We start from the raw sequence: 139,005 nt of genomic DNA on the forward strand, positions 1-139,005 counted from the left end.
TATCTTACTATGAACAAAAGCTGCGTAACTGTGCTTTACAGTTATGGCAGGTGCCACTGAGGGTTCCTCTGCTGCTGCTGGTGGTTGGGGGGGGGGCTGCTGACTCCAGGAGGAGCTTGCAGAAAGTGGGGACATGTGAAAATCTGTGAAATGTGGTCTGTCCATAGGTGAGTTAGTGGGTGTGAGAACTCAAGGCAGAGTGAAAACACTTTCCACATAGGAGCTGGGCAGTGATGCTATTGCTGCACTGGCCATCTCTCTCCTGTGAAGGAGGAACCCCCCCCTGAGATCAAGGGAGAGGGGAATGGAGTAGAGGAAGGGCCCAGCATGAGGCTGAAGATACAGGTTCCAGTCCCAACTCTGCTGCTTCTAGATGAGCTTCCTCCTCTAACAAGGGAGCAAAATAATAAGGTTCCTACTCTTCAGCCTGCTGTGAGGATTGGCTGAGGTAGTCCCCACATAGACAGCATGGTGCCTGCATGTAAAAGGGCTCACTGAATCTCAGTTGTCATTGCCAGTTTCAATTATTATTTCTGTTAGCTGTGTGACTCTGGGCAAACCGCTTTCCTTCTCTGGACCTCCGTTTTCACTTCTATGTGATGAGGGTCTTGGCATGGATGGCTTTGTAACCCCATTCCACACAATTGGATTCCGTTCTCTCTCAAGGTCACCAGAGTCTGCGGCTTCTTCTGGAATGTTGCATGGAAGGTAGCAGGGTGGTTTCAGCACCAGCGATGGAGGACAGCAGCCCAGGAGCTGTCCATGGGGCTGAATTCACGAGAGGACCTCCTGGAGGAGAGGGCAGCAGAGGAGTGGGCGGTGGACTGGGGGTGGCAGCAGTGGACAGTGAGAGATGGAGAAAGCCACCATCCAATGGGCACAACGGAGCCTTGTGTGTGACTATGGCTTGTGGAGTTGCAGCCTTCCCAGAATTCCTGGCAGCCCCAGTGGGGATCTAGGTGCAGTGTTTGGGGGTATTACGGACCACAGCCTGGCACATATATCATTTCTTCCATGACCCTTTTTTCTTCCCTTCAGCCCTCTCCCCTCACCTCATCTCTGTGGTCCCATGTTCAGCTGGATCCTCTTCCCAAGAGGAGTGCGAACCGTGCCCCTCGTGGAGTGCACAGCAGCAAGCCCCAGTCTCAGCAAGAAGGGCCTTGTGTACCCCTGCCCCCCAAAAGCTCCAGAACTGGGGCCCCAGTTCTACTCCTTCACCTGAGCCAGACACTTCCCCTTCCGAGCCTCAGTTTCCCCTCTGGCAGGTGCTACAAGAGATGCTCAGCAAGTATGTCCTCCTTCCCTTTCCAGGTCACTGTGAAAGGCCCTCAGGGGGGTGGCCACCACACCTGAGTCACCTTCAGATTCCAGACAGCGGGGCATCCCCAGTTAATCCCAGCCTGGTCTCTCACAGAGAAGGGGACTGGTCCCTGCCCTCCCCTCTGGTCTCTGCCTCCTCCTGACAAGCTGCTGTTAAAGGCTCAGCTGGCTACTGGGATGGGGGTGTGTGTCTTTCCCAGACTGATGAATTCCTGGGGAGCCCGTGCCCAGGGCATGGGAGGGGAGGCAGCAGGCTTTGGGCTTTCTTCTCACAGGTCTCCCTACTGGGTAAGCTGCATCAGCTGACGCAGGGTTGGAGTGTTCAGCCATGCAGGGGGAGGGGGAGGGGCATAAGAGAGCAGGGAGAAGTTGGGGGGGCTGTATGTCTGCGCATATGTGTGTGTGCGCGGCATTGCAGCCTGCAGCATGAGAAGCCTTCGTCCGTGGACTGGCTGAGGTGTGGGATCAGCTCCCCTGTCTTTCCTGGAAGAAGGAGGAAGAAGGCACGAAGGCTCTTTGCGGGGTAAGTTCGTAGTGCTTGCAGGTTTCTCCTGGGGGCTGGGCTGGGAGAGAGTGGTCCTGGCTGCCCACTTGGTGGAATGTTCTGTGGAGAAGTGCCACTGTGCAGGCAGAAGAGGGAGGGACGGAGGGGGGCCCACTGAGATGCCGAGGCGGCAGGGGTGGCTGCAGGGGGGGCTTGCACATCTGGAAGATCTGCTGTGAGAACTCTGGATTCAGTCCCAGGGTGGCCAGCCTCTACAGCTGGAAGGGAAATGAGGCTTCTGGGGAGTCGCAGTGCTGCGCTGGGATCCTGGGGTGCTCATCTCCTCAGCTAAGCAGAAAGGGAGGCTCATTTTCAGGAGAGTGAAGGGCCTGGGGTGTATGTAGGCATCTGTGACTTTAGGGGTGTAAAGTGTGCTCTGTGAACTTGTGCACGTGGGCTTAGGAGAGTGAACGGTGTGTGGGTGTGTGTATATTTACAGTACATACCTGCGCTGTGGGGTGTGAGAGAGCTTCTGTTGTGTATTTAATATGCATGTGTGCGCTTGGGTCCCTGGATTTTGGACATAGGGTGTGTGCATCGGTGAGTGCAAGTGTGTGTCCATGGAGAAGTGTGCACTGCACATGTGTGTGTTGAGGTCTGTTTTGTATGTGTGTGTGGTCATGTGTGTTGGGTATGATGGGGAGGGGAGTTTGAGTTCATGAGTGCTTTTGTGTGTACGTGTGCTCATGTGTCAGTGTTTCTGTGTACTGGTGTACGTGGGGGAGAGTTATAGGGTGTGTGCAGCATGTGTCTGCACGTGTGTGTGTGTGAATATGATGTGACTGTTGCATGTGTGCGAATATGTATGTGCTTGAATGTGTGAGCATGTCACATGTATGCAGGTGTGTTGCAGGTATATTGTGTGCATGTGTGTAGAGGTGTGTTATGTGCATGCATGTTGCATGTGTGTCACATGCAGCATATGTGAGCAGGCATGTGTTGCGGGTCTGATGCATGCATGCATTGTGTGTGCGTAGGTGTTATGTGTATGTGTTGTGTTTATGTTGCATGTGTGTGCGCAGGTGTGTGGGCAGCCTCCCATGGACCACCACTTCTCTCCCAGCCCTGCCCAATTCTGTGTCCTGGTCCCTGCCCTGTCGGGGCTGCAGTGGAGGCTGTAGGGATGGTAAGGGCTGTTGGTCACTCGGGCTGGGCAGGCGAGGATGGAGCACCTGGCCCGGAAACCGGCTCTGCACAGAGGGGCATCTGCTGCCCGCTCCAGGTCATCATGGGGTCGGCCTGGCTGGTGGGGAGGCAGGGTGGGGCTGCTGTGGGCCAGCTCTGTACACTCCTGGCTTCCAACACCAAGTCAGGGCTCTGAGGGGAGCTGACATGTGTTAATGGGTAGAGGTATGTGTGTGGTGTATGATGTGTATCGTGTGTATGTGGTGTGTGTGTTGTCTGTGGCACGTGTATGTGTTGTGTGTGGCGTGTTTCGTATGTATGTAAGTGTTACCTATTGTGTGGTGTGCTGTGTGTTTGATGTGTGTGTGGTGTGAGTGTGTGGTGTGTGTGTGTCCTGTGCCCTCACCTGTTTGCCCAAGTGCTCTATCAGTTTACAATAGACCTCTTTGGCTGTCATTCTCAGGAGTATGAGAAGGGGGGGCACCTCTGAACAATGACATGTGGAAAGGGGTCTGTGGATCTGTTTCCAGACGGAGGTGGAGCAAGGGTCTGCGTGGTCAAGGCCTGGGGGCTCCTGGGCAAGAGCCGGTCATCGGCTTCTGACTCTGTTCCCAGGAAACTGAGCCTGGGCACCCACTAACCCTGAGTGTGTCAATCTTACTCCCTCTCTACAGCACAGGAGATGTTTGCCAGCCTGTTACCAGCTACTGTCATTATCCCCACTGACAGATGGGGAAATCGAGGCTCAGGGAGATTAAAGCCTTAATATTAACATTAAATAACAGACACTGAACCTTCACCAAGCTTCACGCCCAGAACTTTTCATGCCTTGACATTTTGCAAGAATCTCACCACATCCCTGAAAAGTAGGTACTTCTATTCTCCCCATTTCACAGATGAGCTCATTGAGGTCTAGAGATGCGGTGTGACTTCCTAATGACAGAGGGCTGCTGATAGCACTCACGTTGTGTTGGGCCAAGGGCTCGACATACATGTTGCCTGGTTAAACCCCCCTCAGTCTTGTGTGTCAGGTAGGAGTGTTATCTGTATTTACATACCAGGAAACTGAGACTTGCAGAGGGGTGTGACTCACTAATAATATTAATGGCAGAGACCAGAACATGCATTCCCTCTTCTATCCCCTTGCCCGGCCTAGCAGATAACTTCACAACACCTGGGGGCCTGGCTCATAAGAGAGGCAGGTGTTCACTGGGTCCTGCAAATGCCCCACTGGTGTTGGATACCTCCTGGAGCTTCCTCTTCTTGTTCCCTCCAGCACCTGCTCAGCCACCATGGAAAATGGGAGCGAGCTGGATAACTCTAACAACGTGTCGCTGGTGTGTGGGGCCGCCGTCCTGGGCTCGATCGAGTACAGGATGGTCTCGGTCTTCCTGGTGCTCCTGGTGTGCCTGGTGGGCATCGTGGGCAATGCCATGGTGGTCCTGGTGGTGCTACCCACGCGGGACATGCACACACCCACCAATTGCTACCTGGTCAGCCTGGCACTGGCTGACCTCATTGTGCTGGTGGCCGCGGGGCTGCCCAATGTCTCCGACAGCTTGGCTGGGCAGTGGGTCTACGGGCATGCTGGCTGCCTGGGTATCACCTACTTGCAGTATCTGGGCATCAATGTTTCCTCCTGCTCCATCCTGGCATTCACTGTGGAGAGGTAGGTACCCCCAGCCTTCCTCTTGCACGCCATTTCCCTCACCACAAAGCAATACGGCCATGATTTCCTGGCTGCAATCCTTGGTAAACTGAGGCTCAGTTGAGTGGAGAAGGGAGCTGGGGTGGGACCCTGGGAGAACGTGGCACTGGGGGCAGGCATTAGGAAGTAGGGTTCTAATCTCAACTCTGTTGCTAACTCACTGTGGGATGCCAAGGCAATCCCCGCATTCCTCTGGGTCTTGGTTTCTCATCTGGAAAGTGGACATTTGGACCGGACAATCTCTTGGGTCTCTTCCAGTTCTGATTTTAACACCTGAGAAATATTCTAACCTCGTGGTTAAGAATATGGACTCTGAAGTCCATTGAATGGGTTCAAATCCAGCTCTGCCACATCCTAGATGCATAGCCTTGGGCAAGTTGGCCAAGGGCCACACAGAATCAGGACATAACTGAGGCCCTCGGACATACAGATGCTGGCCTGGTCCTAGCTCTCCGCACCTGTACCCATCTGGGGTCCAGTGGCCTCCATCTCCTGGCCACGTGCATAGACCTGGTGACCTGAGTGTTGCAGGGTGGAGGGTCCAGGCTGTGAATCTGACCACGCGGGGCATGCAGTATTGTTGGCTGCTTCAGTCAGCATGCTTTGGAGGTGGGCACCCGGAAAGCCACTGGGACTGGTGCATGGCCAAAGGCTTTTGAAGGGCACCGGGATCCCTGGGCTGCAGCAGATGCAGCCGTACCTGGTGAGCCTCAGGGACAAACGTCCTTGAGAGGTGAGTACCCACTCGCCTCCCCCTTCAAGACTGGCTCTCTTTGCTCTGCCAGCACCCCCTGATTGCTTCAGGACGGCCAACTGGCTCCCCAAATCTTCATGGCCTTCAAGTTCTTCCCATGAAAGGACCAGCTCAACCATTGCGTCCCCATTCCAGTTTCCCCAGATAGGGAATCTGATTGGCTAACCTGGGTCAGATGTCCCCACTGTGGTCCAATCACACCCTGGTGGGTGGGTCATGTGACCCCACTGGCCCAGGGGCAACTGGGTGACCTGTGGCTGCAGGTACATCGCCATCTGCCATCCGATGTGGGCACAGACCGTGTGCACCGTGGCTCGGGCCAAGCAAATCATCGCGGGCGTCTGGGGGAGCACGTCCATCTACTGCCTGCTCTGGCTCTTCCTGGTGGACCTCAACGTCAGTGAGAGCCAGGGCCTGGAGTGTGGCTACAAGGTGTCCCGTAGCCTCTACCTGCCCATCTACCTGCTGGACTTCACTGTCTTCTTCATCATGCCTCTGCTGGTGACCACCGTCCTCTATGTGCTCATTGGGACACTCTTGTTCCGGAGCTCCAGGTCCCACCTGACCCACCATGGGGGCAGCGAGGCCTGGCCGGAGTCAGGAACCAAGGAGGGAGATCCCCATGGGCCAGGTGGGGGCAAGGTGGGCAGCTGCCCCAGGCCCAAAAGCTTCCCGTCTTCCAGGAAGCAGGTAATCAAGGTCTCCTCCAGGTTTGGGTGGGGGTGGCAGGTGACGTGTTGGAGGGTGGGAGGAATTGGTACACAGAGAGAGGCAGAGAGACAGGACGCAAGCTCAGCATTTGTTCATTCACTCAACAAGTGTCTACCAAGCACCTACTATGTGCCAGTCATGGTTCTAGGTGCTGGGACACAGGGGAGAACATGACAAGATAGACATCCACCTGGCTGGGCTCATGGCAGGTGGAAACACACCATGAGTACCAGAGATACACAGAAGACTATCAGAGGAACGATTGCAAATGAGGAAAAAAAGGAAGCGGGGAGGAGAGGGCGTTTAGGGGCAAGTTGGGAAAGGCCTCACTGTGAGGTGACAACTGAATAAAGATCTGAAGTTGGCGAAGGAGCACACAAAGCAAACATCCACGCCAAGCATTCCAGGTGGGGGAAGCAGCAGCACAAAGGCCTGAGGCCCGAGAATGCCTGGCGCTGGGAATCAACAAGGGGAGGGGGGACGGAGAGAGGCCTGGGGGCTGGGAGGGCTTGGCTCTGACCAGTGGGAGTAGGGACAAAAGTCCGGGGCATTCTGAGTGGGGGGGCAGCCTCTGCCTCAGGTTTCAGCAGGATCCCCACATTTTCTGAGTCTGAGACAGGTGTTTACAGGCTTCCACGTGTAACCACGATGGGCGCTCAGAGAGACTGAGGCAAGGAGAGACCTGAGCAGAGAGGGCACCTATGAATGAGCAACAGGGATGCTAGTGGAGGGAGGGAGGGAGGGAGAGAGAGGGTGGGAGACGAGAGAGACGGAGCGAAAGAGACAGAGACAGGGAGAGATAAGGAGAGAGAAAGGGACGGAGACAGAGAATAGAGCCAGGTGCACCGGGAGTGGCAAAGGCCTTTGCTCATAGGTGGGGTGGAGCATGGCCCCAGACACAAAGCTATGGACACACAGAAAGTCAAAGCTCCTGGGGCAGAGAGAGTGATGACTTCATGGGTGCCCCCTTCCTCACCATACTGGGCAGGAGACTGCTATTCTCCTGATGCTACACGTGGGGAAGGGAGGCTCACAGGGGTTCAGTGAGCTGCCCAGGGCCACACAACTAGGAAACGGGGAGCTGGGATCGAATTTAGGCATGCCTGCTCCAGCACCCGCTCACCTGCGGCCTCTGCACCCTGGAGGCAGCGGCAGGGAGGTGCCAGGATTAGAGCAAATGAGGGGACATCCAGAGACCTTCCCTCAGCTCTGGGGCACCCAGGAAGCTCCCTGCATGGGTGAGGCGGGTGGCTGCCCTCTGAGGTGGCCAGGACACATGCCCCTTCCCCTTCCCAATGACACCACCTCCCTCAGACATGGGCACAAAGAAGCCTTGATCCTAACAGACTGTCCTTGGGCTATAAAACCCCTGTGCCCTCCCGTCTCCCTGACAGGTTTGTTTTTGGGGGTCTGGCGATGCACGCCTGGGCTGAAAGAACAGAACAGTGTCCCCCCAAAGGGACATGGCTGCAGAGCCATCAGACTGCCATGGGCGCAGATGGGCTGCAGAAGCAGCTGGGTCTGGGCGGCATGTGCTGTGTGATCCCTCAGATCTCTGAGCCTCCACTTCCTCACCCCCAGAGCAGAGGTGATAATAGCACCTGCCTGAGGTGGGAAGAACCCAGGGTAGGGGAGCGAGGGGGGTGTCAGCCACCACTGCATCCGACTCGGGCCTCGCTGCAGCATCAGGGTTCTGAGGCCTGGGGGGAATCTGAGAGGTCTGGGTGGCAGAATGCACTTGGGGGGCTCAGGGAAGTTACTGTTTACCACCCTATGTGGAACTATTTCAGGATCGTATCAACAGACCCAGCTTCAAATGTCAGCCCCTGGAGGCGGCATAGGAAGTGTTTATTAGCACAATGCTCAGCGGATGTGCAGTGATCGTTTAAGTTGTGATTTTACTCACATTCTCATCACTTACTCAGCAAACACTTCCTGAGGCAGCAGCTATGGCTGCACCTTCCTGTGGCCTTGGCTCGGCCACCAGCCGTGGGTACGCTGGGCCCCAGGGGCTTCCCCTCTCCCGCTTTCCCGCAGGTCACCAAGATGCTGGTGGTGGTTGTGCTGCTCTTTGCTGTCCTATGGATGCCCTACCGCACGCTAGTGCTACTCAACTCCTTTGTGGCCCGGCCTGTCCTGGACCCCTGGGTCCTTCTCTTCTGCCGCACCTGTGTCTATACAAACAGTGCCATCAACCCCATCATCTACAGCCTCATGTCCCACAGGTTCCGCGTGGCCTTCAGGCAACTGTGCAGGTGCGGGGCAGAGGGGCCCCAGAGGCATGCAGCCTGCCTCAGCACCACCAGCTACAACGACGTGGTCCAAGAGATGCCTCAGAAGACGCAGACCCGCAGGAGCGAAGTCACCTGCCTTCGGGCCGCTGCGCCTCCACCCCAGCCACAGGAGCCATATTTCAGCAAGGTCTGAGGGGTGTCCCGCTGCTGCCCAGCCCCTCCCTGCCTCCCTCCCTCTGTCTCCACTCCCTCCGTCTGCTAACTGCTAGGTCCCGCAGGTGTCTGCCCTGTCCACTGTGGCTGGCAGGGCCAGAAGAGGGGGACACATCCCTGTTGCCGATGACTTTTAGCTCTGGGTCCCCAGTGGCTTTCTTCATAAACTAGGGCATTAAAGTATCCTGGGTCAGGTGGTTGAAGTTCAAGTGCGAAGCTCTGTCACCTCCTCCGGAAGTGGGAGAGGTGAGAAACAGGAAGAAGCTGAAAGGACCCCAGCCGTCACCCGTGTAAAATTATGAACATCCATCATTATTATTTTAAACATTTTTTTTTTCCAGGGGAAAAGTCCTGGTGGGTATTAAAGGAATGTACTTCCAGCCTTTGATAATATCCATCCATCAGTCTAGCTGTGGATAGTGCCACCTGGTGCCACATCAAAAGGGGACCCAGCTTCTACCGGCTGATACCCAGAGACACTTCATGCTGCCCCATCATTGGCCACTTTGCTGCTCATGTGTGCTAAGAATGACCTAGTACATAGGACTCCTGTTTCTCTCCTTTTTGGGTTCTGTCCTTGGTCCCGATTCCCTGAGTGAGACTGTGTCTGGGTTACAAATGGGGTAGAGCGCTTGACTTAACCAGAAACAGGAAGTCATTTCTGAGCTCCCTGGCTCCCAAACTGCGCAAGCCCAGGCTCACGGGGCCCACTCTGACCCTCAGGCATAGTCACCTATTCCCCTCTGGGTGAGCTGATTGAGAGCTCCTGACCCCAGAGCTAGACATGACAAAAGCATGGGTCCCCAGACCCCATCCCTATTCCTCTTGAGATTATTTTCCTCTTGGGCCCCTGCAATGGTCATTAAAAGCAGATTTTTCGGTGGAGACTTGTTTGGGAGTGGGTCTGAGTTTTCCAGAGGTGGCCTGAGTGCAACCTTGGCAGCAGGGCACCTGTGTAGGGTGGAAGGAGGCGAGAGTGAAGGTGAGCAGGGGCAGAGAGGCATCCTGAAAGCTGGGCCACCCAGCTGTGATTCTACAGGGGCTGAGGGATGGACAGGGGAGGATGGGAAGATTCGGGGCCTTGCTGCAGGAAGGGCACCCACGCTGTGACCTCGTGGCTGAGTGCAGTGGACAAAGGCATCTCCTTCGGCCCCTGATGGTCTGTTCGTGTTGAGGTCTGGTCATCGGCATTGAGAGGCCAGTCCAACGTCAGTCATGCTGTCTGAACAGTTCCTTTACTATTCATCAATAGGGAGGTTAACTGTTTTACTGTCCCTTATCCAGGACATAGATGGAAAGCAGGAAGTCAGTTAATGTGTGCATCCCCTATTCCCCTGCAAATGAAAAAAGAAAACTTACTAAGTGCCGCTGGAGCTCACTGCCTCTGCTTCTGCTCTCCAGCGAGCATGTGTGGCTCAACCTGGGGCTGAACCGAAGCCTCAGGGTAAATGCCCTGTGGGATGTGGCAAAGGAGACAGGGCCCGGTGCCGGCACAGGCAGATCTGCGAATCCTGACGGGGTCTCCATGTCCTCCCGCCAGAGACAGCCATGAGGATGGAGGAAAAGACGTGGGACTGTGTGCTTTCTGGTACAGAGTTGGAGCTTAAGCTGCAGAGTGCTTCCTTTGGACATGGCTGAAACGCTGCTGTGTGTGGTCCCCTCTGAGCTTTCTTGGACTTTACCTGAGCCTGTGCTCCCAGAAGACAGGCATAGGGAAGAAGCCCTCACAACCCTTTTGTTTTCCAAATATCCTGAGAGACTGCTTACTGCAAAGAACCCCTTCCTCAAATGACTGAGCTGAGACTCCAGCCTCAGATTACCTGCTGCGTTACCTGTGACCCGGCCAGACCCCCACCCTCTAGCTCCCAGTTCTTTGCCTCAGTTGATTAGCTGAGGTTAGAGCTGTTTGTCCCCCTGAAACTAGCTAGATGCAGAGAAAAACATTTCCCACTTTGCCGACCCTGACTCTCCCCCATTGCAAAACAAGCCTACTTGTAGACCACCCACTTGTCACCTGCAAAGCACCCATCTGTCACCTGCAAACTACCCACCTATCACTTGCAGTCTATCCACCTATTACCCGCAGATTACCTGTCACCTGTCTACTTCCCGTGCAAGCCCAGGGCAAAACCACCTGACAGAACATGTGGCCTTCAGATCCATGGAGCTCTCCTTATTGCAATGGCCTGAATGAAACCACGGCCTTTTCCTACACATTTGTCTCTGGCTCCCTGACTTAGAGCCTGGGCAGGGGAGGAAAGGCTGGGGAGGTGGGGGGAGCACGGGGGGTGTTGGGAGCCATGCTCGGGGAGGGGAGTGGTTCCAGGGCCTCTCTGCACCTCCGTCTCTCATTTCCCACTTTGACGATCCCCACAGGGGTCCTGAGGATGAAGAAGGATGAAACGCGTGTGGTAAACTATGAAGTGTTCCTGGTGTATGGGCTTCACCCACTTGGTGGGCCATCATTCAGTAGGCTGTCAGGAGCCATCTAGGTGACTTGGGTATCTGAGGACCCCAGCTGGTGAAGGCCACCTCCTGGGAAGGGGACCCAGGCCCCTGGAGGTGAACTAGGGAGGTCTGGGGTGCAGAGAACAGAGCACTGGATGTGTGTGGGGTGGGGGCTGCAGCTCCCACTGGGCTGAATACTTCAAGGATCAGGAGCTCCCTGCCTGGCCCTGTGTGGAGACGGGGGCCGGGGCCAGGATGGTCACTCAAATTCCCACTGTGTTAGAGACAGAGGAGCAAGGCCCCGAAGCATGTGGACAAGGGCAGGGTCTCAAGGGGGCACTGGAACTGGCCTTGTGTCTAGGTACCACATTAATGTCCCTGAGTCTCCAGTTTCTTCTCTGGCAAAACAGAGAGCTCACTCCCATGACCTGGGGTGGGAAAGTATTGAATCTAGCAGTTCTCCAAGTGTGGTTGGCAGAACCCTCAAGGTCTATGATGTCAAAACCACTTAGACGTCATTTGCCTTGTTCACAAGTTGACTTTCACACGGATGGGACAGAATCAGTGTGGTGAAAATACTGCTGCCTGCGCTGGACCCCAAGCTGCACTCACGATCACCACATCCTTTATGCTCACACACGCAGCCAAAGAAACATGGCTTCCTCTGAGACAGTCCTTGATGAGGCAACAACGAACATGAATTGTATTAAATCTCAACTCTTGAATTCTGTCTTTTTCATGTTTTGGAGACAAACGGGAGGTGCGCAGGATGTCTGGAGGGAGGGCACGTGTGCCAGGTTTGCGCTGCGAGCTGAGCCAGCTGCAATTCCCACAGAGCATGCGTTCACTTGCAGGAACGACCGCGACACGCCTTAGCGACGCAGAACCAAATCGTCTCACAGACTCACCCAGGGAGCCTACCGCTTCAAAGAGAACTGACAGTATCTGTTGCTAATGGTAAAATTCGAGGTCTCAGGTGAAAATTAGAATTTAGGCGAGTCTGTATCTCCCCCGTGAGCTTGACCGCTTTGTAGCGTTCCATGACTTTTCTGATGACATTGGTGGTGATAGCAACGAGTGCTGTGTTCTGATATTGCACAATGAAGTCTGTCACCATTCGGAAGATCGATGACTCAGTGGTGGTTGCACATCCTCGCGAATGTGCTAAATACCACTGAACTGTGTACGTGACAAGGGTGCAGGTGATGTGTGAGTTTTACCTCAATTAAAACCCCAAAAATTTGGGGAGAGTGTGGTGGGGCGTGAGCCGGGTGGGGAGCCTGGTCCCCACATTGCTCTGGCAGGACCCTAGGTGCTCTCCCTCTGTGACTCAGTAACACCAGGGACTCTGCCAGTCTGAGTCCTGTGCTCCAGTGGCCTCTGCGAGCTCTGCCTTTGTCTGCCTGCCCTCGAAGGCTTTAGTGCATTTCACCGGCTGCCAGGACAGCGACATATCCTTCTCCGTCTCACTGAGATCAAATGGGGAGATTCGGCCCATTTTAAGTCATCTTAACGTAGATAAAGGGCTTAGAAAGTTCAGCAGTGTCATGGTCATTTTTAAAGAATCTTACCTTGTCCTGTTTGGATAAACGGTTGAGCAGACAGCTCTCCAGGAATTGTTACTCAGTCAGCTTCTCTCATCTGATCTTGAGCTGCTCACAGAACTCTGGGTGGATGGCCCGGTTACGAGGAGATGAGGTCAAATGGTGGCCCTGAACGTGGACCATGTGTGCGAGGAACTGTGACACTGCATCCCTGGTCAGAGCTGGCTCTGGGGAGGTGCAATTGGCACAGTGGAAGGATGAGGGGGTGGAGGAAGAAGCCCAGAGGCGGACAGGCAGGGCTGTAGACCATCAGGACGTTGGAGAGGAGGACATGCTTTTTTGTCTACTGGCCCTTTCACTCCCTCGGTGGCTTTAATGACCATGTGCCCCACCCCGGTGTCAGGCCAGGTGCCTAAGAGAGTGGTCAAGGTGGGCCAGGCCCCTGCGGAGAGGCAAGGGAGGGGAACCAAACCAGGAGATTCGGAGAGTGGCCACTGTTACGGGGAAAATAAATAGGGTGAGAATATGGAGGATCAGGGATGGTCCCTAAGCTGTGTGACAAGAAGGGCAGCCCTTCCGGAGAAGCAGACCATGATGAGGTACTGACCTGAGCAGCATGAATAGGACCAGAGTATGGTGGCTGTCCAGGGCCTGGAGGCCACCTCTGTGTGGAGGGAGGCCCTGAAGGCCAGGGCAGAGCAGGATGCCATCTGACCTCCCAAGCACCCTGATCTGGGAGCGGCAGCCATGCCTGAGAGGTAGGGCCAAGCAGACTCACTGGTAAGTTTGGAAGCAGTAATTGAGAGAGAACCCAGGTGAAATCACAGACCTAGCGGCCGGATGGTGGACGGGAGAGGCAAGTTTGGCGAAATCAAGTTACTTTGACAGTGAGCTCTGAGTAGGTGAGGGTGGTGTTCTATCAGGGAGGATGGTGACGTCTGGGCAGGGGTGGGAAGCAGACACAGGGATGAGGGGGTATATGCAGTCCTGGACATGCAGGACCCTTGAGGGACATCGGGGCGATATCAGGGCAGTGCGTAGACAGGTTTGGGTCTCAGAAGAGCCATGGCTGGGCTAGAGGGAGATTTAGGGGCACAGAATTCCACGTGCCCACCCAGAATGTGGGCAGTGAGAGCTTTGAGGGAAGGGTGGAGGGGCTCTGACAGCCTTGAACTCTCATTTAGAGAAAGGTCAAAGGTCAGAGTTCACCTTTATCCACTGTAGTCTGCTGGGTGTTTGCTACTTCAAGCAAAGTTGGAAAAGAACAAATGGTGCATTTTCTAGCAAGGACACCATGCTGGAGAGTGCCCATAGATGCCCAGCTGCGAAGTGGCAGGACCATGGCTGGACTCCGCTGGCTTGGGATTGGCCCAGCATTGTCCAGTCCAGCCGTAGCATGTATAGCCCCACAGCGCCAGTAGAGCATACTGGGGGTGGGGTGCCCGTCCCTCATGCCCACTGCAGCCACCACAGGTTCCATGGTGCCCCCAGTTCAGGATATCCCCACCCCCACCATCCCAGGGGCCACTGTGGGCTTTCTCCCGTGTCCACCTTCGTCCTTGGTGCTTGCCGACTGCTCCCTTCTCCCCTACCAGCTTTGGCAACCACAGAGCTTCACCCTACCCAAGACACTCCCATCCCTGGAACTTTGGTGGCTGGTGACCGGATGGGTGACATCCAGACCCCAGGCCTGACAGAGGGAGGTGAAAAGACTGTCAGTTGGGTAGGATTAAGCCCTTCTCTTTGGTATTTGATAGCCAAACCAGAGCTTCTGGTTGGATCCTGGAGGAGGCAGCAGTGGGCCTAGAAGGGCAGTGCCTGTTTCCCGTGCCCCAAGTGGGTACAGCAGTTCCCAGTGTGAGTGGTAGTGTCAGACTGACCTGGGGCTCCATCCAGCTCTTAGCACCACTAACTGCACGGCTCTGGCCGGGGATCCGGTCACTTCAGACCGCAGTGGCCTGTGTGTATGGTGGAGGTGGTGGTGGTAGACCTCTAAGTGCTTGGTACACAGATGACCCAAGATGCTGGCCGTGTGCACCCCCACCCCGCAGGGCTCAGAGAACTAGGCTCTTCCACCACTCTGCTCATCAAACTGAACTTCTTTATTAAGTGCCAAGGGTCCAGGTGGGCGCTGCCCCCTGCAGCCCCTCTGCTGAGGCCTGTGCTTGGTACGGTTTTCAGGAGCCAGAGTCCCCAACAGCCAGGGGCCTAGAGGGTGATCCTGTCTTTGCTAGTAGCAGGCCTGTGGGCCCTGGCTCCTGGAGAGCAGCAGGGCGTGTGAAGCGGTCTCCCTTCTGCAGTGTGGCTGCTGGTCACTTCACGTGTTCGGCAGCGTGCGAGGAACAGTAATACTTCTTGTGGGCGATGAAGGTGGACAGGCTGCTGAACTTGATGTTGCAGAGGCGGCAGTACCTGTGGTTGCCGTTGGGCAAGGGGGCCGGCGTCCCTTTGCTGGGGGTCTGGACGCCCTTGTCCGAGTGGGAAGGGGGTGTTGGCGGGGCCGCGGGCGGGCCCGGCCGGGGGCTGCTGTCAGGAGGGCCCGCGGGCGGCTCCTGGCCATTTAGGCCCTCACGGGGGGCAGAAGGAGAGGGAGTCCGGGCCTCCGAGCCGGGGCCAGGGCCAGCCAGGGGCTTGCCCAGCAGCAGGCCGTGAGCCAGGCGCAAGTGCTCGACGAGGTCTCCGCGAACCAGGCCGTTCAGGGGGCAGTAGGGGCACACGACAGCGGGGTCCTCGGGGGCGCACGGGCGGCGTGGTGCGGCGGGGCACGAGAACTTCTTGTGTGCCAGGTAGGCCTCGAGGCTGTGGAAGCTCACGCGGCAGGCCGTGCATTCGTGGTAGTCGGCTAGGGACGGCAGAGCGGGCGTGGGGCTGTTCAAGGGAGTGGCGGGAGCCTGGCGTCGCGGCTTCTTGCTCAGGTCAATAGGACCATCAGAGGGGTCCGGCTCGCTTCCGCTTCCGGGCCGCGGCGACGGCGACGCAGGCGGCTCGGGGGCGTGGCCTGGAGCAGGCGGGGCAAGACCAGGCGGCTCGGGGGCGTGGCCCGGCGCCGGCAAGGCGGAGCCTGGCGCCGCGGGGGCAGGGCTGGCCGCCTGCAGCTCGTAGAGCTTGCGGCGCCTGCGCGTGCGCACGGGCGGTGCGGAGGGTGCTGGGGTCCCAGGGGTCCCTGGAGGCGCAGCGGGCGCCGGCCGGCGTGGCGGCGGGTCGTGGCGGGAGGCGCAGTAGTAGCGCTTGTGCACCATGTAGGTCTCGTGGCGGCTGAAGCGGATGTTGCAGGCTTCGCACAGCGTCCGGCGGGGGTCGTCATCTTCATCCGCACCGCTGCCGGGGCTCGGGCTGCCCTCACTGCCTCGGCTGCCCGCCTCGGCCTCGGACGTGGCCGCGTCCCCCGCCTGGTCCTCACGCGCCCCGGGGCCCGGTGACGAGCTTGGCGCGTCGGACTCGGTTGGCGGCGGGGCAGGGGGCGCGCGCGCCGGGGCGGGTGGCGCCTTGGGCCTGCGGGCGGGAGGCGCGTCATCGGGCGCACGGCGGCCTGAGCAGTAGAGGCGCTTGTGCACATAGAAGTTGCTGACGTTGTTGAAGGTGATGTCGCACTCGAAGCACGTGGCGCCCTTGGGGGCCCCCGCGAGTAGGCCGGCCGACGCCCCTGCGCCCGCTCCCACCCCTGCCTGCAGCCGGCTGTGTACCAGCTCGGACATCTTGGCCAGGATCTCCGAGGCCGGGGGCGCTGCGGGGAACTGTGGCAGGAAGAGTGCGCCGGGTCCTGGGCTCGAGCCCGGCGTTGGGCTGGGCAGCTCGGCCTTGATACGCGCGGGTGCGGGGCTGGGAGGTGAGGGCGTCCGTGACGAAGGGGTTGGTGGGGGCCCTGACTCCACCTCGGGTTCCTCGGCCGCCTCCACCTTGATGCTTCTGGGCGCAGCCGGGGGCTCTCCGCTGCCCCCATTCTGTGGGGCCGCTCTGGTTTCTCCGTTGGTGGCCTCAGCCAGGGCTTTCCTGTCCAGTCCTGGAGATGAGGTGGGTGCCAGCCCCAGGTCGGCGGAGGCCAGGGGGCCGTGTAGGGCTGTGTGCTGCTGGAAGCCGGCCAGACTGTCTGCAGGGAGACCCCAGGGGCCACACTTCAGGGCTGGAGCAGGACCTACCTGGGCCAGACCTGAGGAGGGGGCAGGGCAGGAAGGGAGAGCTGGGCTGGGCAGAAATGGAGGGCCAAGGCCGAATTGACTCCCCAGCTATCTCATGAATCAGTCCCCTCCCAACTCCTGGGGGGAGCGGGGGGAGGACTCACCTGGGGGGTGCTTGGCCACGGGGTGCCCAGGCCCTGGTGAGTAGATCTCAGCCTTGGAGCCCGGCTGGCAGACCATGTGGTTGGTCACTAGGTGGCTGTAGAGGATGTCCCTTGTGGTGGAGATGAAGCCACAACTGTGGCAGACACCTGCAGATGGGCTGTAGGGTCAGGGCCCTGGGGTGGGTGGGCCCCACATACTCCCCCGACCCACCCCCTGTCCCCTTCCCAGCAGGCCTACCGCTCAGCGTGTCTGTGTGCACCTTGAGATGCCGCTCGCAGTTGGCCTTGGTGGTGAAGGCTGACAGGCAGATGAGACACACGAAGGGGCGCTCGCCTGGAACACAGGGCCCAGTGAGGGGCCTTGACAAGGGCCATGTGTGGAGGGCTCTTCAAGCCTCCCAGGACCTTGGCCCAGGCCCAGCCCTGAGCTGACTATCCAGACAGCCACAGGTGGGCTTCATGCCCTGGGAGCTGTGGGAGGCTGTGTGGTGGGGTGGGAATACCACACAGATACAGCTGTGGCTTGGGCACGCACAGGATATCATTGAGCAGGTGGGGGGCCTGAGGGGCTTGGGGCCTCACCGCTGTGGCTACGCATGTGGATCTCCAGGGAGCTGGCGCTGGGACAGCTTTTGCGGCACTGGGGGAAGGGACAGATGCGCTCGTTGGGGTACGGCTCCTTGGGCTTCTCATCGATGGCGGCTGTGGTGGGGGAGCTGGCGCTCTGGCGGCTGGCGCAGTAGTACAGGAGGTGGGCTTGCAGATTCCGCTCGCTGCGGTACCAAATCCCGCAGTCCTTACAGGGGAAAACATCTTCTGTGGGGGTGAGAGGTGGGTGAAGCCTGAGGCGACATCCTGGCAGCAGAGGGGCTCCGCCTGCAACCCGGGACAAGGCAGTGGACTCTGCAAGGGGGGGGCTCTGCCCTGGCTGCCCCCAGCATCCTCCTGCTCTGAGCAGTGAGGTTTGTGACCTGCTGTACCCCCTCCATCACTGCTGCCCCTTCTCATTTCCATTTACAACTTGGGGTGCCCTCTCTACAGATCTCCAGGATGCTGTGGGACTACATGGATGGGGTCTCTTCATGTCCCCCAGGATGGCCTCTATGCTGCCTCCCAACAGAGCCCCATAAGGAGATGCCGGGGTCTCAGAGGGTGCTCATGGGAGAAGCATGGACATGTTAGTGGACACCCAGTGAGTGAGACGAGTCCGGGATGTGGTTGTGTCAGTGACTTGGCAGGGTGACCATGTACAGGTGAAGAAGGTGGGTGAGCATGGACAGGTGCATGTGTACTGGCGAGGGGGTCATGAGGGCTGGTGTGGGCCCACGTGCTTGTGGAGGACGGAACAGGGTTAGGCACGTGCACTGGAATAGGAGTGTGAGTGGTCAGGTGCACAGGAACCATACGCATGAATCCCCAAGCATTGGAGCATGAGGACGAGAGTTGAGCATGGCTCTGGGTGGCTTCTGGGGTGGGGGCAGGCAGGGGCTGAGGCCAGGAGCTGCGGGGAAGAGCCCTTGCTGTCTCCCCTTCACCCCCCTTACACCTGGATGGTTCCACATCAGTTACTGGCTAAATGATCACGTTGCTGAATCCACCAAATTTACTCAAAATGGGCTGCCTCTCATTTTCCAGTTTATAGGAGTTTGGATCGCAGGGGTGATTTTGCCAGCAGGTGAGGATTTCTCTGATGGGTGCTTCACTAGTTCTCTGGTCTTCAGTGTATCTTTATAGCAGAATTTAAAGGAATGTTCTGTTAGTCTCTTCCCCTGCTCTGTGGCTAGCTGCCTCTTGGCTGAACACTGCCTGGGGAGGGCTTGTTCTGCACCTTGACCTTGAGGTGGAACAAGGGGCCCTGGGGTTCCTTATCTGGCTTTTAGGCTGTGGAATTTACAGACCAATGTCCGATCTTGGTTTCTATTCCTGCAGTTAGGATGTGTTTCTCAGCCCATCTTGTCCAATGTTTGTCCTGGATTCACAGTTATTGCAGAAGTGCTCCTCCACGCCGGAGGCTGCCAGGTTTCCCACTTTTCCTACTTTTAAGGAATTTAAGTACCTATCTGTCTGGGTGAGGTGGCCACCCCTCATACTCCCTATACTTGTAGTTTTTCTGGTGACTTTTCTGGCTCTATTTCCTTCCCATTGTATCGTTTTTCTCTGCTTTTCAAGTTGCCTTTCATTTGGGGGCCTCAAGGCAGCTCTGTTCTCTATCTGCTGAGGCCTTGAGCTGGGATGGGGAGGCCCCTGGTGGGTTTGTTCTTATATCTGCAAGGTCAGTGCTGGGGACTGCTGCTGGCTGCAGTGTCAAGACAGCGACCAAAGTGTCGGAAGCCCATTCAAGCCCTGGACAGCAACCCAGAGCTTATCATGAGTCAAGTCCTGGATCGGTAAAGCCCAGGTAACCTGCACAAACACCTTGAGGCTGGTATTACCATTACCCCCATCTCACAGGTGAGAAAACAGGTCCAGAGTGGTGGAGTCTCAAGAATTAAACTGGCCAGGTCTAATAGACATTGGTACTCGAGTTCTTAAGGTCCTTCTGGACCACCAGTGGGAGAGGTCCGTGCAAAGGGCTGGGCTGGGGTTTGGAGGTTTAAACGAGATGGCTTCTCAAATCAAATGCTCCTGAGACACTGCTGCTTGGGGATTAGGAACTGACACCAAAGCCGGAGGCCAGAGAGAAGGAACTGGGGGCCCAGAGGGGCTGAGCCTGGGCTAGCTTGAGATTGCAAGCCCTCCTACCACCTGAGGGTCCCTGCGATCCCCCACTGGAGCAGCCCACGTGGAAGAGCTGGGAAGGCAGCCTCCATGGCAAGGACTCAACTGATGCCTCTCGTGCCTCCTTGGGCACTAGAGGCCATTTTGTGAGTCAGGTTCTCCGGGCACCCTGTGGCTGTACCTCTGCCCTGGTGAGGTGGCCGTCCTAGCTTCTGGGATACCCTTCCACCCTCCCTTCTCCCCTGAAGCCCTGACATCCAGACAACACCCTTTTGCTCAGTGCCACCCTCTCAGTTTGCCTGCAGGACCCACATTCTTCTGGAGCAGTAGCCTTGCCCTATTCTGGCCTAGCCCCTCTACGTGGGCTTTGGAGGCAGCCCACACCTGTAGCCTGTCCCTTTTCCACACCGGTGTCAACAGTTTCTCTATTCCCATGTCATGTCCACCAGCATACAAACATACGAGGATGGCCTGAGTTCCAGCAACGCAGGCTGTGTGCCCTCTGACAGGTTCTTCCTCGGTCCCCTCCGAACGCTTCCTCATTCCCTGCTCACTCTGCTCCGGTGCTTTAAATTGGGGCCACAGGGACCTCCAGGCTTGCTAGGCCAGCAGTCACTTCTCAGCCTTGGTCTCACCACACCCAGGACACATCGGATACCACTGCCCTTAGCAGACACTCTCCAACTCTAGTGTCCACAGGTCGTGCTCTCCCTGGGGGTCGCATCCTGCCCCAGAGCTCCCCAGGGGGCTGTGGGGCTGTGCTGGAGCCCTGAGCCACAGCACGCATTCCCCCAGCTGTCTGGGGTCAGGATGTTCAGAGGGGCGCTCCAGCTCCCCTGCCAATGACTGCTGAGCGCCATCCACGCAGACAGCCACACCAAAGCCCCTTACCAGGCCCGACTGTAGCTGGCAGGTCCCATCTGGCTCTGCCTCAGCTGCCTCCACCTGCTTCAAGCTGTCATCACCTTTGACTTACTCAAAAAGGTCACTTTTCTCCCAATTTTGCAACTACACAGTTGCCACCAAGCAGCTAGGGTGATTTTACAACCAAATTGGATCCTGCCCTTTTCTGCTTAAAGCCGCCTCGGCTCTGAGAAGAAGTCCTGTCCTTGTGTGGAACGACCCTCAGAGATTTGCCCCCTTCATGCTTGCTGCACTGCCAGGCTCCAACCCCAGCGAGCAGCTCCTGGGCCTGCGCCCGGTGGGCCACCACTCAACTGCTCTTTCCTGGTGTACAGGTCTCTGGCTGACTTCTCTCACCTGAGCGGCTTTCCCCAAGCACCCCAATTAAAGGGGCCCTACCACTGACTCATCACATCACTGCTTTCCTTCAGGAGGTGTACTCCTGCCTGCAGCTGCTGCTGCTACCTCCAAGTAAGGCCACTTCTCTGGAGTGGTAGCACCCTCAGGAGAGGCCAGCGCCCCACCTGAGACCCCAGTGCTTGCACCGCTTTGTTCATTGTGGATGTTAAATGTTAAATAAGCATTTATGGAATGCGTGAATCCTATTTAATTCTCACAATGACTCACTGAGGCTTAGTGTGTACTGGGAGAAGTGAGGGACACACAGCTTCCCAGTTCAGGGGTTCTCAGCATGTACCTTTGCCCCCAGGGAGGACCTGGGCAGTCACACCTGAGGTGGGGGTGGTACCAGCATCTAGTGGGAGGGGCTGGAGGCCCTCCACATCCCTGGATGTGCTTGTCAGCAGAAGCCTAGAAGCTGAGAAACAGAAACCTAGCTCTGCTCCAAAGTGGGAGGCATGGGCTCAGGTGTGTGCTTGCTTGCTGGGCCTTTCCCAGTGTGAGACCTGGGCCCGGGGACCCTGCTGCCTTTGCGCTCGTCTAGGCTCACGCTGCTGCTCTGCTTTCGTGCAGCCTGCTGGGGGCTGCCCCATTACAATCCATGAGCCAACCATTTCTCTCATGCACTGGCTGCAGCCTGGAGCCACCCCCGCCCCCGCCCTCCTCCTGGGACCCCTTTCAATTGCCTCACGCCTGTCCATTGCAGCACACTTCCTCCTCTGCTCAGATTCCAGGGGTCACAGATCTTTGCAGATCTTGAGCTCCTGGGCACCACCTGTAGCTCTGTGCTCAGGGACAGTGCTGTCTCTGCCACATAGCTGGGTGGCATAAGGGTGTACTTACTGTTGATGACAGCTGTGGCCAGGATGGACGCCATGCCGGCCTGCTGGGGCAGGAGCTGGATGTCGGTGTGTGAGGGGGCCAGGCTCTCAGGCTCTGGGGGCTCCTTCTTCACAGGGTGGCAGGCGGTGCTGTGAGGCTCAGCCACAAGGAGCACGCTCAACAGTCCGCCGGCTGGCACTGGCTTGGTGAGCCTGCACCAGAGGGCTTCATCTGTGGGGGTAAGGGCACCTGTGATGGGAGATCCAGCAGCTCTGGGCCTACCCCCCTGCCCTGCAAAGAGTCCCCCATCTTATCTTCCTGAATCCCTCATCTTAGAGACCAGGATTTTGAAGCCCCGGGGTGGGGGATGGAGCCACGGCCTTGGTCAGGGAGTGGCCATGCCTGGGTCACAGCTGTGGCTGGCTGGTTTCCACAACAAGCCGTCCTTCCTCTGTGGGGCAACTGGCTGGTCCCCCAGGCCTGCTGGTGGCTTGGGCCTCTGCCCTGAGCCCATGAAGTGGAAGGGCTCCGGGGGTGGCCAGCACAGCAGTCCCATTTTCCAGGAGGGGGTGGCATGTGGGACAGGTGGCAGAGCACCTGGGAGGATCTACTCATAGTAGCTGTTGGGCCAGGCCCTGGGTGGGCCTCCCAGCTCCACTCAACTCTGCTGGTGCACTGTTCCCAAGGCGGCCTGCAGGGGGCAGCCTTTGCCAACAGGACCCAGCGAAGTGCCCAACCATCCACCTCCAGCGTCCAGCACCAGGCCACCTTGTTTGCCACAAGGACCCTTGTCCTGCCTAGGCAGACACAAGTGGCCAGAGCCCTGCTGACCAGGCTAGCAGGAGGGGAGGTCCAGGCAGTGCCAAATGGTCTATGTCCTGGCTGGTTGTACAAACCCACGGCTGACCACTCGCTGCCAACACCAGGCCCTCTAGTGCCTTCCAGCTGCTCTCTGGGTCCCTAGAGTGCCCCTTGGTGGGTAGGAGGGGCCAGGGTCCTCTCCCCACTGAGGAGGGGGAAACAGGTATACTGGGTGAAGAGGTAGCCCATGTGTACAGGTCGATGGCAGCGTAGAATGGAAAGCATAGGTCCTCAGATGCTGAGCCCAGCACCCATTCTGCACCCTTGCTATGGCCTGGCAGCCCTCAGGCAGGTAGGGGCTGTCCTGAGGAGCTGGTCCCAGGGCCACCGCCTGCCCTCAGAGGCCTTTCGCTCTGTCGGGAAATGACAGCCACTCTCAGGATGGAGCTTTGCCTTTACTGGGGTGTTCTGAATGTGCTACGTGCTCAGGAGGCAGTGGTCAGGGTGACATCCCAGAACATTCGAGCAAAGTGGAGCCTCCCCCTCCACAGGGGAACGAGATGAGTTTCCCGTGGTCGGTGGATGAACATGTGGCGAACGGCCCTTGCTTAGAAGTTGTCATGCGTCTGTCCCCTCATCGTTCTCTAGGACCCAAACCTTCTCGACTGTAATGGGGGTCCCCATTGCCCTGACACCCTCACTTTCACCCTGGGAAGGCCGTGCCACACTTTCCTCAGGAATAAGACCACCCAGGACAGGAGGGCTGTAGTGATGGAGAAGGAAGCCCCTGCGTCTGTGTGGCCTGAACGCTGAACTGAGAAAGTGAGGGGCGAGGACCCGTATCCTGCTCTCCCTCCTCTTGCCCAGGCCCTCCCTCCTGGGTCCCTCCTTCCGGAAGGTACAGGGAGGCAGGGGGGACACAGGAAGGAGGCCAGGGCAGAAGCTGGGCCATGAACTGTTTGACCAAGCTCTTTCTTCAACCTCACAAAGAAATGGAGGCCCCAGAAGGGGAGGGGACTTAGGCCCCACAGCGAGGTGTGGACATGGCCTTCCTGAACGTTCCTGGAGTGGCCTGACTGCACAGGCCCTGGTCCAGTCGGCACCGTGGCTAGGCCTGCTGGCCTTCCTGGCTGGGGTTCCTTCACTGCCCTGGTGGTCTCCCAGAGGCCCTGAGAGTGCTGCTGGCTTCTTGAGACCTGACTCCTCCACCCCCAGGGCAGACATCTCTCTGGCCCCAGATTAATTGGGGTGCTGGGGGTGTGGTGGCCAGCCCCCCCTCAGCCTGGCTCAGAGCAGGCTAGTTTCCCTTTAAGGCCGGCGCGGAGAGAGCCAAAGGACCTCCACCTTCCGGAAGGCCGAGAGGGAAGCGCCAGATACCAACCCTTCCTGTGGATCTCTGCATTGGCCTCGGCCTCTGTCAGGGCCCTGGGCAGCGTCCTCAGCCAGCAGGCCTCATCCTCCAGCAGCAGGGTCAGGGCTGGGCTCTGGGGGACAAAAAGGGGGATTAGCAAGGACATAGAACGGGAAGAGCTCAGCCAGGGGTTCCCCATGGGGAATGTGGGGGTAAGCCCAAGAAACTGCCTGAGGGTTGGGCCAGGTTGGGGCCTGCTATTCATCAAGTGCTGTGCTGGTGATACCTTTCAGGGGTCAGGCGCTGGGTTCTCTTGGAAACCAATTGCTCAGAGAGGTCAAGCAACTTATCCAAGGTCACACAGTCAGTGGCAGACCTATATTCTCTCCTTACTACTTTTCCCATCCTGGCAGGCCGCTGAATGCTATGGCATGTACCACGGGGTGCATGGAGCTGTACAGGCATAGGCTCCTCCCACATGGGCCCCCAGCGGCCTCTAAAATGAGTTCTGTGGGCCGAGGCAAAGATTGGTCCCAAGTAGACAGCATCTCCCCAGAGAGGGGCTTTCATGTCCTCTCCGAAAGGGGCACCCTTCCTGCTGCAGGGCATGCGGCAGGCCCACCTTTGTCCTGACCATCCCCAGGGCCAGGACATGGCAGACACTCAAAAAACACCTGCCTGGGCCCAGCATCTCAGCATGTCCCTACGCTGAGGCTGGCTCAACACCTGGCCCCATCTCTGTGGCTCCCAGAGACCAGCCTGTGACGCACCTGGCCCTGCTGCCAGCCTGGATAGCAGGCAGTGTCCTTTTCCTATTTCACAAGTGAGGAAACTGAGGCATGTGGAGGGAGGGGAGGGACAGCTTGAGCCAGCACCTGGCCCAGCCATGCTCTCCCCAGCTGGGTCTGCCAGCTGGCCTTTGCAGCGCGCCCGGAAGGAAAGAGCAAGAGCGCTTTGGGTTAGGCCCTCAGGGCTGCTGCCTGCTGGGCCTTGGAGGGGGGTGGCCTGATTTCCGCTGCCCTGAGGAGCACAGGAAACACACGTCCTCTGTCCCAACTCAGCCTGGTGCCAGGAGATGAGGGGAGGGGCACCTGCAGCCCCACTCTGTGGCCTGGCCCTGGTGAGATGTCTGGGGGACATGGTGCAAATCCATGGCGGGCTGATGGGCAGGGCAGAACCCTGGCCCTCTTCGCCTGAGGAGATTGGGGTGACTGCTGCCACCCCCCGGGCCTCAGCCCCACCACTGGACCCTGGTTCTGGGCTCCTCTGCCCGGAAGTCCCCAACCTCAGCCACTGAGTCCCGTATGGAAAGGTATATCGTATGTCAACATTTGAGTATTTTTGTTTTATGCAAATAAATGCCTTTTACTTAGAAACTGTGTACATCCAGACAGCAGTGTCACTTGCTGTCACTTGGAAATGCTACCACCTAGATGGGTGGTTTTGTGCATCTTAGGGGTGCATGTGGCAGTTGACGGAGATGCTGCCATGGTAGGGTGGCCAGGGCAGGCGATGGCATGTGGGACATCCTCTGATGGGTTCTGGGAACCACCTGCCAGGTCAGAGCCCACAGCACTTCCTTGGGCTTTGCCTGTGGGGACCACAGGGGCTCCAGAGCTGGGCATCAGGTCCAGTCCAGGCCTGGCTTGCTCCCACTGTGCCCTTGAGCAAGCTATCACCTCGTGATGGCCCCTCTGACCACCTCTGCATCTTGTCCCCATCCCGTGGTAGACTTGGGGGCCCAGCAAGATCAGGCCAGTGTGCTGGACCCTCCCAGAAATAGCTCCCAGCCAGGCCGGGGCACCCTGACTCAGGCGTGGAGCAGCTGTCCCGTGGGTCAGGGAGAGCCCCGCCGTGCTACGCCATGAAGTCCTCCTTGGGCCTCGGCATCTTTCTGGATATGGCTGAAGCCGCGCCTGTTCGGAGCTTTGGCCCAAGCCTGCATGCTTACTCTGGGACCCATCCTGGTCCTGCAACCTGCCACATCCATGGCTCTGTGACTCAGTGTCCCTCAGGGCATTGAGAAGAAGCAATCTGTGTGAAGCCCTCCTCTGGAACAGTACCCACCTGATGTGTGACCAGCACATGACAAATGAGCCCCCACCACCCTTACTTTCACAATCTCTTTGGCCAGTAGGACACACCAGGCAGGGGCTGTGCCTTTGGGCCCAGGAGGCTGGCATCCACTGGAATGCCAGGCCAGCAATCACCAAATGTCAACCTGGGGTGGGGTCTCCACCAAGGATCCTGCTTCGGGGCAGGCTGGTGGCAGGCATTGCCCAGCTTTTAATGGCCACTGGTTCTTCTGACACTGCAGAACAGGGCATGGGAGCTGGGTGCCAGCTGGGGTCTCCGCCAGCTGGGAGGTCTGTGGAGGTCACAGTCAGGGACAAGCCTGGGAAAAAGTAGGCCGGGCAGGGCTGGCACAGTGGTGGGTGAACGAGCAGGGCCAGCAGCTAGCAGCAAGGCAGAGGCCGGCCGGGGCCTCCCCGAGTCTCTAATGAATATTAATGAGTGGAGGAGGGTGAAAAAAATTAATCTGCCTGATCCTCCGATGGGTGCTGCGGTAACGATATGAAATCTAATTATTCGTCCCAATATTTCTAAACCCTCAAACTGAGACTGACAGCCTCCCGGTCGGTTTAATGCTTATCACTCTCAGGAGCGCGTGTTCGCAGCATGATAAAAACCCCTGCGCCCAGCTTTGCTGACGCTGCAGAACCCCTAATTTTCCATGTATGTTCTAAGCAGAAGGAAGGCAGTAGTGCCATGTCTCTAGCCAGCTCTGTGCCTTTTGCCTGGAGCAGTCCATCTCTGTGTCCCAACGGGTACTGAGCACCCAAGCCTGGTGGCTGTGCTGGCCAGGCTGGGTGACTGCCCCCATCTGTGAGGGCAGGTGAGGAAGGAAGGGATGCAGGGGCCTGGAAGGGGCTTCCATCCTGCACCCCATACCTGACTCTCAGGAAGAAATGGGCCAGAAAATCCAGGTCTTTATGACTGACCTTCACCCTCACATTCCCTCAGCCCTTAACACTTGGGGAGCTGGCCCCCCACTCAAGTGGGGAAGGCTAGAGATGCAATCTCTAAAGCCGGGAAGGCCGGATGCAATCATCTAAATGGCAGCATGCCTGCCCTGGGCCCGTAGGTGTGCAAGGGCCACCAGCCCGTGGCTGATGGGGAGCAGAGCATAGCCCCACCCAGCCTGCCCCTACCCCCTGAGGAAGTCCCTTATCCTGTACCAGGCAGCTGGACCTCCAATGTCTGCTGGGCTGCAGCCCGAAGGCCACCTCCCTGCCCCCAGGAGCACGCCCAGCCCTGGGGACCGAGGACATTGGGTGAGGGGCAGATTTGTCTCTGCTTCTCCTTTGGAGGGAGTGACGAAACATGGGGCTGCCCCATTATTTGTTTTCTTTTTTCCTTACTATTTTCTTCCCAATGCTGAGCAGCACGGGAACAGAAGCTCTTTTCTCTGGTGGTGAAGGCAGGAGCCAAGGCAGACCCCTTCCTGGCTTGCCCTGCCTGTGGGCAGCGGGGTACATACCTGGTGGGGGGCTATTCATAACTCCACCCCTGCCCTTTTGCCAAAACTAGCAGAGCCGTGTGTGCCGCCAGCGCCTTCCCTCCACGAGTGGTCCCAGGCTCAGTGTCCAGTCTGAGTTCAGTTTGCCCTGGGCAGGCCGTGTCCACAGTCAGTGAGAAGTCCCACGGGCCCTGCCTGCAGCCCCTCGGGGGTTGCCCTGTCCCTCTCTCCTGGCTCCAGGCCGGCCCCACCCAGCCCCGGGATAACGGGCGGCCACTTTAAATTCTCTGGGTGCATCTGAGAACCCTCCTTGTTTCCCCAACAAAGAGGTCAGTGTCTGGATTCTGTGCCCACCGATAACCATCAGAAACCCTATCTCTGCCGCATCCGCTGTGACAACTTTATCTGAGGCTGTTCCCAAACCTCGCGGTGCTTCTCATGAAGCAGAGTCAAGGGGAGGTGGGGGCCCTGTTCTGGGGTAGGAGGGTTCCAGCATAGGGAGCAGACAGCCCTGCAGAAGGTCAGTGGGGTACTGGGCCTTCCCTGTGAACCATGGGCAGGTTCGTGGGAGGGCAGGGCTAGGGCAGGCCAGGGTGGGCTCTGACTGGCCCCTCCCATGCACCTGAGAAGCCTCACCCACATCCCCACTAACCTTGACAGAGGCAACAGCCTTTCAGTCCTTGAGCCCCTCTTGTGAAGAACCCATTTCACAGGTGAGGAGACTGAGGCCTATAGAGGTAAATGGCGCTCAAAGCCATGGGATGTGGCTGTGTGTACACAGGACTAAAATCCAAGTCTGCATGAGCTCTACTGCATCACTGCAGCCTTTTTATTCATTCATTCATTCACCCAGCAAACAGTCCCCGAGGGCCTGCTTTGTGCCAGATGCGGGGACACTGTCAACAGAACACGCAGTCCCTGATGTCTCGGTGTGGAGGCTGGAATGGAGAGGCCAGCAAGAAATAAGCCATTGAGGCTGGAGGGGAAAGTGCTAGAGAAACAGGGACAGGCTGAGAAGGGCTGAGGCCTGGCAGAGGTGGGGGCAGGGTGTGGACTGCTGTAGACAGGGCAGTGGGGTGAGGCCTGGAGAGGTGAGGAGGGAAGCTGTGTAGACATCAGAGGGGAGGGGACATCAAAAGGGAGGGAGAGCAGAGGAGGGGACAACAGCGGAAGGAACAGAAGGGGGAGGGCATGGCATGGCACTGGGAAGGGCCATGTGGCCCCTAGCTGTTTTCCTCAGGGTGGCCCTAGCCTTAGGGAGGGAGCCAGCCATTAGGTGCCCTGACTCCAAGGGAGGGGTGGCCAGGGCTGAGGAGGAGAGGCTTTTCCCAGCCCTCAGATGGGTCTTTCCAGTGTGTGGGGAGGGGTAGTAAGTCCCTCAGACCAGCTGAGTCCTTCTCCTGAGACCCTAGGACGCCAGCCTGGGTTGACCGAAGCCAGAGCCCCTTCATGCCCACAGCGCCTTCCACACCCCATGGCACTTTCCCAGCTCCCACAATAGCAGGTAGGTGTGGAGAGGAAGTGTGCCAGGGACCCAGAAAGGCCAGCAGCAGGTCTCCTGTCTGGGCTTGTCCCTGGGAGGGCACCCACCCCATGCCGCCCTCTTCCCTCCCCTGGTGCTCCAGCAGAGCCCAGACCTGACCATCCCCTCAGGGGCCACCCCATGAAGGGGCACGGGCCAACCTGGCCACACCCTACCTCTGCTGCTTGCCAGCTCTGCGCAGTGGGATGCATGAGGCCCTCAGATACGTCCACCTGGAGCCTGAACATGGTCGTTTGGAAAAACGGTCTATGCAGCTATGATTAAATTAAGGATAATCCAGATGAATGATTACCCAGGTGGGTCCTAAAGTCAATGACAAGTGTCCTTGAGGAGGAGAGAAGAGACAGGGAGAAGAGGAGGCAGAGGTAGGACGGACACATCTCCAAGCCAAGGAACCCCAAGGATCCCCAGCAGTCACCAGAAGCTGGAGAGAGGCCTAGAATGAATTCAGAGACCCCAGAAGGAACCAGCCCTGATGACATTTGGCCTGAGAACTGGGAGAAAATACAATTCTGCTTAAGACACCCATATTGTGGTGCTTTGTTACAGCAGCCACAGGACACTCTTACAGGCTGGGGCCCTCTCTGAGCCTCAGTTTCCCCATCTGTACAATAGAGTAGTTGGAACAGCTGCCTCATGGCTGAGGTAGGTCAGCAGTGTCAGTGTAAAGCTCGACCTCAGGGTCTGTTGGGGAAGAACCGTTGTGGTCCTCATCATCTGTTGGCACCCCAGCTCTGAAACAGGCTACACCCCAGTAATGTGGGAAGGGAGCACAGCCTCAGGGCATTCCTGTGGGGTTCCATGGGGCTGCAAGGTTCATAGGACAGAGGACAATGGGCTGGGGTGTTTGGAAGACGCTCCTGGGAGCACGGAGCATGGAGAGGCTCATGGGCTGGTAAGTAAGGAGGCAGTGCTGGGACAGGGGCATGGGCAGGAATGGCTGGCAAGCCAGTTCCAGTTGTTGTGCCCAGACCTTCGTGGGTAGCAACTGCCTGCTGTCAGGGTGTGTCCACAACATGTCATGTGTCACTGACTCCCACTTTGCAAGTAGGAGCACTGAGGCTGGACAGCTGCAGCCAACAGTGGGACGCCCCCTTGCACCTGGCACAGTGAGGAGGCTGCCCTGATGTGGAATGCTTGGAAACATTTCAGCAGGTGAGCAAAGCAGGACCCAGGGCAGCTTGCAGTGGATCCCTACCTGGGTAAAGAAAGGGCTTGCAGCACCCCACACCTGGGCTGGATGTCCCAAAGTCACAGGGAAAGCAGTCTAGTGATGGGTGTGTGTGCGGGGTCTTCCCTGTGTATTCCCATGTCCCTTGTGAATTTATAACCTATTACAAACAGATGTAAATGAGAATGAGAGAGAATGAGAGAGAGAGAGAGAGAACTAGGAGTACATTTGGGCATCCTGCTTCAGCCCCCACCAGCCCCTGCTGTGAGGTTTGTCTCTGCTATGACAGTGACAGCTGACACCAGCCTTCGGGTCTCCCAACATGGAGGGCGACTCAGAGCCTGGGGTGCCTCCAAGGGCCCCAGCCCCAGCTCCAGCTCCCTCTCCAGGTGAAGGACCAAGGAAGCCTACCCAAAAGACCCTCTATACCTCTCCTTGGGCAAAACCTCACCTGGGGCCACTCCACATGTCAGGGCCCAGGGGGTCCCATTTTAACCTTTCAGGCAGGGTCTTTCCCCACTGAACCTGCTGCCCTGCATGGTAGCCATGGGGCCCCTCCTAGGTCTCACTGATGTCTTATGGCTAAAGACATCTGGCCTTGTGGCGAAAGTGGGTGAGCCCTGGGGGGACAAATGGGCAGACAGATGGGCCAAGCTGGGGGTGAGAGTTGGTTCATTCATTCATTGATTCATTCATTTGTCCATTCGTTCATTCATCCACCCACCATCCATTTATTCACCCATCCACCACCCACTCATCCATCCATCCATCCATCCATCCATCCTGAACATTTCTTTTGTATCTGACTGCAAATTTTAGAACTGGCTGGGTCTCCAAGCCCTGATTTCCAACAGTGGAAGCCGCTAGTGGGTCAGGCATGGATCTCCCAGAGGTCACACAGCAGGTTGGTGCCAGAACCAACTCTCAAACCCCCGCCAGGCTCTGTGCCCCCCGGGTCCTTCCTGGGGCTCCCACTCGCAACATCCAGCTACCCTGCCCCACCCCCGCTCCAACCTGCAAGTGTCCCCCCAACAAGGAGACCAGCAGGAAAGGGTGGCCATTACCCATCAGCGCCTCTCCTCCTCCTCCCTCTCCAAAGGGAGAAGACAAACCTCCTGGCAGCCAATAGGACGATATGGGGCAGGAGGTGTGTGGGGGGAGAGAACTGGGACCCATCAGCTGAGCTCGATAAAGGGCCCGCTGAAATGTTAGTAAAAATATTTAGACAATAAATGAACTATCAGAAAGGCACGCATATCTTTAAGAAATCAATCATCTTGTATGGTGCGTCTGGACACTCGGCGCCAAGGCAGAGATAGCGCCTGCCGGGGAGATAAGGGTTAATCAAGGATTTAATTCTGCAGGAGATAAAGCTGCGGGGAAGAGCGAGGCTCCTTCCTCTCCAGGCTCCTCCACTAGAACCTCAAAGGCCACTGGCTTCTCTGGCGCTGGCTCCCTCGCTCCCCTTGGACATTATCTCTCTGCCTGGAGAGGGTTTCCAGCCTCGTGCCAAGTCTCCTCAGGGTGACCTGTGCCCCAGGCCCAAGGAGGACAAAACTCCCAGAGAGGAGGCTGCAGGCGGGAGGAGAGGGTGCGCGTGGGCTGACTGGGCTGTCTCCGACCCCTAGGCTGTCCTCACAGAGCCTGCAGGGGTCTCTGGGCTTGGGCTGAAATGGGTTCCAATTCTCCTTCTGCTATTTGATCGGATGACTTTGGAAAGTCACTTAACCTCTTGCAGCCTCAGTTACTTCATCTGCAGACTAGGGACAGAGGTCTCCCCCTCACAGGGTGGGAGGGAGGAGGAAATGAGGTGCTGGAAGGATGCGTGCACAGCACAGTGTGGGGAGCGAGTCTGGAACACACACCTGTCCATCTTGGAAGGGGCTGATTATCTCCAGGAGGGAACAGATGCGAGAGGTGTAGGCCCCACTCAGGACTTGCCGAGACACGCAGTCCTTAGCCACCCTGCCTTTGTCCCATCCCTGCTCATGGGTTTTCTTGACACTGAGTTTAGAGATGAGAGCCAAAGAGCTCGCAGCCCTCCCACTCCTCCTTCCAACTATTAAGTGCCCCCCAACAGCCTACCCTCTGAAGAGTCAATTGCTGCTTGAATGCCTCCAGTGACAGGAAGCTCACTGCCTCCAGAGACTATTCTAAACACCAGAGCCTCCATCCCATAGGGGAGCCAAATTCAGGTTCCTTTCACGGAGCCAAAATCCACCCTGGAGCTTCCACTGTTTCCTCCCTGCTTGGGCCACAGGACAAGATGGTCATCCCTGCTGCAAGTCTGCTGGCTCTAATGCCTGCCAAGCTCTGCCCTGTGGTAGGCACTTCACATGGATCATCTCTCCTTTAACCTGCCCAGCTGTCCTGGTAAACAGGTATGCTGCCAGCTTCCCCACAGACAAGGTGCAGCTCCTCTGCTATGGGGAGGCTGGAGGGTCTGCAGGCTGAAGTCTCAAAGATCCTTCAGGGCTTCCCTGTTTCCCCCCAAAATCCCAAAGACTGAGGAAATAGAAGCTCAGAGAGGTTAGGGGCCTGCCTGGGGACACACAGCAAAATAGCCACAAGGTAGAAGACCCCAGGATCCAGACCCTGTGCCATGGGGGCAGCCTAGCCATGAAGGTGGGCACCCTTGGTCCTGGACCAGCCTCCCACGGACTTGCTGAGCAGTCTGGGCAAGCACCTAACTCTGATCCTGGCTGCTCCACTATGACAGGCAGTGCGGGTGGTCCAGGGGGCCTCCGCTGGGTTGCACATTTGGTCCCTGGGAGACTTCTCTAATCTCCTGAGACCTAGGTCCAAGCCCAGAGTTTCTGACGCAATGTGACCCACAGCCCAGGTTTTATTGACCATGGGAGTGGGAGGGGGCTATAAGCACTGGTCCAAGGGTCTGCAGGTGGGGATTCTGCTTGTGATACCCATCAGCCCTTGGACACTACTCTAGGCAGAGTTCCTGGGGCCCTGGTTTCTGCAACTGAGAAACAGGGTCTCTAACCGTCAGGTTGGAGCTAGTTAGAATTATCAGGGCAACATTTGGCCTCCAGGTGCAGGTGTTGGGGGAGAGACCCACCCACACAACCCACCATTGCCTGCTAACTACACGGAGGCTGATTGGAGGGCCATACCTGGGGCCTTGGGACCAGGAGACCCAGCACTGGGGGCACTCACCAGCCAGTAGATACCCTGAATCAGCCACACCTGCATGGTACATCAGGAATCAAGAGGGCCCAGGCCATGGATGTGCCTGCACACTTGGAACACCTGAGCCTGGGCCTGAGTGGACCAACCTGGGGTGCTGCCTGGCCTCCAAGGCAAGGGCCGTCAGGACCAGGAAGTGTTTCCTGAACATTCATCATACACAGGCCCCTCCAGGTTCCCATACCATAGGCTGCCCATTCTGCTGCCCCATGCTTACTCATTTCCCATAACTGATGAGCTAGCCACATGCCAGGTCCAGCCCTACGACTTGGCTCCTTGTTGCTTCCTCTCCTTGAATGCCTTTCTCCTCTGCCTTACCAACTTCTACTCATCCGTTAAGGGCCCACTTAAAAAAAACCCTCCTAGCCGTGAGCCGCTCTGAGTGGCTGACTGACAACTGGCGACCGACCACCTCAGCTGGGAGCGGGGAGCGCAAGGCTCATATACCAGCATGAGCCAGGGAGCTGCGTCCTACACAACTAGACTGAGAAACAATGGCTTGAACCGGAGTGAGGGGGGGAGGTGGAAGAAGGGGAAAAAAACAAAACAAAATAAAACCCCTCCTTCAGGAAGCCTTTCTTGTGTCACACCAAGGTCCCAAAGGCCCCACATCACTTCCTCTAGGAAGTCCTCCCTGTACCACTTAAAGTCCCAGAGGTTCCCACATCACCTCCTCCAGGAAGCCCTCCTTGTGCTCCCAGGCAGTTAACCCCTTCCTACCCTCCTGGTCCCAACACCCACATCTCCCATGGAGTAGTGGGAGCTCCTGGGCTAGAGTCTAACCCAGGCCTGGCTCAGGGGGGTCAAAGGGGCCTGTGCCCTAGACAGGATGCTGCCCTGGCCACTCCCCTGTGGCTGGTGGGTGGGCTAGCCATGGTTGGGGCTTCTTACCAGTTCGGCCTGCCTGGGGGATGAAGCTCTGCTCTGGATGCTCCCTCTGAATGGGCCCCAGGAAAGGCCCTCAGTGAGACTGTGTCGAGCCCGCACGCACTTCTGCCCGTCCTGCAGGACCTGCTCCAGCTCGTCTGTGGGGAGAAACATCAGAGGTGAGAGGTGCGCGTGCCGTGGTGACTGCCGAGCCCTGCTGCCTGCCCAGGTCCAGCTCACTGCTGCAGCCCCAGTCCTCCAGGAGCGGTTGGGGGGCTGCAGGGCAGAGAAGGGAGGGCCGCTCTGTGGGCTTGGGCCTGAGTTACAGGGATGGTGGCTGGTGCCTGGCTTTGTGGGCCAGGGCAGCCCCTGTGCCAAAACCGTTTCTAGAGACAATGGGCTGCAGAGATAGGATAATGAGGGGTGCCTGCAGCTGGATCTGAGGAGGCAGGTGCAGCTCGGGAACCATGGCTGCTGTGTCAGGAACATTCATGACCCTGACACCACAGCTGCCGTATCAGGGACACCTATGACCCTCATGCAGTCAAGGGTGGCACTGGCAAAGTTGCCTGTGCCTAAGATGCAAGCATGAAGACAGGTCACCCCTGCTGCCTGTGTTGGGTGGGCCCAGAGCAGAGGACAATGATGCTGACGAGACCCACCCCGTCCCCTCCACAGTCCTCCCAGCCCCTCCTGTCAGCCAAGTCCCCGAATCTGCAGAGCAGGCCTGTGAGGGCAGCTGTGGAAATGCTGGGCCTTGCTTTCCACATCTATCAGATGGGATCCCCAATACTTCCGACCTCCTCAGGGTGGTACGAGGATGGAAGGAGTTAATCCACCTAGCGTGCTTAGCACTGGGGCCTGGTGGAGGAACCGAGCACAGAGCCAAGCACTCTCTCCAAGCCCCTCAGCAAAGCCCGAATCTGACCTCGGTGACGCTGAGGTCAGCTCCGTTTACTCCCTGCACGCGGATCGGCGGGGACAACTGAACACTGCTGCTCCCACATCCCTCTCAGAACCTCTGCTCGCTCTCCTCAAGGTCTGTGCCTCGACTCTTGCTGAGGCCTTTGGCTAGTCGCGGCCTCTCTCACAGTCTGTCACCTAGCTGAGGGTGGAAGGTACCCGGGGGCTGTGGCTACCTGTGCCATGGGCGGGGGCCATGTTCTCCGGGCTATGCCAGCTTGCGTGGCCTTGGCTATAACTCTCATGGCACGGCTAGAGTGGCATCTGCTGCAGGGCCACCTGCAGGATTCTGTTCTGTTTATACACACAGACAGGCCTCAACTGTGAGCCCCTGCTACGGTCATTGTCATGTGGCGGGACCTTGGGGTCAAACAGGGTCTGCAGTCAGGCTTCGGGGTTCAGCCCAGCCTCGTGCATAATCTTTATGACTTTGTAGAGTGCGCTGAATCGTGGCCCCCAAGAATATATCCACCCAGAACCTGTGACTGTGCCCTCATTTGGAAAAAGGGTCTTTGTAGATGTAATCAAGTTAGGATCTCAAGAGGAGACCATGCTTGATCATCCAGTGGGCCCTAAATCCAATGACAAATGTCCTTACAAGAAGGACACACAGAAGAAATCAGAGGAAGAAGACCGAGGCAGAGATGGAGTGAGGCAGCCAGGAGGAAGCTGTGCCTGAGGTGCCCAGGAGCTGGAGGAGGCAGGAAGGACCCACCCCTGGGGGAGCCTCTAGAGGGAGCACAGCCATGCTGACACCTGGACGTGGGACGTCTGGCTCCAGAATTGTGAGAGAATAGATTTCTGATATGTTACAGCACCAAGGTTGTGCAAATGTGTCAGGGCTGCCCTGGGAGACTCACACCTGCATGTTACCTGTCCCCCCCCTGAGCCTCAGTATCCGCATTGGACAAGCGGATGGTGGTGGCTACAGCCTCTGAGGGCAGCCTGTCCTGAGGCCGCACACACTCTGCCCAGGAAGGCCAGGCCACCTTATGCCTCAGGTGCCACCAGGCTGCTTGGGCCCATGGAGGCCTCACGTGGCCTGGCCTGGTCCCTGAGCGAGTGCTGCTGTGGCGGCCCCACTTCCTGGAGCCCCGATTGGGCCGGCTGTGGCCTTAATGGGCCCGATTATCAGATAACTGCCGGCCTAATGGCAGAGATAATGTGTAAATATGCCAGGAGGCCCGACTAAAACGTTCTAACTGGGTCCTTGTCTTCCCCGGGGCAGATAAGATGGCAGGGGACCAGGGCGAGGCCGAGGAGGCCGGCGCCCCTTTATCAAACCTGCAGAGAGGGGGGCAGAGGCCGGCTCTGTCACTTCGTGGCCTGCCCACGAGGGGCCTCATTCCCTACCAGCCCACCCAGGATGCATGGGTCCCAGCCCACGGTCCCTTCCCCTGGCCCTTGCAGGGATTGGCACCGAGGGGCTGAGTGAGAGCCAGCTGGTCATCAGGGATGAAAGTGTAGCCCAGCTGCATGCAGTCACCAGATCCTGCCCAAGTCACCCTATGAAGCTGGCCCTCTCCTTGTGTCCCCTGTACAGGTGAGGAAACCAAGGCCATGCAGCTGGCAGCAGGATGCCAGGATCTGAACCCAGGCCACCCGGCTTCACGTGCTGACCCGGGGTCCTGGCCCCTCGTGTCCTGGGTATATCTGGGTCTCTGACCGTCCCGCGGCTGGTCTTCAGGGGTGTGTGTGTGTGAGGGAGAGATGGGAGGAAGAGGCTGTCTGGACATGAGCTTGCTGGGCACTCATTTGTCCATCCATGCCTCTGTCTGTCCAGCCATCTGATGGGCCTGAGTGCTGCTGCTGAGGGACTGAGCCTGTGCACTACCGACTCAGGGCATTGGGGTCAAGGGGGAAGCATCCAGAATCCTAAAGCAATGGCCTGTCCCCACCCTGACAACCAGACACACACTAAGCCACACAGGAGTTGGCCTGCACTTGGGCCTCTGGACAGTGGTGCCCATGGGTCTCTCTGGGCACTATTTCTCCTGCTGGTGCCATAGACCGGACAGGGATAGTGGGCACCGCTCCCTCTGTTCTCACATATTTTCCTTTCCATGTACAGAATGTTCACGAAGGCACTGTTCCTGGCCCTGTTGGTCATGGAGTCCCCACGAGGAGACGACGCCTTTCCTCTGAGGCCGGCACCCACCTTCCTGAGGGAAAAGGAACTCGGAATTCAGCTCAAGTCTTCCCACATGTGGGCCAAGCCCCACCCAGACTCAGGGACATGGAGGGGGCGGGAGGTGGCTGACTCAGGTCACCTCTTGAACAATAAGAAGAGTGGGGCTGCCCCAGGTTTCCCAGTCTGCCCCAGCTTGTCACACCTGTGGGGGGCCTGTGGTCCCTCTCCTGGAGCCCTGGCTCTGGCTTGTTCCCTGCCCTTATGTGAGTAGAGGAAGGCAGAGAGCCAGTGGGCCCCTCACCTGCCCACGCGTGAACCCACAGGCAAACGGCCATGCTCCCTAATCAGAGCCCCACGGCTGGTGGGCCAGGCCTCTAGATAACAGCATGATTGGTGTTCCCCATGGCAGCTGCTCCATCTTCTGGGTATCATGCACGGCCAGAGAAGGCTGGCTCCTGATAAAGGCAGCCATTCTGCACCCAGGAGCAGAACCCACCATTCAGAGCTTGATGGAGGCTGGTCAAAGCCTGGGAAAGGTGGGAGGCCAGGGAACTGAGACCTGGGCTGGGGATTGGCAATGGTCACCATGACAACCCATCTCCCTGATCCTGGAGAGGCCATTTCTGGTACCCCCTGTGGGTGGATGTAAGGCCATGGCAGGTGCCTAGCTTGGTGAGCGGCACATGGCTGGATGTCAGCCCCAGCTCACCCACTGCCCTTGTGCAGTGCACAACCTGTGCAACTGTCCACGGTGGCCCTAGTGATGTTCAACACCCATCTGCTCAGAACCTATTTCCAGCTCCCAGTTCCTGCTCAATCCCTTGCATGGCCGAAGTTGGGTCAAGCATGGTTAAAGCCCAGTTAGCACCTAGCAGAGACTCTCACGACCAGAAGCAAAATTGCATCAGAAAAGTGGGGGTGGGTAGGACCACCTACTCCTGGCAGACTGGGTATCAGTTCAAGGCCAGGCATGAATGAAAGCAGAAATGAGTGAGGGAGAGGGGCTAAGGGGTAGGAGATGCTGAGCCAGGGGTGACAACTGGCAAGGAGAGTGACCGGCAGGAAGATATAGTTCTTTTTACACAGCCTCTGTAACAGCTGGAGGACCCAGACAGGGGTGGCTATGAAGATGGTCAGCTCCCAACCACACTGAGAGGAAATCCAGGATCCAGGAAGGCCCAGGAGCGCCCAAACCATATCCTGTACTCAGGCTGGAGGTGAGCCTGAGACCCAGGTCTCTGGACTGATGGCTTAGGGCTCACTCAGTCACAAAACCCCGTATGGGCAGCTGGGCAGGCACAAGGGAGGCACAGGGCTCTGTGGTGGCATTTCCCATGGTGGGACAGTGAGGGTAGGCTTCCAGGTGGAAGTGTCCTCCTCCCTGGTCATCTCTGGTGACCTGTATCTCTGTTTCCTCCTCCCCAGCTCCAGAACAGCTGGTGTGAACAAGGCAGAGAGAGACACCAGCTCCAGCCAGGTCTGGCCAACTTTCCCCTGCTCTATTTATCATGGTCCCTGTCCCGTCAGCGGGAGAGACGGGGTGATGCCATTTGCTCTGAGAAGTCACAATGCTCACATGATTTCTGGCCTTAGCCCAGCACCTGGCACAATGCACAGGGATTCTTCCTGGCCACACTGAACGTATTTTCTAGTGTATAGAGCAGGAGACTGAGGCTCAGAGAGGGTAAGCAACCAGCCAAAAGTACACAGTAGGTTGGTGGGATTTGAATCAGAGCTCCAGCCACACTCATGGCCAGGGTTTGATACCTTTTCTGGGCTGAGGCAGGAGGCAATAGAGAAAACAGAGGACAAGGAGGCTGCCGGAAGGGGTGTGGGGGGCACGGCGGGCCAGCCCTCAGCTCTCCTGTCCTGTGGCTGACTTCCTGCTTTGTCCTCAGTTTCCCCATCTGCAGATGGCCTCCTCTGGGGGACGGGCAGGCCCATGCTGCCTGGGTGGACCCCCTACCCCCATAGGGGTTGTGCTATCACTACAGACACAGCATCGGGACAAAGACTAATTTATTCTGGCAAACAACCCCACACACGTTATTTCTAGAACAAACATGCCGCACAGGATTCAATTTCATCCCCAAGCATCTGCAAGGAACCAGATGAGAAAATCCAGCCTTTGCATATTTATATGATTTACACATCTATTTAGGTCTCAAAATGCTCCCATGGCATCCTAAGGGGACAGAGAAGGGAGGCAGAGCTGATTGTTGCCACCCAGGCCAGCTCAGGACACACTCTTGGGAGAGCCTGTTGGAGGGGGTGGCCGGGTGGGAGAATTGTGGTCTGGAATTAAGAGGCTGGGGCCAGGCCAAGGCCGCCTTTGCCTGGCTCTCACTGAGCCTCAGTTTACCTCCTGGGCTGGTGCCTGGGCAAGTAGAGGCCAGTATTTCGGTAGGTATGGCCAGCATTGCTTTTCCTCTCCTGGGAGCCCAGGTACCCTGAGGCCTAGGGCACAGACTGGGGCTGCCACTGAGCTGCTGCCTTCAGCCTCGGCCCCTAGCTCTGCCCCTACCCTAGAGCTCATGATAGCCTCCCTCAACAATATGAGTAACAACCCAGTGAGAAAGTTCCACTCTTTCAGCCCCACCCCACAGAGGCAGCCCAGAGAGTTTGAGCAACTCTCTCAGAGTTGCACAGCAGTCACCTCACACAGACCAGGCCCAAACTCCTTTCTAATGGAAGATCCAGGGCTCCAACCTGGACCATCCGCCTTGAGAGCCCACTGTGCTCAGCCTCCCAGGCCTCAGTTTCCCCCCTGAGCAACGGCCCCAGGAGGCTGGCTGGCAACTCTGATTTGGAGTGGCCTTGTGGGTTTGTAGGAATGTCCATGAGCTTGGGGGCTGCCTCCTGTACCCTGCTGGCTGGCCCCTCCTTCCAAAGCCCAGGCTCTCTAATGAGCAGTGGCCTCCAGAGCAGAGTCCAGCCATCCTTCAGTCCACACCCTGAACGGTGGGCTGCGGGAGCAGCACGTGGGCGCCCACCCTGGGGTCACTGCCAGCATCCACTTATCTAATCAGGCTCATCGTTCCCACTCAGCCCTGCCCTGTGGCTCCTGTGGGCCAGCTGCCCCGGCTTTGTTGGGGAGTGGCCCTATCTCAGGGATCACGCTGTTTGCCTTTGATAAAAGTCACAGAAAAGGGAGAGAAAAAGGAGTGAGAGGCGAGAAGGAGGGAGAAAGAGGAGGAAAACCTTGGGGAGAGCAGGCACTACCCTGCCAGGGTTCTAGATGTCTCTGTTGGGTGTAGGCGCAGAGTGGGACTGGCTTGGAGGCTGTGTGGGCCCTGAGAGTGTGTGCTTCCAACACATCTGTATCAACATGAAACCAGGCCCAGAGAGGGTGAGCGGCTCTGTCAAAGTCACACAGCAGATCATGGCTGGCCCCTCTCTGTCCACCTTGGCCTGGTATCGACCGGCACAAGCTCTCCTGCAGTGATGTGTCATGTGGACCTGTTCACCAATACACCTGCTCAGCCCCTCCCACTGCAGACACACCTCCTTGGATACCCCCCATTATCCGGAACATTGGGGGGCTGAGCCCATTTTACTGAAGGTGGTGTGACTTGCACAAGGTCTCCGGATCTAAAGTCCATCGCTTTTCCTGCTCCCCACTTGACACTCTTGACTGGGAAAGCTGCGAGCTGTGTGGCGGCTGAGCCCCTAAAAGGTTGGGTGGCTGCTCCTCCTGCCCCATGTGGCCACCACCATCCAGCCTCTGACCATCCTCTCTGCAACTTCAGCAACTGACCCTGGCCCTGCCTTCTGGGACTGAGCTGCCTTGAAGAGGGGGTGGGGTATTGACTCCAATTAACTCAACTGCCAGGGCATGATGTATAAACCTCTGTCAGCCCCTGCGTTTGTATCCTGCCACTGCCATCTCCCAGCTGGACAGGTCATTTCCCTGCCAGACCTGTTTCCTCTTGTGTGAAATGGGGGATAAGAGCACCTGCCTCACAGGTCACTGCAAGGTGAAATGGCATAATGGATATGGTATGGGAAGCACAGGGCCTGCACACAGTAAGAGCTCCACAAGCACTCAGAGAAGCACGGCCCTCAAACAGCCAGAGCGGGTCCAGCTGGGCCAAGCTGCAGTCTCTGCCAAAACTTGGCCAGGTGCTCATCTCCTCTGGACCAAGGCCCCCTCCCTAAAGCAGGTGATACCAGAGCCCATTCTCAGCAGTGACAGGGCTTCCTAATGGCTCTGGCATGGCATCACGGTGCTGGGATGCAGCTGCAGCCACTACCAAGCACGCCTGGCTCCAGCATGGCCTCCCCAGGATCAGGGAGATGGGTTGTCATGGTGACCATTGCCCATCCTCAGCCCAGGTCTCAGTTCCCTGGCCTGAGATCTGTGTGACCTCCCACCTTTCCCAGGCTTTGACCAACCCCCATCTATCTCTGAATGGTGGGTTCTATGTTATTTTATGCTATTGAAAGCCCAGCACTGAAGATGTAAATGTGACCAAGACCAACGCCCATTTCACTGATGGGAAAAGTCAAAGAAGAAAAAATTTCTGGGAACCGCCTAACCAATGGCACAGGGTCTCCTGGGCTCCACAACCTGGTCCCACCGCTACCCACGGAAGTCTCTGGCTTCTCACCCTGACCGCTTGTGCCCTCTGCGCAGTGTGGCCCCCAGGCCTGGTTATGGGAGTCCAGCCTCTGTTGGCACCTAGTCCCCCCAGTGCCCAGGCTAGTGGGGTGCAGAAAGCCTAGGTCCTCCCCGGGCGGGGGTGGAGGGAGTAGAGAAGTCTCCCCTTTCATTCCAGGTTACAGCTTTTCCAAGGGCTTCAGCCCAGACCCTTCCTTCCTAAGAAGCATCCCACAGACCCTGTGCTCGCAGTGGCTGGCTGCAGGGGGCTAGGCTGGAGGGGATACCAGAGCTCCCACTCTGAGGGCTCATCTTAACCTCCTCCCATGGGAAGTGGACACACCTGCAGGGAGACCCACGGCGGCCTGCTCAGCTCCGTTCCTGCCTGAGGTTTTCCTTCCACTGGACGTGGGCCGAGTGCCTGCCCATCGGCTGAGGCACCACTTCTTAAACCTCTCCTCTCCTGCCAAACTCTGCACTGTGGCTGCACCATGTGGGGTTGGCTGAGCTTGGGCAGAGCTGGCAAGTGACATTCCTGGGAGCTGATGGCAGAGGGGGCTGGCAATATGGCAGTGTGGCCGGCTCCAGTGTGAGCCAGTGGGTGCTGCCCCAGTGCCCAGCACAGGGCTGGGGTGGGGGGCCCTCCAAGGCCTCTGTGTGCCCTACTGCACTCGTGTGTGCAGTGGAGGCAATGCCCTTGGCCACTGGCCCCTCCATCTCCTGCTTTGTTGTATCCTGAGCACCACTGCGGAACCATCACTGTGGAAGAGCTGATGCCTGTATTTTATTAACTCTCAGTCTCTTCACTAGAATGCCAGCCCCTTAGGCTGGGGTCACCAACGGCTGTGTCTTGATGGCCCCGATAGTGCCGCGGACCCAGTGAACACCTGTGTCTGGAGGACGGTGGCAGGAGGTGGAACCGGAGCTGGACATTTCAGTCTGATTGACAAGCAGAGGCCTGGGAGATAGGGCAGCTGGTCCTGCCAGGCCTGGGAGGGGCCCCATACCGGCCTCCTCTCTGCTTTTGTTCTCACCTACTGGCCACCTCCCTGCCCAACCCTGGGGCGGGGCCCAGCCACTGTGGGCCACTTCAGAGGGGCGGTGATCAAACTGCCCACCCACAAAGAGGCGGCAGGCAAGGAGAGGGATGACTGGGTCTGGAGTCCACATGGATTGGCCCCGCCAGCCAGCCAGGTGAGGGCCAGGCAGGGAGGGCGGCCCCAGGTGCTAGAGCCCCCGGCCCTGCCCCCCACCTCACCTGCCAGCTGGTGCCTGTGAACTTCTTTCCCTATCGCTGGAACATCACTGGGGATTATTGATTTTTTGATATAGAACAACAGCCCATCTTTATCGGGCTGAACCCTGGCCCCGGCTAATGGTGGAGCTGGGACCGCCTGGGATAGCTGGAGTGCAGGGTGGGGCCCGGCTCCCCCACCCCCGACCTCAGGGGCCCTTCACCACTAGCAGGCCCAGAACCTGGCAAGGGGATGGCCCTAGGGAAAGAGGGGCTTTCAAGGGCTAGGAAGGAGCTTGGCCTTGGCCATCACTGGGACTAGGCCCCAGGTGGGTAGTAGGGGCCGCGGTGGGGCCACACTCAAGCCCAAAGGTGCCCTTTCTGAGGCCCTGTGGGCAGCTCAGAGTCTTAGGGGAGGTAGTGGTGGGGGATTGTCTCAAAATCTGATCACCCAAGATGGAGCCCCTTGGGGTGGGATGTCAGACACTCTGCCCCATCCAGGCATAGCCGAGAGGACGGGCTTGACTGGCAGGAGCAGCCATGAGGTGGGGCCTGAGACTCCCAGTGTCCTGGGCTCAGGACAGTGCCCTATGCTCACTGAGTTTTCTGACAGGCCCCTCCCTGTTCCCCACCCTGGATGGAGCCTTCCCTTGGGCCCATGGAGCCTGAGAATCACAGCTTCCTGGGTGCCTCAAAGTGCGAGGACTCATGATCTCTCCTGCCTTCTGGAAAAGTTAACTGTCCATGGTCTCAGTCTTTCCACCTGCGAAGTGGGGAGAGGGAGCCCCATAAGCTCCTGGGCCCTGGTACTTTGGTCTTGGGAAATTCTGAGTCCTGAGCACTGGGGTCAGGGTCCCTGGCTCTCCCGGGCCCTGCCTTGTCCTGTGAGCAGGCTGGAAGCAGGATGTGTGATAAGGTAAAGAAAATACCTCCTGTGCAAATAGCTTATCTGGCCCCTATCGGCCTGCGCGTCCTGGCCCCTGCTCCATTTTTCCAAGGGCCGACGCCATTGAGGGGGCCCTTCCTTCTTGTCCAGCCTCCAGCTCACCACCTTTCAGCCCTTGGCCTGGCCAGCCTACCCTGTTCCCTGTGCCGGGCAGGGGCATAGCCCCTTTAGGGCCCCGTCTCCACTCTGTAAATGGGCAGGAGGGGTGGGCATGAGGGTGAGTGAGGGTCTGGGCAGAGGCCCGATGGTTGAAAAAGTGAAGGTCTCGCCTCCCTCCTCCCTCCTCCCGGTGCTGGGACGCTGGGTGCTGGCCCGTTTCAGGTGAGCCCCCCTGAGGGGGCAGCAGCAGGCACTGAGCTGACATCATTGAGAATATCATGACACTGCCAACGCTACTAGGGTGAGCCCCTTAGGGATTACAAAGACTCTTCCAGGAAAGACGACAGTCAGTCCCTGAGCACCTACTGACCCTTAATGAGCACCAAGCACCTCCCATCTGCTCCGCCCACAAAGAAGGTGTTTCCATGTGGAGAGGGAAGCTGAGGCTTAGGTAGAGCTATAGCTTACCCACAACCCCACTAAGCCCTCACAGCTCTAATTGGGACACTGGCCCCCTGCCCCAGGGTCTGTGAGGGATGACCCAGTACAAGGGGAGGCTGGGGAGTTGTTAAAACTCTCTCTTGCGAAAGCCGTGCATGTTCCCTGCACTGTGTAAAACCAGCAGACCCTCTCTTTCATGGCACTGATCAACTCAATCCTCCAACCATCCCCTACCCTAGGGACTGGTTTAACATCTTTACAGACAAGACAGAGGGTCAGAGAAGACCGGACCACACAGTAGGGCAGGGTGACGGAGGGTCAGAGAAGACCCGACCACACAGTAGGGCAGGGTGACTGAGCTCACACCCAGACCCCCAACCCTGTTCAGTGCTCTGTCCTTCATGCCCCTGAAGAGAAGGTGGGGAGAACAATGACTGGGCCTGCGCAGGGCTGGGGAGGAGGGTGAGGAGGCTCGGAGCACAGAGAGCCCTGCCCCACACTAATGGGTACAGGCCGGTCTCCTCCCTGGACATAGCTCCCTCCTGCTGAGCCTTTACTCAGGAACTATTGGGGCTTCCCACTGGGCCCCAAATGGAGCCCTCTGCTGCCCATCGAGCTGAGCCTATGGCTAGGCTCCCCTGGGGGTCCCTGTGTCAGGGGCACAAGTGCTTGCTCCCAATTCCACTTCTTGCCCCTGTCTCTCGTCTGCCAAGGTGACTGCATGTGCTCTCAGAGGCCCAGCAAAGGCCTTGGGCCCTGGGGTGGGGCAGGTAGAGTTTTGGTAGAACCAACAAAGCTCAGAAACGGGGAAGGGAGTGGGTGATGGTGGGGCTTCCCCATGTCAGCCCCAGATCTGCTCTTTTTGCTTGTGGCCTTTGGTGCTGGGCATGACTGGCCCACTGTGTGCGTGTGGGGAGATGCACATGTTGGCAAAGCGGTGGGGACGTCTGTGCAGAATTTGCTGCTTTTAGAACCATTTCTCCCTCTTCTTGTAGAAATTCTGCAGGCCAGCAAAAATTAAAAATAAATGGCTTGCTATCTTCAACACGGCGCAATGACTATCCTCACCACTCTATGCCTGGCCATACTGAGATTATTTTTCTGGGATAAATTCTAGAAGCTGAAATGCTGAGTCAAGGCAAGAGCATCACAGCTCTGTGTGGGGTCTGTGTGGCTCCAGCCTGGGCACCTGGGTTTGTGTGAGCACTTTCTGGTTGGGGCGGGGGTCGGGCCCAGGTCCTTAGAGACCACTGTGTCCAGTAGCTTCAGGCAGCAGGGGGAGTCTTAGTGACAAACAGGAACACTGAGGCTCAGGGAGACTGAAGAAACAACGCAGGAGGCACTGGGATGGCCCAGATGGGTGCCTGGGGCCAAAGCCCTTCTAAGGACTTGCTGCTGAGGGCACTGGGGCATCCCATGAGGGACGGGGCTGAGCATGGGCGGGAATCCAGATGTCTAGAGGGGTAAAGGCGGGTTCTGGCACGGAGGGGAGAGGGGCAGAGGCAGGCAGAGCCCCCTCCCCACTACAGTGCACAATAAGCCCCAGAGATAGCATCACGCCTCATTTCAGGACCCAGCTCAGCCCTTTCGGGCAGGATATGACCAGCCTTAGCGCCAATGGCGGCCCCTTTGTCCCATCTCCGGGGACCGATCTTATCGGCCTCGTCCACCGCTGCCGTAATGGAAAAACGTGGTGAGGAAATCAAAAGTTACGCACAGAGATAGAGGAATAATAAATAAATAAATAAGGAGCCCAGCTCGCCTGGCAGGGGGAGGGGATCTTCAAGAACAAAGTGTTAAGTCATGGCGGGGCGGAGTGCTGAGGGGTCAGTAGGGGCCTGGTTCCCATCCTGGATCTCAGAGAGCCATGCAGCACATCCAGCCTCAGTTTCCTCGCCTGTCAAGTAGGTGTGATGGAGGAGCCCACTTTTCGGGCTGGGGGAGGTCCTGTGACAAATGGTGCCTGGTACAAGGACAGTTGCCATCTACAACTGCCAGCGGGCTGCCTCTATTTCCTTCCCGGGCAATGAGAGCCAGCTGGTATAGGGGAGGGAACTGCCTGATGGTGACCCAAACGTGCCCCAGCTGAGGCTGCAGAACCCCAGGGAGAGCCTAACACCATGATCTGGGGATTGCACAGCCCTGGGGACAGCCCTGGGGATGCTTGGAGAGAGACACCACGTTGCGCACGCTGCCCTGCCCTGCCCTCCTGGCACCTCAGACAGTCTGAGCATCCTGTCCTACAGAGGAGCAGCTTGAGTCCAGAGAGGGGTACAGTAGGCCGAAGGACCCCAGGTAGAGAGGTGACAGTTGGAAAATGGGTCTGCTCTGGTGTCAGTGTGGGGGCTGTGCCAGCAGGGGGTAATAGGACAGTAACAGTGCTGGTGACAGGGACAGTACTAGTGACAGTGCTATAAGTGAGAGTACCAATAACAGTACCCGTATTAGTGACAGCAATAGTGTTGGCAGCAGCAACACTGCTAGTCCCAGTGACACTGATAGTGCTAAGAAGGCTGACAGCATGAAACCTGGTGACAGTACCAGCGGGGGTATGAGCACTGGTGGTGGTGGAGGGACAATGCCAGCACTAGCACTGGCAATGACAATGGAACAGCGACAGTGGCTGTAATGGCAATTAGCGGGCTGCTGTCAAGCACCAGCCCTCCTGTTCCTTGGGGTCCTCCGTGTACATGTAGGACCATTTTACTGGGAGGCAACAGACTCAGAAAAGTGAGCCAACAAACCCCAGGCCATAAGGCGAGGCTGCAGTAAGTCTGCGTTTGGGCCTAGGAGGAGAACAGGAAGGGAAACTTCTGGAAAAGGCAGCCAAAGCTCTCGGGTCTCCCCAGGTGGGGGTGGGTGGACCTGTACCCCACTGATGTTTGGCAGGGGCAGGCCAGGCAAAGGCTGATGCTCAGACACACAGCCGACCAGTGGGGTGAGCTGGCTGGGGCAGGAAGTCGGTGGGAGGGCGGAGGAGGAAGCGGGGCTTGATTAGCGCCCGCAGCCAAGATAGGCTGCCCTGGCCATAGATAGGCACTCCCGGAAGGCTGGTGAGGTCAGTGGGCAGCATGGGCAGGCGGCCAGGCCTGGGCCCCCCAGCTCCAGCCATGCCCCTCGCTGGGCACCCCGCTGCCCACTCACCCTCCCCTGGAGCAGTGTCCACACCCTCCGAGGAGGGGCCCTAGAAGCCCATGAGAACCACATGGGGGCTGGGCCAGGAGAGGATGGGCGAGAGCCCCTCCCTGGGAGGTGGACTGAGGGTTCAGTTCTTTCAATCACACAGCAATGGCACTGGAGCAGCTGCCCAGCCTCTCTGGGCCTCAGTTTCCACATCTATAAAACAGGCAGTCCAGCATCTGAAGCCAAGTTTCAGTCTCAGCCTTTTCATGGGTCTCCCATGTCCACCCTGAATCCCTACAGTTGACTCCCCACATGGCAGCCCGCCCACCGGCCAGCCCTCGCCTCCCTGCTCTGTCCTTGTTTCCCCTGCAGGTCCCACTAAACTCCCATGAACACAGGGCCTCTGTATGCCGTGCTCTGTGGGGCGGTTTACCTGGGGTATCCACTGAGCTCTCTGTGCAAACCCCTGAGGGTGAGGGGCAGCTCCGCCCTAGCCCGCTGACCACCCTTCTGTTCCTGTTCGCGTTATCTGCTTAGCCTGAGCCCCTCGCTGACCGCTGTCTCTGCTACAGACTGCAGCTCCAGGAGGGCAGTGGCTGGTCTGTTTTGCTCATGCTATACCCCCAGTGTCTGCAATAGGAGCTGGTCCACAGTAGGTGCTCAGTACATAAAGGGCAAGTGAGTGAGTACATGGAGATAAGCTCCTATGGAGCAGCTGGACGGGCTGGCAGTCGAGTCTTGCTAAAGAGCTATCCACTGACTGCCCGCTCCTCCCACCGGTTCTGCCCCCCCACCGACCTATGACCCCGAGGCCCAGGCACCTTTGTCGGGGGCATATGGAGGTTGTCGTCAGAACCAGGCCAAGGGGCAACTGCCATGGCAGCGTCAATGTGAGTGCTGGGTGGTCAGCTCCTCTGGGGTGAGGAGCTGCTGAACACATTAAGGGGGCTACCCAGGGCTGAGGGGTCAGCAACCCGGCCGTGGGGGAGCCACTGCCAGCTCTGTGCCTCAGTTTCCTCACCAGTTAGAGAGGGAGTGGGAGCACAGGCTTTTCTGGGGTGCTGTGCAGGGCCTGGTGCACGGGACGCTGGGGCCTCCCGGGCAGCGCAGGGGGTGGCGCCCAGGTGGGCCAGGCCAGCCACAGAGGAGAGGCCACGGTTCCTGGTCCCACCTCAGCCCTGTCCTAGGGGCTCTGCCCACAGGGCCTTGCTCAGAGAGGTGGGCAGTCCTGAGCTTTGGTGGTGGACGCCAGCCGTGGGTTTAAGCCCTACCCTGGCCTGGGAACTTATGCTCTGGGGAGGGGCTGACAAGGGGTCATGGAAAGAGCTGGGGGTCCGGGGCAGTGGGTAGCTGAGGTTTCCATGAGTCAGTCAGCCACCCTCAGCCTGTGCCGGCCAAAGCCTGTGACCTCTGAACTCCATTTCCAAGATAACCAACCATAGATGGGGCCCCCTTGCTCTGAGCTCCCCTCTTCTCCCCTCTGCTGGCTCCAGACCCAGCCGGGAACACGCCAGCCTCAGGACTCTCGCCTGCACTGTGGCCTGTGCCTGGTATACCGTCCCCAGATGGCAGCTCCTTCCCCTCACTCTTTTGGTCTTTGGTCAAATGTGGGCTCAGCAAGGCCCACTCTGGCCACCCACTTTAGATTCGCTCCCCCTTATTCACTTTATTCCAGAGCCCCACCCCTTGGACCCATGACATTTTTACTTCTTTATTATTTAGTTTGTTTCCTTGACTAGAACATCAGCTCCCTGGGCGCCTGGACTCTGCCAGCAACACGCAGGTACTTAATACACAAATAAGGGTTGACTGAATAAACGACTTCTTTCTCTTGCCGAACCCTGGGCTATAGACCCCATGTTCCTCTGGTCCTATGGCCTGTGTCACCCCCACAACACACCTCCATGAGGGCAAGACTGTCCCTGTCTCTGCAGGCACCTGCAGTGTGAGTGGCCCCTAGTAGGTCCTCAGGAAACACCTGAGAGGAAAGAATAGCCAACTACAGGGACACACAGCGCCCTTGTCAGCAAAAGCTCCATTTCCCCTGAGTCTCGGTTTGCTCAGCTCTGCAGTGGGGAGGTCAGGATGGTGTAGGGCCCGCTGGGTAGTCTCAGGGAACATATCCCTCTGGGGCACCGGGTATCGGGCCCCCTTCCCTGGGCCACCCAGAAAAAGGTCGCTCTTGACCCAGCTGGTCTGGTCTCTGGAGCTGACCCTAGGCTGACCCCTGCCATCCACCATCTCTCCCTCCGGGGTCCCTCCCCCATCTGTTAATCTAAGACAAATAGGCCTATCAGGCTGCAATGCCAGGTCTGGTGATAACGCAAAATAGCTGAAATGATTTTTCCCACCCACACATGGCGAGCTGGCGGGAGGAGACTCGTGGCCGGGCCATATCGGCCCATCTCCTGGGCTGTCCATCAAGACAGGCTGTCCTGCCTCAGCTGCCAGCCCTCCGCTGCCCGATAACAAACCTTGAGGTTTGCATAGAAACTCCAGGCAGCAAGATTAGTCGGCCAAGTACGGCCCAGATAGCCAGCCCAACGCCCTTGCTCACACTCTAGGGTGAGGATTCCCAACCTTTAGCAGGCCCCCCGGGACCCCGAGGATGGGGGACCAGGCTCCCGACCCCGAGCAGGAAATGGCTGACAGATGCCTCGTCTGGCTCCTCACAGCAGCCACTTCACTGACGCTTCCTGGAGGTTCTCTCACCCCATCCATTCTCTGTATGGCAGCTGACAAAACACCCTGCTGAAAACCCTTCAGCTCGCCCGTTTTACAGGCAAGAAAATAAAAGTGTCTTCCCACAGTCTATGGCATTGATTCCAAACCCTGACTCGTGAATGTCCTGTCCTACCTCTCCCCACCCCCACTCCAACCTCTAATGCCCCAGTCACACCCACGCGTCAAATCTCAGGACCTTGGTGTGTGCCAGCCCCTTAGCTGAACACTCATGCCCCACTCCAATTTGTCCTTTAGGCCTCAGCTTGGATGGCGGTGGGGAGAGGAGGTTAGGGGCCTTCCTATGGTGCTGACCTGGCTCTGACCACCTGGCTGTTTCCCTCTGTTGACCTGCAGTGCTGTGAGGACCTGGCCAGCCTACCCATCACTCCCTCCATGGCTGGAGATGGAGCTTGGGACAAAGAAGGTGACACCTTCTATTGGGGCAATTGGATGTATTTTGTAAACAGTGGTGACCAGGAAAGAGTTCCAGGCCCCAAGACACTGATGGGTGAAGGGGACTTCGTTCCTGGGGCCCTGATCACACAGCCAGACCAGAAGCAAGGTGTGTTTCCTGGAGGCCAGGAGTGGGGGGTATGGCGGGGGTGGACACTAAAATGAAGCCAAGAGACACCCCCCACCAAACAGGCACAGCCTGATCAGATCCCTGTCCACTATGGGCTGGGTGACCTTAGCCATGACACTTCACCTTGCTGGGCCTCAGTTTCCCACATTGTAAAATGGGGTTCAACTAGTAGCTCCCTCACAGGACTGCTGACAGGATTGGGAGAGATAATGGCATGAAGGGGTAAGTGCAGCTTACGATCTGGAGAAAACGTGAGCAAAAGCAGTTCTCATCACGTCCTGAGCATACATGTGACACTGCCATGTCCACTGTCCTGCTCTTGGTGGACATGGGTCCCCATCCCTGTCCCATGACCGTCTCTCCTGAAATTGGGCCACCCCAGGCAGGGGCTGCTGGGCCCAGGGGAATCCACCACAGTCTCAGCTCTAGGGAAACCCAAGCCATGCCCCCACCAAAGGCCCTGGCTTCCAGGGGGAGCAGAACCCACTCGCCCCTGGAGTCAGGGTGGGGGCAACAGACTCTGGCCCCTTGTGGGGACTCTTTACCCCAGGAGTGTCACAATTGTTACCCTGCCTAGGGCTGGGCACAGGTTACTGTTGAGTATTGATGAGTGAAACATGGTGGTCCCCAGCCATGCACCCCTGCCCCTTCCTGCTCCAGCTCTGCCTTCCTGCCCAATGCCAGTCTGGGGACCCAGGACGAGCCTCCTGTCCATTCAGTTCCCTCATGATAAAGCCAAGCCATGGTACAGCAGTTGGTCCCACACAGGCTGCCCCACCACCTACAGGCCTTCTCACCTGGTCTCCAGCCTCCCAAGGCTCTGCCTCGTTGGATTTGTTTTGTAAACAGTGGTCACCAGGAAAGAGCTCCAGGCCTTGAGACATTTAATGGGTGAAGAGGCCCTGCTCCAGGGGCCCTGATCACACAGCCAGGCCACAGGCCTGGGCACCCACTGTCCTGATCACTAAATGTGCCCCTGGCCACCCCCTTCCTTCCTGGGCCTGTGAAGCCCAAGCCGCCCTCAAGGCCACTTGACGTCTCCAGAGCTGGACAGTGGGGAGCATCCACGGTGAATAGTATCCAGGGTGTCTGTACCCCGCTGCCTCCCAGGCAGGCAGATGGAGAGCTAGCTGGAGCTAGATGGCGACACTTGCATTCACATCCCCTCTGTGCTGGGCACAGAGGGCAGGAAGGAGAGGGCAGGAAGGGAGGTCAGAAAGTGAAGCCTTCTCAGGCCACCCGTGGGGCAACTCACCCTCCCTCTGCTGGCTGAGGGGCTACTCATAGGAAGAGCCCTGAAGGACTCCCTGGGGGAGGTGACCCTACAGATTAGGCTGCCCTGGGGGCCCAAACCTGGGCCCAGCCCCCATGCAGTGTAGCTGCTCCCTTCATCTGTCTTCTTACAACCTACCAGGCAGGCCAAGGTCATGCTAATTGCCACTGGACAGAGGCTTGGATGGGGCCATGAGGTGCATGACAGGCCCAGGACCCCACAGTCAGATGGGACCCTAATGGGGGCTGCGTGTCTGTCTGACCTGCTTTTTCTGGACATTAAGTAGGGATGCAGGGAGGGGCAGAGGGTGGTGGGGGGTGTAGGGACAGGCCAGAGTGATGGTGGGACATGGGGTGGGTGGGGCCAAGCCCTGAGTAGCACAGAGCTCTGGGCCAGCAGAGCAAAGGCAGTGGCAGCCGCCCTCCCAGACAGGCTTTGGGGATTATAGATTATAGCTTGTATCCATTTGCATATCGGAATTTTAAACAGCCAACCTCTCTAGCAAACAAGGTCATTTCAAAGATAAATATACTGAGCTCTCCCCTTCTTGCTGCCTACCCCGCCTCCCTTTGAATTGGGCTGGAGGCTCAGGCCAGGGCAGCTCCAGGCCAACACCCCTTCCCTGGACCTGGGGGTGCCTTCCCCACCACGGGCTGTGACCCCCCTCCCCATAGACCAGAAGCAGGGAGGGATCCCCCTCTGCTCAGCTCCCACCCCCAACCCCTCTCCCTAGGGACTAGACTCCACCTACCTGATTCCTCCCTGACCCCACCTCCCCTCCTCAGGCCCCAGGGCCTCTTTGCTGGGCCCGATCCCACCTCAGAGCCTTTGCATAGGCTCTGCCCTCCGCCTGGCACCCCCTCCTCCCACATGCTCGAGGCCCTTTCTGCCCTGTTGGGCCCTCTGGGGTCATGCACTCCTTAGGACCGCTTACTTCTCCCACACCCCACAGGTAAAGTTGGTGTTGTAGGAACTCCAGGAGGGTGAAAAACCCCGGTACCCCCAGCATTTCTCCAATACTCAATGGGTGTGGCTCTGCTCCAGCTCTCACCCACCCCTGATGACTCAGAAGAGGAGGTGACATCTCAGAGGCCACACTGGCGTCACCGCAGAGCTGGGCCTCAAACTCAGCCCGAACCCTAGGCTCTGATGGACAGGAGATCTGGTTCTGGTGCAGGGGGGCATCTGGGGTGAGGGGTGGGTGATGGAATCTGTGGGGCTGAGATGGCCACCCCCCACGGGGAGCAAAAGGTGCTTCTCCCTGCTCCACAGCTGCACAGCGTGGCCGGCCCTGAGAGTAGAGTTCTGGTTGTCTCAGACAGTGGAAACTGCCGACACCCCTAGTCCCAGAGGAACCCATTCTGCCAGGAGGGATGACAGCCCTAAGGGTGAAGAAGCTGAGCTGAAGCGCTCGCCCTGTACCAGGCACGGCTCTCTCCTCACAGCTCCCTCCAGAGGCCAGCGCTCTCTTTAGCTCTGTTGTACACATGAGGAAACTGAGGCCCAGAGAGGCTAAGCGACCTGCCTGCACTCACTCAGCAAAGTCGGGACCCAGGCCTAGCAGGGAGACTCAGGGTCTGTGCTCCTGCTCTCAGCACAGCTTGGGGGTTCCACTTGAAGCAGCGACCCCTGAGAACCAAGCCACCAGCAGCTGACACAGCTTGTAACTTTTGAAAATGAAAACACATACCCTGAACACCTCCCCAGTGTGTGTTTGGAGCTCACCAGGTATCAGGCAGTGGCAGGAGGAAGTTGGGGGGAGGGCAGTAATGGGGCCAGGAGATGATGGGATGGGAAGCAGTGGTGACGGTCACTCTCGGGCCCTAGGACGTGCACTCTCGTGCGCACCGAGCCCTTGCATACCTAGGACTTCACCTAAGTTTGCAGTGTGTGTGGAGGGCCTCCTTGGAGGAGAGGGGCGGGAGGCCCCCCCTTCTGCCCAGTGCCATATGGGTGTCTCCTGGGGGTTCTTGTGGTCATCTGTTCTCAGGGCCCTGACCGCTGTAGGCAGGGCAGCCACGCTGCACCCACCATGCAGCTGCAGAGAGGGGCACCAAGGCCTGGCCTCTCTCCTGGGCTGGTGTTGCCTGGGTCTGGGCCAGAGGGCGGCCAGAAAGGCGAGAAGGAGGCAGCCAACGTGGGCTGCAGCATGGGCTCTGCGCGGCAATCAGCTCATCCTCACACAGGCCAGATGGGGAAACCGAGGCTCGGGCCCAGTCACTTATCCAAAGCCAGTGTGGGGCACACTGTGGTCCCCCATCCCAGATGGAAAGATGGGTGGCCCCCCAGGCTGGCCTCCCAAGTTGCTGGTGAGGGTGGGGGCTGCGGTTTTCCCCATGCTTGGGGGCGGGGGATTCGCGGCAGGCGGGGAATCAAGAAACAGGGAGAGACAGACAGGGAAGGAGGGACGCTCACACACGAGAGGCAGAGGGGCTCAGAGGGACAGAGAATAGGACAGAGGGCCTTGGACTTGTGAAGCGCGCCGGGACTTGCAGGTGAAGAGTGCAGAGCACCGGCTGTGTCCCTACCTCCCAGGTGGTCACTGCCAGGCAGTACCCTCAGGGACACCAACCCAGACAGGCCCTAGGAAAGCCCTGCCGCCACACTGATGGCACGGGCCGCTCCTGCGAGATAAGAGTCCACTAGGCCTCTCTGGCTTCCCTGGCCAGGCGATAAGTGTGGCCTGCTTGGGGTCTGATAGGGGGCAGCCACCGCGGCGGTTGGCCAGCGGCCGCTTATCGGCTCATCACTGCCCACTGCACAGAAATTCATATCTGTGGGAGCTGATAGGGAGCCCTCTGGCCCCCAAGGATGCAAATAGCTCAAGGAAGCTCCTGGGTGCACCCCAGCCCTTGCCCAGGGTCAGGTTTTGATCTCTAGAGGCCTCTGTTGCTCGGTCTGTGAAATGGGGATGATGATACTGACACCACAGGACGGATAGGCACTTCCTGGGGTGATAATTGAAAGTGGTGCTCACAAACCCACAGCTAACTCTGGAGCCAGGCGGTGGGTCCGCACCCAGCTCTACCACTTCCCAGTTGGTGACCTTGGACAAGCTTCTTGGTCACGCTGTGCCCCTCTGCCCTGGCAAAGCCTTCCCTGACCCCCCAGCGAGGTGAGGCCCTCACCATGTGCCTTTTTCACACTGGTCATGAACCTCACTTGTATTACACCTGTATGCAAGCTCCCTGATGACTGTGTTTGCTCACAGCCGTGTATCGGTTATACCATAGGGGTTCAATAAATGCTTACTGCATCCACACAGGTGCCTGGCATGACGACGCAGTCTCTATTCCATCTTTCCAGTAACCCCAAGAACCATGCCTTCCCTTCTTCCACCCCAACTCCCGTGCAATGGCCCTCGATGGCAAGTTGTACTTGTGCCTGGAGACTCAGTCATGCCAAACCCTCCCACACGCCAGCCCATGTCCCCGAGCTGAGGAACCATACAGACAAACGACATGCCCAGCCTTCCTTCTCTTCACAAATGGGTGGAATTGGGAGGACACAGAGAGAACACATCTGGTGGGACCTCCAAGGTCAGAATTCCAGCTGCAAATTGGAGGGGCATGATGAGCAGCACAAAACCGCCCTCAAAGACACTCCCTGTGGTCCAGGACCAGGCAGTGTGCCTCCTGCCTCCCATGTGGCTGCAGCCACCCCAGGGAGGGTCAGGGTGGGGGTGGGTCCTCTCCTACCCTGCGCAGTCCTGAACACCTGCATAGGTGTGAACCCCCAGCCTGGCTGGGAAGGCCCTCCACACGCACCCACTTCCCTCTTTGTCCTGGCTGTTTCTGCCTCCTGGGATGCCTTTCCCTGCCCTCACTATCTACTCCTTTCCCAGCCAGGTCAGACTCTACCTCCTAGGAATCCTTAGAACACTTCTGGTCTGCAACACAGGGCCTGGGATTGAGTTCAGAGCATCGGCATGGCGCGGTGCCTGCCTCCAGCAACACTGCCGGCCCCACAGGCAGGCTGGACTTTGGAACAGGCACAGGCCCAGTGGGTTGCCACCAACCTCTCCAGCCAGCAGGCCAGGCCAATCCCACCCAAGACGTCAGGGTGGCCAGCTCCCAGGACTCCCAGAAGCCGGGGGCAGGGAGGCCCAGGGGCATCCTAGAGAGGCAATGCTGTTGGATTCAACCGCAGGCATGGTTACCTGGCCCACTCCACCTGCTGACCGCCTCCTCCAGACTCGTCTCTGGCTCCTGCCCCTTGGTCTCCTCGGGGTCTCCTGGGGATGTGGGGGACGGTGGTTGTGGTGGGAGCAGGCAATTAACTTCTGCAGAGAGGAAAACACAATCAGGCCCTTCCAATGGTCTGGGCACTGAGTCGCCCGCCCGCCCTACCCTGGGGCCAGGATGGACAGGAGGCCCAGGTGGGTGAGCGTGAGTCTAAGGTCACCCACCCCTAGGCTTGTCTAATTGAGGAGGATCAGATATGCCAATTTTCCCCTTGGCCTTTAACACCCCTCACCCCCTCATTAATTGTAGCAATAATAATTGCTATTCCAGCTGCTGTTAATAATTAGAACGCGGATGGCCTACCAGGCACGCCCAGGCCAGACTAGGGCTCCACCTCCCCGGTCTCCTCCTCAGGCAGCTGGGGCCCCCTCTGGTAGGCCCCGCACCCAATTCCAGCCCAAAGGGCATATTTGCCTTCCCTGTCGGCCTGATAACCACCTCGGCCCCCAATCGATGAGCTTCCATAAAAGCCCCCCCCCTTGGTGACGTCACATGCCCGGCAGATTATTAATACCCAAGATAAGGGCTGTGATTAACATCAAATAAATCAATCACACAGTATAAAAGTCCTATTATTTTTGGCTATAAATCAACGTGGCTGGCATTTGAGCTCCAGCCACTGCGAGGGAGCCGTGCTAGGCCCGCCCGAGAGGCAGATATTGCTCCTGCCGCCTTATCGCGCCCATCGCCGTGTTATCACCATGGCCTGTGCCAGGTGCAACCCCGGCTGTTTTTTCCAGCTCCTTCCCCACCCCCGCCCCCATGCAGCCCCGGCTCCCAGATCAGATAAGGGGCCCGGCTCCCCAGGAAAGCCACCAGGTCAAAGTCCACCAGTAATGAGCCATTTGCCCTTTGGCAGAGCTCAGCCTTGCGAGGCCCCCCAATTAGTGCGCAGCACCTAATAGTAATGGCGCTGGTGACAAGGGGCCTCTCACACACTCCCTCAGGCCCTCGGCCACCCACTGAGGCTTGTGCCCAGTTCCAGATGTGGAAACTGAGGCTCAGAAAGGACAGGAGCATGGCCTAGGGACCGGCAGGGCGCCAGGTTGGCTGTGCCACTAAGCAACATGGGACAATGATGATGATGACGGCACAGATAATAGTAACAAACCAAACCCAGTAACAGAGGCCAGGCCCGGGATCCCTTCACCTGGCCCAGAGGACCCGATGAGCCTCGGCCCTGGGTTCAAGTCCTGCTAGCCCAGTCTCTTCTCACTGCATGGTCATGGTGACCCCAAAGGGACACAGGGGCTAGTAGGTCTCCAAGGATGAGGCTTGTTGAGCTCCTGGGCCTGTGGCCATCCCAGGGGGAACCCTGATGTTTTGAGACTGGGAAATGCTGGAGGTAGAGGGTCCACAGTGAGAAGGACCCTTCCTGCCAGGGATCAAGGTCTGCTGGGATCTCTGCCCACGCCCTTCCCCTCCTAGGCTTTTAAGCCCCCATCCTGCCCTTCAGAGCCCTCCTGCTGTCCACTCTCCATCCCATCTCCTGGCCTTTGAGCTGCAGGTGCCACCACCTAATACACCTTTCCCTGTGCGCCCACAGCATGGGTGGCTCTACGCATCCTTTGGGTCTCTGTTCAATGTCACCCCGCCCGTCGCTCCTTCACTCCATCACGCCCATCCACTTACCACCCTCTCACATGGTCCAGTTTGTGGCTACGTCTCCCCTATCAGACTATGGCCTGGGGGTAGTAACTCAGCCTCTGTGTGCAAAGGGCTTCATGGCATGGAACGGGAACAGGAGTAAGATGACGACCTATGGCCATGGCAGAGGATCTGGGAGGTGGGGGACAGGGGAGCCAGGGCTCCCAGCAAGCAGACCAGGCAGAGCCCACCCTCCTCGTGCTTCTACCACTAGCTCCCCACCCCCCAACCTCAGTTTCCTCTTCTAGAAAACAGGGTTGAGGGTGCTGACCGACCCAGCGCCTTCACCTCAGTGAGGCCCCTCCTACTGGAGGCGTCTGGGGGTACAGCTAGCCTGAGAGGCGTCACTAGCTTGGAGGCCCCCAGGGGACCTGGCCAGAGCAGCCCTCCTGGTGTCAAATTAATTCATCTCCAGGTGGGAGGCTGTCTCTCCTTCTCAGTCCTGTTGTCAGCTTGAGAAATTTGTCCCTCCCTCCCTTGGGGAAACTGCTACCAAGAGGGCCCAAGGAGAGATTTAGGTGCCTGGGGTGGGGTGGGGTGGAGTGGGGAGCAGGGACCGGGGGTGGGGGGGTGAAGCAACATGAATCCAGACCTGGGGGTCAGATCCCTGCTCAGGTGCTTACAGGCTGTGTTACCCTGGGCAAGTCATTAACCTCTCTGGGCTTCATTCTCTTGTCTATAAAATGGGGTGACATGCTTTAATAAGAGAACCTGCTATGTACCAAGCACCATGTGTGCTGAGGCAGGCGTCACAGCCAGGCAAGGCCTCGCTGCCCCATTTCATAGAGGGTAAACTGAAGCTGGGAAGGGGCATGGCTTTCCCGAGGTCGCTCAGTGGCCCATATGACTTGCTGTCTAACCCTGGGCTAGGGAGCCCATGGGAGCCTCATCTGTACCACAGGAGGCTGGACTTCTAAGACCCTCCCACTGAAGGTGTACGTGCCTCCTCTTCGCAGCTACCCCACACCCCCTCCAGCCCCTGGGGTCAGGCCCTGGGGTGGGAGCCACCGTGGCCTCTCCTGACTTCACTGGGCACAGTTAGCCCTCAGATACACTGAGCTCAATGTCACTTCACAGATGTGGAAAATAAGAAGGACTGGCTCCCATGAAGTCACAGGTGATGATGTAGGACAGTGCGGTATAACTCTGGGTGCCAAACCCCAGCCTGTCGTGCCCACTGCCTGACTCACCTGGACTGGAAGGGCTCAGGGGCTCAGATTCTCCCATGGCCTCTGGCTCTGGCGCTGCAGCTTCCTGTTCTGGGAGGCCCGTGTCTGCGGCCTGGGCTTCTTCTCTGGCCTCCATGTCTCCGAGGGAACCTGCAGACATAGTCAGAGGGGAATCATGAGGCACTGCCCCCTCATGGTGCACCCTGGCCACACCACGGGGTCAGAGGCCATGAGGAGGCAGCCATCAGCGTGGGGGCTCCCTCAGGGCCCCTCAAGACTTGATGTGTGAACTCCACCCTATAGTAACCCAACCACTGCAGCAATTCCAATGCCTGGGGGTCACTGGCCCTCGCGCCCCACCTCACCTGCCCTGTAGCCTCTGCTCCCCCACAAACTGCTTTTGCCAGGACAATGGTCCCAGCCTCTCCCATCCGCTCTGCTGCAAGCCACGGGAGCTATGGGGACTCTTCTTGGTCAGGAGCCCCTGGGGGTAACACAAATGCCATGGCCTCCCCCGTCCCACAGGTACGTACTTCGGGGGTTCGCAGAGCCCCAGTGTGCATCCACAGCCCCCGTGGGTAAACAACTCCTGGGCCTTGCACAGCGATTCCCTCTGCCCCAGACCCCTCCTCTGGGAAGCGCCTCACACTCCGGTTCTGAGGTCTGGGAACTTCGCAAGGGTGGGCCCTAGTGCCCAGCCCACAGGAAGCACTTAGAGAAGCTAAAGGAATAATTGGTTGATGGGGCACAGGTGAATGCACACGTGTTTGCAGTCAACCTCTGGGGGCTGGAGTGCCACAGGTCTGGGCCCCCTAATTCCAATCCCCATCTCCCCTTAGAGGCTCTTATAGGGGGTGCCCCATGGAGCCCATACAGGTAAGAAGGCAGCTGAGAGTCCAGATGACGTGACCCCAGACCCCCTGTAAGGGTATTGAAGCTGGACCTGCCAAGCCCGAGTGCAGGCCAGGGAGGAAACCTCTGCCCCGAGGTCAGACGGACGGTGCCAGAGTGGTGGGCAGAGAGAACAGTGGTGACCAGGGGCCCCCAAGACATGATGTATGAACCCCACCTGCTCCCCAAATCCCCTAGGCCTCCTCTATCACTGTCTGTCTCAGCCTGGGCCCTGAGACAGGAACTAGGGTGAGGCTGCCTACTGCCCCAATCATAGCAGGTCCTGGATGGACATCGTTTCCTTATAATGTTGATGAGATGCTATAAAAATCAAACTATGGCTTATTTCTGTTAGCCTAGGGTAAAACTGATTTCGTTACATCATTTCACTTAAAGTCAGGGAACCTATAGAGGACATTAAGTGGGGACTTACTGTACCTCCCCAAGTTCCTCCTCTGCAGCCACCTGCCCTGGCCTCTCCACCCACTGGTCATCAGAGAGATGACACTTATCTTCCAAGTGTGGCATGGGGAACATTGTGACTCATGGAGCCCAGCTGTGTCTACTCAGGAGTGGGGAGTGCACTTCTGGGCCCAGGCCACTGAGCCTGAAGCAGCCAGGCCGTCTTGCTGTTGAAGACAATGAACAAGAAGAAAAGTCTAGAAGCCATGGCAACATCTGCAAATTCAGACCTCAGAGGTACCTGATGGAGTAGAACGGGGCTTGCTCTGGCTGGTGACAGTAACAGAAGGCACCAGAAGGAAGGCCTGATCTGGGAGGAATGGAATGGCCACTTCTTAAGGGCTGAGCCCCCCATCCCTGGAGCAAGTAGCAGCAGAGGGAGACTTGCTTGGGATTCACACCTTTGTGGCTGGTGGTTCCTGACCTTTTGTATGTTATGACCCCTCTGGGAATCTGATGAAATCCAGTGCCTTCTCCCTGGAAAAACACGCAGAGGGACCAAAATTTGTCCAGTTTCAGGAGCTTCTCACCAAATTGTTGGTGTGCTCCTTCCCGGTTCCCTCACTCTCCTCCTTTGCCCGGGTTTTCCAGGGGTGAAAGGAGTTGGTTGGGTGGCTGATAGAGGGAGATGGGGCTTGCTGAGACCTCAGATGCCTGCCCATCAAGTAACAACAGTGCAAGCAGCCAGCGTCCAACACGGGCCACAGAAGCTGGCTCATGGCAGCAGGACAGACAGGGAGACCCACGAGGCTATGACAGAATGAGCAATGTTGTGGCCAAGTTTCCAGGCTGACTTTCAAAATCTAGCAATTTACATGGAGTAGGGAGGTGGAAAGCTGATTTCTCTTTGCTCAGCTTCCCTCTCTAACCATAGGTGGATGACGGCTGGCTATAGTAGTAAAAACTAAGTTGTTCCTGGTGGGGCAGATGCCTTTCCTGCCTTCTGCCAACATCTAAGGACAGGACCTCTGGACTCTGAGGGGGACCTCGAGGGTGGTAGGGGAGACAGTCAAACAACAGAAAACTATAAATGTGCTGTGAGGGAGGGAGGTAAATGAGAGAGAGAGGGAGGGAGAGGGAGGGAGGGAGAGAGAGAGAGAGAGAGAGAGAGAGAGAGAGAGAGAGAGAGAGAGACAGGCAGAGATGCTATCAGCAGATCTCAGAGGGGACGACACTGGTATGACGCTGACGAGGCTGGCAGCTGAGAAGAGGGCAGAGGGGCAGTTTGTGCAAAGGCCCAGAAGCAGGACAGGCTGTGATGTGGTAGAGGAAGAAGGAGGGGGGAGTCAAGGCTGACCGAGAGGCTGCGGAAAGCATGGATCCTAATGCTGGGGGCACTGGGGAGCCACAGAGGGTCCTGGCAGAGGTGGCAGGGTCATTTCCCAGCCGCAGACCTCTGGATTCAGCTCCTGACTAGTCCCAGCCTCCCCAGGACACTTCAGAGCTGTAATTACTCAGACCACACAGAACCAGCCTCGGGCTAAGCCTCTGTGCTCTCCTCCATGCGCCCACACGGGCAGGCTCCATGGCAGGCAGGGCACACCCCAGACCGGTCCAACTCGTGCCTCTGTGACAGGTGGGAGGCCTGACCCGCCATGACCTCCCTTGGCACACTCCGGGCCAGGCAAAGGCTGGCCTCCACTCCCTCTCCTGTGGGGTAGCCCTGAGCAGGCTCTGCCAGGCATGGGGCCAGCACACAGTCCTGGTGTCAGCCCATTCGCTGGCCCTTTTCTAGAAGGCCTGATGTCTTCTGTGTCTCATTCAGAGCTGGAGGGGGTGCCACAGAGCTGTGGCCCCTCCTGCTGAATGGCTACGGAACTTTAGGGCCTCAGGGGCCTGCTCGGGAGAATAGGTATGAAGCCACCTGTTTTCAGCAGGGACCAGAATATTGGGGCTTGGCCAACGCCGGGCACACAGCTGACTCCCTTCCCTGTATCTGCCAGGCCCCTAGGACAGCAGCCCCGACTCGGTGCCTCGCCCAGGTGGGCCTCAGCCACCCAGGGAGGCCTGAGCCCCTGGCAGGTCCATTTATGGAGAACAAAGGCCCGTGTTCCACACAAAGGCGAGACGATGAGCGTGAAGAAAGAGGCTGTCGGCCTGGCAATTTATTCTAATGCCGCTAATTCAGTTCCAGCACAATTAAAACAGCTCTGATAATGCAGGAGACAATTGCCAACCAGCAAATCGCTACAAGCCCACAGCCAGGAGGTGGCATGGCGAATTCTACCCCACGCCCACCTCATTACCCCACACGTGTGCCATGTCACCCCCGCTTCAGCCCCTGTGACACCCCTGGGGCCACCTGGGCCCCCGATCCATCAGGGACTCAGGTAGGAAGGTTTCTCTGCTGGCCTGGGGCATTGAAGAGACGTCGTGCTTCCTGGGTGCCCTGTGCTAGGAAAGAGCCCCGCCTGCCCCTGTGGGACCCTCTCTGCCCAGAGACCCCAACAGCTGAGCCAGGCCAACCCATGATCAGGCAGGAGGTATCCTTGCTGTGTGACCTCAAGGCAAGTCACTCTACCTGTTTGTGCTCAGAAACCACACAGCTCCTACCTGGCAGGATGAAATGTAGTGTCACCTCTATTCCAGCTTAGCTCAGGGCTGGCACACAGTAAGTGGACCCCAAACATCAACTGTTATCACCACTGGTTACTACCACACACTGCCCAGTAGGGCCTGGGAAATGGTGGGGTGGGGGGAGGATGTGCTAGTATTAAGTACCGCCCATATATGAGCCCTGTGCTCCGCGTTTTACAATGTCCTCTTTATCCCGGTCACCCCCCTGTAGCCAAGGGGCGTAGGGACGGTGGGGAATATGTGTGGGGAGGGTGGGGCACACTCCCGGGCAGCCAGACAGGGTTCACAGAGAAGTGGTGGGAGAGGACAGCAGGACCGTGGTGGGGGTGGGGTGCAGGGGGAGCCAGTAGTGATGGGCAAGTGAGCCTTTCAACACCTCCCAGAGCGAAGCCCACGTCAGGACCACCTTGCAGATGAGTTCACTGAGGCCCAGCAAGGTGAACGGACCTGCTCATGGGTGTGGGCAAGGAAGCTTTGGGGGGGTGCGGGGGGAGATGGGCAGGGCAGGAGTCACCCCCAACACGCCACCCTTCTGGACACTGGCTCAGGCCATAGCCCTTCTCTGTGCCAGGTGCACCCCCTGTGGCTGAACCAAGAGCAGGGGCAATGCTGGTCCCATTACTCGGCAGGCGGGAGAGGCTGGGCACCTATCCGGGGGAGCCCACGGGTGACAGAGTGGTCACCATAGGCCAGGGCAACATGGCCCCCGCTGCCCGGAGCCCCCCTGGTTATCACGATGAGCAGACGCCCATGTGCCGATGCGTCTCCTGCTCATTAAGCTGGACGCCGAAATGGAAATGAAAACATAATAGCTATTTGATTGGGGGTGAGATATTTTGCATATTGGCTCAGCACTGATAGCGGAATTTCATCAACTCCCTTTTTTCATGCTTTAAAACTGAATTATGAAGACAGGCTCTGTGCAGCGGGATGATCCCAACTCCTTCCAAGTCCCCCAGCTGCAACGATTAATGAGCCCCTCCCGGCTTTGATGGCCAGGCAGCTGGGGGGTCCTTTTGAATGACTGCCTTCAAGAAAGCTGGTGGCTGAGGAGGGGACAAAATCCCCCCAGACTTCAACCCCCAGGTGGATCTACCAGGTGGGTGCAGATGGGGGTGGCTCAGAGCATTGGATGGGAGTCTGAAGCCCTGGGCGAAGACCCCCTCGTCCCTGAAGACTGTACCTGTGTCGAGTTGGGGAACTCTCACTGCCCTCCTCCCGGTCATTGGAAACGTGAAAGAACCAGGGCAAATCCCAGTGAGCCCCCACCTGGGTTGGGGCTTGACCACAGGTGCGGGTCTTTCCCTTGTGCCTGCCCGTTGCACGGGTTGTTTATGCCTCTCTGGGAAGGTCCTCTATAGTCCCAACTTACAGGGGAGGAAAGAGAAGAGCAGGTAGCTGCTCAGGCACCCCCTCCTGTGTCAGGGCTGGATTTTGAATGCAGGCCGGCTGGCCTAGGGTCAGAGTGGACACTGGAGGACCACACTCTCTGCTCCTCCCCCACCTATATCCCGGCCTGCCTGGGGAGTGGCAGAGGTGGGAGAGGGGTACCAGGCAGACCCTGGAGTGTGGGTGGACCTGCGTTCTGATGACCTCATTTTCAATCATTTTTCTTTTATTCACTCATTCAACAATTCACTAGCCCAGTTCTTCATTTACTCATCAAACCTTTCCTGAGTCCACCGAGTACCAGACACCCAAAGGCATTGGAGACCCTGCCCCCAAGAAAGAAACGTGAAAAATGTAAGTGTGGCCATTGCCACAAAAGAGAGGTGGAGGTGCTAGTCAAGGATGGCTTCCTGGAGGAGGCAACAAGCAAGTGGCAATCTGGAAAGGGACAGGGAGGTTGCCTGCAACGGGAGCCAGGGAAAAGCATTCTGGGCAGAAGGAACAGCAGGGTGCTGAGACTGGTGAGCTTGTGCAGGCTATGTCTCCTTGAGCCTGGTTTCCGGAAAGCCAGGGACGAAAGCCGCCTTGTGTCATGGGCTGGGGTCAGGGTTCAGTGAGGTGGTGTCAGTGGGTGCTGAGCACAGACTTGTGGTTATTATTACAACTGTTGTTATTGTTTCAACTCTCCAGGGGGGTGCCACCTGACACTCTGGGGGCAGGGGTGAGGGTGGATAGGCATGGGGTGGCTGAGGGGCTAGGGCCTGGGGAGGGCAGTGCAAGCTGAAGAAAAAGACCTGCCCCCTCCACTCCCATGAACCTGGCAGAAGGCCTGGACTCCTGTCTCGCTGGCCCTGGGCAGCTGGTGGGTGGGCGGGGGCATGGTGCTGCCAGGAGAGAGACCCTGGCCTCTGGGCAGCACAGCGGCCAGATAAGGCCCCGATAACGGAGAGAAAATAGCAACAGATTCAGACTTTCCCACTGCTGGGTAGCGGGTAGCTCAGGCCATGGCGGGGACAGAGGCAGTGAGGACAGGCCTGCTTTCCCTGAGGGAGCTGTGCTGTGGGAGCTCAGGGTGATGGGGACCCAGCCATTCAAGGGGCCCGGCAGACAGAGCTAGGTCTGAAGCCTGACCTCTCGGCAGTGGGCAGCATGACGTCTGGTGAAGCACTCCTTCCCCCTGGGTCCTGGCAAGCAGGACTGGGTGCTCTTAAGCCCCCTCCCATATAGGAGATCTGGCTAGTGTTTGACATACAGGGAAACTGAGTCACAGAGCACTGGGGAAGCTGGCTGCTCTGGCCCAGCACCCACCTGTTAGCTACAACCCCACGCATGCAGCCTCCACGCACTGTCCAGGCCCCTTGGGACCAAGTGACTTATACTTTATGCACAATTCTGGCAAGCAGCTGAGCGAAGAGAAGCCGGTTAGAAGAAGGGAGCACTGGGTAGGGACAGGGTGGGGTCAGAACCAAACTCAGAAGAGCAGGAGGGAGTCCAGCATATGGGGCTCCAATGAAGGCAGGGCACTGCATGGACGGCCCCAGATGGCCCCATGGCTGGTGAGGTTGGCTTGTGTTACCTATTGGGGGCTGGAGCACGCCCAATGGAGCTTCTGATAGGAAAGGCGTCTACGGGAAGGTGGGTTGGCACAGGGAGCAGGTTCTAGGCCCCCAGTGGAAGTTACAAAGCCTGGGGAAAGGGTTTCACTTAATCGGAACTTCTTCAACAGCTTCTCTAGCATCTGGACCAGAGGCAGGTTGCCGGCCCACTGCCTCCTAGCAGCTTGCAGCAGCAGACGGCTGGGAGCGCTCTGGAGGGCACAGGTACTCACAGGAGGAGGCTAGAGCTCTAGGAGGGCCTCCTGGGCACCCCGCCAGACCCCAGCACGACCCTCCCAATGGGTCCTCTCATGCCCACTTCCCACCAGGACACTGAGGCCTGGCACAGATGACACATGGAGACTGGCAATTATGGCGGGTCTACATACCATCCACTGCACCTCCCTAAATGTGGCCTGAAGTTGCCCCCTTCTTCCCACACCACTGCCAGAGTGGGGTCCAGCCCATCAGCAGGTCCCCTTCTGGGCCCTGGATCCTCCCTGTTCCACCCTTATCCCGGGAGGACGACTAAACCCCTTTTGCTGTCCTGGCCCGTCATCCACGGGGCCTCAGCCCACACTGTCCCTCTGCCAGGACACTCTGTCGCTTCCTCTCTATCCAGTTAAGGCCTCCTCACCCCTCAGTGAACTCTTCCTCCCCCAGTCTGGGTGTCCCAGAAGCCTCACATTTATTTGTAAGTCCTTTGTGTGATTCTTGATTTTCCCGGGGAGGGGGGGGGAAGAGTGAGGGTGGGGAGGAGCTGGCCGGCTGATGCTCCCTGCCTGCCCCCCAGTGCCCAGAGGGAGGATGAAGTGTGACCCCACCCTGCAGTCAACTTCAAGGAAGGCGCTGCCCCAGTAGCCCTGCTGGCATGTGCCCTGTGTTCAAGGACTGCACCAGGGCCACCAGGATGGGGTGCTGTTGGAGAGGCACATGGTCCCAGCGGAGCGCAGAAGGGTCTCTGGGGCCTCAATGGGCGTGGACGAGGAGGGGCCCGCAGGCCCCTGCTGTGGCCTGCCAGTGGCTCTCATCAACCCAGGATCAGTCCCCGATGACAGCTTGGGCGACCACAAGAGGATGTTGGCAAGATAATCTTGGCTTATTCGAGTGGGCAGCCTATTCCGCAGAGGGCAGAGTGAGTGTCTGAACCTCTGTGTGTGCTGAGGACCTGGGCCCAGACGCCCTCCAGCACTGGTCCTGTCTTCCCCGCCTTCACCCCCATCCCCCACCCCATCCCAACTGCACAAGTAGGCCTGGGGCAGAGGAGTCATGGGGACTGAGCAGCTTGAGGCTACTTCGTCACCAAAGGTCAGCCAGATGTTGCTTGAATGCTTCCTGCAATGGGGAGCTCATACTGCTCTTCCAGAGGCCCAGACATCTGAGTCTTGGACCCTTGCACCTCTTGGGTCTTTGTCTCCCCATCACGCTGTGTATAACTGCCAGGCTGAGAGCTCATAGCCCAGTAGGCACCCAAGCCAAGCCCAGAGGTGCTGGTGAGTGCGACTGTCCCATGTAAGCCAGGCTGGAGATGGCTGTCGCTGTCACAACACTCTCTGGGCCATCTGAGGGTAAACAGATGCCCTCAGAATCAAGCACGAACTTGCAGTGCCAGGGGAGTGCTAAGCATACTCTCTGGGAACACACACCCATGTTCTAATGGACAAGAGCTGCAGGGACCTACTCCAGCTTCTGACAAATTAAAAATATCCTATGGGGATGTAATTCACATACAATAAAATTCATCCTCAGCTTTTAAAGGCGTAAGTGTTTGTAGAAAGAAGGGAGGGGCAGTTACATGTACCCCAATAAAACCCAGGGCCCCTGTGGCCCAGTCTCATGCAAAGATACACGCTCTATCACCTTTCCTTGTCAACTCTCCCACACCCCAGCCACCCAGCGCCTCTCTCGGGCCCCAAACCCAGACGATTCAGGTCCCTGTGCCTCTGCCCTCCCTCCCTGCACCCCCACTTGAATGTTCATTGTCCCCGCTTCCCTCCCCCTCCTTCTCCCCACACCCACTTTCTGACTCTGTCACAGGCCTGGCAGCTGGGCTGGCTACACCAGACCTCACTGTAAGGGTGTGGAGGGAGGCCTGGGTGTCAGGAAAAAATAAACCTTCTCCTCGGCAGACAGCGGGTGGGTGACAGGTAAAGTTATTGCTGCTACTGTCGTCATTATGAGCGACCATGCTCACGTAGGTATCTTGTCCGAGTCCTCCTTATGCCTGGGAGGGCTGCTGTAATCAAGAGCAGCCCCACGTGCAGAAATGAGACCTGCTGTCCACCCGTGTAACCTCTGGGACAGGAGGACCCCCTCCTAGGCTTCAGGCTCCCCTCGCCCTGTGGCCACCCTCTCCTCCTTAGGCCTCACCCTCCCTGGTCACCCACTGGTTAGCTTCCCAGGTCCTTCCTCCTAGGGCTGTCAGTGCAGATTCTAAGCACACACTCTCTGGCGGGCAGTTGTCTACACCTGTGTTCCCCACTGCACTCAGCCTTATGGGAGATGCTTACCTGGAAACCTCAACCCGCCCTCCTCTACTCAAGCTCCCCCTCCCCATGGCTCCCCATCTCTCTCAGTGCCAAAGCCAAATCCTTACCATGGACTGCAGCCCATGCCAGCATCCCAGCTCTGGAACAGCACCTTGCACATAGTAGGTGCTTAATGAATACTTGTGACTGTGTGATGGGGGTAGTAGGAGGGAAACAGGCTGCTCATGGACAGCCTGGCTCAGGAATAGGGCTGAGGCACAGGGGCAAGGGGAGTCTCGTTCGGCCCCAGGGGGGAGTCTTGGGGTCTGAGCCCATGTGTTCAGGGTGGATGACCAGGGGCTGAGCCCCGAAACAGGGACATGCCACCTCCTGCCACTGGTAGAAGATAAGCCAGGCCTGCCCTGCCTGGGGTCTCTGAAGCTTGGGTGGGAATGGGGGCTCCAGGCTGGGAGGAATGAGATTCAGGGAGATAGGGTACTGACACCCGGCAAGGGGGTGCTGCATCCATATCCCGCCCCCCAGCCACCACCACTTCCTCCTGTGGCCAGCGCTGTAACCGACAGGCGGAACTTGGGGGGCTTAACTGCTCCGGCCCAGGGGGCCACGCCCAGTGGGAGCCGAGCTGTGAGCCAGGCACTCCCTGCCAGGCAGCGCTGGGGCCTCTCCCAGCCTGGCCGCTGCAGGCAGGAGTGAACTCCAGCAGTAATAGTGACAACAGTAGCAGCAATAACGACAACAGTCGCAGCAGTAGCACGGAGCGGCCTCCACAGCAGGCCCAGTTCTAAGGATTTAACCACAAAGCACTTTTGATCCCCGATTCATCACCTTAGTGTTACCTTATTTTACAGATGGGGAAACTGAGGCAAAGGGAGGTAGAGAAACTGGCCCAAGGCCTCATAGCTAGGAGAGTGGACAGGTGGCCTGCTCCCTTCTCCTGTGCCCTGCCCTGAGCCCAGTGTTCCCTACGCTCCCCCACCCACTCTGTGAAGTGTGTGTGGGGGTTCGAACCTAGGTCTGCAGACTCCCAGGCCTGAAGCCTTGTCTCTTCCCTCACCTGGCCTCAGTTTCCCTCCCTGGCCCTGTATCACAGATAGACTGAGGTCTGGAGAAGCCCTGCATATCCCTTGCATGCCTTTCTGCGTCCATTCCCTGATTGCCATGTGACTGCCATGTCTGCCCCCAACTCCAACCCTCAGGCCCTTTCTGTTCCGAGGCCAGGGCCTGGGCTCTGCCAGCTATTTGCTCTGTGGTCTAGGGCATGTATAACCCTCTTCACCATATGGAGGCGCTGCCTGCCTCCCTGGCTGTGGTACAGGGTCAGCAGGGGTGCACAGTGGCTGGCACCCGTCCCTCCAGGAGCTGTGTCCCCTTTGGCTTAGATCCCTGGGACACACTGGATAGCCCTCAACAGTTTATGAAGCTCTGCCAGGACCCTCCTCAGCACAAGCCTGTGGGGAAATTGGTTCCTCTCTACAGATGAGGAACTGAAGCAGAGAGTACTACACAAGCCCTCACCTGGCCCCATCACAGGCCTTGGGCCGTCTGCCCACACAGCTGCTCAGGGCAAGGCAGAACCAAGGCCGGGTTGGGGTCCTGGGTATATGGCTCTTGGCCTTGGTTTACAGATCTGGCAAGTGGGTGCTGATGCACTGACCTTGTAGTGCTGTTACAAGGAGTGAATGAGAAGGACTTTGTAGGAGGTGAAGACCGCCCAGGTGTGGGTTATTCCCAGGAGCACTGTGACTCCTTCTACCAGTTCCTGAACACCTGCCACGTGCTGGATCAACTGTGAGCAAACAGGTCCAGATGGGTGTGCGTACGTGTGTGTGAACATCCTGGGTGGGGGGTGGACACGAATCTCAGATCTCATGAAGCGCTACGGTGGTACAGGACGCAGACAGGCAGGTGGGCATAGGGGTGGTCAGCAAGGGCTTCTTGGAGGAGGAGGCAATATTAAAGCTGTGACTGTGAATGGGGGGGACCACTTCGGGCAGAAGGAACTGTCAATGCAAAATCCTGGAGTCAGGAAAGAGTTGGCGGGTTCTGGTGCTGCAGGGGAGTACGGTGGGGGCTGGGGAGGAAGAGGGGTGGGAGCACAGGCAGCTGGCTCGGCACCTGGCAAGCTAAGCAGAAGACTGGGCACGGGACTGCAGCTCCTGTGGGTGGCCACCACCACCAGGAAACCCCTGCTGGGTGCCACCTGCTAGGCCTCGATCAGGATCCTCCTCTGCCCTGAGCTTGCCCCTTCTCTCCGGCCAGGACCATGGCCAGTGGGCTGGTCCCCCAGCCCTGTCCCCAGGGGCAGGGGCCGGGCAGGGCGAGGCAGAGAAAGGGGAGGCGGAGGAGGTGGGAAGAAAGAGCGGGGCCTGAGAAAGCCCAGCCCGGCTGATAGGGGAGAGATTGGTTTCAGCCGGAGCTACGGGCCTGCCAAGTCCACATCCTATCGCGCGGCCTGCACTTACTCAACATTCATCTCCGCTCAGCTCGGAAACTTTATCAACGCTGGAGGTTGGCGCCATCTCTGGGCCTGGCCACTCCCCGCCCTCCGATGGGCCCGATAGCCACTGATAGATTACACGAGATTGTTTCACTCCGAGGACCGATTACTAATACTCCCGGGGGAGGGGACACAGACCACGTGGCCTGAGCCGGGTGGGGAGGGGCCAGGCCACTCATGAGCTGGGGCGGGGGCGGGGGGTGGGGGTCAGGGAGAACACACTTGGGGCCACGTGGCAAAGACCCCGGCATGTGACTGGTGGGAGGTGAAGGGGCAAAGCCACAGTGTGGGGTGAGGGTGGTGGTCAGGGCATGGTGCGTGGCACAGGCAGCCAAGGTCATGGCATAGAACAGAGCAAGAGGAGGCCTGGGGAGGAGACGGGAAATAGTGCCCAAGAAAACGGGGTGCCACTGGCTCCAGAGAGACTCTCTCTCCAGATGGGTCAGTACGGCTGATAGATGGGAGTGGGGCTGTGGCAATTGGAGCTGTTGCTGTGCGGCCCCCATGTCAGATGGCGGCAGACTGCTTCTTGGAAGGGGACATGGCCCCAGTGTGACAGGGCCCTGCCATCTGATAGTTGGGGCCAGGAGACCCCAAGGAGGGACGGGCAGGCACCGAGCCCTCCTCAATTCCAGACTCTTCTCTCACCTGTGGGCACCTGGCCCTCAGACACTATTGCACTGGGACTCGCCCCACAGCCACCCTGAGAGAGGCCTCCCATTGCCTACTTCACTGAAGAGCTGCCGCCGGAGAGAGGGGGGAACTCGGCCCAGGGAGGCCTGGGTTCGGGATTTCATTCACCCCTTGGGGTGGGCGGTTCTCATCTCCGCTTCCAGGCCAGGCTGTCCCGAAGCTCTGTGGTCAGGAGCACACCCAGGCCTGGGAGACTCGAGTGTCCAGACTTTTGGCAGCCATCCTGGGCTGTTTCTCCAGTGCTCTGGGGATGGTGTGCAGGGAGGAAGGAAGAAGCCGGTCCTCTAGGCTGGCCTTTTCCCTTGTTGGGTGTGGCCAGGTCCCAAGCAACAAATCTACTCTGCTCCCATTGCACATATAAAGAAACCTCTCCGGTCCCATGGGGAGTTAGCGGCTCTGCAGCGCCTGAGCCCGCACCTCCTGGCCTCGTACCTCCTGGCCCCGTGTGCCCCTCATTCCCAGGGGGCCCACGTCCACAATGTCAAGGAAGCTGACGTAGGGGATGCTTGGGTTCAAACCCCACCAGGCAGGGCCCTCGCCCACCCTGAGTCTGTTTCCTCCACTGAAAATTGGGAGTTAAAACATCAGCCTCAAATTCAGAGAGTAGAATGGAGGCTGCAGGGGCTGGGGGTGGAGTGGGGACTTCGAGTTCAATGGGGACAGAGTTTCTGTTGGGATTATGGAAGTTTTCTGGAAATGGATAGTGGTGATGGTTCCACACCTTGTGAATGTACTTAATGCCACTAAATTGTACATTTGAAAGTTATAATGATAAATTGTATGTATACTTTACTACAAAAAATATCTGCCACCCGTTGCCAAAGAGCACACAGCAGGTGCTCCATAAGTGCCTGTTCCCTTCCTTGGGGATTCAGAGACACAAGTCCCTCCCTACCTATGGGCACAGCTCTCTGCAGTGACTTGGCCTTCCCCACCACCACCACACTGCCTCAGGCCATTTGCCAGATGTGGAGACTGACGCCAGGGCTTGCTGGGGTCTGGTCCTGTGTCCACAGACAGGGGTGGGATGCTGGGGGCCGTGTCAGGTCCAGGAGGTAGGCCAGACCAGCTCACCCATCCCATGAATGACCCTGGGAAAAGTTCTGCTGCTGGTCATTGCTTGGCCCCCGAGGAGGGGACTGGGGCTTCCCTGGTATCCAGCTCCATGCCCTGCAGGCCAGGAATTCAAGTAAGACTGGACCGAGCCCCAGGCCTGTGTGAAGCATGGTCCACACAGCCCCTAATGGTCTCCTCACGACCTCGGAGGGCCCCATCCCCATCTCACAGGAGACTGAAGCTCAGGGGTTTTAGTGATTGGCCCAAGGGGACCCAGCGAGTGGTGGGCAGGGATTCATACCCAGGGCATGTGGCTCCAGAACTGGCAACTTTGATCTTTAGGGTGAATGAGAGCCATGATGCTGACAGTCACCTTGGGGCCTGGACATTACAGCTTTGAGCCAAACCCTTTGGCTTGCCAAACCTTTGCTTAATCTGGATTCCCCAAGCCCATCAGGCCAGCGCAGAGTACGTGGAGAGGAAAAGTCTGGTACACGAGGAGGAGGAAGAGGAGGGAGAAGAGAGGGAGGGAAAGAGGGATGGAGGGGAGGAGCCATATAGTTCTCGTGTCCCCAGCTCACTCTCTGGGCCCACAGGCCATGAGGCTGCCCTGGAGATGGTGCTGGCATTTGAACTGGGCCCTAGCTGTGCTGGTCAATGCATGGCAGGGGGCTGGCACGTCTCCTGCTGTGATATCTCTTTCCCTGCTCAGAGCTCTGCCTCTGCTGTTCCCTCTGCCAGGAGCATTCTTTTCCACACATGCCACCATCCCATCAGTCTCTGCTTAGAGTTTTCTTCAACGTGGCCACCTATTCTCCTCTGACCATCAGTCCCCCAGCTACTGGGGTTCTTCCATTGTTAGGGATTCTTTGCTTCTCTCTCTCCCCACCTGCCTGGAGCTCCATGAGGGCAGGGACCCAGGTCCTGCCTGTGAAAGTCACCAGGATCCTTGGGCCAGGCCCCACATACAGTAGGTGCTCAGTACAAGTTAGAGGTCAGCTTGTCTGTCCCAGGCAGCCAGACCCCGAAGGAGTGAACCCCAACCCTGCCTCTGGGATGGGGACCTCACTGTCCACTAGTAAGGACCCCAGCTCCCGTGCTTTAGGGATCTGTCCATGACATGTTCACTTGCAGGCACTAATTTTTTTCTTCCAGTTTCCTTTTTCCCTTGGGTTTGCTTTGCTCTCCTGGGATAGGGGCTGGGGTAGGAAGTAGATTTATAAATCAATCAAGGGAGGATTTATTGAGCACCTACTATATGCCCTACACTGTCCTGGGGGAGATAAGAGTTGGTATAGAATGGGGGCCCCTCTTGGAGAGATTTCAGGCAGGTGTTAGGAGATTCCTCTCCAGTGAGGCTGCCTGGACTGTCCTGTCACTCTTGTGCTCTGGGTCCCTCTGACCCTCACACTTCCACCCAGGAGGCACCACCACCCAATCTTACGGGGTGGAGGATGGAGGCCCAGGGAGGTAAGGGGCTCAGCTGAGATCACGCAGTAGCAGTCTGGTTCTGGCTGTTTCCTCCCCTTAGATCTCAGCCCAAACTCGTTCCTTCCTCACCCCTCTGCTATTTTCCACTTACGCATTTTTTGAAAACACCCACGCCTGTGGCTGGTTTTCGGGTCACGGAGCCCTGCCGGTACTGTGGGAGCTGGGGGGCCTCTGGCCAGGCTCTGGGCTTGTCCGGCTTACCTGAACTCCGTCTGGCCGACAAGATACCACATGGGGTGCAAAGTGATTTTGAACACAATGAGAATCCCCCCAAATTGCTCGAACACTTCTTACAGACAGTGGTCTGCTGTCCTGTAAATTTCTGAAAATGGGAGCTCTGGAAGACCCCAAGTTTTTAGAACATGCCAGAGACACAGAAAGCGTAGCAAACCTCCTTGTCATTGCATGGGTGGGGAACCTGAGGTCCAGAGTGACAGGGCTTGTTTTGCTGGAGGGTACAGAAACTGCTCAGGGAGGCGGAGACCAGGTCCTCCCCTTCACAGAACAGGAGGCAGGTCTGGGACACGGGTTGGGACTGTCATTCTTGTAGGTGGTGTTACAGAGAGCCTGGCAGAACACAGTTCTGGACAGAAATCATAGCCAGAGGAGGGCAGAGTCAGGGGACAGCACACACAGGGTCTGGAGGTGCCCAAAGGGAGTAGGAGGGGGAGCTGGCTGGCCTTGAGCTGTCCCCATCCCACTTTTGAACTTGGAGTTCCTATCTGGGAGTCAGAATTGGCAGTGCTGATTTCAGGAACACACAAGTCCTGGCCCCCCAATTCATGCTGTGGGTGTCTGGGCTCTGAGGGTCAGCAGGTTATCTAAAGGCCAGCCTGTCCTGTCCATCTGCCTGCACACAGGCAAATGGGTGGCTCTGGCAGTAAGGCTTGGAAAAAGGTCCACCCTGTCAGAGTGGGGGAAGGGGGAAGGGAGGATTTCTACCACTGAGGCAAGGTCTGGGCTGGGACACTGTACCCCATAATAAGGGCATCCAATGGAGGAGGCCCCACCCTCTCTGAGGAGGCCCAGCCCCACACAGTGCTCAGCCAATCCCTGGGTCTCACTCATGCTTATTTGCATGACCCATTTCCATTGGCTACCAGCACACAGGTAAGGACCTTGGTTCCCTGGCCAAGGGGTGCCTGGGGGGAAGTTGTTGGGTGGGCCAGATTGGGAGGCCACACTAAGGGTGCTGGGCTCCGCGAGTGCCAGACTCTGGGAGGGCTTGCTAGGGAGAACCTGAGCTCTGGGAATGCCAGACTCAAGTGCCACGCTGAGGGGCCTGGGCTCTGAGGGGCTGGGCTGGACTCTGGGGGGAAGTTGATGGGGGACTGGGCTGGGCTCTAGGGGTGCTGGGTTAGAGGTTTGCTGGACTCTGGGAGTGTCAGACACTGAGGGGCTGGGCTGGGGGGGCCCTGAGCTCCGGGAATGCTAGACTCTGGGGTGCCAGGGTAAGGGACCTGGTCTCTGAGGGTGCTGAGCTGGGCTCTGGGGGGAGCCCAGATTCTGAGGGGACAGGTTCCGGGGGTGCTGGGCTCTAGGTAACCTGAGCCCCAAGTCTGGGACACAACGGGCTGCCTGCCACATAGGTTAGACTTTGGTTATATATAGTTCAGGCTCTTCCTTTTCCTCTAAGGTTCCACCCCCACCCCCAATTAGGAATGGCTCAGAGGGGGAAAGATACTGACCCAAGGTCACACAGTCAGGATGCAGCAGCACAGCTGGACCTTGACCCAAGTCCTGTGCTCCCCTGATCCCCAAGCTGGGTCCTTCCCTCCAGAGAGGGACTGTAGGGGGCAACTTCTTAATTTTAGCTGCCTCGTCTCAGGGAGGGCTATTTTTTGGCTCCCTTTGAAAAATGATGATGATAATGATGATTTTAAGAGAATCTGAACCCACCCCCGCCCCGGGTTTCAATTTAGATCTAGCGGCACTACTTTCTTGGGCTCCATGAGTTGTGGGGCAGTGAGCTTGCGAGTGTGTGTGTGTGTGTGTGTGTGTGTGTGTGCTCACGTTTTGTTTCTGGCATTTTGGTGGGTGAGATAAGGGGAAACAACAGAACCGCTCAGAGCAGCAGGCAGATAGATAACAGCGATAGGACTCCCCTACCACACAGGCCTATCGCCCTTTTTATCACAGTTCCCTTTTCTTTCTTTCTTTCTTGTTGGGGGGGTAGGGTGGAACACACCCCTACCCCCAGCCCCCAAGCTGAGGAACCGAGGGGTGGGGCTTCCCTCTCTCAGGCTCCCTCCTGCTGTGTCCACACACCCAGCACCCTGGCCCAGAGCTCCTGGCTGGAAGGGGCGGAGGTTCCAGGGTGGTTGTCACCATGGGGATAGCAGCAGCGGCAGCACATCTACCTTTGCAGAGTGAAGAACCAAGCTCCCTCTCATCAGCTCACAAAAGGGTCCTGGGAGTTGATGACTCCCTGTTTCATGGACAAGGGCAGGGAGGCTCAGAGAGGAGACATGACAATGTTGGGGTGGGAATGGGATTTGAACCTGGGCCACAAAGCTGGTGGTCTAGAGACTGGGTGCTGAACTCCTACCTTGAGAAGTCCTGCCCAGGTGGGCATAGCTGGGCAGGGATGTGGAGCCCTCAGGGGAGCCAGCCAGAGCCCAAGGCCTGCAGGGCAGGTCTTAGTATCTTCAGCTCCATTTTACAGATGTGGAAACTGATGCTCAGTCCAGTGACAGGGAGGCTGGACCCCACGCTTCCTCTGCATTCCCTCTGGCTCTGGTGAAAAGTATGGGCAGTCCATGGAACGGACGCCCAGGGCCACAGGACAAATGTTTCAGAACCACCTGTATCACTGGGGGATAGGATGGGGTTCTGGGCTTCAAACCAGAGCTGTTTGCCAAAAACAGTCCAGGAACAACGCTGGTGGGATTCGTGGAGCCTGTGTAGCTGGCAGCCCCAGGGACCCTTGTCCCTGCACATATGTGCCCCCTAGAGAACTCCTGAGCCCCCAGTGCTGTCCCCATTTCTCTCCCATCTCATACCTCAAAGACTAAGGAGGACAGAACTGTGAAGAAACTGATGTCCAGGGATATTGAGTCACTTGCCCAGGCCACCCACCCAGGCAAGAATCAAAGCTGTCACCCCACCCTACACTTGTCCCACTCCCCTGCATATACACACATTTTACTGGAAATAGCTGTCTTCCCTTAGAAGACAAAACCCAAAAGACAGAAAGAGCCAACTTTATCACCGACGGAGCCAATTTCTGGGGGCAGATGTAGAGGCACCTGTTGTCCACTGATCTTGGACAAGGCTACGTGGCCTAGAGCAGTCACTCACCTTGACCAGGCCGCTAAGCCAGAGTCTCTACTGCTCCCTCCCATGCTATGTGACCTTGGGTGAGCTACTCAACCTCTCTGAGCCTGGAGTCTTTCTCTGAGGAAACATGAGGGCAGAAGTGCCCTTCCCAGGGCTATTGGGAGGATTCTACAGGATAATACAGGTTAAGTCCAAGCCTGGTATACAACAAGTGCTGAGCAAAGGGAGCTTTTACCTAACAATGGCTACCATAACAGGATTGTCATTGGGGAGACCCAGAGCCACTCAAAAATGTTGGTGACTGCCCACTCAGACCTCCTGCCTCTGGGCTCACAGAGAATCTCATTTCTCAAGAGTCACTTTAAAAACCTGTGCAAAAAGATGGGCAATGGCCAGCTGCCCTGTGCCCACCGGGAGCCCCAGCAGCTCCTCTGGAGGGCTCTCTGCAGCGAGGGAGGCTGGCTCAGCCTGGCTACTGCCCCAGTGGGCATGTCAAGGCTGCCAGGGTCTCAGTTTCCCCTCCTGCTCAGCTGGGGGCTGGCTGTCCCTCTGTAGGCGCCAGCCCCCCGACAGCCCCCGTCACCTGTCCCTCACCGGGAGGATTAGCCGCACATCGGCCCTAATCGCCACGAATCGCACCATCAGCGCTGGATCTCAGATCAGCTGAAGGAGGAGGCTTTATCCAGACAGACGCGGAGATGGCACCTCAGTCCCATCTGGGCGCTGCTGTCACTCATGGCAGCTGGGCCAGTCACAGAAGGCAGGATGACTGGAGAGGAGGTGGGTAGACAACTGGGAGCCCTCCCTTTCCCCAAATGGGGTCCTGCTTGGTCCCTCAACCTTTAATGGGCACCTACGGGGTAACCAGGCACTGTTCTAGGTACCCAGGAGACAGCAGAGACCTGAAGAGGCAAAATTCCTGCCCTTGGGGGCACTGCATCCTTTCCACAAGCCTGGGCCCATTTGACAGACGAGGAAACTGAGGCACAGAGATATGCCCCAAGAGTTAGAGCCCTGGCAGCTGAGTCCAGACTCCTGGCTCTAGCAAGATAAATTCTCCCAACAGAGGGCTTGCCCCTTGGGCCCAGGCACCATTTCCTCCAGTGTGATTCCTTCTAAGGGAGGCCTGCTCTGCCTCCCCAGTCGGGCCCCTGGATGCTGTCTTTGTACTGAGGCCTGGGAGGTGCATGCTGGACGCTACGAGGTACATGGCCAGCCTGGGGGCCAGGAAAGGCCGGGAGAGACAGCCCAGGGCTCCCCTCCAGGGCCCCCACCCTCTCCACCCTCCTCCCTACCTTCTTTTTCAAAAACATAATTTATCTGTGTATTATCAAGAAATCCAGACACTTTAATCAGTGAGCTATGAAGTCAGAATTTCCATTCTTATCTGCGGGAGGAGTGGAAATGGAGGAGATAGGCTCGGGAGCGGATCGCTGGTGGGGAATGTTAATGGGTGGAGAGGCTGGGCTATTGGCCACGGAGACACCGTATCTTCCCCATTATCAAGGCCGTATCTCGCCAACCATCTCAGCGCAGTAATGGGGCCAGTTCAACTTTCCAAGTTATCACAGGAGCTGAAACCTGCGCCCGCCAGAGGCCCGGACCAGGAGACAGTTCGGGGCGGACTGGGCTTTGGCCGGCAGAGCTGGGAGGGAGAGGAGGACCGCTGGCCTGGCCAGGGTCCCCAAGGGCCTGGGTGCCTGCGGACCCTCAAGACCACTGAAGTAAGCATGAGGGGGTCCTTCTGCTCTCTGAGAAAATGTTTGGTTTTGGTGGAGTTGGGTGTGAGCCGATCACATAGGAAGGGAAACTGAGGAAGGAGGCCACCTCAGGGTCCCAGTGGGGCTGGGTGGTCCCAGGCCCTCCTGAGCTATGACAGGCCCATAAAGCAGGAAGAAGGCCAGTGGTGTAGGGGCACGGCAGGTGGGGCTGGGGTGTGCTTGCCCTGCGCTCCTACCTTGTAACCTGTACGGTCCCCTGTCCCCTGCCTGGGGCCTCTTCTAGGCCTAAGTCCTGGAAGCAGGAAATATCAATAGGGTGGGGACATCCTGGTGAGCTCTGCCCCTGCTGGTTGGGACCTAAGGCTTAGCTCACTCCACAGCCCCTCAGCAGCCTGTGGAGCCTGGGGTATGCTCAGTGTGCCCCTTAAATGCTGAGGGCCTCCCATGTTCCTCAGGGCCTCTGCAGGAAACACCTGGGGACGGGGGAAACACACAGGGCCCATAAACAGAACACCTCTGTCCGTTCAGAGGAAGGCGTCCCCAAATGCACATTCCAAGACCCTGGGGATGAATGCTCTCACTCAGAGAGGGGCAGCGAAGGTGTGGCGCATGGGTCTCACTCTAGGGCCCCTTCTGCCTGGAGGAGCCCCTGTCTCATGACTGAGGCTCTAGTTGCTCTCCTGCAGCTAGAAGGCTGGGCAGTTGCCACGTTGGCCCAGAAAGGTGAAGGGACTTGCCCAAGATGATGCAGCCAGTGAGGAACAGCATGGAGAGCAGATCTGCACGCTGCCCGGAACCCCAGGAAAGCCTTGGTTTCCTGGACTTGAACTTGGAGATTGCCAGACTTGGCAGGGAGCACAAAGCTCTGCTCTGAAAACCATCAGTGTGGCCATGTTCTCCCTCCTGCCCCCAGGAGCGTGCTGCAGTCCTGGGTCTGACCTTTAAACTCTCTAAGCCTCAGTGTCCTCTGTGTACTGGGCTAATCACTAAACCTCCCTCGAAGGCTGCTGTGGGGAAGGCTGTGAGCTCACTGCTGTTAAGTCCTGGGCACAGAGCAGGGGCTTAGGAAATGCTGTAGTGACCAATGGCCAGCAAGCCCAGAGTGATCACGGAATGAGCTTAGGGACCCAGATTAGCTGGGAGCAGATGGGGGAGGACACCACGTGAGGCCCTATGGCTGCCCACGGCTCTGAGCCTCTGCTTTCTCTCCTGTCTCGAGGGGCTGAGTAACTACTGCAAGGACAGCCCAAAAACCAGTGAAGGGGCAGCCCCAGGCCCCAGATCACTCCTTGGGGGCTGAGAATCCAGCAATGCCCAGGATGGACCCACTATTGCCTGCAAGGCCTGGTTCCCAGCGGGGGGCCCTCTGGCAGCTCTTCCCCCCTACTGTAGGAAGGAGCCAAGACTACCTGGCCTTGGGACACCTTCCCTTCTTGCTTCTTGGGTCTGACTTTCAGGGTGGGGGCTTGATGGAGAAAAGGGAAATTGAAGCAGGAGGCTGTGATAGGCAGATTGGGAAAGCGGGAGGGCTTGAAGTCAGACACCAAGAGTAACTGTCAGGAAGCAGCCCAAGGGGGGAGGGGAGAGGTGCCCCTCTGTCCTCTCCATTTTAATTTTGTCAAACAACTCAGATGACACACCAGCTCCGGCCTAGGCTATACCTCCTATGTCAAGTCTCATCCATCTCATCGAGGCGCCCAGTGAGGTCGGGTCCATTTTGTAAGGGGGAACTGAGGCTCAATGACTTGCATGAGGCCTAGACACCCTCAAAGCTCAGCCTAGTGTCCCTATGACACCTGTATCGTGCAGAGCTGGAGACAGGCTCAGGAAGGTAACTTCTGTATACCTGCAGTCCAAGAACCTCGACGCCAGAATCCTGTCTGTGGTGGTAGCCCCACATTCAGAGATGCCCCCTGTGACCTCCCCTCCTTCCCAGGAAACAACCCACCTGCCAGTTCCGGGGGATTTGGAACACAGGCACCCAGCCTGGGAGCTGGGACAGGGCTCCCGCAAACCACCCCATCCATCCTGTCTCCACATCACTCATGTGCTGTGTGACTGGTGCAGCTACCCACTCTCTCTGATCCTCCATTTCTTTGTGTGTAAAATGGGTTGAGAACCCCAACCTGAGCAGGCCACCAGAGAACCACAGGAGGGGATGCCTGGAAAGCACTTAGCAGGCAGGCACTCTCACTACTGGCTGGGTCTGTCTCCATTCCAGCTCCTGGATTGGAGGAACCAGGAGCACCAGGCCTGGGCTCAAGCAAGCTATGCACTAGCACCCCATCCATTCTTTTACAGGTGGGGAAACCAATGAGAGTCGACAGGCTGCTGACCCAGGGGAGGCAGAATGGAGGGACAGGAGGCCAAGGGGAGGGCCTGCTTATCTGCCTCACCGGGCTCTGGCCCAAGGTCAGCTGCCACATTCCTGCCCCAGCAGGGCCACTGTCTTCTCCCAAACATGGGGCTGCTAGGAGGGCAAAAGAGGAGGGGAGGAAAGGGGCTGGAGAGGACTAGGGGGCTGAGCGGGCACTGCCCAAAGAAACCTTTGCCCACCTCTGGGGCCCACAGGCCCAGCACCTGTGTCATGAGGCTTCAAGCATGTCACAGTCTCCCAGGGCCTCAGTTTTCTTGCCTATAAAATGGGTTAGTCAATAATGATGAGATCATAACAACAAGTAGACTATCTGGGCAGGAAGGGACTAAGCGGGCTTGGGTGTGGGGCCAGCCCAGCCCAGGATATGGTACAGTCAGGGCACCACTGCCCACGAGACCCTCCTTTAGAAACGTATACCCACAGGGGAGGAAGGCAGGAGGCAGGGATCTATGTGGAGTGACCAGCCCTCAGGACTTCTGGCAAAATATCAGTATTCCAGCCAGCAAATTTCAGGGCCATAGCGTCCACCTAGGACACAATGCCAGGTCAGCACTTTACAGTTTGCATCTGGGATCTCATGGATCCCCACATAAAGGCCCCAGGAGGGAGCTGCTCTTATTAAGCTCCTCCTTCAAAAGTGGAAACTGAGGCATTAGAGAAGCCACTTGCCCACAGGGTCATAGCGAGGCCAGGACTCAAGGCTCAGCAGTGGCCCCCACTGCATTGGCCTCCCACTCTGGAGGTGAGGGCTGTCCTGAAGCCCAGAGTCCTCAAAGGGTGGCCCAGACCTGGAGCTCAGAGCCCCAGCTGCTTGCTCTGGGGGTAGGGTGGGGATGGAACCCTGAGGCCCCAAAGGAAGGGTCTCTGTCCTCAGCCCACCTGGTGGCCTGATGGGATGGTGGGAACATGTCATCCAGCAGCACACAGCCCAGGTCCCCATCCGATCTGGGACCTCAGGTATTGACACCTATTGTGTCCCAGCGGTGCCTGAGTTCTCAGCACAGCCACTGGAGCAGGTACCATTTTACACACATTCTATAGATGAGAGAACCAGGGCTGGGAACAAAGGAGACACTCGCCAAGATGTTCAGCTGGGAAGCAGCCATGGGCTGGAGCTGAATCTCCAGCCTCACTTGGGGGTTTCTAGGTCAGGTCCACATGCTGAGAAAAAAGGCTGGGTGAGGGTGGAGGCCTCTCTCAGAGCTGAACCATACCCCCTATTTCCTCATGGCTCCAGGGCAGGATTCAAGTCCTAACCTCTTGTGGCCTTCACGTCCTCACTGGAAAAAATAGGGCATTCGACTGGGCTGTGCCCACTGTGGGCAAACTGAGGCACAGAGGGAGCACCACATTGATGCTGCCTGGCCCTCTGCCAGGAACCACTAAGTGTGCCTTCCTCAGGAAATCCCCACTCTTCCTAGACCCGCTCTCCCAGGCTGAGATGGGCTCACTGCTCTCCTGGTGCTTCCAACTGCTGGCTGGGGACCCTCTGCAAGCCCATCTGCCTCTCTAGGCCTCCAGCTCCCATTTCATCTGTGAAATGGGCACAGGGACACAGGAGACTCTGGGGTCCTCTCACTTGGCCGCCTGCACTGTGACCCCTCAACTCTGGGCTGGCTTTGTCCAGATCCATCCAGAGCTCAGGTAGGAAGGTGAAGAGGTGGGGAAGGGGATAGAAAAACATCACTGACCACTCTCTAGTGCAGCCCTTCCTCTTTCCCTCTCCTCTGACAAAGGAGATTCCAGTACAGAGAGGGTAAGCAATGTGCCAAGGTTGCACAGCCTGGGAACCCACTTGGCAAGATGTGGCGGGAATGAGCAGGAGGGCAAGGCCAGCCAGGAAGAGGGGTGGCTGGTGACCAGGGGCTGGCACAGTGAGCTCTGTGGGCCACAGGGTCAGGCAGGGGCTGTGTTTTACTCTCCGGAAGAGAGTTTGGGAAAAGGGACTTCTCCATCTCATATAAGCTGGAAACTACAGATGTGACCCAACCAACCACAGAGATACTGCCGAGGGGGAGGAGCAGCAGGATGGTCGGTGGGACCTGTTTCAGATGATGTGTATTTCCCTTCGATTCTCACAGTTGTGCTCAGGGGCGAGCAAGGCCATCATCCTGGTTTTGTAGACGGGGAAAACGAGGCTCACACGGGGCAGGAGTTGCTCCTAGTCCCACAGCCAGTAAGTGCCACAGCCAGGATTCCAGCCCATGTCCACTTCATGTCCTGAATCCATTAGATCATTTATCTGACAGAGAGTTCTGGAAGGCCCATTCTGTGGGGAGAGGACCCACTCCCTGCTCCCGGGAGTGAGTGAGCACATCGACTGATGAGGTCACTTCACAAAAGGTGGGGGTGGAGGTGGGGGATGACCTACTGGTGGGGGGCTCTGGGCAGCCAGTGCAAAGGCACTGAGGCCGGAAGGGACTGAAGGAAGCCAGAGAGAGAGATCCTCCCAGTCTCAGCTTGTGCGCAGCCCTGGGAGGGGCTCAGCCCTGATGGGAGCTGCCCCCACGAGTGTAGGCTCTTCCCTTCTCACAGGGCTACACGCAGTGCAGCTTGAAGGGAGCTAAGCTCTTACCAGTGGGGCCATCTGCCCCCTTCTGCCACAGCCAAGGATACTGAGGCCCACAAAGGCTGACACTTTCTGCAGGTGGAACCCCCCTCACCACTGGCCACTGTTGCCTGTGTGGGGAGCAGCAGATGAGGTCCAGAGAGCACACATGTGGCTGCGGCCTCAGTTTCCCTATCTGTGAAATGGGGACAGGGGCCAAGGGCAGCTCCAGGAAGATCCAGGGGTATGGTGGCTGGGTGGGCAGGAGCCCAGCCAGGTGCCCAAGTGTGGCCTGGCCAGCTTACGTGAGGGCCTAGGTCTGGGTCTATGGGGTAGGTGATAACAATCGGCGAGGCAACAGCTGCCTCCAGGAGGAGGCCTGTCGATGGCAGATAGGCCGGCCGGGAGTATTATTCACGAGCCCGTCAAGCCCCAGGAACGTCTGGTTGGCATAGAAACAGGAGATAAGGGGTACAATTAATGGCATCGCATTCCCTCCTCCTTTCTTCCTCAACTGACCCATTTAAATCGCTGGCGGTGCTGGTGCCATGCTGGGCTCCCGGTGACCTCCGGGGAGGGGCTGGCTGGGCGGCTGGGACTAGGCCAGTCTCAGGCCCCCGGGTAGGACTGGGTGAAGTCTCCCCAGGGGCCACCCCTGCACAAGAATGTCTCAGGAAGAAGGCCATGGGAGACTCAGCAAGAGCAGGGCTGGGAAAGACCCCAGAGCGCCTCTGCTCCCAAAGGCCATTTCACAGGTGTGGAGACTGAGGCCCAGAGAAGCCCAAAGGCAGGCAGAGGTGAGAGGACCGCGGGAAAGCAGTGTGATGTTCATGGACATGCTGGGTCAGAGCAAGGGGCCAGGCTGCCTGCATTCCAACTCTGGCTCTGCCACTTTCTTGGGTGAGAAACTCAACCTTTTTGTGCTTCAGTTACCCCAGATATAAACGATGATAAGAACAGGACCTGCTTTAAGTTAATGTGTGGCTTGGTATAGAGTAAGCTCCGTAAGTATTAGCTATTATTAATACCATTATTACTAACAAATGAACTATCTTCCTAGAGGTCCAGGAATGCAGAAAAACCAAGAACTGTCTGGAGCCGGGTGAAGCCCCACCATCCGGGTAAGACTGGGCTCCAGAGGGTACCAGAACGCTACTCAAGTCCAGGTTCAGGAGTGAGGGTAGTGAGCAAGGCCCTCTGCTGTCTCTAAGCCTGCTGTCCCCTTTGCTCACTATAGTCCAGTCCCCATGCCCCCAGGGCTCTGAAGAAGGGGCCCAAGCCAACTAACAACAGGATGACAGGCACTGTCACACCTGTTTCTCAGAGGCTGTGGAAGGTAAAGTGGGTTGCCCATGGTGGCTTGAGTCAGGCTGGGCAGCCAGGTCACCACAGCCCCCTTTCCTCACTTCTCTGCCAATCCCCGTGGGGTGGTGGGCATTGCAAGGTGGTGGCCCCTGGGAACCAGGAAGACTCCAGGTGCCTCCCACACATGCAAAGAGAGTGTGCAGGGCTCTGTGCAGACAATTGTGCTTACATTTATAAAAACTCACAGAGACCACCTCATCTCCTTTCGGGGCCTAACCCAGTCTCTGCCGGAACTGGCCCTTGCCAGAAAGCACTGACTACCAGTCCCACAGGTGGGCGTTGGGCTGCTGGGGAGAGCAGGCTGATGACTTTGAAGCTCGGAGTAAATTAGTCATCCTGTGGCCACCAATAATTTGTTTAATCAAACTCTGAGAATGTGTGAAAAACACCATCATCTGAGACAGAGTTGGAGCAGCTGTTGGGGCTGGGACTGGCAGGGAGTGGTAGGGCTGGGGAAGGCCCAGCCAGCTTCTTCTGGAAGCCCCTTCCCTAGTTGGCCTGTTTCCACTTGGTATCTGAGATCCAGGGTCCCTAACGGCCCTCCCATTGTAAAGGGGCTCTGTGGCACCTCAATATCCCCAGTCTGACCTGGGGCTTCACTCCTATCCCCATTTTTCAGAAAGGGAAACTGAGGCCCCACCCTCCTGACCTCATTCTCACCTCCTCCCACAGAATGAGCCTTCCCTAGCATTATGTGCCTCTCAGCCCTTCACTCTCCCCACAACAGCCAGGAATCATCATTCATTTTTCAGAGTTGGAAACTGAGGCCCATTGGCCCTGGTGCAACCCCATGACAGGCCTTTTCCTGTCCTCACTGGAAGAACCCCCCCCATTCCAGGAACTGTCCCGGACTACTTAATGTACCCCATCTACTCTCCATTTCCTACCCTGTCTTGATTTCCCCGACTGCTTCCAGCCTCACCCCCTCCCATCTCCCCAAAGTAGTATGACCCAGTGCTTGCATACAGCAAGTGCTCAATAAAGTCATTCTGAGTGAACCAAGGCAGGTCTACGAAGACTTTCTCTTCTGATTTGGGGGACCTGCTCAAAAAGACACCTGCACAGTGGGTCCCCCAAAACTCAGCCTGGGCAATGGAAACCACCTGGTTGTTTTTTTTTTTTTTCTTCAAGACAACTCCAAGCAGGTTACACATCACATACTTGCCAGAAACGATACCAACCTCAACACAATTCAAGAGGAAAAACACCTTCTCTCCTGCTGGAGGTGCCAACCCCACCTCTGGCTATCTCACACTATCTAATAGGAATCAGGGGCGGGGTGTCCTCCTCCCCTGCCCTCCCCTCTTCAGGCCAGCAGTCACTTTTCTTTCATTTTGATGGACTGTACCACCCGCAGGGGGAGAATCAACTTCTTGGCAATTAAGTGTTTGGGACGAAAACTCGCCCAGACAGACGCACCCTGGCTCAGACGCCAGTTCCCCCTGCCTCCGCTGGGGTCTGAGGTCCCCACTCGCCTCAGTCGCGACGCCCCCACTCTGTTGTTGCCTCGAACCGGCGGGGCCTGGTGGCCATAGATAAGGCCTCTTATCACTCTTGGCGATCGCCATCCAGCCGACCGGCCCCAGTGTTTATCAGAGCTCACATCGACCCGGGCGGCAGGAAAGCTCAGCGGGCTGGGGGAGCCAGGGGTCCCGGGCTGCGCTCTGCCCCACGCTCTCCACCAGCGCGGCCCGGCCTATCGTGTCAGCCATCTGGCCGGCCAAGGCCGCGCTCCCGCCTCGCCCTCCCCCGCTCCCACGTTTGAAGTTAATAAATGGAAGCGCCTATCGCCGCCGCCATCGGTTACGCGCCTTATCAGCGTGGCACATCTATCTCTGCGCGGAACAAAAGGCGCACAGAGGCGCGGGCAGCTGCGCCCCGGCTTTGGTGGGGGCGTGGGGGGCGGCGGCCCCAAGCGCTCGGCTCCCTCCCCTCTACACCAGCGGCCTGGTTACAGGTGAGGCCAGCACAGCGGCCGCACAGCTGCGAGGGCCGTACGCACAGCCGCGGGCAGAGGGCTGGCGGGCGGGCGCCGCCGCTTGGTGACAATCAGCGTTCGCATCTTAACGCGCCAAGATCTGCAGTAGGGAGGAGGCTCCCCGAGCCGCCGGCTGCAGGGAGAGTGCCCGGCCCCGCCTCCCAGACCCAGCCTCCTCCCCTTAGGGGGTCGTAGGGGCGCGGAGAGTGGGCAACAGGGGCTCGCCCGTGCGCACGCTGTGATCCCTGTCCCCAACGCGCACCGCTCGGCTGACCCAGCTGGGCCCGGGCGCTCGCCCCGCTCGAGACCTTATCAGCGCTGGCGATCGGTTCCCAACCTGCGATCTCCCTGCCCGCGCTATCTGCATTTCTCATCACGCTGAAACACATACACATACACACACACACGAGAACAGACCGAACAGAGGCGCACAGGGGAGGAGGGGAAAAAGAAACCAGAGAACGCGCGCAGATCCGGACCTGTGGGTGGTTTTAATACTTGAGTTGACTTGATAGAAGGCGACTTTCTGAAAATAGGTCCCACTTGCACACTAAGGGAGTCGGGTTACGGGAACCCGGATTCATGTTTGCGTTCCCCCCTCTCCCCCGGACCTCTGGAGTAGACATTCCCCCAGGAGTTTGCACACGCGGTCCTGGTGGCAGTGGTCATGTGGACTGAAGTAGCAGTACCCGGGTGCCTGGCTGGCCCCCTCTCGTCGCCTCCCGGGCAGCCCTGACTACCTGCCCATCTGGCCAGGGAGATGCGACCCCCGGAGGAAGTCCCGCGCCCCGGCCCTGGACGCCGAAGCACTAAGTTATTATTGGCGTGGGGTGGGGAGCGGCGCTTCCTGTGCGCTAGCTCAGTCGCTCCTCCGCCAGCCGAGTAGCCCGGAGAGTGCAGGGCGCTCTTATCGCCGGGGCATCCGCAGTGTGGACACAACGGCCACTCAGTCCCGGTGGAGTGGCCCGTGGGCCAGATGGGCGAGAAATCTGGAAGCGCATAGAGGCGACCCTGGCCCAGAGCCCCCCCTCTGATTTGGAGCAGCTCCTTGGATGAGGGGGTTGTGCTCGAGGGCATCTGAGCGCACCTTCTGCTGCCCGTGCGGCCTTGGCCGGGTCAGATCTCCAGAAGGCTGTTTCCGAGCAAGGAAGGCTCGAGTTCGAGACACCGGTGACAGGACTCGGAGGTCTGAGTGCCTGGAGCCCAACGCTCGGGCTGCGGTAGCTGCACGCGGCCCCCACCCCCACAAGCCACGCTGCTCTTTGGGCAGCAGGAGTGGTGGTGGGCGCGGGCTGGTCCCCGCCACTTGGCCATGCATTTCCACGCGGCCCCGGGTGCCCCCTCTTCCTCCCAGGTCTCTCTTTCTCCCTCTAGATACAAAGCCTGGGAGAGTCAACCGCGTGAGATAAGATCACAATTTCAGCCCGTCCCGACAGAGCGATCTTATCAGGATGGGACTTGCAGAATGGAATATTTTAAACTTTATCTGAGCCCAGATCGGGGCCGCCTTATCGCCGCACCATCTCGGGGGATGCAGGGGAGGGGCCGGCTGCTAGGTAGGCGCGCCCCCCAGCCACCCCGCTCCCGGACCTCTGGGCGGACACCTCTCTGGGCCGGACCCCCGGTGCTGAGCCGAGACGCGGGGGCCCAGCCCGCTGCGGAGATTAGATTACGGCGCGCTTGGCACAGAGAGCGGGGGGCGCGGCGCGGGGTGAAGGTCGCCGGCGCCGCGGGTAGAGCGGGGCGGGCGGGTTCGGGCGGGGGGCCGGCGGGGGTCGGGGCGGTCGGGCGGGCAAAGTTTGACTCACGCTTGATCTGCCGGGGGTTGCTCTGTTTTCTTCTGGACATGTCTCCGGCGCCGCGTGCCCTCCCGGCGGCCGCCTCTAGCCCCTCGCGGGCAGCGGCGGGCGGCAGGGGCGCGGCGGTGCTGCGGAGCGGCTCATGCCCACGGCCCCCCGGCTCCACCGCCGCCCGGGCCTGCGCCCCCAGCCCGCCGCGCCCGGCCCGGAGCCGCTGCGGAGGCCGGAGGCTCGGCCCTGCGCTGCGGGCGCGCGGACCGCCGGGGCGGCGGGCGGGCTGCTGCCGGTCCTCGGCTCCCGCGCAGACGCCGCCGCCGCCGCCGCCGCCGCCGCTCAGCTTTTCTCAATGGAACCTGTGAGCAGAGCGCGGCGAACCGGGCGGCCTGGGCCGGGGCGCTCACGGCCGGCGGGCGGGCGGGCCGGGGCAGGGCCTGAGCGTCACGGACGCCGCGCCTCCGGGCCCGCCCCAGCCTCGCGGGCCCGCCCCGGCCTGCACAGCGCTAGTCCCGCCCCGCCCTCTCGGCTGAGGCCACGCCCCCGATCTGATCCTAGTTCCTTGCCTTCTTGGCCCCGCCCCCGACGCCGAGGCCCCGCCCCGTCTGGCCCCGCTCTCACCGCGCCAGCCCCTTCCGGAGGTCGCGCCCACGGCCCTGGGTAGATCTCTGGCCTCCTCGACTCTTCTTTTGGCCCTACAGCTTTGTCCCCAGTTCTGTCTCGTACTCGGCGACCTATTCCGTCTCGCCGCTCCTCCGCACCGTATCCAGCCAGACTCCAGGCCTTTCTGGACCCGCCCCTCGATGCTAGCTCCTCCCCCAAGCCTGGCCAGACTGGGTTCGGCCCCTAGACGCTCAGGCTCCGCCCCACCTCTGCCCTGGCAGCCTGGCTCCTCCCTCGTCCCGCCTCGGCTTCACATGGCACCTCCCCTTCTCTGTAACTCCGCCCCCAGGTCCTTGGTCCTGCTCAGAACGCCTGGGCTCTCTGTCCTCTTCCGCTCGCGGGATTCGGGCAGTGAGGGGTCAGGAAGCCCAATTCCTTTACGTTCCACATTTGTCTTGGGCCGGATTTAGGGTGTGGAGCCGACTCTGGCTGGTGAGGACTTCTGTCCGAGATTACGGTGGAAGCAGCATCCCCTGGGTCTGCCACCCCGGTGGCCGTGACCCTCAAATGGAGAGTCTTCTCTTGCGTTCAGATCTGGCTGGAAATCTGGGAGCGTGTGGAAGCCAGGCGTCTGTCCTTGCTCCCCCCACCCCCAGCAGCCCACGGAGGTTGTCCCTTGGAACCTCTCCTCTGTGGAGTGCCCCTGCTGGAGGCCCAGGAAGCAGGCCCCTGGGTGGGTTGAGGGAACCTCCATGCCCCTCTGCGTCTGGACAATAGGAAGGGAGCGAGGGTCTCAGATGGAGACAACTTTCCTGGCTGTTGGATGTGTTCATGGGATACCAGAGGCCACCCATTTCCAGTGAAGCTCAAGGTCACACAATATTCAGGTTTTCCCCAGGAGCACAATTTCATTTTAATATTCTTGGCCTGCATTTGGTGCCTGCCCTCTCTCCCACATATTCGTAAGAAATAGGGTGTTAGCAGGGCCCCAGGGCTACCAGGAAGAACTTGCAAAGATCCCCTCCCACCAGATGGCAGATGATGATCACCACTGTCACATGCAAGGCTAGTTCGGTGCAGAGCCCTCTGCCCATGAATCCCCCTTGCCCCCACCATTCCAACTCCTGTTACCTTTGCTCCCACCCCATGGATGAGAAGAAGCGTTGGTTACCCTTGAAGCCTGGGAACTCTCCCCTACCTTGCCACTTCCCTCAGGGGATCTCTGGATAGGAGAGTGGCAGGCAGGGCAGGAGGTTGAGGTCCATGCCGGGACCACCCACCACTGCTGGACAGACAGGAACACTAAGGCTGGGAGGCCAAGAGATATGCCCAGGGTCACACGGCTCCCTACCCAGGGCCAGTGGGTACAACCTTCTTGTAGCTGCCTGGTGCTGTACCCTCTCACTGAGGAATGTGGGGCCCATGGCTAGCTGTTTCACTCAGCCCAGGGCTCCCACAATATTTGTCAACTAGATGGGGCACACCACCCATCTGTGCTTCCCATTGGGCCTTACTGCCTTCCCAAAGACGGGGACATGGGAGTCAGGGATTCCTGGAGGAGGTGGCAATAGGCTAGCACCTGTGCTGTGTTTGAGGCTTCATGCACACCCAGGTTGGTGCTGCTGGAATGGCTGGAGATCTGTGTTAAGGAGGATCCTGAGGAACAGCAGGAGAAAGAGCCATGATTGATTAGTGATGTCTGTCTAGGGTGCAGGATAAGAAGATGGGCATCACTTGGGCCACTTCTCGGCCCATATACAGATGAAAAAACCCAGGCCCCAAGAAGAGGAAGACATCCAAATTACCCAGCAACTTAGGGGCAGAGGCAAGTCGGAAATAGAACCGGCTGACCAGGACTGGCCACGTCATTTTTGGGCCTAAGTGCAAAATGAAAACGTGGGGCCCCTTGTTCAAAAATTAAGAATTTCAGAGCAGCAACAGTAGAGCATTAAATCAAGTGCAGGGCCTTCCCCAAGTGCAGACCCCATGCATCTGTGCGGGTCTTAGGCCCATGAAGCGCCATGACAGCACTGACACAGGTGAGAGCTGTTTCTGGAGCACTTTCCGTCTATACATTGCCCCTCAATCTGCCCTTCAAGGGATATTATTACCGCCATTGTACAGAGGAGGAAATTGCATTGCTGGTGACCAGTGGCAATGCCATCGGAACTTGAACACATTACTATGCCCTCAGGGAAGGTCTGTTGATCATGAAGGCAGCGGAGCAAGAAATGTTGAAAGGAAGTGAGCCCAGAGCAGGAGCAACTACCTCTGCCTGGGGAAGTCAGGGAAGGTGGCCTGGAGGAGGTGGCATCTGAGTGGGGCTTAGCAGGAGTCCCTAATCAGGTGGGAGAGGAGAAGCAGGGTATGGTGTTGCTGAGGATGTCCCACTTGGCCACCACCATTCCCCATAGGCTGCCTGCGGTGAACCCTAATTTCCACCTGCCCCTGGGTGCCTGCAGGTACTGCCGGGATTCACATCTAAAAGTCATTAGTGGAAAAAAACAGAATTGCATTCAGTCCTCTTAGGGGACTGCCAATGCCCACTGTGGAACTGAGAGGGACTTTGCGTGGAGCTGGGCTGCTCTGGCCAAGCTCATTCTCTGCTTGCTGGATTCCAAGGCTAATAGCAGGCTTCCTGGGGGCCTTCCAGGAGGTACCAAAGGTGTCTGGGCCCAGGAAAGGCTCCTGGGCGTGGGTCTGTCCTGGGCACCTACTTCAGGGGTGATGTCATCTTCGCATCACCAGCATTTTCTAAGCCCTTCCTTTGGGCTGGTTCATATTCTGTCATGGTATCCTTCTGCAACCTTCTGGTGGTTACAACCATCGGGGTCACCTAGGCAGAAAGTGGCAAAGCTGGGCCTGGGACATAGCATTCAAGATTGCTGTGGCTGTAATGAAGACACTAAGGTTCAGAGTGGTCCTTCAGCTCAGAAGTGGCAGAACCTCCTGTAATCCCAGGCAGGCTAACTCCAGAGCTCGTGTCCTTAACCCTGGCCTGGGAGCCAGGAGAACTGGGTTGGAATCCTGCTTCCGCCATTTTAGAAGGTGTGATCTGAGCAAGTCCTTAACCAATCTGGTCCTTGGTTTCTTCACCTGTAAGTGGGGGTGGCCCCTGACCCCTCAAGGCTCCTTTAGCCTTGATGCCACTGTGGTTCTGGGCTCACATCCCATCTACCTCTGCCCTCTGACCTGTGGGCAGGCCGTCTGTGGGCATGCTCCATGCTGCCCTGCCCCAGGAGGGTGGCTCAGGGCCTGGCAGTTGCTGTGTGTGGAGGAGGAGACTAATAGCGGCACCTTTCATGTGCCAGGCCCTGCTCTGGTTGTTGGGCTATGACCAAGGAATCCAAGAAAGTTCTAGAAACTGAAGCTGGACATTGAAGGATGAAGAGGATGCTCAAGAAAGAGTGATGGGAGAAGGGGAATGTCAGCTGGTGCAAAGGTGAGTAGTGTGGGGTCTCAAATGCCTGGTGCTGGAGCAGACTGTGGGGAGCATATCCTGGGGCTAGGCCACATGAAGTACCTCAGGATGCCAGGACACACCGAGAGCCCTCTTTCTGCTTTACTGTCCCCCCCAGTGTCCATGACTTCACTTCCTTATAGCTCTGAAATGCCCTTAAAACACTGTTACCACCCCCTTCCTGCTCCAAGCCTCCCTTACCCACCACCCTAACTACTGTCACCCCGACCCTGCCAGCCCTCCAAAGCCACTCCTATCTCTGCTGCAGGCTGAAGCCATCGTGATAATCTCTGCTGCGGCCTGTTCTGCTCTTACCCTTTTTTCTGGACCTCCTTGTACATGGGTCCTGGTAGCCTGTGGCCTGGGCCTTTGCTAAAGCTGTTCCTGCTGTGGTTGCACCCTTTCCTCCCACTGCCTGGCCCACTCATCCTTCCTTGGGGAAGGCCCTGACTCTTCCCAGACAAGACTAGGCCTCTCCTCTCTGCTCCCGCTCGTGGGGACCAGGGGCCTCTTTCACAACACTCAGTGCTCTGTCATCTTATACTAGCAGCCATGGGAGGAAGGTCATGGCGGGTTCCTCAGTGCCAAGTTCCCTGCAGGACCATTAGAATTCCCATTTGCCAGATGAGTAAACTGAGGCTCAGAGTAATGAAGTCGCTTGCCCAAGGCCACACAGCAGGTAGTGGCAGAGCTGGATTCTCCCTAGGAAATCTATACCCTCTGCTTCAAAATGGACACTGGTTGCTGCATTGGGAAAGGGGGCCCAGCCTGTCCTGTGGCCCCTGGCTGGGCCAGGCCTCGTTCCCCTCCCTGCTGCCAGTCAGCTCAAGGCCCTGGAGCCGCTGGGCAGCTGCATCAGGGGCTTATCCTGACATTTGTCAACACTGGCTCTGTGAAGGGTTTAATTAACTTCCCGTTTCAATGGGGGGATAATGAGTTTTAAGCACCATGTGACTCTGTAAGGAGGTCAAATGGCAGCAATGATGTCAAAATAAATTAAGTTAGAAATCAGGAGGTGGCCTGCGGGAGGGGCAGGGCAGGAGCTGGCCTAGAGACAATGAAATGCTGCCTGGGCCACCCGGAGGGGAGGGAGTTGGGAGCGGGGGGGGTGGGGGGATGGGGTGCTGCCTTGGCTGCTCCCATGGGTGGCTCTCACCTTGGAGGCTGGGCTCAGGCAGTTCTGGTACAGCTGGGGACCCCACCTGAGGGATAGCAGAGAGAGTTAGCCTGGGACCATACTAGGCAAGCCCCTTCTCCTGGAATGGTGGTCCTCCATCAAATCAGCATCTCTAATAAGTGGCACCTTCTGATATCCTGGGACACAAGGGCTGTTGCCTGGAGACTGTCCTAGGTCCTTGAGTGTTAGCGATAGCCACGCTTTCTTGCAGCCGCCCAAGTGAGGCCCACTGATCCCATGGGGCAAGGCGATACTGGGAGGAAGTATTATCTGGAAGGAAGTATTTTCTGGACATTTCCCAACTCTGAGAGCTGGGGTCACGTGGTTACAGCACTAGATAGGAAATGCACACTTCCCCACAGGAAGACTTCCTTTCTTTCTTTCTCCTTCTTTTCCCCCTTTCCCCTCCACCCCCCGCCCCGCTCTGCTCCCTTTCCTCCTCCTTTGTCCCTTCCTCCCTTCCCACCCACAAACATATCTTGAGCTCCCACTCTAGGCATTAAAAGTAAACCGTGAACACACACAACCAGTTGAGTCACGGGGAGTCTAGCAGCGGGAAGAGTCTAGCCACCATTAAATAGTGGGTCCTGGGGCACATCAGAAGGTCAAATGTACTATGAATAAAGCAGAGTGGGGCCCACCAGGGCACTGGGGGTGCAGCTACCACCTTAAACAGGTGGTTAGGGAGGCCACAGAGCGGAGGTACCATTTGAGTACAGACCTGAAGGAGGAGCCAAGTGCATGCTGCGGGAAAGGGTGTGGGTAGAGCAGTGAGATCCACCAGTACAGACGCAGCACTTAGGCCATGGAGAGAGCCTCCACGTGTCACGCTGGAAGGAGTTTTGGTGATTGTTGTGCCCATTTAATGAGTGGGAAAACTGAGATGCAGAGAGGATGGTGATGAGCCTGAGGTCTCCTGCCCCCTAGCCCAGAGCCCAGCCATCCTCAGTGCTGGTGTTGGCAGAACACAGCCACCCCCCTTCTTAGGCCCCAGACATGGGTTTCAGGGTCTCTCAGCAGCACAGGCCGAGGTTCAGTTTGTTCAGGCTCAGCTAAACCCTGGGCCTCTGGAGGCCTGTCCTGCCCCCTCTTTCTGCCTGGGGGCTCCCAGGAGGAGGCCAGTGGCCTTGAGCTGCAGTCCACAAGGCCAAGCGGCCAATCACTGAGGTAGGCAGTGCCGTGTAGGAAAGGGGCTGTGGCTTTGGATGCCCAGGCCCAGAGTGGGTAGGAGGGAGAGATGGCCCCGAGGGGCTCAGTTTGACTGCTTTGGGCCACAATCCACAGAACAGTAGGACCTCAGGCCCTGAGGGCAGGCTTCCGGGGAAAGCCTGGAAGACAAAGAAACCCACTGGACAGACAAAAAAACAAGGAGGCACGTGGTTAGGGCTGGATTTTCAGAGCCCACACGTGGCACATTCACAGGTGACCTGGGTAGGATCCACAGGCCTCCAAACCCTGTCCCCTCATGGGGGGGGGGGTGCTTCAAGGAATCTTGACATTGGCCACCCCAGAGTGCCAAGAATTTGTCCCTTCTCTGGCAGCTGACTGCTCCTCTGAGGCCAGCTCTGTGGGATCCTTTCCATCAGATTCTTCCCACTGTGTGAGTGTGACCGTCTATACATTTTCCTGGGCAACCAGACTCTCGGAGGTGTTTGTGGCCCCAGAAGCTGAGAAAAGCCCATTTTAAATAACATTCTCCAGTGGGTTCTCTTGGCAGTTATGCCCAGCAAAGCTCCTCCTTTATGGGGCTTGGGGGATTGGAGGCCAGCCTGCCGCTCCCCAACCAGCTGCTCTCCCTCTGGCTGCCCAAGTTCAGGTACCCTCCCTACTTTCTCAGCCTGTTCCTTCCACCTGCACCTCCTCATCTGGTCCCAGGCACCATCTTCTCTCCCACTGGTCTCTGGGCTGGTGGGGCCAAGAGGTCCTTGGGGTCAGGCTTTGGGATCTAATAGGGGATACAGTTAAACAACACAGCCATCTATGTAATCTTCTGCTAGGACCTTCTCCCTCTGCCCTCCCCTGCCTGCCTCAGAGCAGCCCCTGGAGTGACCTGCAGTCTTCCTCGATGGTAAGCCAAGGCAGAAGCAGCCCTGCCTGAGGACATTTGGGAGCAGGTGTGGGGGCTGTGCCCCATTTTCTCAGCTGCAGGATGGCCGGGAACTTCCTTGGGTCCTCAGGAAACAGCAGCCCTAGCAGCTCCTGCCTGAACCCTCTCCCATCCTCATCCAGCCCACTCCCATGGCTGAAACAGGCCCTTCTGGATGCCTTCTGCAGAGACCGCTCAAGAGCCACGTGCCCCCAGATATACCCATAGTCACGCATATCTCAGTGTGTCTGGGTGGGTCCAGTGTTTGCCGTGTGTGGGGCTGCGTGTGGTGTTGGCATGCGTAAGGCCGTGGAGGGGTGCACACACGTGTGTAGTTAAGCATGGGTTTCTGAGCCTAAAGGTGAGGCTAGAAGCTGAAGGGTGTGCGTCTGTTGTGTTTGTGTGTGGGAGAGCTGGCGATGGGAAGGCCTGGAGTCCAGCTGCGGGACCCAGGTGCCCAGCCAAGTCAGGCAAATGCTGCCACCTGCTGGCCAGGCGGGCATTTCCATGCCTGGGGCTCTGGCAGCAGGAGGGGGCTCAAGCCACAGGAGTGGGGCGGCTTGCTCCCACCAGTCCCTGAGCAGACTGCAGCCGCTATAGGTACCCACATATCATGAGCATCAGCACCCCAAGGATTTGTGATAGTGCAGAGTGGCCGCCTGCCCTAGAGCGTCCGATCACAGTGTCGGCACAGCCTGGAATGTCCACCATGTTCCCAGGTGATATGGATGCTGCTGGCTCTGGGCCCTGCCCCAGGCATGGTTGGCTGAACAGGGGGCACCCAGGAATGGGGGCACCCAGTCCTGTGGACCTGCTGGGTCCCATGGGTCTCCATCTCAAGTCCCCAGATAGCCTTCCTCAAACACGGCTCAAACTCATCCACCCCAACCTAGCACCTCACTGCTTCATGAGGCACCAGCGCCCTTCTCACCCCTTTCCGTTCCTGATCTCCAGTCATGTCTGAGGTCCTGCGGTGGAGACCCCCCACCCAAGGAGACCAAAGCCCGCCCCTCATGAAATAATCTGTTTGGAGGTCCCTGAGGGCGGGACCGGCACCTGCTTCATTTCCCAGTGCAGACCAGGTGTGTAAGTGTGAGATGGATGGCCAGGCTCCCTCACTGAGTTTCTCATGGCCACCCACCTGGGGTTGGGGGTGGTGGCGCACCGCTGGGAGGGGCTGAGACTGAGGGAGAGGACTTGAGAAGGGCATTCCTGGTAGAGGGAACTGTACAAGCAAGGGCCTGGCAGGATGGAGGTGAGTGGGGGGCAAAGGAATGTGGAGATGGGGCAGGGGCGTCATGGGCCTGGACAGAAGTTATAAGATCCCAGTTATTGTTTCATGTGTGGCCTCCCTCTCCACGTGGAAATGGTGAGGCTCCCCTCCTTTCTCCAACATGTGTTGCTGGGGGCTTCCTCTGAGCAGCCCTCCTCATGCCTGGGCCCAGGTGGCCCTCAGGGGCAGGACCAGATGGGTACCTGACTCTGGACAACTTCCTTTGCCATCCAGGTGCTTGTCATGGACACGGGAGTCTTTGAGGGGGTCTTCAAGACATGGTGGGCCGGAGAGGTCTGAGCCTGTGTGAGGGTGTTTCTCCTGGTTTCACCCCTCACGCTGCCTCTGCTGCCTTCCTGTGTCCCCAAAACTGAGCCACATTCATGATTTCCCGACACTTTAATCTCTCCTGCTCTGCTCCCTGGGCCTTAGCACAGAGCCGTGAAATTTCAGAAACATGGTGAGGCTGTGCTATGGCATGATTTGCACCATGTTACAACCCTGGAGGGGCTGATGGGACTGCTTTGCTGCTTGGGAGGAGGTTCTGCAGGGCCAGGTGGCCCTGGTGACAGGATAGCAGTGGCAGCTGAAGCCGACCCTTATGAGCCAGGTTCTGGGCCAGGGTGGGTAGGCAGTAGGGATGGAAGGGAGGACAGACACCATACAGTAGAGTCTTTCTGTGAAAATAGTGGGAATATATTTTACAGGATGAATTTGCTGTGATTCGTACAGTATAGCCTCAGAGTTCCCCCATGTTTTATTTATCAGCACTAAAGAGGCATTCTGAGTGGCACACAACACTTTCTAGAAAGGAGATTTGGTCTCTTTCGAAATACCAAAATAAAAACTTTTAACATACACATTGCACCCAAGGAAAAATGAAAAAAACAAAACAAAAAAAAAAACAAAAACAGAAGGAAACAAACCATGAACCTTAGACACCCAAGAACAGAAGGAAGCTTCTCCCACCCTCCTACCCCCTTCAAAGACATGATTCTGTAAAATGGACGTGTTCCAACCCTTGGCTCACGTCAGTGCATAAGATGCCAGCAGCGCCACCCCCGGCCCTGAGTGTCCCAGCCGGCTGCTCTGACTGCAACCCTGGGCCTGGAGCCTGCTAGCACCGGGGAGCCAGTGAAAGACTTCTCGGGGCAGCTGGTGCCTGTGGGCCTTCCGTGCAGCCCCCATCGCTCCTACCCACCCTGTCTCCCCAACCAATCCCCCAGGTAAAAAATCAAGGAAGCCTGTATTCACATTACAACATGAAAATAGCACCAGAAACTTCAGAGCTAAATTGCTGATACTTGCAACCAAGAGCTCCGTGTAGGAGGAAGGCTCTAGAAAGGCAACCGCAGAGGCTTGGTTGGGGTGGAGGCTCTGGGGAATGGGAAGGGAGGACCCGTGGGAGCTGGCTGATGAGCAGCTTTCTCCCTGTTCAGATAGGAACGTGGCCCTCCGGGTTCAGGATGCACTGGAGAGCAGTGCTTCTGTTGGTGGCACAGACACTGGCCATCACGATGTGTGCTCAGAGAAGGCCGGTTATACTCTGGGGGCCAGGTAGCTCACAAAACACTCTTCTAGGCAGAGTGCTGCACCACCCCCATTTGATCTGTAAAGCAACTTTGGAATTCCAGCTACAGCAGCAACAAGACGAAGAGGAGTTTGCCACCATCTGACCGACCGCGGCCGCCTCAATGTACTTCCCTGCTAGATGACATGGAGGGGAGGAAACCTGTGCAAACCTTCAAAGAAGGGGGTTCTGTGGTGTACTGTGCATCCACAGTGGGGGCACACAGGGTGCGGGGTGTGAGCTGCTCTTTCTTCAAGTTCTTGTTACTGAGAAAACAGCTGCATGATTTCGAAGAGGCTGCAGCTGGCCGACCCCTCACCGTCACCTTTCAGCTAGAGAGGGATTGTTGTCTATTCACCCCCGGACGCTGCCCAAAGCATTAGAGTCTCAGCTCTAACACCAAAGTCTGAGCATTTGCATGGGAAGCCAGGTGGATTAAGATGTGGCCACCAAGTGAACTATCTCAGGAGACTGAAGTGTAGATAGGAGTCCCTCATGTGTGGCGTTCGTACCCCAGCCCTTTTCCCATGCACTCGCTCATGCCTATAAATTATTCAGAAGGATCCTTTTTTAAAGGGATCTTGAAGCTGGTTAGTCTCTGTCCGAAGAGCTGGCTGAGGAGGTCGCTCTGGGATTCGGCGGTCCAGCAGCTACGGGGGTTGGCAGGTTCAGCACCGTGGACAGCTCTGGCCCTTTTGGGGGGCCTGTGCAGGGGTCTCGCCTGGGGGAAGGCCTTGCTCAGCCCATCCTTGCTGTGTCTGAAGTCCCGGTGCGGGTGGCCAGGCTCCCCCTTCCGCTGTTCCGAGGGCTGGGGCAGCGTCGTGCTGTTCTGGCTACTGGGCCTAGGCTTGGCGGGGAGCACACGGCTGGGAGTAGCCTGCTTTCGGGGAGCCCGGGGGGGTTTGTCAGGGACTGCAGGGGTTCTACCCAAGGTCCCACTTTCCCTCCTGGTTGGCCCCAAGGCCCGGCCCTTTCTCTTCTTCTCTTTGCCATCTCCATTCTCCCTGGAGCCCAGGTTCCCTTGGGGTCCCTGGTCACCAGCTTCCCTTGGTGCCTTGGGGTGGCCCTTGGCTGGGGCTCGAGTGGGAGGCTTGTCTGGGACGGGAGTCTGGCCTGGACAGTTGGGTTTGGCTGGGGTGGTGGCTGTCTCACTTTGGAGCTGCCCACTGGCTGGTTGGGGCTGGCTACCGCCTGCCATCTTGCTGCTGTGCCGTGGGCCTCCATTGCCCTGGGAGCTGGGACCCAGCTTGGCTTTGAGGGTCGTGGGCTTCTGCTTGTCCTCGGTGCCACAGGCTGGCTCTCCAGGTGTTGGGCTTGCCATGGCCTTCTTCGATTGCACCGGGAACTTGGGCACTTTGCTGGGGGTAGATAAGGCTGGCCTGTCCTTTGAAAAACTCCGGCAGCCCCCATGCTTGGTGGCACTACCCTTGTGGGAGGGGCCCTCTATACTCCCCTCAGGCATCATCTGGCATGTGGACACCTGCTTCTCCTTCCGGAGCAGGGAAGGGGCTTCGGGGCAATGGTCAGGGGCACATTTGCCAGGGGTACACGGGGTCCTGTTTTTCCCTGAGAACGGGCCAGCAGCCCTCTGTTCCTCTATGGCTTGGCCTCTGGCCCCCAGCCGGGGCAGAGACTCCTCCAGAGGGAGAGCCTGTTGGAGAAGAGGCACTGGGCTGCCCGGGGAAGCCTCATCTGTGGGGCTCTTTGGGGCTTGGTCTGGCTTGTGGCCATCTTTACAATCCGCTGAGGCTGCTGGAAAAGGAGACAGAGATGGGAGCAGGAGCTCCTGGGGGTCAGAGGGCCGATTGTCCCCACTGACCAGGTGGCCCACAGAGTCTATGGGCCTCTCTGGGGTCCTGGGCTGACCCTTGATGCTGCCGGGAGCCGCCTCCGGGCTGGGCTGGAGCAGGGCTGGGAGGGCTGCCTCATTCAGGGCGGGGCCGCTGCTTAGGGACAGAGGCCAGTCCATGACCAGCCCAGGGGTGCTGGTGGGTGTGGTCACCCTGCGCCGTTTGTTGGGCAGTGTGCCCTCTCGGGCAGGGGCCTTCTGCCCAGGGGTGCCCGGTCTCCGTACCCCACGGAATGTGAAGGGCTGCTGCCCCCTCCTAAGGTGTTTGTCCATGTGTCGGTCGAACTGCTCCTTCTTGGTGAATGTGTAGTTGCAGGAGCTGCAGACGAAAGACCTCTTGCTGATGTGCGTGACATTGGCGCAGAGCTCACAGGCATATAGTGGGGTGTGCTGCAGCTCCAGCTCCTCCCTAACCTCGTGCTCCTTGGCCAGGTGCGCGCGCAGCTCACGGGGCTCAGGGTAGACCCGGGGGCACTGGGGGCACAGAAAGACGCGCTGTGGACTATGCACCGCCAGGTGGCGCTGCAGCTTGAAGGGCTTGGGGAACCGTTTCCCGCAGTGGTGGCAGTCGCGGGAAGGGTCCTTGCAGTCCTGGTGCACGGGGATGGCATGGAGGAGGGTCTCGCGGTTGGAGCAGGGGTCAGGGGACAGGCTGGGGCATGTCTTGGTGGAGTCGGGGAAAGTGGTAGAGCTGCTGGGCAGAGTGGGGTTTTCGCAGGTGGATGGGCTGCTGTTGGCCAAGGCGCTGTCTGTCATTAAGGAGCCATCCAGGTTTGAGTTGTTGGCACGAGCCTTGGGTTTTGCCCTCTCCCTCTCTGCGGGGCCCCCATTTGCCTGACCAACTGAACGCTTGCCCCTGTGGGGTTTGGACGCCTGACCCATGATGCTGCTCAGGAAGTGTGTGACAGTGCTGTCCCCCTCCCAGCATCCAGGCGGGTCCCCCAGGGACCTCCGCACCGGCCCCTTGCGGGCAAACCGAAGGGCGTGCTCCCGCAGGTGCTCGTTGTACATCCAGACGTCCGCCACCTCCCGCAGGCACATCCCGCAGGACCACAGCCCCGCGCGGCCCTGCACGTGCTTCTCCTGCAGGTGCTCCCGCAGCAGCTCACGAGAGCCAAACCTGCGCTCCACACACATGTAGCAGGTAGGGGGTGGCGACGGGCTGTGGGCCAGCTTGTGGAGGTCCAGCTCGCCCAGGCCGTGGAAGCGCTGGAAGCACACCCTGCACTTGTACGGTACCCTCCCGGCCTTGGCGTGACGGTCTCTGCCTGGGGCCCTTCCGGCCCCGGCTGCCTCCTCTGTCCTTTGGCTCTGTGGCCCCTGAGAGTTCTCTGGGGCCTTGAAGTCTAAGAAACTCATGCCAGGCAGACCAATAGGGTCTTCGTAGCGTCCCAGGAAGCACAGATCTTGCATCTCCAGTTTGGCGCTGAGCCTCTCCAGATCCATGGCGTTCCCCGGGAGCCCGCAGTCATAGTGCTCTCGCTCCAGGTTGGGGGGCTCAGGGCTCACGTCCCCGAGAGAAGAGGCAGTCTCCTCGGGGGAAGCCCGCAGCTCCAGGCCTCGCCAAGCCGCTGGGACCATGTGTAGCTCGGGGATGTTCTCTGATGGGTGGTCCTCAGTGCTGTCAGAGGGCCCCTGCGCTGCATAGCCTGCCTCTGGGTCAGGCTCCAGGGCCCATAGGTTGGGGCCAGGGGCCCAGGGGTCAATGCCAGGCACCTTGCTGCTAAGAAAGCCCTCCAGCAGGAAGGACTCGGGCAGGCCTGTGGCCTCGTCACCCCATGGGTCCTCATGGGACAGGCAGAGGGAACCCGAGTCACTGAGGTCTGTGGGCAGGTGGGCAGAGGGCAGACTGGCACTGCTCTGGAAGTCGCCACTGGGTTCTGGTGGTGGCGGGGGCTTTGGCTTTTTACAGCGCTTCCCATAGACTCGGGGGTTCTTCTTCCGAGTTAAGCGGTTGCTCAGAGGGAAGAGCTGGGAAAAGGAAGCTTCGTCATCGAACAAGGCATGCGGGTCCCTGAGATCCAGGCTGGGGGCTTCAGGAGCGACAGCCTCATGCTCCTGGATCCCGTCTTCTGGGTTGTGCAGGGGGCCCCGGAGGCAAATGCTGATGGTGCCTGCTGCTTCAGAACCACGAGTCTCGGGAGGGCCTGGGGGTCCCGACAGGGCCTTGTGCGCCTCCCCAACATCGTGCCCTGACCTGCCACCCACTGCTGTGCTGTCCCCTGCAGGCTTACTCCTAGCTGCCTGTGATGGCTCTCTGTAGATACCTGATGTCCTGGTCTCTCTGGGTCCCTGGCCACCCCTTGCCAAGGCTGACTTCTGCCCCTCTGGTCCTTCCCCAGAAGGTGCCCCCTCCATTCTCCCTGGATGGGCCACCCAATTCCCAGGTGACTTCTGGGAGGGTGTCTCCTCGACGTCTGTGGCGGCGAGGAGAGGCGGCTGCATGACCCTGGTCTCCCGCTCTGCCTCTGGTGAGAGGCAGCGGCTTGGAGGGGCCGGGTAATTGGCAATCGCAGTTGATGGATTCCAGCGGCTTCTATCTGAAATCACATCAGGAGAGACTCGAGGACCTCTCTCCTCCCGGAACCTTCTTGCTCTTGGCTTTCTCACTTTCTTATTTGATTTTCCCTCTGACTCGCTGGGGACGTCCGCAGGCACTCTGCCCCGCCTCTGGCCTCCTCCTCTCTCTGCCCCTTTGGGATGGGGCTTGTCCCTCTCCAGCCGGTCCCGTTTCCTGGGCTCTGCAGGCCTCAAGTTCACCCCTTGCTTGACCAGGCCTGGAGGGTGTGGTTCCTGGCTCGGGGGACAGCATGATGTTCCCAGAACGTTGAGCCTAAGCCCCTTGGACATCTCAGGACCTGGGATGTCCTCAGGAGCCATGGAACCCTGGACTGGAGGTGACCCAGCCGTGTGGCTGGGACCACTCAGTCCTTGCTTTGGTTTCTCTTTCCCAGGTGCCCTGCGGTTCTTCTTTCCAGGAGGGTGGCACATCTTGGTTGCTATCTCCCCAGGCTGGGGAGCGGGCCGGGTCAGGGCGCTTAGCTGGGAGGTGGCCCCTCTGTGCAGCCCATGCTTCCTGGCTCTGTGTCGGTTTAAACCTGGCCTGGAGCGGAAGGTGGCTAAGCAGATCTCACAGGTCACAGGCCACCCGCTAGGGCCTTGGTCCTTCCAGTGGCCGTTCTCAGTGGATACGGGCCTCTTTTTAAAGCCATGAGGCTTCTGTCTGGGGTCCTGGGGACAGAGCGGGTCCCCCTGGGGCATCTGGTGGGGGACATTTCTGAGGCTCTGGGGGGAATTGGGTCTGGAGTTGTTGGCCGTGCTGTACAGAGATGCAGCTCTGCCTGGGTGGAGTTCTTCATAAGGGCAGGTGACTGTTGGGCCCCTAGTGCCAGCTTCGGTGGCCTTTGTAATGCCAGGTGTCTCCAAGTCCTCCTGGCCTTGGGAGCTGGCCCCCACCTCCCCTTCCCAGCGGGCATGGGGCTCTCGCCCTGAGGTCCCCTGGTGGGAAAGGTCAGAGGGCATAATGGTGGTGCTCTGGCCTTCCCTGTTTCCTGGGGTTTCTGAGGACGGGCCCTTGGGTGTCCTGTCAGGGCTGGTGTGTGGCAGGGCTTCCCTGCAGTGAGGGTCTGGCCACTCAGCCCCGGGGCCTATGACTGCCCCCATGCCATCTGTGGTGGGAATGCCGGGTAGGGCCGCAGCCTTGATGGTCACTCTTGGGGAGATGGCCCTCACTGGGGGAGGAGGGGCATCCCAGGCAGGAGATCCCCTTGGCCTCTCTTTTCTGGAGCCTTCTAGGGTTCTTGACATGCAGCCTTCAGGGCGGTCCCCCACATGGGCGGGAGTGAAGACATTGATAAAGCCAGGCTGGCCCAAGGGAGGGTCTTCCAGGAGGCTGCATTCCCCCAGGACAGGATGGCAAGCCAGGATTTCCTTGAGGCCACAGGGGTTTGTCCTTAAAGATGAGGGGGCTGCCAGGGCCCCACCAGCCCCAGCATCTTTGGGAGCTGGGATGCAATCAGCCCTTTTCGAAGTTGTCCAGGCAGAGGGACAGGCTGGCAGATGCTTTGGGCTGATAGGGTCCCCGCAGGATGAAGCTGGGAGTAGCCCCCTCAGCTCACCTGAAGGCACCGGGGGAGGGTCTTCCTGGAGCAGGTGCTCAAGGCTGCAAGGAATAGGGGTGACTGCAGAAGTGGGCAAGGGGGCATAGCCAGCTAAGGCCCTCATGGGGGCTTCCAGGCTTTCCCCAATGAGTAGCACATGCTTCTTAAGCCCTGAGCAGGTCGCCTCTTCTGGAGTGCAGTCCTTGGGCCCATTCTGGGAGTGGGCTGCTGCCAAGGCCGGGACCAAAGATTCTGCATCAGAGGAAGTGGGGCTTGGGGTGGCCCGTGCCTCATTCTGAGGGCCCAAGGCTGCCCCGCTTTCTTGGAGCTGCCCCCCTAGCTGGTCTGCAGCCATGGCCGGGCTGGCTAGTGTGCTTTTAGAGTTGGTATTGACTGTGGCGAGGTCATCCGGTCCCCCCAGTGTCCCCCAGTTATCTGGATGCAGCTGGCTGGCTTTGCCCCGGCCGTTGAGCTTCTGAGCCTGTCCATCTGCCTCTGACCCCAGCTGATATCTGGCCATTGCAGGGACAGCTGTCATCTGCACGCCCCCATCAGAGCCTTTGGCGGGGCTGCAGGCCACGTTCCCATCTTCCATGCTGTCTCTTTCCAGATCTGAGGGGTCGCTCTGTTGAGGGCTTTGGGTGTCAGCAGGCGGGGGCCCCTGTAAGTCCCGGGTGTCATCTTCGCTCTCAGATGCTCTGGCCACCAGGAGCTGGAGCTGACGTAGGGGGCTCGTGGCTGGATTTTGGGGCCTCCTGCCAGGACTAGTGTCAGGCATGCAAGCAGGACTTGGGGAGGCTCCTGCTGGCACAAACTCCTTGTTACCCTCAGAGGCGAGGCCCCCCACCGCAGGGTGGAGAGGCCCGCCTGTGCTGCTGACAGAATGTCCCTTGGGAGCATCCTTATGACTGGCACCAGAAGGTGGAAGGGCATCCAGACGCAGAACCCCAGCACCCCGACATGCCAAGTCAGGTGCCAGACGGGCAGCGGGGCTGTCGTGCACTTTCAGCTTGGGGGCATCTCGGCAGGGTCCCTGTGACTTGGGGGATCCTGGGAACAGCCCTCCTCTCTGTGTGCAGGGAACGAGCAGCAAGACGTCTTCGCTGTGACGGATTCTGGTGGCCCTGTTATTTTTAGAAAGTAAAGGCTCGCAGTTTGAGCCGCACTTTGCTAAACTCCCCTTTTCCGAAAGGGGCTTGTGTGGCTCTCCAGGGTGGGGCGTGCAGGCTTCTGAGTGTACCCTACAGCCCTCTTCTGCCTCGGAGAGCCTTGTCCTGGAGACACGGGCATTCTGCACTGACTGGAAACTGAGGCTGGCCCCAGTGGGGCTGAAAGGAGCCCCAGAAACCCGGTCTTTGTGGGTGCTGGGGAAAGGGGCAGCTTCTCCCGGGGGGAATGAGGGCCACTCCTCCCGGGGGCTCCCCAGAGTCCCCTCTGTGGTGGCCATGGCTGTTTCTGCCCCTTCCTGGTGTGGACTCAATTTGCCAAGACCAGTGAAGTCGGCTACAGGGAATGTGTCCTTGCCGGGCAAGGTGGCCTGGTGGACCGGCAGCGGGGTACCCGTGCCTGAGCACATCCTGCCTGCCTGCTCAGTTCTGCGCAGCTCTCCTGACGCCTCATGCACCCCTTTACTTTGCAGCTGACTTTCTAATTCGGTGACCAATCTTTTGATCTCTAATTCATCCTCAGACAGGTTGCTCATAAAAGCGACGCTACATTCGCTAACCTTGCTAGGCAAAGGGGGAGGGCTGGCTGCCACTGTCCCTTCACGAGGACACTTCTTATTGAATGCCTTTCCCCCTGAGAGATCAGGAAAATGGCCCAGATGGCTGGACAGCATCGGGGATACTTCCTCCAGCAGGGGCCAGCCCTTCTCAGGCAGAAATGAGGGGTATGGTGGGTCCAGCTGGGGTTTCCTTGGGGGAGGTTCGGTGCATGAAGATGGCGAGTGGGTGTCCCCATTTCCAGACAGGCTGCTGTAGATCGGGGGGTTGAAGCCTTCTCTGGGCAGCCCCGAGAGGAGGGGTGTGGATTCCAAGGTCAGTGGCGATTTGGCTTTGTCAGAGTCTGTGTCAACTTTGTAGGGTGGATTCTTGGGAGGTTTTGGCTTGAGGGAACTGGCGTCCACACCATCCCGGTGAAGGTGCATACTGCCGGCTGGCGCAGTGTCGGGAGCTAAGGGCTTGGAGTACAGGTCTTCGCGGAAACAGCCAGCCAGGTCTTTGGGTCCAAGGAGTAATTCGCTCGGGGGGCTGCTGTAGGGCTGGGGCCCCTTTTTGGTAGCTGGAACCACGGAGTCTGCATTAAAAAGAGCAGGATCACAGCCAAGATTAGGGGTCTTTAGAAACAGGATGCTGGGCTCTGGGTAGGCAGTGGTGGTGTCAGTGACAGGCAGCAGCAATTGTCCTGGCATGTAGGCAGGGGGGTCCTCTGTGTCATGAGAGATTGGGGCTTCAGTGCACCGGGAGACACACAGTAGCCTGCCTGCACCTGGTGCTGGTGAGCTCCGATTGGGCGCCATGGTGTCCTCTCTGCCCGGCTGTGGTTGCTCTGAGGCTGGGGGACAGGGATTTCCTTCCACACAGGTGGCCAGAGGAGAGCTGGAAACGTCTCTGCGAAGCTTTGTGGTATCAGGGGGAAACTCTTCAGCAATTTCAGGGCTCTTGGTCTCTTGGGGGAAGTCTAGTGATGGATGGTTTTCCTCTGGGGTCTTGGTGAGAACCTGCAGGAGAAGCTTGGGGCCTCTCTCCTTAGGGCCCGCCCTGGCCTCAGGGCTTTGCAGTGGGCCCTGCACCTCTGGGCTCTCACTGGGGCCTGGAAAAGGCCTGCCTGGCTTTGTGGTTTCCTGCCTCACGACCTTCCTGGATTTCTGCTGCTCTCGATCCTCTCTGGGACCTGGGGTCAAGTCCACTTCCTTCCTCTTCTCACCCCGGTGCCACCTCCGGCAGCTGTGGTGGGGCTGGCCTCTGAAGCGGGAGCCCCGTGGCTGCAAGCTGTCCTCCTCCTCGGACTCCGAGGCGTAGTCGTACTCCTGCAGCCCACCATCCAGGGTGCTGGGCTCGGGCTTCTGGGCTGCTTGGGAGCAGTGCCCGCCCTGGCCGCGCTGCACCCGCCGCCTGTGCAGCTGGTTCTTCTGTTGCACGATCTTGTGGATGAGCTCCTTGCTCCAGGTGCCACCCTGCGCCTTCCTCTTTCTGGAATCCTTCCCGGGGGACAGTCGGAGGCGCTTAGAGCTCCTGGTCTCCACCGGGAGGGCCTGGCCACCAGGATCTGTGTGGCTCTTGGGGGCCTGGGGCCTGAGGTCCTGGGGGTGTGGTGGGGCTGGCTCAGCCCTGTCGCCCTTCCTCCTGGGCCGTAGGCAGGGGGCTCTGGTTCTCCTGCCCGACTTCTTGGCGGTGTTGGATGTGTCCAACTCTTTCCGGAAAAACTTAAACTGCTTCCCTCTCCTCTGCTGGCTGGCCAGGCTGACCCCGTCTGCCTCCACACACACTGGGCCCAGGGAGCGGGTTTTGGGCCTGTTGCAGGCTGGGAAGCTCCCGTCCCCAGAGTGGGTGGCCTGGGGTTCCAGCGGGGCAGCCGCAGCTGGGAGCAGGAGGTGTGCTTTGCTCTCTGGCGTGGCCCCCACCCTGGTCTTGGGGGGCTGCCCAGCACTGGGACCTCTGGGGCCAGAAGGTTCCTCGTCGGCGAAGACATCAATGAAACTGCTGTCGATCTCAGGGTTGTCTGACTGGTACTCCAGGCCGTTGAGCGCCTCCGTGATGAGGCTGTCCAGCTTGGCGTCATCCTCCAGGTCCAGGTCCGACGCCGGCAGTGGGAAGGGGGCAGCAGCCAGGCCAGACAAGAAACTCGTCCTCAGGGGGTCATCTTTGCCGTCCACCCGGACATCCCCTCCTAGCAGGAAAGGGACCATCTTGGTGTGGCTGAGCAGGCTTGGGTTCCCGCTGGCTGGTGCTTTGGGGGCAGCCAGCACAGAGAGGGTGGCCGGGGGAGTGGGGAGCCCCGAGGACTGCCGGTGGCCCTCCTTGGTCCTGGCCAGGAGCAGGCTGCAAAACTGCCGGTGCTCCAGAAAGGCAGCCAGGCTGCTGTAGTTGCGGTCACACTGCTTGCAGGTTAGTAGCACGTCTAGCTGGTCCAGGCTGGCGCTGCTGAGGGGGAAGTGGTGGGCAGAGTAGGGGGGCGGCTCTGGGGGGAAGCCTTCCAGCCCCCTGCTGCCCACCTCAGGGCCTGTGCTGGGGAACGGGGCTTCCTCTAGGCATTTGAAGGTGCCCTCAGCCCCTAGTCCCTCGCTGGGGAAAGGGAAGGCCTTGACTGGCTCTGGCTGGTAGTGGATGGGGAGAGTGCGTGAGGGCTTGGGGGACGGGAAGGGGCTGCGGGTCTCCTGGGGATGCGTGGGGGGATGGAAGAAAGCAGAAGTCCCGAGTGGGCCAGGGAGCTGGCTCTCCTCTGAGCTGGGGTTGGCTGGGCTGCTAGATAGTGGTGACAGTGACGAGCAGGTGCTGCTGCCAGCCGTGTTGGTGGCAGGAGAGGGCAGTGGGGACTCAGTGGGAGAGGCTCCCACCAGTCTGGGTGGGGGCAGACCAGGGGTCCCTTGGGGTGAGACCTGGGGCTGGGCCACCCCAAAGAACAGGGCCTGGGCTCCTGAGTCCTGCAGCCCACTGTAGGTGAATAGCCCTGGGGAGCTGCCACTATGCTGGCCTGGGCTGTCTCTTAGCACCGCCAGCTTCTCCCCTGGCCCTTGATTCTTGCTGGCAGCACCCAGGTTTCCCTGGCTGCCCCCCTGCCACTCTGGGGCCCCTGGGGGAAAAGGCAGCCGGCTCAGCATCTCCACTGGATGGGGACTAGGCCTGGTGGCTGGGAGTACCTGGGGCCAGGGCAGCGGGGGACTCTGGCGGAGGCCAAGACGCTGGCCTGGGCTGAGCTGGCCTTCAAAGAATGTACTCGTGGAGGTGGCGGGGGGGCCCAGAGGAGGTGTGGGGTAAGGGGCTGCAGCGGGATCCCACAGCTGGGGCAGTCTGGTGGGCGGGGGCCCTGGGGTAGCCAGCTCTGTGTCCAGAGACCCAGGGCTGGTGCCCACCCTGCTGGCTCTGGGGCTTCCATACACCTGCCCAGAAAAGTGCCTCTGGGGCACAGAGTTTGGGGGCCCCCTGGGGCTCCCCAGCTCATTGTGGGCAGAAGGCGGTCTCTCAGGGAGGGCTTTGGTCAGGCTCTTGTGCAAACTGTCTGGGAAGGTGGCCGTGCTCTCCGAGAAGGGGCTGGGGGCTGGGTGAGCAGCACCAGGGGAGGGGAGAGCATGGCCAAGGTCACTGGGGGGATCAAGGGCCCTGGGCTGGCTGGGGTAGCAGGGTGGCGGTGGGGCAGCAGGCCGGGCAGAGAGGGGGTAGGCTGCACCCATGCCCACTGCCTCCTCCGGCCACGCTCCCCGAGGCTGGTGGAAGGCAAACACTAGTGCCCTCTCGGAGTACTCAGGCTCAGCTGAGTTCTCTGGGAAGGATTTCGGGCCGGCCCTGTGCAGCGCTGGGAAGGGGAACTGGAGGGAGGCCACCCTGGGGCTGCCACCTTCTGGAAAGGGCTCCGGCTCTGTGGGGCGCACCCCGAAACTAGCACCTGGGAAGTTGTTCTCGGCAGTGGGCGGCCAGGCATCGGCCCCAATGGCCTGGAATTCCGAGTAAGAGGCTGGCCTGCCGGGGCTGGCGTCATTGCTCTGGGGGGCCCTGAGGGGTGGGGGCCCAGGGGTGGCGCTCGGTGAGGTATAATTGGTGGAGGTAAAGCTGGAGGGGGTCTCCTGGAAGCACCTTTGGAAGCTGAGCTCTTCTGGGGCAGGTGGGGCCTCTGCCTCTGGGGGCTGGGTGGCCTCACACTGTAGGCCCTCAGGGGTCTCATCCAGGGGTGGTCTGGCTCTTGAGCCCACGATGCTCAGGCTGTAGAGTTGCTGGGGGCTGTCGTCAGCCCTGCCTGTGTGCTGTGTGGGAGCTAGTGTGTGGCTCCTCCCTGGTGGGGCCCGAGGGCTGCAGCCTTTTCCGTGGGGGTTGATTAGGGGCTGGGTTCTCGGGACTGGGGCCTTGGGCTCCCCCTCCCTAGCCTGCTGAGGCTGGGTTTCAGGGGGCTCCACGGCCTGGGCCCCGCTGCCCACCTCCCTTGTGGCTTTGGTGGTCCTGCTGGCTGGGGCACCATCCTCGCTGGGGGGCTGGGTAGCCGTGCCACTGGCCATGCCACTGGCCGTTTGGCAGGGCTGCAGGCCTCCGGTCATTGCTGGGGGTGGCGCTCCGCGGGGCTGCTCCCCAGGCATGGCCCCTCTGTCTGGGCGCTAGGAGGATGTGGTGGTCCGAGGGGGTCCGCAGGGAGTGGGCTGGGCAGCCATCCTTGCCCCTTGGGGGGCCCTCGAGAAGCCTGCTCTCATAGTCCTGAGTGGAGCCTGCAAGGAAAGGACAGAAGTGAGCTGAGAGCTGTGGAGGCTCCCTGGCTCCCGTGGAGGCCATGACAGCCTCCATGGGATGGGAGAGAGCTGGCACAAAAGCCCCCACCTTTAGGGGAAGGGGCTCAGCTCGAATGACACTGTGAGAGACAAGAGAACAAAAGGGTTCCTGTCAGATTGAGCAAGAAGTTGGGGGGAAAGGGAAAGAGGGAGAAAGAGAAAAAAAGAGTGCTGTTTGGGGTCTGAGGGTCTCAGAAGACCTCTGGCTACTGTGTTTCCCTGAAAACAAGACCTAGCTGGACCATCAGCTCTAATGCGTCTTTTGGAGCAAAAATTAATGTATATAAGACCCGGTCTTATTTTACTATAATATAAGACTGGGAATATAATACAATGCAATACAATACAATACAATACAATACAATACAATACAATACAATACAATACAATACAATACAATACAATACCGGGTCTTATATTAATTTTTGCTTCAAAAGATGCATTAGAGCTGATGGTCCAGCTAGGTCTTATTTTCAGGGAAACACAGTACCTCAGAGCAGCCCTGCTTTGGGCCAGCTAGGCCATGAGCAGAAAGCCCCCAGATCTGAAGAGGCCCCATGGCAGGGATGACAGGCACCTGGCAGCCATCTGTGTGGCCTGAGCTACAGCCCAGGAGGGGTCAGGGGGCAGCCCAGGCAGGGCAGAGGGTGTGCCTTCACCTATCAAGAGGAGGCGCCTCACAGCCGAAGCCAAACTAGGAAATAAGGGGTGAGATTGTGCACACCTGAGTCTGGCCCTAGGCTGAAACCTGGTCCTGTAGGGGTCTTGTGGCTGGCTGGCGTAGTATAGCCTCAAGCCACCTGCTCTGGGGACCCACTGGTCAGCACTGGGGTGGGGCCTGCATCTGTATTTCTAGGCAGCACCAGGCACCACTGGTGCTCCCTCCCTGCATTTGGAAACCTGCCTAGGGATCGTACCCACTGATGAGGGGTGCTCTGCCTGATTTGGGGCACAAGTTTCCCTCTCTTAGGTTGGTGTGGTTCCAGTACCAGCCAGCAGAGGATGCCACACTGCCCCCTTTCTCCCTGGCTAGCCCCATGGATCCTCCTGCACCTCAGCAGCCTGGGGGACCCTCCCCTCCTAAGCAGAGGTCTCACCCCCTCCTCTGGGCCCTATTGCCTGAAGCCAGTCCTCTGCTCCCCTTTCCATCTCAAGACTGGAAGACCTTTAGGCAAGGGCTTGTGGGTGCAGTTTGTTGAATGAATAAATGATAGCAGTAATAGAAGTGTGAGCTCTTTCTAAGCACTTGGCTGGGGCCCAGGAAGCTGAGTGCTTTCCATCAATCACTTCTCTTGTCCTCACAGAGATTCTGGAGGTCAGAACCATTAAAGCTATGGGGAGGTAAGTAACTTTCCCACAGCCTAACAGCTAGTGGAGGGCACTGGGGTTCCCCAGGAGGGGCCTCCTCCATTTGTCACACATGGTCTGGACATGTGATCACGGCCAGGCTGTGCCCCGTGTGGGGACAGCAGCAGCCTGGACCCCTCACGAAGCCCCCTGCACTAGATAGGGCAGAGGCTGTGCAATGCTGTCTCCCCTGCTGGACTTCAAACTGCTTGGTGCAAGTCCTGGCTCAGCCACTGACCCTCAGTGGGAACTGGGACTAGTCCTTCAGCTTCCATGTGCCTGGAAAATGGGGATCCCAAGAGAGGCCCCTCATAGGGCTGCGGAGAGATGACACGAGTCGCTGTGTCCAAGTTGTACACCAGGTCCCTGGTGGAGCATCTGCTGTTTGTGTGGTTTTCAAACGATCTGTTTCTGCCTGAGCCTGGGGCTCCTGACTGGGGAACCTGCAGTTTATTCACTGCCCCTTCCCCATGGCCTGGAGTCTGGCGCACATTAGACACTCAAAAGGTCAGTTTCCACATCCTTGAAATAGGGATGGTAATGGCGCCTCCCTCACTGGGTCGTCCTGAGGTTCAACATTCTATGTGACCTGGCATGGTACCCAGAACGCAGGGGCACTCCCTCCTGGAATGCCAGCACCTCCCCAACCTCAGTGTCCCCATCTGTGCACTGGGTTTCGGAGCTGCTTCTCCAGGGGCACTGCTAAAAGCCAGATGGGAGTCGAGTCTGTCAGCACTCCAGGCTGCAGCCACACCTCTGGTGGGGCCACCTGGGCCATCCTGCGTGGGCTTTTAAGGAGGAGCAGAAGCCTCTGACCCAATGGCCTCATGTGTTCTCAGGGGCCCTTGCAGCCTCCAGGCAGCCCCAAACCCTGCCCAGAAGGCTCCCTGTTGGGGTTCCAGGTAGTAGATCCCATTACTAAGATTCTGCTGTCCCTTTGGAAGGGTTGTTTCAGTTCGTCCTGCTGCCATCAGGCTTGGCCACATGGCTCCATTTGGTTACTAGCTATGAGTAGCAGTGACTCATGCTACGTCTGAGCAGAGACTTAGAGCTGAGACCTGGGAACCTGCCTTGTTGACTTTTTAAGGGCTGAGGTCACAAGCTGTGGCCAGGCCGCTTGGTTGTCTAGCGGGTGGGCTGGCTGCCTGGTCGCTAGGGGGCACTCTCCATTTCTGGGCTGCTTCCCCATCTGCCCAGTGGAAGGGGGACAGACCAGGCCCTTTTGTTTCCAGCAGCCAGAACCAGCTGCTTTTGGTGGGAAGACCACTGTGGGGCTGATCCCTTGTTCACGTGTTCACACTCACACAAATGCTTCTGGGCGTCTGTCTGCCTGTGCTCAGGGCCCACACACTGCGGCTTCCGAGACTTGACTCTGGCTCAGAGTTCCTGGAAGGCCCATGGAAGCTGGGCATGGGGGGGCATGGAGTGGCATTTATTGAACACCTACTGCATGCTGGGTGGAATTTAACCGAGGGCCTGGGGGGTTCAGTCGGGCTCCTGAGGAGGCTTCCTGGAGGAGGTGGCGTCGGTTCTAGCCTCGGAGCCCAAGGACAGAGAGGGCATTCAAGGGTGGGAACTGTGAGGATAGGCAGGTGCAGGGCTGTTTGGGGAAACTTGGAGAAAGAGTTCTGTGCCCAAGGAAGGAATTGCTGGGAACTGGGCCAGTTCCTGAAGGACAGTGAGGACTTGGTAGGATGGGCAGGTGGGACCCCAAGTAAGTGGGCAGCCAGGCCGCAGCCAGCAGCTTGGGCAAGGATGGCCTGCTTCTCTGTGCACTCGGACCCAGGCCAGGGAGTCTCCTGGGGGATCCTCCCCTTGCTGCTGGCTCCAGGGATGTCTCACAGGCAGAGCTCTTCACCCAGCTTCAGGGCAGTGAGCCAGTGAAAGTCAGGCCAAGAGCTGGCTCTGACCATGTTGGGCGCTGGTGTAGGAGGGGATGGGGTTCTGGCCTCTGGGACCTCCCCTCCTGAACTTCTCAGATAGCCTAAGGGGGCAGGACCCAGGCCAACTTCTAGACCGAGGCCCAGGGCTCCAACTGCAACAGGCGGTGAAATCCCTGCGGTCAGGCGTGCAGAGGTGCCATGGGCCGCTGACCTCCCAGGCCCTCCTGGCCTTGGAGGGTATCCTTCACCCACCCCTGCGCAGGCTGCCGAGAGGGGGGGCCTGAGGCCTGGGCAGCTTCCCGAGTTGTTTTAGGGGGTGGCAGGTGAGGCCAGAGTAGCCGTCAGACAGTGAGCCCTGCAGGTCCAGACTCTGAGCAGCCTCTGAAAGGGATGGGTGGCTGGGGCCCTGGGTCTGAACTCCCCACCCATGCTGGGTGCATGCCCCAGGTACCTCTCTAGACTTAGTCAGCCTGGGCTTCTCCATCTGTGACCTAAGAATAATGCTGGGACCTGTCTCAAAGGCTCATGGCAAGGGTGAAATCAGTGAATAACCTCTTCTCAAAGCATTTAGCAGAGAGTCTGGTGGGAACCAACATATCTTCCCCATTAATACTGTAAGCACCATCACCCCTCTGAGCCTGGATTTGCTCATTGGCACAAAGGAAAGGTAGTGAGCAGAGGATAAGAAAGGGGCTTCGGGGAAGGCTGGGTGGGGTCTGAAAACAGGAAAAAGATGCTAATTTGTTGGTTTGAAACAGCTGTGCCCCAGGCCTCTCAGGAAAGGAGGGGTCTGATCTGAGGAGGCCCGACTTGCTGGCCCCTGGAGAACGTCAGGTGACAAGCTGCCATCCTGAATGTCCTTCTCACTCTGGCTCTGGACTGCGGTTAGAAGCCACGTGTCAGCCTCTGACAGCTGGATTGGGGAGACAGTCTCTTAAGGGAGGCAGCTGGCAGCCCCAATTACCGCCAGAGTGGGGAGACGGAAGGAGACGGAGCCAGGGTGGGGCGGGTGGGGAGGCTGGGACGAGGGCATCTCCGGCTGGGTGGCAGCCTGCCAGCCTCCAGGCCAGCTGTCCTCTTCTACGTACCTGGGGAGTCGGGCCCTCAGCTGAGTCGCCGCACAGCTTCCTGAGGAATGAGGATTTCTTGGCTGCAAGGAAAACGGAAAGTGTGTCAGAATCCATGTGGTGCTTGGCTGGGGTCCGAGAGCCCCGGGAGGAGCCAGGCAGAGGGAGCAGCTCCCGGGTGAGGCCCCCACAATGCCATGCAGAGCCAGCAGGGCCCCTGGGTGCCAGGAAGCCACCGTGGGGCTGCGAGGAGATGGTGAGCTCAAGAGGCCATCAGACAACTCAGTCCGGCCGGGGGCCCTGCAGGGTTGGGGGTCAGCTAGCTGCCTTCGTCCCAGGTTTGATGATTATTTTACATTTCCTTTCATTAAGTTCTTATGTGTGCATAGACTCCACATTCGTGAGGCTCCCAAACTCAAGACAATATTCAAAGGTCTGCAGTGAGACGTCTCACCCTGAACCCTGGCCCTTCCACCCTCTTCCCCTGTCCTGCTGTGTAAGCACTCGGGAACTTCTTGTGTTTCCTTCTAGAATTTCTTGATGCAAATACCAGCAAATATGAATAAACATTCCCATTTTCCTCCTTTCTTCAACAAAAGACAGTCTGCTGCACTCACTGTTCCACACCTTTTTTACATTTAACAATGTATTTTGGAGATAATTCCACAGCATTCCATAGAGATTCCTGTCTGTCTGCCTGTGCATCTTTCCACCACACACAGCTACAGAATATTCTCGGTTGTCTATATTGAGCCTTACAAACAGTAGGGCCACGAATCCATGCCAGTGAGACCCTCAGGGTCAACTCTAAGAAGAGATAGTGGGGTTAAAAGGCAAATGCATTTGTGATTTGGAGAGAGATTGGCAAATTAATGCCTGGGATGGTTTTAAAATTTGGCCACAAATTCTTTGATCCTCCTCCTTTGAGAAGGTAGGGCCCAGTTCCTTCCCCTTGAACGTGGGCTAGCCCTGGTCACTTGCTGCTCACGCATGGAGTAGGGTGGAAGAAAGGTTGTTGGACTTTAGAAATTAGGTCATAACAGGCACTGTGGCTTCTGCCTTGCTCTCCGTCTGATCGCTCCCTCAGAGGCGCCATGTTGTAAGGACACGCATGCAGCCCTGTGGAGGGTCCACATTGGGAGGAACAGGCCTCCTGCCCATAGCTGTGTGAGGAGCCACCTTGGAAAAGGCTCTTCCAGCCCCAGTTGAGCCTTCAGATGAGGCAGCAGCCCCTGTTGACCTTCCCGCTGTAACCTCTGAGAGGCCCTGAGCCAGACCACCCAGCTGAGGTGCCCAAATTCCTGACACACAGAAACGGAGAGAATAATGGTATTGTTTTAAGCTGCTATTTGTCACATAGCAACAGATAACGAATCTATTAGTACAACCCGATGGGATTGCACCGACTTGCATTCATCCTGACAAAGTAGAGAACCCCAGGCTTTAATGTAAATCCTGGCATCACAGTGTGGCCTTTCCCGGCAGAGGTGGGCAGACTGAGGCCTGGAGAGAGGACGACCACAGGGGTCGCCGGTGACTCGGTGGAAGAACTTTCACTCTACCTTCCAATTCATTCATTTATTCACTCACAGAGCTGCAACTGGTGTCAGATGCTGCAATAGGCACTGGGCATACCGTCGTGAGTGACTAATTCCTGGCCTCTGCCACATGGAGCTCATATGAAAAGTTAACAGATAGATGAGGCAACCAAGGCTCAGAGAGGTAGTCTGACTTATCCAAGGTACACAGCACGTAGTGAAGCACACAGGGGGGTGAAGCAAGCCTGCTCAGGACCATACATGCCCCATGCTGGACAGAGTGGCTCTGTACCTTTGAACCTTGGTCCTGCCTCAGTGGCCCCTTCCCGTCCCTGAGGTGCCCTGCCCCCACATGCTCAGCCTGTGGGCAGAGCTCAGCCACCCCATCACCCTCTTTCCCCAGTCCCAGGACTCTGGGCCTAACATTCTGCCTGTAGCACCCCAGGGCTCTTGATGCCAGCTGCCCCTCCAGGGGCTCGAGGACCAGTCTTCGGTGCTCAGATCACGGGGCAGGCTCCGGGCAGCGTGTGCCCTAGGTCTCGGGTTCCCACCCCCGCCCAGACTCTTGGCAAAGCCCCTTGGTGTGCGTTGGTGTGGGTTTCAGCATCTGGGGCCCCTTTGAAGTCGGGAGATCCAATCCTCCAGATCCGGGGCTGCCCCAGGGAACCCCAGGAGTGCAGGCATCTCCTTTTCCTCAGAAACACTACCTGGCCCCTCTCCTAACAGGCCTGGCCCCAGTGCTCCAGGTAACTCAAGACTACGGTCAAGCTGGCTGGCTCTGGCCTGGGGTGTGGGCAGCAGCTCCTGGTGAGGGCGGTCCTGGACCCCTGCCCTCCCTGTGCTCACACCCCATGACCCCTGGCCCCTTGCCGCGTCCAGCCGCTGCTCCTGACCCTCTTCCCTCACCTGTTCTTTCAACCTGCCTTGTTTCAGCTATGGCTTCTCTGTCCTAGAGCTGGGCTTCCCTCTCCTTTCTGACCCACCTCCAGCCGGCCCCAGTCCTGGCCCTTCCTCCCGAGTTCCCCCTGCCTAGGACACCTCCTCCCTTCTTTCCAGTCTTCCTGATTTCTACTCACTTCCAGGGTCAGACCATGTGGGCCTGGGCTGGAATCCTGACTCTGGCACTACCTGGCTGTGGGACTGGGGCCAACCTAGTGTCTCAGAGCAGTTTCCTCGCCAGGAAAATGGGGATGATCAAAGTCCTGCCCTCAAAGGGTTGTCGAGGAAGATTAAAGGGGACAGCACCCCTGAATCATTCATGCACCCAGCTATAGGAAACCCTTTGCTGATGTTTGCTCTGAATGTGGTCGTGCTCTTCCAGGCTCCTTTCCAGTCTACCCCATTCGAGAAGCCCTCCCTGTTGTGTGTTGTGTCCACCTGAGAGATACTTGTTCGTGAGGCAGTGCTTCCACCTGTAATCACTGATCTCTAAGCACAGGGCCTCCATAAGGAAGTGACCCTCAGCCAGGCATGGCTGGCCTTGGGTGAGGGGCTCTCGAGCACAGGTCGGGGGTGGGGACTCCAGCCTGGGAAGCTGGGATGGATGACAAGGGGATGGGCCAGTTCGGGTTTTATTGGCAGATTATGGGAGGCCCCAGATGGTCTGGGATGCTGTGCACATGTGCGCAGCCCACATCCACACCCAATCCCAGGGCTCTGCTCCCTGTCCTAGGTACCAAATAAGAGGCAAGCTCTATGTGCCTTTGGGCAGAGCCAGCTGGGAGAGGCAGCAGGCCTCCAGCCTGCCCTGAGGACAGCTAGGCAAACTGAGACTTAGAGCAGACTTGGGTTTGTCCAAGGGCACACGGTGACTTGACCCAGCCGCCCAAACCAGGTTGCCCTCCTGCGCCTCTGGGAGGCCCCTGCCCTGCCTGGGTCCAGCCCAGGCCTCGTGATTATTGATCCCCGCTCTGCTTCCGGCTGTCCAGCCTCGCAAGTCACCTGAGCTGCCTCCCTGGGCACTGACTTTGCCACCCAGCCTCTCTGAGCCTGCACCAAGACTGGTGTGAGACATGGCCTGGCCCCTCCAGTCACCGGCCCACTCCCAATGGGCATGGTGGGTGAAGCCAGGTCCCCTGTCTGCCAACTCTGCTGGGCAGGGGTCTCTGTTTCCAGGTCATCCTTGACAAGCGTGCCATGCCCACCGCCCCATGAAAATACCATTGTGGAGCTGGCACCGCTCTCTTGGTGCTCCTGACCCGTCTGAGTCCCTTTCCCAGCCGGCCGGGCAGCCGGACGTGTCCCAAGTTGTGGGGGAGCTGAGCAGAGTGGAGTGGCCCAGAACAGCACCTCAGGTTCCCAGTTAGCTGTCTTTGCTCTAAGAGGCTGTGGTATGGCTCATGCTGACATTTATTTCACAAATATCCCCCTTTCCTTTTTCTTCAAACGCTGCCGCTTTGCTTAAAAACTATCTGTTACCCAAGCGCGCAGATAAAACGCTGCAGGTAAAATTATATCTGAGATATGGCCCGAGGGTACGTTTAAGAATACTGCGCAAATTATCAGCTGCATTTATCTTAATTACTTTGGGGGAAAGTGGAGGCTGGCGTTGGAAGGGGCCGGGAAGCGGGTGTTTGTCCCGCCTTATCGGGTGCATAGTTGAGATCCTTTAACAGGAGGGAGATAAGAGGAGCACGTGGGGAGAAAATGATGTCTTCGAAAATGACAGGGAGGCGCTGGTGGGTGGAGGGAGAATATGCTTACAGACAGGGTCCGTGCCCACCGAACCCACCAAGGGCTGCTACAGCACTAACCACCTTCCTCTGTCCTTTTGTGCCTCAGGGACTAGTATTTAGGGGGACGTGACACACTGCTGACAGTAGCTCTTCATTTCCTAGACTTTACGTGTCAACTCTCCAGAAGGTGACTGGTGCCTCCATCAGTGCCTGATGGCCAGCCCGAGCCCTGCCCAAACCCCTCCTAGAATAAGTCCTGCAACCCCACCAGGACACCACACACCTTCATTCTAGATACAAGTGCAGAGCAGGACCTTATGCTGAGTGTGGTGGGAGCCCTGGAACTTCAAGCAGGGACTGGCAGGGACTGTTTGACAGGATGGTGCTGGCTGGGGATGCAGAATGGTTTGGGGGCTGGATGGATGCAGGAGAAGATGGGAGCTGGCTACCCACATCCAGCTCCGCCCAAGAAGCCTTTCCCCGAGCCTCAGCTCCTGGACGGCAGCAGCCTCGTCGGGTACATCCCGATGGCCCTGGATCTGGAATGCACTGGCCGGCCCAGCTGACTACCTGACATGAAGAGGGCTGCCAGAAATCAAAGGCGGGAATCCCAGCCTAGTCCCCGATGCCTGCGCTGACTGGCTGTCTCTGAAACCCTGGACACCAGCTGTCCAGGGTGGGAGGGACCAGCTGTCTAGGGGTCCTCGGTGCCCTCACCTGCAAGATTGCAATAACCACATTGTCCCATACAGGCTGAGTAGGGAAGGGCCAAGGAGTGAGATGGGAGACTTGAAAGAAAGAGAAGTGTGGAGTCCTACGTGAAGTCAAGATGCCGGGGACCCAGGCAGGAGCCCTCAGGGCCGTCAGAGGGGCTGTGGGAACCCTGTGCCTTTGTCCCTGAGCTCCTGGTTCAGGCACCCGCATGTCTGAGAGGTCTACATGATGCTGCCTGGATGCTCCTGTCCCACTGCTGTCTGCCCTCCCCTCCCAGCACCCTCTGCCACCGTCCTTGTTGCTGCACGCCGGGGACGCTCCTGCCTCAGGTCCCTGCACCCACTGTTCCCTTCCCAGGATGGGCCTCCTTTCCCTCCTTCTCTGTCCAGGGCCGATGCCACCTCCTACAGACTCAGAGCCTTGTACTCTGCCCAGAGCAGATGGTCCGTCTGGGAGCCTGACCCTCTGTCTTCTGTAACGAGCCCCCACCCCCACCCTGAGGACCCTAGGAGGGGGGCAGGAAGCTCAGCACACCCCAGCCTCAGCTGGGCCTGGTCCCCCCTGGCTCTAGGTCACACTGGGAAAACTCCTGGAGGGTGAATAATGTTCCAGGCTTCATGTGATTCTGATTTTGTCGGAAAGATTGTCACTATCTCTTCCCCCAAATAACCCATCAACACTCAACGGCTCACAAAAGTCAAACTTACTTCCCATTACTTTAACCATTCAACATGAAGTCCCAAGGGCTTTGTCACGATCTTGGAGGGGGGGGGGGTGTCTGTAGTGGCTCGTTCAGTGCTCCTCTAGCTCCACTGCCCTCAGGTAAGTGAGAGGTTTCTAGACATTTGCTGCCTAGGCCGTGCTGTGGACCAGCCCCTGGAGGCAGAGTCTGGGGCCCAGAGTGTGCCTTGGGAATCGTTCGTGCTGCCACCCTGCCACCCTGTGACCCCAATGTATGACCTTGTGAGAGGCACTGTTCCGCACAGAGATTGGATCCAGGTAAGAGGAGGGAGAGGCAGGGGCTGCAACGTGGGGCTGGGGACCCACATATGGGGTCTCGCTGTGTGCTCTGTGGGCCTTCCTGGGGCCGGGAGGCTGGGCCAGGTGTGGTTCTGACTACCCCAGGCCTTGGGATAAGTCGCCTTAGGCCAGTCTTCTCACATCCCAGCTACCCTGGGGTAGGGGGCGGCATCAGACCCATTTTACAGACAAGGAAGCTGAGGCTGTGGGCAGTACTGTGTTTCCCCGAAAATAAGAGCTAGCTGAACAATCAGCTCTAATGAGTCTTTTGGAGCAAAAATTAATATAAGACCTGGTCTTATATTATATTATGTTAGATAAGACCTGGTCTTATATTATAGTAAAATAAGACGGGGTCTTATACTAATTTTTGCTCCAAAAGACGCATTAAAGCTGATTGTCCGGCTAGGTCTTATTTTCAGGGAAACACGGTAGATGAAATGGGTGGTAGCTGTAGGGCTGCCTGCTCTGGCTTTTGGAAATCAAGCTTGTCTTGGCCCAAGCAAACCCTCCGCATGAGAAATAGGGACCTGAGTAGAGGTCACTTGGGGCCTCCTTCCTGTGCTTGGCGGGGATGTGGGGTTTAATGAGCTGTGTCCTGAGTGACAAGATTAATGAGCTTTCTCGGAGGCCGGTGGCTGCTTTAATTACTCTCCTGTCAGGTTTGGAATCCTATCAGCCTCATTTTTCAATTAAAAGTGATTATAATTTCACTTCCTAAGGATGAAAGAATTAGTAACGTGCCGGTTTGCAGGGAAGCTGGGTGGGGGAGGGGTCCTCGACTCTCAGGGTTCTGTTGAGTTGAGGGAACGATCCACTGTATGAGGGGCCTGCAGGAGACAGCCAGTGGGCAGAAATGGGCACTTATTGAGTGCTGTGTGCCAGGTGAGGCATTCCCAGGCAATTAGTCCAATGAGGCACCTGCTGCATGCTGGGTTCAGGGGTCACACTCCCTGGACACAGGCACTCAGCCCCAGCATACAGATCAGGAAACTAAGGCTTGGAGTATAGGGGACCAGCTCAAGGTCATATGGCTCTTGTGTGGTGGGCTGGGGCTGGTGCCTAGCTCTCGCCACTTCCAAACTCTGTCTACTCTTCTGTTACCTCTTGTCATCTCCTGGGACAATCTGGGTCCGAGTCCTGCAGAAGAATCCTGAGTGGCTGGAATCCCCACTTTGGGAGAGTCCTGGGGTGAGGGGAGGCCCTGGGGACTGCCTTGGGCTCCACACATGCTCGGGCCCTGGCTGGACTCCTGGGGGTGGGGCACTGGGATGCAGCAGGCCACTTTCCTGCTCTCGTCTTCTGGGCTGGGGCTGGGGTTGGGGTCTTGCTAAGGTTTGAGGAGGGGGTGGGTGTTCCCTGGCAGTGGGGTGGGCCTTCACCCAGGCCCTGGTCTGCAGGCTGGAGTGGGTGATCCCGCTCCTATCTGAGCCCCTGTCCTGAGGGTCGCAGATGTCCTGGGTGCTCCCTCAGCTGGCACTGCCTCATTAATCCTCTTGGGTCCATGAGGTTGGTCTGTTGTCCTCTCCATCGCTCAGATGAGAAACCAAGGCTCCGAGAGGGCAAGTGACCCTTCCAAGGCCACACAGCCAGAAGCAGCACCCAGGATAGGAACCTCCTCGCCAGCAGCTTGAGGCAGGCACCTTCCCGCTAGTGTTTCCTGCAAGGCTGCCTGGGGTACTCGGTCGGCTGGCCCTGCCGTCCTCTTGCGCTGTTATCTTGACCAGTTTCTGGGCAGCTGGGATGTGAGGGGCTGGCTCTCCTTGGGCCCCACCGAATCTGGTTAACAGATCTCAGAGAAGCATTCCTGGGAGCATCCTTTCCCGTGGGCAGGTGACCTGGCTCAGGAGGGGCTGAGTGGGTGGTGGGTGGGTAAACCTTTGGCTGCAGCGGCCTGGCTCTGAGAATCCCAGATTCAAGGTCAGGGAGGCGGCCCTCCCATGAGACGTGCTCCCCAGTTGTCTGAGGGCAGGAGGCCACAGCATGGAGAGCAGAGGTGGCCTAGCTCCGGCCCACTACCCTCTCCCTGCAGCCTCATGGGCCTTGCTCCTGCTCTCTCACTCGAGCCCTGGTTCTGATCCTCAAAGGCACTCAGCTCTGACCCCACACAGGCCTTTGCCCTTCTGCTGCCCTTTACCCATAAGCTGCCACCTTTCTAGTCCTGGCTCGTGAGGCCATACAACCTCCCAGCTCTTCTGTGCGGAAGAAATGAATGCTGTCTCCTGCCAAGCCATCTGCTGGGCCAGGCCTTATCCACCTTTGCCTACATTTGTTCCTAGCTCCTATGCACACACAGTAGGTGCTTCTGTGTGGGGGTGACACTCCCATTGGGTAGTGGGAGATGCGGGGGAACTAGACTTGAGAGGCCCCATGGGCTGGGGGGAGGAGGCTGGCTGGGGCAGCCCAGGCACAGGCAGGGGTTTCTGGCCCCCAGGACAAGACCCTTCCATCTACCAGGGGCTCTCAGAATCCAGGTCCGAAGGGGTGGGGGTTTGACAAACTGCAGAGAGCCAGCCTGAGGGGTCTGCAGCTCTGCCTGTTCCTGAGGGAGCCCCGATCCCTGACCCTGAGGGGTCCTGGGACACCTTCCCCCACAGCCTCCAGGAGGGTTGCACCAACCCCAGGCCACCATCACCCCTTTTACAGATGGGAACACCAAGGCCAAGGCAGCCCAGACCAAGCCCATGCCTGCATACAGCTGTCCCTGCCCTGTAGGACACCCTCCTCGACCTGGCTGCCGGGCCTGGGCAGTAGGCTCCCCTCCCTGGGCCCCCTGCCATCACAGCATGCACCAGCTCTGTGCAGGAGGGGAAAATGAGGCCTGTTGGGGCAGACACACAGCCAGCATATCATGGAGTGGGGTCTCAGGCAGACAGGATGGGCACTGACGGGTGCCTCTTCTCCTGGGACAGAGCGGGGCCCCCACCCTCCCCCTTTCATAAAAAGTCAGAAAACATGCCTGTGCTGGAAAACAAAAGGGCTGCCAGGATTCACAGCCGGTGACAGCCCTTCCTGAAAGCCGCCCCTGTCTGGGCCTTCAATTTACTCGTTTAGCTCTGCCTGCGGCCTGGTGCAACATATGAGGAAGCTGGCCTTCCCCGGGGCTCCCCTGGCAAAGCCACAGATGAATTTTTGGGGTTGGGGGTGGAGGAAGGGAAGGAAGAGGTTTGGGGGAGGACTGGGTGGGTCTGTGCTGCTTAGGGACAGGACTCTGTCCCTGTCTTGCCCTCCATCTTCATGTCACCTGTCCTTCCAGGACTTCACACTCCTGTCCTTGCTGATTCAGCCCCCGGCCCGCCCCCCCTCAGGCACACCATATTTGACTGTTTATCCCCAGGACTGAGCTTCCGATTAGTTTTATGTGCCTCCATGTCCCCAGTGCCAGGGACTGAGCCTGGCTGAGGCTGGGATCAGCGCGTGCTGCTTCAAGGAGCAGAGAGAGGGGGGCCACACTGTTGGCACCCGCCCGGCATCCCGTCTGCCCCTCGGACTCAGGTTCACAGCTGCATGAGCGGCGCTGTGGCTCCTGCCCGCCTGCCTGATGGGGAGCTGCTCTGACGGCTGCCGACTGTGGCCGCCAGGAAATCCAGCACAACGGCAGGCTCTCTGATTTTTTAGGAAAAGCCAGAAATCCAGGTTTTAAAGGGAAACCTCCCATTTTTAAACGTTGGCAACAAATTCACAGACAATAAAATAACTACTGTGTGGGCTAAAGCCTTTGGGGCCAGAATTGAGCCTATGGTTAGTCTTGTGTGACCTTTCTGTAGGTGGCACACATTCCAAATGTCCCACCAAGGCCCTTCGGTTACTCACTCATTCATTCACTCATGCATTCAGTGAATTTCAACCAAGCACCTCCGGTGTGCCGGGCTCCCTGCCAGGTTCTGGGACATGACCATGATGGGACAGACATAGACCCCACTGCACAGGGATGACATCCCAGTGGGCCCAGTTTAGGGCAATTAGGGTTCCTGACCCTGTGCCCTGGAAAGTTCTCAGGATTTCCAGAACCCCTATTGGAGTGGGAAAATCCCTCACTGGCAAAGGACCTTATGGGCTCCCTACGCAGCAGGGCTCAGAGAAAAGTTAGGCCTTGTTCCCCAGGTCACACAGTGGGCTGCAGAGGGGCTGCCAAGAGGGCAAGCTTGGGGAAGGCCATGTCCAAAGCGGGGGCCTCGTGAGAGCTGTGCAGAGAGGAGGGCGAGCTGAGCAGTGTGGACGTGACGCAGGGTGCCTGGTCAGCTCCTGTGAGGGCAAGGTGTGCCTGAGCCCCCACCCAGGTGTCTCTCTGGCCTGAGGCTGGATTAGGTGCCAGCAGGAGACAGGAGCAAGGCTACACGGGAGGTAGGAGGCCAAAGGTGTGCCTGGCATGGGGGGGGGTGGCTCCCCATGCCTTCTCAAAGTTTTGGGGCTCTCCTCCCAGGTGGCTGAGGCTGGCAGCTGCCCTGTCACCCAACTCCCCACGATGAGGACACGGACCTTGCCCCTTTCCTGACCCACTGCCACGGGCACCACCTGGTAAGGGTTGAGTCTCTCCCCTGGGAGGGCTGGCTGGTAGCGGGGCCTTGGTAAGTCCCTCGGACACTAGAAGGCGGAGGGGACCTGAGATCCTGAATGATACTATGGCCCTATCCAGCTATGTGACAACAAAGGGACCTATAGGCAGGAGGCTCATCCACACTCTATAGATAAGGGAACCGAGCACCAAGAGGCTGACACACTTGCCCGTGAACACACAGCCAATAGGCCACAGGCCCCAAAGTCCGGGCTGGCCTCTGCCCTACTGCACTGCACCTCTGCTGTCCTTCTCTTCCTGGGCCAGGCCACCAACATCTCTCCTGCTCAGACGATTGCGGTGCGCCATCTCGGCTTTCGTGAGGGCTCCCTGAACCTTGTTTTTCCCACAGCAGCAGAGCGATCATTCCAAACACAAATGAGGCTGTATCTCCCTTGCAAAATCCTCTGAGATACTGGAATTAAGTCCCACTCTGGCCTACAAGTCCCCGCACCACCGAAGCTCTGCTTCTTGGGCCTTCTGGAAAGCACTAAGCTCATGCATGCCTCAGGGCCTTTGCACTCGCTAGTTCCTGTGCCTGGAACATTCCTCTTAGACGTTCCCATGTTGGGCCGCAGTTGGTCTGGATGCCTCAACTCAAACATTGCCTCCTTGGTGTCTCAATGAAAGTGATTCCTTTCAAGTATCTGTTTCATATTTTCTGGTTCCTTCTCCCGCTGAATTTGTCTTTGCCGAGACAGTGTAGGGGATGGGAGATAGGGTGTTGTGCATTGAATTGTGTCCCCCCAAAAGATATGTCCAAGTCCTAAGCGCCAGAACCTGTCCATGGATGTGACCTTATTTGGAAATAGGGTCTTTGCAGATGTCATCAAGATGAGGTCATCCTAGGTTAGGGTGGCCTTAATCCAATGAGTGTCCTTTATAAGAAACAGAAATAGGGAGAGGCCATGTGACAACAGAGGCAGAGACTGGAGACATGCAGCCACAAGCCCAGGGATGCTTGGAGTTCCCGGGAGCCAGAAGAGGCAGGTAGGCCCTTAGAGCCTCTGGAGGGACTGTGGCCTTGACCGATTGTCCACTTCTCCATGAATGGTCCACTCTTCTCCAACATGCTCTGGCCAAAATGCTTGGAGTCACTCCTGCCCCTCTCTTCTCTGCACCAATGTCCAAGCCAATCCATCAGCAACCCCGTTGGCTCTGCCTTCGACCCAATCCAGAATCCGACTTCTGCACCTACACGCCATAGACTACTGTGGTCACCTCCTTCCTGCACTCCTGCCACTACTCTGTTTGCCAGCATCTTGGAGGGAAGCACAGAGCTGTGTCTTGCCATTTCATGACTGGCTGCATGGTGTCCCCTGAGGCCCGGGCATTGTGCCTGCTTTACGGGGAACTGAGTCACGGCAAGGTCAGGGATTTCCTTTTCCAACATGATGACCTGAGCCCAGGGTACCCTGGGGGAACCTCCATGGGCAGGAGCCCCCAAATCCAGCCACACTCTGGGGGTCTCTGGCCACATGACCCATGCTGTGGTCCTCGAAGGCCCAGGGGTCCCTTGTGTCCCTGCACAGGGGCCTGCTGCAGAGGCGCTGGCTGGGAGCAGGGGCTGCCCAGCGCCTATGGGGGTACAGCCTCAATAACGCCGATATTCATCCCAGACAAGCCCTGGCTCTGTTGGCTTCAGAGGGTGGCGTTGGCTGAGACCCTGAAAAAAGCCCCTCCTCCCTGGCCCTCTGGTTGTTTTTCTTTCATCAATTGAAGAAAAAATAGGAAAAAAGCGGAATGTTTTGCTAAGGACTGAAAAAAGCATTGTGACCATGTTTATCTTTGATGGCATAGGGGGTACCGGGCACAGGGAGTCCCCTCTCTCTGGCCTTTGAGGTAGAAGTGAAGAGAGTGGGGCAAGCTTTGAGCCAGTGAGGGTCTTCAGGGATGGGGACGGGAGTGGGGGTGCAAAGCCCATGTGAGCCAACCCCTGGGAACCAGAAGTGGGCTTGAAAAAGACAGAGGAGAAGTGAGACAGAGAGAAGGTTCTAGCAGGGCAAGCAGTGAGACAACCATTTAGTGCTGTGCATACAGCTGGTACTCAATAAGTGTTTGCTGGGTAGATTTATGGGTGGCTGGCAAAACCATTCTGAGCCCTGTGGAGTCTGCTTACTCTAACTTCTTAGGAAGGCTGTCCCCTCACATTGGCTTTATGGTGACAGCCCAGCTCTCATTTCTCAATCTTGAATTCCCATCCTCCCAACTTTAAAACATGTACTCCTTCTGCTCAAAAAACAAAACAGAAGAAAACAAAAAACCCTAAATGTGGCTTAGGGAAAATGATGTCTATATCAGAAGGTGGTTAAGAAGAAACAGAAAGCCAAAAACCTCACAAGAGGTCCAAATTGAGCTCTGAGCTTCCTGGCCACCAAAGCAAAAAAGGAACAACGCACAGTGGACCGGTCTCTCCCATTATCTGACCAAAGTGGAGCACCTGTGGGTCAGATAGTTTTTCTGGAACTCTTTTAACCAATCACTACCTCACAGCATTGTGATGAGATTAAAAGAGATGCCCAGTGTTGCACTTCTGGTGGATGGTAAACCTTCAATGGCTGTGAATTCCTTCCCTTTATGCTACAGGTGAGGAAATGGAGGCTCAGAAAGGCACATGGCTTGTGAGGTTGTCAAACAGTGAGTGAGTGCAGGAAACCAGATGCCGAGAGGAGGCCAGGGCTCCCCCTACATTTTCCCCATCTTAGGGAGGGAAGCCCCAGCCTGCAGTGCTGCCTAGGTCTGAACTCATCCCCAGTCGAGGTCTCTGAGCTGCCAGGAGCCTGGGAGGGGTGAAATGGCCCCAAGTCACTCAGCCTAGGTCTTCTCCAAATCAAGTGGGGCAGCCTTGGGGGCCATGGGCATGGGGACCTGCCCCATGAGGTCCTGCTATCCCAGACTACTGGTGGCTCCTCATCCCATTAGGAGGACCCACTAGAGATCCAGATTATGGGGGGCCCTTGAGTGGGAGGAATGTCAGGTAGGGAAGAATGGTTGTACATACTTTTCCACAACAGGTGACCCTCCAGGAGTAACCTCAGGGGTGACCCTAACCTGTGGGGTGAGCCCAACCTGCAGTAATCCTGACCCAAGGTTAACCTTGACCTGAGAGTGACCCTGACCTGGGGGACCATGACCTCAGGTGACCCTACTCCAGAGCCGAGTCTGCGGGAAGCCACAACCTGCACCTCCTCAAGACGTGGCTTTTGCATGGACCAGGTCCAAGTAGGGACAGAGACACGCCAGGGCCAAGGTAGCTCTGGGCCAGCTGCTTCCACTGGGGAGACCCAGCCCACCCAAGTGCTTTCGAGCTCCAAGCTGCTCCACCTGCTCAGTGAAGGCCACCCACATTCGGGCTCCCTGGCTCAGTTGTGGCCCTGCTGGGGTAGCAGAGGCTGGAGAGCAAAGGTACACCATTGGCCCCTCCCCTGGGGCACCAGGGAGGGGCCGGCTAATAGATGTCACCCTCCAACATGGCAGACACATCCTGTTGGTCTTGTTTCCCCCTAAAATAATGAGTTTATGCTAATTTTTAAGTAAGAAATAGATTATGGGTAATGAAAGACAAGCAACTTGGCAACCCGAAATACCATGGCTAGGATTTGTTTGGTCACCACGGGACAGCACCCAGGCCACTGTGGAGCTGTTACAGAGAGTAAGGGGGAGCCCACACTGTATTCCCGTAATGGAGCAGGCGAGCTGCTCACAGCACACTCGGTGGGATGGGCTCTGCAAAAAGCAAACATCCATCTACGCGCACCTGGACAGGAGCTTTGTGAAGGGGGACTGCACGGGCAGGGCCTGGCCTTCTCATTTTTAAACATCTCTGTCTGAGTTTCTGACACGGAGCAGAAATTGCTTTTATAAGGCAGAGTCCAAGCACGGGCTCTTCTGCAGAACTCTTTCCCCTGCTGAGCACAGGTGCTGGGACTGCGGCCTGCAGGGAGCTCACTCTGGGGGAGGGCAGGCAGGAAAGGCATGCTGGGAGGCTCTGCAGGGCACCTTCGGGGAGGCCTGTAAACTGAGGCCAGGGAGGGGAAGGACTGCTCTGGGGGCCAGAGCCAGCGACCCCGCTAAGCCCCCAGGTGAGCGGCCCTCACCCCTATTGCCCCTGCATCACACCCACACTTTTGCCCTCCTGCCCTGTTCCTGGACTGAGCTCTGGGCCCCACTGAGGGGCAGTTTCCCAGCCGGTCCCACCTCGTGGGCTCTGGTTACTCCTGAGTCCTTAGGAAAGTTTTCCTGGCTTCCACTACCTTCCAGCTTTTCACATCTCAGCTGGTCTTAATTCATTTCCTTCAAAGTCCCCCAAAGCAGTTCAGCCACATTAGTGCTTGCCTGCTGCCAGACACTCTGACATGTGTGTGTGTTTTGGGGGCGGCAGGTAGGCGATTGCAAAAACCATCTTGAGTTACTAAACTGCAGGAGCTTTTCTGCTGCTGGGGTCAAGAGCTGCAGGGCTGGAGAGCATGTCTGGCCTGGGCCACAGGGAAGGCTGAGCAGGACAGTAACCATGAGGGACATTGTGGCCACACTGGGGCAGCTGGGAAGGGCTGGCCTTGACTGCCTGGAGACTCCAAACCTTGTCTGCATTTCCTGGGGGCATCTGAGCAACCATGGGGCCTGTACGGCCCCCATACCCTCTGCTCTGCTCTGCTCCGACTATGTTTAGCAAAGCCTTATTCGTGCCACTTTGCTGGGGACCGGTGCTCACACTCTCTCAGCCTCTCCCAGCCTCTCCCAGCCCCAGCCCCACCTAGGCACTGAGGTACAGTTGGAAATGCCCAAAGGGACCAGGTGAGAACACAGTGAGGCAGAAGAGCTTGGGGTGATCAATAGGGAGTGCTGGGGACTGATCCCAACAGCAGATTCACGCCACATCCAAGGGGGCAGCAGCTGCTCAGCCCCACCCAACTGTTTGCTCATGGCGTCATAGCCCATTGTGGACGCTTCTCTCAGGTTTCCAACAGAAGCATGGATATTCTTGTGGACTTCTATGATTTAAAAAACAGCTGTGGACAACCAAACACAGTGCTGGGTGGATCTGACCCAGGGGCTGCCAGTTTGCAATCCCCACCCTGTATGTTGTTGTCCCCCAGAATTCAGATTTTCTTGCTTTGCCCCATTTCTACCCCTGGACCATCCTTGCAGCTACAAATGTTTCCTCTGTGTGAAAATCTGTTTCTTGCCTGCCCAGCACCCATCCTCCTATTCCTGGCAATAGCACCTTGAGTTTCCTCTGGGGAACCACCCTCCCCCGCCCTCTGTCCATGTGGTTGTGGTGGGGCTGGCTTTCTCCTGTGTTGTTAGACTAGATTCTGATGCCACTGTGTGAGTACCTGGATCCAGCTATGCCTGAAGCATGCCCTGCATGGCACAGTTACGGAAGTCAACAATTTCATATTTGCTTACCCTATTTTGAGTTGAGTTCCGATCTCCTATGACTGAAAAGTGTCCTGATCAAATACAACCTCACATGGGGTTCACAAGTGAGCCCCTCTGGGCACTGGCTTCATCCTGGGTCAGCCTCTGACTGTCCTGAGGGGCCAGACACATCCTCTAACCTGCTCGTTACTTTTCTCCTCACATAGCCGCTGGAACTTGCCTCTCATAGTGGTCGGTGTGTCCTTTCTGCAGCCCCCCTCTCCCTACCTTTCCGGCTCAGAAGAGTGCATTGCTTCATGAACTAGCATGTGCTGTGTGCCTGTCCTGGGCCTTGAAGCAACGAATCTGCACCAGAGATTTCCAAATGATTCTAAGACCTCCCAGTCTTCCTGTGAGAACTTGCATGGACACCCACACTCCTGGAGACCTACAGCTTCCTGGGGCTCGGCCCTTCCTCACCCCGCCAAGAGGGCTTAGCAGAATGTGACTACAAAGGGATATGGTGGCAGGATGAAATTCTAGTTCTGATTAAAAAGGCAAACAACCCATTCATACCGGTAACATTAATACACTACTCGAAACACTTCACACTGCTGTTTGCCAGTTTGTCATGCTTCTGAAGGGCCGACTGCTTTTCTTGAAGTTTTTACAGGAGAAATGGCGTGGCGTCTGGGATTTGCTTTAAAAAAAAAGCAGCAAGAGTAAGTGTGCGGGCAGGGACAGAGGGAAGCGGGTTACCAGGTGTTAGTAGCCCTTGCAGCTGAGTGACTGGACATGAGTTGGGTGCCTTTCTTGCTCCTTCTGTGTAAGTTTTTAAAAGTCCACCATAAAAATGTAAGAACAGTTATTCTATAAAACAACCACCACCGCAAAAATTCCAACTGTGTTGCTAAGGACCCCAGAACTGCAAGGAGTTTTGGACCGCGGGATGGCACACAGACTCCACCTGTACTGTCAGTTCCAGGGAAAGAGTTCAGAAGGGAGGGTCCCTTAGTGTGGCCCCAAGAGGTGTGCGCAGTGAGGGGGCCTCTTTTTGGCCTTTAGGCAGATCAAAGAATGTATTGTCCAAACTGGACATTTCTGAGAGTAAACAGGGAGTGAATTATTTTGTTATAAATTGATAAAAACTGCAAAATAGAAAAGGACACTGACCAAGGAGATAAATAAGTATGTAGCGATTGACACCATAAGAAAATGGGATGACACTGCAGGGGCTTGCCCCTTGCTCTGGCAAACAACCCATTCCAACCCCACACCTGACTCCAGCCCCACCATCCCTGGGACTCTGCCTAAGATGGCAGCTCATTCCATTCATCTCCCCTCCTGACTCCTAAGGGTCTGGACCTTGTAAAAGTTGAAAGTGTCCTATCTATACATATTTCCCACATATCTGAACTCTGGTATGTGCAGCTGGGTGTTGCATGTATGGTTTTATCTTCCTAGGGAGAGCTGGCTTTTTTATGGGGTCTTTCTGTTCCTCGAGGGTGGGCCAGATGAGAGAATCAGCAGACCCAGGAGAGCTTAACTGGCTGTGTGCCCCAGGCTCTCCCCCGGCCACCCTGCCCAACTTGTTTCCCAACAGGAAAACACTGAGCGGGGTAGACAAGAGGGAGGTAAGCCCATGGGCAAAGAGCCCCCAGGGACAGGAGAATGATGCCTGGATGAAGCGGGAGGGGCCTGTTCCCTTTCTGTACCCCCAGTTTCTGGCAGAACCAGCCAGCATCCAGTGTAGGCTCAAAGAAAACAGGTACTTGTGGAGGTCTGGGGGTGTAGGTGTGGACCCAGGCTGACTGTGGAGGAATCAAAGCTATGACTGGGGCCCAGGGCAAGTCCTTATTCACAGAGGGGAAACTGGGGGCTCCACTGGGATGCAAAATGTCCATCTGGGACGTGCCATGTCCACACAGCATTCTCTCCCCACTCCAGCATCCCCAGACTGTTTTCTCCTGGCCTCTCCCTGCAATCGTGTTCCTGTGAGTTTATCATCCTGCTGCAGTGCAGTGTCTGCTCATGTACTGGGAATCCTTGATCCACCTGTTCACCTGGGTTAACTGCCTGCTGTGTTGGATGGGAAGCTCCTGGAGGACAGGGCCTAGTTTGACAGGTTCACCCTTGTGTCTGCTGCTTGGCACAATGCCTGGCAAACGTAGTCATCCATCCATCCATCCATCCACCCATCCGTCTACCCACCCACTCATGCATCCATCATCCATCCATCCATCCATCCATCCATCCATCCATCCATCCCCCATCTAGCCATCCACTTGTCTCTAGGACTAGAATTTTGGTCCTGGGGCCCTGAATGCAATACTCTAGCTCCTGGCTCACTGCAGGGCCGAGGGCAATACAATGTCTTGGAGTAAGTAACTGCCCCATGATGGGACCCCACCACCCACACTGAGAGTAGATCTGACATGACTGGACCTAAATGGTATGGGTACCACAGCTCTGCCACTGACAGCTCTGTCCCATGGCTGAGAGAGGGGACAACCCCCCTGGGCTCATTTCTGGTCAGCTCTGGGGTCCTGTGGGAGGAGGGACCTTACACAGCCAATCTGGGGTCTGGGTCCCCATTTCTGCTTGAGCTTATGGAGGATTCCAGGGCCTTGTGGGCCAAAGAGCTGGCAAGGGGCTGGAGTGGGGGACCCTGCTGTGGCCTGGGCCACGGCTGTCCTCCCCGCCCACACCGCCGTCCTGGTAGATGTGCCTCCACCCCCAGAGGGAGACAGTGGCCTGTTGTCTTGGACCCCATCCCTGAGGCAGCTCAGCCCTGGCCTCAGTCACTGCTGTGCTGGCGTCCTTGAAGACACTGGTACTGCCTTGAGAGCAGGGCCAACTTGGCCCGTCCACTGAGATGCCAAGAAGTAGACGGAGCAGAGTCACCGTCCCAGCTCACACTTAGTCTCTGACCAGGGTCCCTGCACTGCAGCCACCAGTTGACCCACGGCTGAGCCAGGCCTGAGCCCTCCATTTGCTGCTGCCGTTTACACAGCTGAGGGGACTGATCTGGACAGGCTGGTCCTGGGCAGAGGTGGCCACCGACTGGCAGGTCCCGGATGCAGGCGTAAGCAAAGTGGTCCTAAGAGCCCCAGCCGTGGCAGGGCGGCCCTCCTTCCTGCCTCACCAGGCCAGGCGGAAGTGCATCCAGGAGCAGCAGAAGCTGCCCTGCAAGACCTGAGTGTGGGCCCCTCTGCCAGCACGTGGGCCTCAGTTTCCCCATCTGGAAAATGGTGCTGTGGTCCCTGCTGGCTCAGAGGTTTTGAGCTGCAGACCCCGGAGGAAGCTGGGGTGCTGGCCTGAGCTCCTGAGGCACATCTGCTCAGCTCCCTCACTGGGTGGGGTCACAGCATGCTGAGGTTCAAAGGTCATAATGCAAGCGAGGCAGAATCACGTCTTGGGTGTGTTGACCCTAGAGGTCAGGCTCTTCCACTGGTGCCCTCGTCTGTTCCCACCATGGGAGCTGACGGCTCCATACTCCCCAGGGAAGGCCATGGGGACAGTTGTGGATGAGAAGCAGCTCACTTTGACCCTCCATTTCCCTTCCCCCCAACAGGTTGCCTCCATCACCAAGGCTGAGTCTCCTGCCAATCTACAAGGCTGGCACAATGACGAAATTCCCATGTCCTCACTGAGGAACCAAGGACCAGAGAGGTGTGGACACTTATCCAGGGTCACACAGGCAGGGGCCCAGTGTGCTGGTGTCACCCTGAGGCCAACTGGAGGCCTGGAGTGTGGCCCCCACCTCTTGGGTGTCCCAGTGTGCCAACCGGCCTGTGGACACCGCCTGGTCCTCCTCAGGTGGCCTAGGGCCAGCATTGGGCAGAGCCGTGGGGAGGGGACACCTAGGAGAAAGGGCTGCTTGCCTGGGGTGCTCTCAGAACGACCCAGTTGGCCTCCACCCAAACCACCAACCACCAGCCACATAAGCGAGGCCAGCGAGGACCAGCTGGCTGCCCCCGAGTGGCCTGGGCAGGGGCAGCAGAAGCACCGCTGCCAACCTGCAGACTCATGAAAAATGATAGACCATTGTTATCCGAATCCCCCAGGTCTGGGGCTGTTTGTCACACAGCAATAGATGGCTGTAGTAGTCAACATCTCTTGGCTTTAGGTTTCTTCTCTGTTAAATGGGGATAAAATAGACTTCCCAGGGGTGTTGGAGGGTTACACAAGATGGTGTGGGTCAAGCCCTCAGCACAGCACGGGCTGACAAATGACTGCTGCTATTACAGCTTCACCATCACCTGTCCCTGGACCTTATGCGAATGATTGTTTTCCTGTGGGGAAGCGACTTGGATCAGATCTGACTGTCTGGCCACAGATCCCATCCCAGATGCTCCAGCTGCTGCAAATGACCCACATCTACGCTCATCGGCAAAACTCCTGTCCCACTGTTGGGGTGACCACCCCGATTACCAGGAGATACCGTGTCTTTGCATCTAAGTCCTGAGCAGAGGGACCAGTGAAAAGTGGGGGTGGGGAGAACCCAGCTCCCCCCACTGGTCAGTGTGAGGAGCCAGAAATCACAGAAGGGACCTTCTGACTGCACAGCCAGGAGGCAGGGATCAAAAGCCGTCTCAGGAAGGAGACGAATCGCTTCCTCTCTTCCTCCAGCATTTTCTTCATTTGCTGATAAAATGCGCTTCTGAGGCTTTCGCTTTGTTTTCTCTGACCCGGCTTTGTCCCATGGGCTGACCGAGGCCTCACTCTTCCAGGCTGATGGGAGCGACCTTGAGCTGGGCCAGAGGTGCCTCTGACTTGTGCCTGAGGGTCTGGCCCCCCGAATACCGGGAGGCTGGGGAGCAAGGACCAGACTCCTCTCTTGACTGGCACCCCCAGACTTCCCAATGCCAGCATGTCTGGGACAGAAGGAATCTGAGGTGGTCTTAGACTGGGGGTTTCCGACTTTTATAGTCATGGAAACGTTGGTTCAACTGTCTAAAAGACATCTTACAGAGGAGAATCTATCTATCTATCTATCTATCTATCTATCTATCTATCTATCTATCTATCTATCTATCTATCATCTATATATTAGGTTGGTGCAAAAGTAATTGCGGTTTAAAAGGTTAAAAATAATTGCAAAAACCGCAGTTACTTTTGCATCAACCTAATATCTATTATCTATCTATCTACCATTTATCTATCTTACATATACACACATAATGCCTATATAAATATTCAGATTCATAGTTATATGTTGGGGCAAAGATTACTAACATAGGAAGATGCACAGCCATGCCCTCCTGACCCCTGGGAACTCTGAAATTTGCCAACCCAATCTCCCTTCTCCCTCCCTTTCCCAATTGCTGGGGAAGATAAAGGGATGGAGACCCACATGATAAAGGGATGGAGAATGGGGAAGAGGGAAAGCAGGGTGTGCCCAGACTGTGAGCCCTGGTAGGGGCTCCCAGTGGGCACGGATTCACTAACGAGAGCCTTCCCTGGAACTTCTGCTGGGCTGGCAGGTGGGACAGAGGCCTGAGCCCTTGGGCCCTCTTTGCCACCCTACGGGGTGGGTGGGTCTCCTGAGAGAGAGGCCAATTTGGCAGAAGGAAGAGCCAAGAGATGGAGAGAGGCCGACTTTCGAGGTGTTGTCTGGGAACCTGGATCCACCTCTGCCTGAAGCCTGCTAGTTTTTTCAGTCCCACAAGCCAACAAATACGCTTTTGCGTTGTAGGAGTTCTGTTTTCATCACTTGTACTCAAGAGACCCAAAGCACAACAATACGTACAATACAGCTTGCCAGCCAACCTAAAAGTGGAGTTACATGGAAAAAGGAGCGGGGGTGTAAGAACTGGAAATTAGCGGATGGATGGTGGGTATCCCTAAGGATAATTCTGCCCCATGTGGCCGCAAGCCAGCCCTCAACCCCTAGTCGGGACGAGCGCGTGGGTGGAGGGGCCTTGGCCTGCAGTGAGACAACCAGCTTGGGTAGAGGCTTTGGACTTCACCTGGGATGGCCCAGGGTTGTGACTTCCAAGGACAGGTGTCTAGAGGGGAGGCATGGGACAGTCTGAACGCAGCAAATGCTCTTGACTGATCCGAGCCTCATGGCAGGACTGACTCATGGCAACATCCTGGCACCAGGGCATCGTGCGTGCACTACAGCTGTCACCGGGCTGTGAGATGACCAATACAGGCGAAGGAAACAGATTTTAGATTCATATATCTGGGTTCAGTCCTTTCTCCTTGCTGGGTATGCAATCTCAGACCCTCAAATGGGAATTATAATATTTACCCAGAGGTGTACCGTGGGATCAACACCAAATAAGCTGGACCAAATCCTAGCTTGGTGCCTGGTCCACAGCACCCAGGAATGGCACCTGATCCCAGTAACCCAAATATGCAATTTACATAATATTATATATAAAATACATACAATTATATAAAATAATATCTCTATATAACATATATTATATATGTATATGCAACATATACACAATAACATACATACGTATGTATTTCATATATGTATAGCTACCTAGCTCCAGAGCTTCCGAACTGGCCGTCCAAGGTCATCAAAGAAATCTCCTTGCCACAACTTCCTGAGGCGCTGCCTACAGAGTTTGACACCAGGTAGGGTTCCAGAGGCTGCCTCACTCCTGGAGGGCTAGCCGACGCAGCGTGAAGCAGGGAGAGGGTGTAGGATGGGTTGAGAGGTGTGGGTGCCCTGGGGTGGG

At 57.9% G+C, this 139,005-nt stretch overlaps 3 protein-coding genes across 5 annotated transcripts in view; 1 reads left to right on the forward strand and 2 right to left on the reverse strand.

Annotated features, from left to right (window-relative positions):
• Positions 1 to 1,678: 1,678 nt before the first annotated feature.
• Positions 1,679 to 12,453, forward strand: LOC109453131 (thyrotropin-releasing hormone receptor). Of its 2 annotated transcripts, XM_019742635.2 has the most exons (5): positions 1,679 to 1,843; positions 4,266 to 4,658; positions 5,715 to 6,141; positions 8,200 to 8,583; positions 8,951 to 12,453. In XM_019742635.2, exons 2-5 carry the CDS (start codon positions 4,282 to 4,284, stop codon positions 8,972 to 8,974), a joined length of 1,212 nt encoding a protein of 403 aa, XP_019598194.2. In that variant the 5' UTR covers positions 1,679 to 1,843; positions 4,266 to 4,281; the 3' UTR covers positions 8,975 to 12,453. The 2 variants fall into 2 exon arrangements, with proteins under 2 accessions (XP_019598194.2, XP_019598195.2); XM_019742636.2 differs by lacking the exon at positions 8,951 to 12,453 and having other exon boundaries at positions 8,200 to 8,721.
• Positions 12,454 to 14,684: 2,231 nt separating this feature from the next.
• Positions 14,685 to 90,094, reverse strand: ZFPM1 (zinc finger protein, FOG family member 1). 2 transcript variants are annotated; one of them, XM_074314461.1, is made up of 10 exons: positions 89,570 to 90,094; positions 59,375 to 59,503; positions 56,453 to 56,575; positions 34,201 to 34,334; positions 23,905 to 24,007; positions 21,744 to 21,953; positions 17,463 to 17,696; positions 17,119 to 17,214; positions 16,881 to 17,027; positions 14,685 to 16,748 (listed from the first exon to the last, which is right to left on the reverse strand). In XM_074314461.1, exons 1-10 carry the CDS (start codon positions 89,607 to 89,609, stop codon positions 14,914 to 14,916), a joined length of 3,051 nt encoding a protein of 1,016 aa, XP_074170562.1. In that variant the 5' UTR covers positions 89,610 to 90,094; the 3' UTR covers positions 14,685 to 14,913. The 2 variants fall into 2 exon arrangements, with proteins under 2 accessions (XP_074170562.1, XP_074170563.1); XM_074314462.1 differs by having other exon boundaries at positions 14,685 to 16,688; positions 89,570 to 90,092.
• Positions 90,095 to 98,637: 8,543 nt separating this feature from the next.
• Positions 98,638 to 139,005, reverse strand: part of ZNF469 (zinc finger protein 469) — a 51,079-nt gene continuing 10,711 nt past the window's right edge. Inside the window, exons 2-3 of the mRNA XM_074314463.1 lie at positions 116,463 to 116,524; positions 98,638 to 112,084 (exon numbers count right to left, since the gene is read on the reverse strand). Of these exons, the coding sequence (XP_074170564.1) occupies positions 100,274 to 111,958 (11,685 nt within the window). The 5' untranslated portion in view covers positions 111,959 to 112,084; positions 116,463 to 116,524 and the 3' untranslated portion in view covers positions 98,638 to 100,273. The remainder of the gene's footprint in view (positions 112,085 to 116,462; positions 116,525 to 139,005) is intronic.

The sequence above is a fragment of the Rhinolophus sinicus genome, linkage group LG11 (assembly GCF_036562045.2).
Source record: "Rhinolophus sinicus isolate RSC01 linkage group LG11, ASM3656204v1, whole genome shotgun sequence".
Lineage (NCBI taxonomy): Eukaryota > Metazoa > Chordata > Mammalia > Chiroptera > Rhinolophidae > Rhinolophus > Rhinolophus sinicus.

What these genes read in the sequence shown, in the direction of transcription:
- LOC109453131 (XM_019742635.2), top strand. Translation starts at nt 4,282, where the DNA reads ATGGAAAATGGGAGCGAGCTGGATAACTCTAACAACGTGTCGCTGGTG. An exon ending in TCCCGTCTTCCAGGAAGCAG is followed by an intron (nt 6,142 to 8,199) that starts GTAATCAAGGTC and finishes GCTTTCCCGCAG; the next exon opens with GTCACCAAGATGCTGGTGGT. An exon ending in AGGAGCCATATTTCAGCAAG is followed by an intron (nt 8,584 to 8,950) that starts GTCTGAGGGGTG and finishes TTTTTTTTCCAG; the next exon opens with GGGAAAAGTCCTGGTGGGTA.
- ZFPM1 (XM_074314461.1), bottom strand. Translation starts at nt 89,609, where the DNA reads ATGTCCAGAAGAAAACAGAGCAACCCCCGGCAGATCAAGC. An exon ending in CCTGAGCCCTTCCAGTCCAG is followed by an intron (nt 56,576 to 59,374) that starts GTGAGTCAGGCA and finishes TCCTCTCTGCAG; the next exon opens with AAGTTAATTGCCTGCTCCCA. An exon ending in GCACACAGACACGCTGAGCG is followed by an intron (nt 17,028 to 17,118) that starts GTAGGCCTGCTG and finishes GCCCATCTGCAG; the next exon opens with GTGTCTGCCACAGTTGTGGC.